We start from the raw sequence: 144,179 nt of genomic DNA, 5'->3' as shown, positions 1-144,179 counted from the left end.
CTCCGACAGGCCTCGGTTATTCCTTTCCAGACGTAACAACAGAGACTATGGACAGAAGAGAAGAAAAAAAATTACAGAAAAACTGAGCTGAGCACACTGCCAGGTAAAGTGCTGACACAGTGTAGAACCCAACACACTGCCACAGGCTGCATATATGGCGCCCAACTCCTATCATTTATACTCAATCAGATATGCTGAAATACAAAATATTGAACTGCAATCCACAAGAGTTATTACCGTGAATATTGGTGGACTTTTCCAAGAGTTTGAAACATGGGCAATAGCTGTGTCTTCATTAGTCTTTATTCTCGCTTATATGGTCAGGAATCTATGGTGATATGAAACCGTGGGATTTCTGGAGACAGCATGAAGAGGCAGGCAGGTATGAGTAGCACATTGATATTAATGATTTACCTAATTTCTTGCACAATGGCTCTTCCTCAGTTAAGTAGAAAGCAGATTAGAAGGTTAGTAGGTAGAAGGAGAATTGAACTGTGCTACAGGAGCAGAAATAAATGGCCTAAGATAGGGAGAGGAAGGAATTCCACAACCTGCCGTTGCTCGCGGAACTGCTGTACTGGGGAAGCACCCTGTGGCTTTCATTTCCCTTACCCTTCAACACCTCCCAAGTGGACTACAACTTACTGAGCTTCTGTGGCTCTGCACACATCCAATTGTTTTCAAATAACGTCTTCATATTTAGCCAAAAGCAGAAATGTTGTTGGATTTATTTATTTCAAAATAATCCATTTTATATATATTTATTTATATATATGTATGTATGCATGTATGTATACATATATATTTATATAGGCAATATACAGTCAATGCATTATGGGCATTGCATATATATTTGTGTGTATGTAGGAATACTATAAATACACACATATACATAATATATACATACATAATTTTTTAATATTTTTTTAGTATATATAGACATGTAAAGTCTATAATGCATCGACTTATCTCTTTTTCACTTTGTCAGAATCTTGCAAATAAAATCATCTACCTTTTCTGCCACGAGGTTCCCTTGATTCATTGAACAGTACCAGAATTTCTAGCTGAAGGACTACCTAGTCTGCAAACTTTCAAGCTAAATAAAAACTAGTAGCACTTATTTAGCACTGAGTTGTTTTCCTGCCAGAGATAAATGGTTATAACTTTCAGATTTATTAGTTTAATCCCAAAACAATTTGGGGCGGTGGGGGGAGCTGTGAACTCCTTTCATGAGCTAGAATTAGTATAGAAAAGCTCATTACTGCTAATGTTTTCTAGATTTTCTAGATTTTCTAGATTTTCTAGATTTTCTTCATACTAGAAAAGTCTTTTGAAACCACTGTTGATGTCAAGCTTGACAAGAGGTTACCTATGTACACCTAGACAATCTAGATTGACTGAAAACTGTGTTGTCAATATAACATTTACACTTACATACCCTGTAAAAAACGTTTATTCAACAAAATTTACAAATATTTCAAAGAAATGCAAACAAATTCAAAGTGAATACCAAGAGTACAAGTTTAAGACAGAAGCAATGAAATAATATTCCACTATCAGAATTAATAGATCCTCTATCTTTGGAATGGTTTTTTCTATTTACTATTTAAAAATGTTTGTCACAAGTTTTACTTATGAAATTTTAGCATCCATTATTTCAAAGTAGCTACTTAGTCATTTTGACATTTCAGGTTCCCAGTCTACAGTTTATCCATATGATCTCTAACACAGCAGGAGAAGAGCTCACGTGGATGGAAATGAAAATAGTTCTGCCTAAAAAGTAAGCCAGAGCGAGTAGTCACTCTGACAGATGATCCCTGAGGGCATACACTGAAAGAAAAATATTATGGAGTTAGAAATGTTTTCTGGAGTGTCAGACACATGCATATCTTACTGTTATGGCTGACTTTTCTGACCTAAAATAAACCTGCTAATGAACACTTCCTTTATCCATTGTTTCCTGATGTGAATGCAGCAGAAGGCTTTTCCTGCTTCTGTGTAAGTGAAGAGATAAGAGAAGCAGCATCATACCAAAACCGGTTTGCAATGAACATTTATAAAAACATTCTTCTTTGCTCTCCTTTGCAAAATTACATTATTACAGTCTTTTCCCTATAATGTTTTTTTCTACAGATTAATGAGAGACATATTCAGGTGACTGTGTAAGCAGTTTTAGGGGGGCAACGTGGTACTTCTAATGTGTAAGCCCTAGTGAAGTGCCCGAGATGTCCAAGGAGTTGAAATGTTTCGCTTTTACGCATGATGTACATACATAATTTAAGCCAAAAGATAAAAGAATATTATATAAAGATCTTACAGTATAAAAGTTGGCCTCTTCCCTCCAAGTAACCATGTAAAATACAGATTATTTGAATTTTGCAAGTACTAGGCAATATACAACCAAAAAGCAGCATATGACCAAGACAGCAAACAATGTATGCTCAGACTGTGCAGTCACCATATCCTTATGACATTTTCATTCCATTATGGATCACCTACTTAAAAAGAAACAATTGTCAGGCAAACCTTTTTCCTAATGAATAATACAACACACCCCATTAATTTTTCATAGCAGGAATTCAATTTTAACACAGACGGTATAGAAGCACATATTTATCCACAAAAACGCATCGCTGAGAAGCTCTCACAGTGCTTGTACCAGTGATTGCTTGAATGGCAGGGCTGGCCCACTGCACAATACCTACAAACCAAGCCCAAAAACCTATATCACATGGGAAGGAGTAGCTGTCTGGCTTAGTTAAATTTGACAAAGTTCTTCTTCATTTGTTCTCTGACAATGGCAACTTTTTAGCAAAACACCAATGTCTGCAACCCCGTCCCAGACATCCTGTCTCCAAAGCTAACCTGCTTTAAAGATAGTCTCTGATAGTACATCTTTGCTTGCCAGGCTGCCACAGCACCCACAACAGCGAGCACTTATGTAATACAGAGCTTTAGATACTTCTAGAATTGTTCAGTTAGCCTCTGAGATAGTTTATTCTGCCCTTCAGACCTGAAAAACTGCTTTGGTTATGAGTATTGCTGAGGGACAGCGAGGTCATTTGTTCCAACAGTACTACATCCCGGGCCTTACATGTCTTAAACTGATATTTCTTCCCAGAAAAAAGTGCAGAATAAATGCTCCTTATCCTCACCAACTGAACATACAAAATGTCAGTGACTCCTTTCCATTATGTGTCCAACTAGGGTGGATGTAAACAACCCCCTTAATGTTCCACAGTGTCGGCAATCATTGACTCCTACCATATGTATCACTTGCATCATTCTTCTGAAATACAATACTTACATAACTTACTTGAAGTTTTATCTGTCTATTTCTATTTTTTTTTTTCATTTCCAGTTCTTGAATAACATGGCACCGGTTGATAGCATGTTAATCTGTGCTATTCCATAGCAACCATGCTAAATATGGATCAGTGTCTGACTGCATTCTTTTTCAGTATCCATTTTATTAGGCTGATTTTTTTTTTTTTCCCACCAGCCTATGTCACTGGGTTATAAGGACTAACAGTTGCATATCCAAACCCATATTTCCCTGTAAACTGCTTAAATCATGCCCACATCTCTCGACAAATAGACCCCTGTGAATATACCGTAGCTGAAAAAAACCCAGAGCTGATACACATTGTCTGCTGTTTACCCAATAGAAGGAAAATAAACTCATGTAAATGAACAATTTTTCTGGTGAATTGCAAACCTGTTTATACATATTTGCTTTATTTACTTACAGTTTGGTGTATATATAAAGCACAGTTTCCTCGACATTGCTGTTTCTAGGGATGAATATAGTACTGGCAGTGTGTGGGGGAGTAGAAATAGGAACATGGCATGCAGAGAGACTATACAAGCTTGCAACCTTCTCTCCACCACCATCAAAGAATGCTTAGTGCTGTATGGTATTAACTGGGACACAGGGGAGGACGGTTTTTCTCAAATAATTTAGGGATTGCTACCTGGACGCTGTCAAGTGAACCACTCCAGAGAACTTGAGAACTTTTGCATTCCTCTGGCCTGCACAAGTATCTGTTTGGAAGACTCCTATGGGATATGGTCTTGCAGAGAAGAGGTTTCCAGAAGAGCTAAGTGACTTTCAAGGATCACTTCCTACAAGTGCAAGAATTGTCCATCCTGATGAGTGAGAAATCAAGCGAGGGTGGCAGGAGGCCTTCATAGATAGGCAAGGAGGTCCTGAAAAAATCCAAACTTGAAAAGGAAACAAGGTCAGATCAGGCAGAAGGAATATATAAACACTGTCTAACAGTGCATGGATGGTGTTAGAAAATGCACACCAGGAGTTGAATCTGACAAGGGACAAGAAAGGCAACATGAAAGGCTTTTACAGATATCTGAGCAGCAAAAGACAAGGGAAAACACAGGCCTACGGCTGAAAGTGGTGGGAAACCCAGTGACAAAGGACATAGCAAAGGCTGAGGTATGGAATATCTTCTTTGGCACAGTCTTTACTGCTTAGACCAGCCTTCAATACTTGCAGCTCCCTGAGACAAGTAGGAAAATTGAGAGCAAAGACGACTTACCCTTGGTGGAAGAACAACGGTTTAGGGACCACTTAAAGAAACTGCACATGCTTAAGTCAATAGGGCCTGATGGGATGCACCCATGAGTCCTATGGGAGCAGGCAGATGTTGCTCTTGATTATCTTTGAAAAGTCATGGCAACTGAGGGAGGTTCCTTAAGACTGGAAGAAAGCAAAAGTTACTTCTGGAAGGGCAAGAAGGTAGACTCAGGGAACTGTAGTCTGGTCAGCCTCACCTCAGTCGCTGCCTAGGAGCATGATGGAGGTTAATCCTCGTGGAAACCATTTCCAGGCACATGAAGGACAAGAAGAAGAAGATGGGGAGTATTCAATACAGTTTGATGATGTGGAAATCATACCTTACCTACCTCGTAGGCTTCTACAATGAGATGGCTGACTTGATACACGTGGAGAGAGCAGTGGATATTTTTTATCATATATATCAGTATCATTAATGATAAACTGATGAAGTATGGGCTAGGCAAATGTACTGAAAACTAGCTGAACTGCTGGGCTCAAAGCTTTGGGATCAGCAGCAGGAAGTACAGTTGGAGGCAAGTCACTACTGGTTCACCCCAGGGGCCAATACTGGGACAAATTCTGTTTAATCTCTTCATTAATGACCTGGACAATGGGCCAGAATGTACCCTCAGCAAGTTTGCTGATGATACAAAACCGGGAGCAGTCACTGATACACCAGGATATTGTGCTGCCGTCCAGAGGGAACTGGATAGGCTGGAGAAATGTGCCAACAGGAACCTCATGAAGTTCAACAAAAGAAAATGCCAAATCCTGCACCTGGGGAGGAATAATCTCAGACAGTAGTACAAGCTGGGGGCCAAATAGCTAGAAAGTAGCTTTGCAGAGAAAGATGAGGGGTCCTGTTGGACAAGAAATTGAACATGACCCAGAAATGCACCCTTGCAGGAAAACATGCCAAAAGCCTCCTGGGCTGCATTAGGCAAAGTATTGCCAGCATTCCCCTCTACTCAGCACAGGTGAGGCCATACCTGGAGTGTTGTGTCCGGTTCTAGGTTCCCCAGTACAAGAGATGTGGACTTGGAGTGAGTTGTGTGCAGGGCCGTGAAGGTAACTAAGTGACTGGAGCATCTGACATACAAAGAGAGAGCTGCGACTGTTCAGCCTGGTGAAGAGAAGGCTCGGGTGGATCTTACCAATGTGTACAAATGTCCGATGATGAGGAAGGGGATGACGAAGTCATACTTTTAGCCGTGGTACTCAGTTAAAGGGCACAAAGTGAGATACCAGAATTTCCACTTCAACAGAAGATATTTTTCCACTGTAAGGATGGTCAAACACTGGACCAGGTTGCCTAGGCAGGTTGTGGAGTCTCCATCCTTGGAGATGTTCAAAACCTAGCTGGACACAGCCCTGAGCAACCTGTTTTAGCTGACCTTTCTTTGAAATACTGTGGGTGTACTAGACGATCTCAAGAGGCCCTTTCCAACCTCAACCATTCTGGTATTCTGTGACTATTTGGTGTTAGGGGCTGGAAGCATGCCATCCTGTTCAACTTGTTCTGGTAGTTTCAGTCATTCTCCAGAGTATCTTAAATTGAGCAGTAGATTGGGCAGTTAATGTCCTATTTCATCTGATACTGGCCATGTTCTTTGATTGTTTTGGGCTAAAACATGGTGCTGCAAAAATTAACTTTGTATTTTGCTTAATAACACTTTTTGTAAATTTTCTAAAGATTGTGTCTGCAACCTACGTTCATAATAGACAAAACCCCCAACTCTCATAAAGTAAATGGAGAGGTTTCTAGGTCATTTTAAATAACAGCAGCAAGTTGTTTATAACCAGTTTCATCCAGTCTTAGGCAAGACATGAAACTTTCTGATATGCCTCAAGTTATCTGTTCAAACTGATTATACACATCTTGATGTATTTGGAGGTACTGAAACAGTATAGGAGTAATATAACTAAATCAAATAGACATATCGTAACAAGCAAAAAGTAAAGCAGATGAATCAGGCCTGTTCTCCATTTTCTCACAGGTCGGGTTGTCCAACATAGATACAGCCATTTTCAGTCCATGTTTCAAAGTACAATAATAAGTATCTTGGGATGAGTTATACTTTCAATTTTCATTAGTGCTCGAAATACCTAAATCTTTAAATTTGATCTTACTTCTTTAGAGTAGAACTGTATCCCGTATGGAACAGGCTACCCAGAGAGGTTGTGGAGTCTCCTTCCCTAGAGATATTCAAAACCCGCCTGGGTGCATTCCTGTCCAACCTGCTGTAGGTGAACCTGCTTTAGCAGGGTGGCTGGACTAGATGATCTCTAGACGTCCCTTCCAAGCCCTACCATTCTGTGATTCTGTGATCCCTCCCAGGAAATACCTGTGGAGAATAAAATTTTGTAGTTTAGTCTGATTGAGAATTTGAACTTTTTTAAGTTTTCATTTTCTCAGAGTCTTTATCTGCATTGCACATCCATAGAGAAACACTGCTCAACAGCATTCACAAAATGCTGGGTTAAGCAACAAAACAATAAAAATTTCCAAGTATAATCCATCATTCCCATTCCTCGCCACTTAGGACAGACATCTTGGTGGTGATCTCAGCTGTGCTGTGATCTACATATACACGTCCTGTGTTAGTTTCTTCTCTTTTGTTCTCTATTAAAGGGTTTCTCTGTTCTCTGGGAGACATTTTTAAACTGCTTAATTGTTCTAGACCTCTGAACCCTCAATGAGGATATCCTCCTGATGATAGCACAAACCTTGGTGCATGGCCAGTCCAGTAAGAGCAGCTCTTTTCCTTTGTATTACAATATATCACTTTAAATTTGTTAGTCACCAATGTACATATCTCACATGCTCCTTTAGGAGGAATGTGCATCCTCCAGCTTCTTTTGTTTTAATTTTTGATCATATCAATAGATCAAGCTGTACTCATTATGCTTTCCATGGTTTGAAAACATCTAATTTTTTTTATTATTTTAGGGATTAATTCTGAATCTTCCAGTAATCCTTCCCTCTCTAAATTTTCTACAGCACCAGGTGTAAAGAATAACAAAACCAGAAGAAAGGAAGCCTCTCTGAGAGAGACTGTATATAAAGACGTGGTGGGTTGATATCTGCTCCACTGTGGACCTCCATGGGCTGCCGGGGGACGGCCTGCCTCACCATGGTCTTCTCCACAGGCTGCAGGGGCATCTCTTCTCCAGTGCCTGGATATCTCCTCACATGTTCTCACTCCTCTCTCCTGGTCACTGTTGTGCAGTGTTTTTTACCCTTTCGTAAATATATTATCACAGAGGCACTATCACCATCACTGATGGGCTCAGCTTTGACCAGCAAAGGTCCATCTTGGAGCCAGCTGGCATTGCTTTATCCAACATGGGGGCAGCTCCTTGCATCTTCTCACAAAAGCCACACGTGCACCCCCCCCAGCTACCAAAACCTTGCCATGTAAACCCAATAGATTTGAGCACAATCCAACACCTACATGTCTTGAGTCACCTCAGACTTCAGCTAGTGTATGCCCTGTTAGTTCACAAATAGAGGGTTGTCCTTTGAAAATGCCTGTACTTGCTCAGATCCAAGTCATAATTTTTTCTTCTGTAAGCCTTGGTCATTACTCTTTGTGTTTGCCAAATTTATCATATTCAAACACATTAGTCTCTTCTGCCTGAGTTAACTGAAACTTTGTGAACTCAGTGTTTCAAAATACATGACAGTCAAAAATAAAGCCATGATCTGTTGGCCGTCTCTTATAACTTTCAATAAAACCAATGCTGATGTTTAATATGTCTTAGTGTGCCATGATTCATATAAACTACTCCCCTCTTTGTTATATAGGTTTTCTTTCTTGAATTAGTCCTTGTTTAGCCTCAAGGTCTTTAGAAAAGGAATAATGTTCTGGAGGAAAAGTTAAGTATATGTTAATGTATGAAATAAGTGTGTGAGTTAACTTGAACATCCCAGACAAATTCTAACTCAGTCAATTACACTTTCTATTACACCTTTTGTTTCAGCTCCATCTTTTTATGACTGAGTGAATGATTATGGGAAGTGTAAAGAAATATTTGGAAAGTTAATTGTAAGCATATCTTTGGATTAAAGGTTAAAAATATAACTAAAAACTGAAAAGTACACAAGGGGGCTGACATAATGTTGCAGAGACAAGTTTATTTCTGATATTTCCTAAATTTTAAGAGCATTCCTTTGCAACCTAATAATGATATGTGAACAGAGGTGCATCTAGGTGGATAAAATATAAGGTAAAGATGATAGCCTTCAATGGAGTCGGACATGAAAATCCTAATTGTCCTAGAATTCAAAATGTTTTAATTCTCAGACCAGCTAAAATTGAAATTGGAAGTGACAATAGGGACATGCTTTGTGTTTAAACAACAAAGGCAATGTTAGCATTTAGAACAGAGAACAAGGTACTGACTAAACTAACTGCGTCTTTAAAGGTGCCAGACACAATTCTAGGAAGTTTATCAAAAGTATCTATTTTTAAAAACAATTACGTATCAAACATCAAAGAAAAAAATCTTGCCAAGATTTTAATTAACTTCTGCAAATAATGAAACCTGTATTTCAATCAGGCATTTTTAGTTTGCTGTTGCCATGCTATTAGACCTAACACCACATATGTTCACATATATGCACTTTCTATGTAACCTGCTTGTGCATAAGCAATACAGCTGTGGCATGTCTCTATGTATTTTCAAAATATAAGTCATACCATCTAAGTGATTTGGATTAATTTCCACATGAAAGCTACACTTTCAGTTGTCCCATATGAAGAAATTTGTTCTTTAAAGGGGAAACCATTAGATATTCTTCAATTTGTGCAATGACTCTATTCTCCATTCTCTGAAAATATCTATCCTTTCACACTGAACGTCATGGCACCGTGCTAACACAGTTTCTACAGAACTTCCTGAAAGAAAGTTACCATTATATTTTAAATAATAGTATTACTACTTACTACTAATATCGTACTAAAATATGGCTTTGCTGTTAAGTTGGTTTTTTTTCTGAGTGAATGAGAGCCTCAGTTTCATTTACAGCCAGACCCAATAACCAAACTATAAACCAGTATAACAACTAACTACAGGTTAATTAAAAAAATTAAAATTTTCAATATTTAATTAAATATTCATTCAATTTAATTAATCTTTCGTAAGAAGAGGCTCAAATTGTAATGCTTAGGTAATGGTCATTAAAAGAAGAAATATTTTTGAAGGCGAAAAGATAAAGCATTAGTTAGCATGGAAACAGGGCTTTGCAATTTGCCTTTCACTCAGCCTTGGCTAGGTCACTTCATCCATCTATTCCTCTGTATAATCTGTCACAGCAACACCTAAATAAAAAAAAAAAAAAACAAAACAAAAACAAAAACAACAAAGAAGAATCTTTAAGCTTACAAGTTCTTCGTTTCCTATAATTATATTGCCTTTGGTCTTCAATAATCCTTAAGTGCTTTTTTAAAAAAATTAAATCTTAATTAAATTTCCTTCTGAAAACCAAACAAAACAACAACAAAAAAAAGAACTGTAATATTTCTTCATTCTGGAACATTTATTATTGTAAAGGAAATCTCATGTTTAGCCAAAAACTTAATAAAGACCAGTGAGTGCAAGAGATAAGAATTTAGCAATGTCAAGAATCATAATTAATGTCCTTCCTAGCAAAATGAACCAATAATAAGTAAAGTGGGTTCAATTTTTTTTTTTAATTCTTTGTAAGTGATTTGTTTTTGGAAATAATTCGTTAGAATCCTGAAAAGAATTTTCCTCATACCTTTTCCTTCATACTTCCATCCCACCTTATTTTATTGTGTTCTCATAACGTTCAGTAAACCAGCATTTGAATGTGAAAAGATGATTTAGAGTCTTTCTCTTCCTCTCATCTGTGCTGGTATCTATGATTCCTTTTGTGTCATTTTGTTAACTACAAAAGATTATGTCGGAGTGTAGCTCTTCTGATCAACATCATATACCTTTTATATGTCCGAGAGAATGGAGTCCATGCAATAAGCAGTTCTAGCATTTTAAATTAGATTAAAATACTGTTCAGAAAAACTTATATTCTCAGCTTTTAAAAAGTATTAATAATTTACAGCATAGGATTTTTTTGAACAAGATCGTCAGATAGAATCCTGATGAAATCCCTCATATTTAATGTGATTACTTTTCCCAACACATTGAGTCATCAACAAGGAGAAAGAGGAGCAGCAGGTAAGAAAGTGGTGAAATATGTAGAAAATAAAAGGAAAAATAAACACCCAGCTCCCCAAAATAATAATTTTTGTAGCTGTATTTAGTAAAGTACAGTTTTTAAGTCCAGAAATTTGAAACTCATTTTTATTTCAAAACTCAGAAAAGCAAAATTTATCGTTCATCTGCTAAAAATAAATAAAAAAAAACCCCAACATCTACTGCATAATTTAAATGCAATGCAAGAAAGTCTCAGCTCTGTTGCCAATCTGCTCATCTCTGGGAGCACATCATTTGCATGCATAATACAGTCTCCTGTAAGAATTTAGAGACTCAACTTACTGGAAGTACTAAAGTCCCCACATATTACGCAGCCACAGTACCAGCCGCTGGCCTAGCTGACTTGTGCTGTAGTTGTGGCTACATCCCCAGAGGAGCTGGGACCCACCTGCATGGACATCACTGGCTGCCATTTCAGACCACGCGGGGCTCAGGGCTCGGCGGTGTGGCGCAGCCAGGGAACCCGGGGCTCAGCTCCTCACCTCCAGCCCCACGTAGCCGTGCCCGTAACAGCCAGCCGCTTCCCACCTGGAGGCACTTTCCTCCTGTCCTTCAGACACCAAGGAAGTGGAGGAGACTCAACCGGTCTCTATGTCCGCTCCAAACGGCTCCGAAGCGGAGCAGTAAGTTGAACTGCTGCAAGAGCGACAGGCAGCTTTCCTTAGGATTGACCTGTCTGCAAAGGCAATGAAGCACCACAATGGATAACCAAGGGAGGCTGTGTAACCCAACTCCTGTGCATTTTTATGCACCGATTGGAAAAACTGATGTCGACTGTTTAGATATCATTGGTTCTGCCTTCGGAAAAAGGACTACACTAGTTACTATCTCAGAAGTCCTGTATTTTCTATAACTCTGTGTAACACACGTATCCTTAATGATTTCAAATATGGCTGTTTAAGTAATCCTGAAAAAACCCTGTTCATTTGAGAAGTCTCACTAAATAGAGTTCCAACAATTTTTATTTACTTTTTTTTTTCTTTCTTTTTCTAATTCAGTACTTACCATAAAATAGATATACCTAAGATATGCAAAAAGACATAATCAAATATATGAAAATATATGTGGACATCTGTTTTTCGGTGATTTTAATCATTAAATTCGTGGACATGATCAACTGTGTTCAGAAAAAATAAAAGGTAGCACTGATGTAGTGATATAATTGGAATTTACATTCTTCTTGTTGGCAATCTGTAGATTATGCTTGCAGAGTACTAGACATTATTTCGAGACAATCAAAAAGCTTTTGAGAAACAAAACAAAATTAATTGAATTCCTATTATTAAACTGAAGTGAACATCATCGGAAACTTCTTTCTACAGCTCCAGTAAATGTTTTGGAATTTCACTTCAAAATGTCAAGAAAAACATAGAAAGCAAATTGGAATCTTAGGAACGAAAACATGAAATTATAATTTTCAGCCTGTTTGCAATTTTGTATTGTATTTCTCGGATGTTCCAAGCTCAGTATGTTCCCTGTACTGAGCATATGTGTAAACTTCCTGAAGTTAATATAACTGTTTACATACTTAGTTAGTGAGGGTTCCTACATACCTTCTTAAATTGTGTCCTACAAGAAGTAGCTCTCATTAGAACTATTTGCAGCCTAGTATTTTTTGTGTTTATTGCAGGTCTAATTCATCACTCACTAAAATACACACTCCCAATGACCACTCTAAGAATCAGATAAATTCTTGAGTCCTTTAGAATGTAAAGTTTAGAGAAATCGAGTAGTATTTGTAATACCGTTTTCCCTTGAAATTTCTTAGAAACTAATTTATCCTAACAGTGTTAACACAATTTGGTATTAATGTGTTGCATTAATGGATTCTTCATTGAGAGGTATGAGTCAACTGTGATTTCTAATCCCCGCACCAATAATTGCTTAATATGAAACACCAAAGCAACCCTTGGAAACAAACATTGGTCTGCTTTGTGGTAAGCGAATGCACTAGCCAACCAAATCACCATGATTCAACTAATACTTTCTTGCAGGACAAATAGAACAATGCTGGCAAGAAAGGTAGACATTTTTTGCCTATCCCTTCTGCTCCCACTGTTTGCGGGTCCTAATGTTTTAAAACTTGCAGGGCTGACATTTAAGTTTGTCGGTGAAAAGGAAAAAGGTCATGATGGGTTAGAGAATAGCTTGAGTGAGGATGTCCAAATGTTTGCCATGGCACTAGAGCAGAGCAAGTCATCGAAAGAGCCTGGCTCTGTACCCGGCAGAGATTGGGGGAAATTAGGGATTTGCTCCTCTTTATGCCTTGTAGACAGACACAGTCCTTGCAACATGACCTCAAAGTTAGTGTCTTAAACTAGAATCTGAACAATATTTAACATCATTTGGTACTTGACTAAGGATTTGTGCTTGCATGCTTCACCCCAGATGAATGTGGAACGCTGAATTCATCAACCCACTTCAACGTTTTTTTGTTTTGAACTTTATCTTTTAATGTCAGAACAATATGCCTGCTGGCCTCTCATCATTAATCATGATTTTACAAAGAATGTATTTTGTTTCCCTAAGAAAAATAATTACCTTGTCTAGAATATCTGTCATTGTTAAAAGAACCATGGAACAATGCCACAAAAAAATCAGGCAAGACTAGGTATACAGTGCATGGCATTGAAAAAGTTACCTAAACTCTGTCTGCACTTTTTAGGTCAGTAAGACAGACTTGACATGTGTACATACCACAAAAACTAAGCAGACGAAATGCATAGTTACTGCTATTGGTATTAATTTCAGGGTTGCTCTTCAGTTTAAACTTCTGATCAATATTTCAGTCAGTGCAGAGATTCTGTGAGCAGAACATTGGGAAATGCTTTATAATAAATGTAAATACTATGTTATGATTCTGTTTAACCTCAATATCAAATACATCATTTGATTTAATGGCCTGCACAGGAAGTTCACCTTATCTCAAAAGTCTACCAAATTCACTGTCTATTTTAAGCGGAAATTATTAGCCTGAGTCAATAATAATCAATAGGCTTTACACCCAATGCAAAAGTTTTAAAGCTGTACAGAATACGGAGAACAAAGTAGAAATCCATCTGGCTGACTTTTGATGTGTGATATACTTAATTTCTTCAGTGTTCAGCGACCAAATACATTATAAAAAAATAAGAGTTCAAAAATTTTGAAAAGTACTTCTGGAAGAAAAATCAGACCAGAACACTTAAGACAGATGCAGAATTAAATAAAGGATACCACGTGCAGAATTTGTAGAAAAAGCAAGATCTGAAAACAAAGTGGTGTATTTGCTCAAGTTAAGACTTGGATCCACTTACAAAAAAGTAATGAAATTACAGTTAGTTATAAGGAAAGGATGATCTATCCAAAAGTTGAAATAGGATGAGAACAGCCAAAGAAATGGGTATTTTTCAAACTCATACAGCAAAACCTTTTGAAGAATGAAGCTAATGTTCTATCATTTCTGAATTTCTACTCAAAGAGGGCAGATATACATGGTCCATAGTGACTCAGAAGATAAATATTTATCAAAAAAGGAAAGAGCTTCATCTGCAAAACTTGGCATTTCACATCTGTTGGGAGCTGAATCAAAACAAATCCTGTCATGCAATGAGCGTTTCCTGTAAAAGTGCAGTATGAGCCAGGTTCTCTCTTACAGATGTCATCTATACGCACTACGTATGGCTATACCCTACTCTCAGTATCTGCTATCAGTTATCAGACGGTGCCATAGAAAGAGCCATTTCGATGCTAAGCACTAGGTAATTTTGTCCTACAAACTAGTACAAATACATAGCCGAAAGAAAAAAAAAGCGAAGGGAAAAAAAAAAAAAGAAAAAAAAAGCCATGCCAAAAAAAGCAGTGCCAGTTCCTCTGCTAAAAATATTTCCTGAAAATAGTTTGGGAGTTGGGACTACTGGGAGCAGGGCGGGGAGTGTTCACTCCTCACCGACACAGCTTTAAGGGATGCAACACAAAGACAAGTACACAACACACATCTCATAAGAACAGCTACTTTACTATTAAAGGAAAAACTCTAAATAAATCCAAATGAATTTGAATACACACACACACACAAATAAACCCAAACAAAACAAAAACCAACCAAACCAACCCACAACCCAAAGTCTTCATTATTATTTCTATGACATTTTATGAATGTCCAATTCACAGAGATCTTCCAACACAGATTACAGTTTCAGGACATCAGAAACAGAATTAATCCAATCTCCTGCAAATAAAGGACGACCAAAGTTAATTTCTCTGTAACCTATAGCAGGTCTTGCCTAAGTTCAGCTTGTAGCATTAAAAGCTAACAGTCTTGTTTAAAAATTACTAATAGAAAAATTAAAGTTATACACCCTTAACAGCACTTAGTTGAATTCTGCATCACTAATAACTAAGACTTAGTAAAGTTAGAATGTTCCAGATGCTCCATTGAACTAAAGGTTGTTTCTTGGTACTGGATCATGGCTTCTTTCTTCCTTTCAGTTGTGCTTATAGCTTGCTAATGAAAACTGATCTCAGTGCTGAAAGTGCATGAGCTAAGATTGTGCAGTACAGTAAATTAGAAATCAGAAAGCAAAACCAAAGATCTGTTATTCTTCTTTTTCTATGGTCTCATCAAAGATGGAAGGTCTTTCTGGGACTTAGTTACACACAGATAATAGCCTCCAATATTTTTCAGTACCCTGTAATAGGAATAAGCTTTACTGTGTTCTTGACTTCATTTTTTTTTAATAGAAAATCCTCGACTGCAGAAAATATTGTTTGTTTTTTGTTTTTTTTTTGTAGTGGGAATTAATAAATCATACTTAATGTTAATATTTTAGATATTTCTTGTTTCATTCAGCAGTTTTTCTGGGGTATTCATTTAATTCTGTCACGATGTATTAGCAATCAAATCCAAATAATAAATATGTTTTTAATGTTAAAAATTGGAATGTCTGAATTTTTTTTTCGTGGTAATTACAGTACCTTAGTACCTTGCTATATCTCACATAAAACACTAATTTTCTCATAAAAGACATATCAGGCTTGTATTACACAACGGCTTACATTTCAATAGTTGTAAATAAACATAATAATAACATTGATTTTCAGAGAATGAAGAAAGGGATAATTAAATACTAGTGAACGCCACTATGTTTCTCTCTGACTCACTAGTTAGAAAGTATTGCAGGATAACATGTGTTTACCTCAGAAGAAACTGAGCCGTGATTTCATGTGAAAACTAAAACCAGAACAGCATATACACAGAACAGAATCAAAAGAGAAGTGATGGACCAGTCTGTTACCCAGTTTCACAGATAAGAACTTGATTATCTGTTTAACCCCAGTTGCTGAAAAGGAATTTTTTTCCAAATATTTCTTACCAGTTACACAATTGACTTTTTTTTTTTTTTCCAGATTTGCATCGTAATGCATCGCTGTATTTTAATGCGTATATTTTTTCATAGCATATTTAAAATTGATTACTGAGTAAATCTTAACCAATGGCCCAAATCATTACAACTTCGAAACTCTGACTTTCTGCTTTTGGGTTTCTTCAGGACTAACAGGCTTTAGAAGAAGTATGTAACCCAAAATGGTGAACCTGTTACAAAGACAACAAGTATTTTCATCTGCAAGCAGAAGACGGGCTTGATAGCACCAAGATATCATATGAAATACTGCAATCATAAGTGTTTTACTGAACAGCACTGAGAAACTAGCATGTGTGCCTTCCAACTATGCTTCAGTTAAAGCACCTTTAGAATTCAGATTTATGAATAAATTCTATCTTTCAGTGAAGGTAATTCACACCTGATATTTCTAATAGAGATATAAACTGCCTGAAAATCAGGATTCTGCTTTGACAGAATTTGTTTACTTTTTGGAAGTACTTTCCAGTAAATTAGAAGATTTTGGCCCTGACTATCCTCATTGTATGTTCTTGGCTTCTTCACTGCTAAGAGAGTTCACAAATCTCCTAAGAAGATCTCATTTACAAGGTTATTCACAAGGTCAATCACTAGGTCATTACAAGATTGGTGGCCACACTGCTTCCAGCAATGCAGCTTTTCTGAACATGCTGTACATCCACCAAAAATCCTGGCACATTGTCCCTATCCCAGTGAGATTCCTGTGTTGACGTCCTCCAAAATTAATTGAACCATAAAAAGTTCATTTGAACAAAACACAACAAAGCTCTATAAATTGGCTTTTTCAACAATGCTTTACTTAAGAAAATTTATTACCCATTCTACTGTCAAATCACTCCGAACATGACTCTTAGGAATATCATAAATAATTTTCCTATGTTCCTTGATATAATTAACTCTCATTTTAAACATACATTTTCTGAAGCATGGGAGTAATTTTTAAGCAATCTACATACAACTGTCTTGTTCAATGGGAATATTTGTTAGAACTGGAATGTACCTTTATTCATTGATTTTCCTAAGTTTACCATCTACCACTTGTTGCATGACAACAGTCGTCCAGTAAGAACGTTGGTGGCTTGGGTTTCAAACAGAATATTTTACAATCTGTCTTTGGAGTATACGCATAGCTCCTGGTCTCTGAGACACATACCTACATCACTACCACCGAGAAAGAAAATGTGCTGACCCGATACGGCCGGTGAAGAAATGAAAAACATTGGTCTAAAACTGAACTCAAGAGTAAAGAAGCAACATAGTTAGCAAAGGAAATAATTTTGAAAGGCTCCCACTGCCATTTTAATATGCTTCTGTTAAAAGTGCAGTCGCATTCTCACAAATCAGACAGGTCCGTAAAGACAGCAAAATGCATATGGAAGCTCAGACTTGAACATGCCCCGAATGCGTGAAGGGACTCGTGTCTGAACATGTCCAACTCTTCAATATCTCACAACATGACTGGACAGGTTACAAGCATGGCAGCTGCGCATGTAGGTGTATGTCCTTTCTTTGTAGAGAAGGCTGAAGAAAAAGACCTTTCTTAAAGAAAAGTTTAGAAAACTCTCGGCACTAAATCTCAGAGTTATGGGCAATAATGTTCAGCCACCAAATTTTGCCTCATTCAGGTGGACTACAGGCTTTGATCGCTTCTCAAATGACACCTGTCTGATACAGTTAGACTAATAAATCCTATTGCCTAGGCACAGCTCACCAGCACATTTCTTCACAGGTTCAACGCAGATCAGATTTACGATCTACCTCCCACACCAGTTTCCCATTAAAAAAAAAACAAACAAACAAACAAAAACCCAAAACAAACAAACAAACAAAAACTAAAACAAACAAACAAACAAAAAATAAAACAAACAAACAAAAAAACATTAGCAACATGCAGGTGTTCCTCATTCTGTTTCTATAGTCTATAGGGGCAGAACACCTAAAACTGCCTATCATCCAGGAGAAGTAACTCTGCTTCTGTGGCTCAAGAGAATTGTCAGAGGGTAAGATAGGCTCTCAGTCTACTCAAATAAGGGAATATACTTCTCAGCTGACCTGAAATCCTGGGGTAAGTTCCTCCAGGAGGTAGGAGCAGTTACGAAGAGAAGACTTACTTGTACAGTCACAGTTCTTTTTCCTTTCTTTTCTTTTTTTTTGTTTTGTTTTTAAATACCATGTTGTTTGACATTAAAAACGAAGAGCAGTACTTCCATAGCAACCTTCTTGATTGCAGTGCTTGTCCTGAAAAGGAAATGACAAATGACATAACTATTGTTTCTCAGATTGTTTAAAGCAATAACAGCAGGCAGTAAGGTGCTATGACTATATCAGAACTCTTGTCTGTAAGTAGACAAGAATACATACCCTTTTCTAAACGTAACATAAAAGAATTATGTAATATGGGGAAATTAAAGAAAAAATAAAACATGGATGTAGCCAAAATACTTGAAGGCTTAGAAGTGTCACAAGCTAACCTTTGACCCGTGGCTACTGACACCAATAGAGAGAAAGGAGAGAATTCTAAGTCCACTGTGAGTAGAAAAATTCTATCTCCTAAAAGTCATTGAAGGCAAAAGTCGTAACAACTTCATTTTTTGTATAAGTATTAAAGTCTTCAATGCAAGTTGCATACACACTATGTAGATGGAATTCAGTTTTGCTCAGCACGAAAGCAGAATTTGAGCTTCGTTTAGTTCACTACCCAGCATATCAAGGATTAGTCTACTGGAAAAGATTCCACCAAAAATTTTCATGGAGTGCAGTATTTCATACTAACTTTTTAAAATAATTGACCTTAAAAGCAAGGAATTTTTATTTTAATCATGTAACAGTGCAATAAGGAAGAAAATCAAAGGTCACATCTTCAATGTTTGCTCTGATCATCCAAAAGAATGTGAGATCTTACAGACCTACTGTAAAAATGGTCTGTTATACAATCAGAAGTGCTGACTTCTACAAACGCAGAATAAAAGTTGAATCTCCAGTAAGGTCAAAAAACCACAGGGATTATAAAGATACTCTGAAGAGTTTAACTTTTGGCATACTGTTCTGAACTATGTAGCATTGCCAGCATTAATTATTAACAGGCTAACTGTAAGAAATTATGTATCAACATATTTTCAGGAGTCATCTTTCAGGTCTCTTTGGAAAATATTTATCAGATCAGTCTATTAGAAGGATTGATTTCTGAGATGTACTTCTACATACACAGAAAACTACGTATAATAGTATTAAAGGTTTTACAAATATTCTCTTTTTTATACGTTGCTGTCATCAAAGATCCCAGCTGCTGAAGCTTAGGTCTATAGAATTTGTGATTAGGCTTGTCAAAATTATATTCCTTCCATCACCTTATCTTCCAAATATATTAAAAATGCAAACATTTGAAAAATCTCATGCCAAATTTAATCTTGAGCAGGATTTGATTTCAAAGTTAAATGAATTCATTGCTGACTAACTTACAAGTTAACAGAGTCAGATTGTTATAAACCCACATGAGCTTCTCTGGGAACAACACCTCTTCATGTGTATAACTCATAAGAGATTAAAAAATCCAAACAAACACTATGACTTAACAGCAGAACAGTTTATATGCATTCGAGAGTTATGAAAGAGGAGATTTAACCCCATGAACTCCTCTCCTTTCAAGTCCTCTTTCTCCAGATCTCACACAGTTTGTTTCCTCATCTGATTTCACTTATCTTTCTGTGTGATATGCTCACACAAGTTACCTGAATACATAGGTGAAAATTCCTATCATAAAGGAGTGTTTCTATTTGGATAGTATTATTTCCAACTTTATTTACTCAACAAGAAGAAAAGAGCAACCAACATGTAAGTAAAAGCATAGTTTCCATTTTGAATGTTTTCAATTTGTTTACCTAGTGAAAAATGAGGTATCTGTGAGAATAGCTGTGATTATCGCTTAAGAATTCTTTGTTGGAAATGATATTTGAATAGGGAATACAGTGAAAAGTCTACATTGGCTGTACAAAAATCCACGTAATCAATGTCTTCTCTTGCACAATACTTACTTTACTTGACTATTATGATGATATTTTTTGTAGTTTATTTTATTACTAATTTGAGTAACATGGCAGGTTGAAAAATACTGTAACAAAACTTAGGATGGGTTACATGGCTCTCGTTCTCTCATTGTGAGAAAAAGGCAGGTTATGAATCTGCCATTTATTATTTGATTGGAAACTGCCACCTTCAGCACAGAGTTAGATTCCTTTCATTTACAGTGGAATGAAAATATGGGCACAAGCAATTATCAGGATGCACCTAGTACATTGCAAAAAAAATCCATAACTTTCCTCGCATTTCATTTCCTACGTTAGTCATACGCCATCTTACCCATGTGGCTACCGGAAAAGTTTCTGAAAATTTCAAAAAACTCCTTGTACAGGGTCTGGTCCAATGTGCTTTTTGCCTTAAAAGAAAAGAATGCAGAAAAGGGAGAAAAAGATAATTTAAGAGTGCTATGAAAAAATAAGGCACAAAGGCACAGAGTCTCCTAAGAAACTCATTAAAAAGTATGAGTAACAATGTGGTAAACCCGTCAAAGAACTTTTACATACATAAACATTATATAACTTATATATTATATCTACTAGACAATATTATATATTAATATATAGTAATATATGTGTGTGCATATAAATATTTCATGTATATATACAATATATATGTATATATATATGTATAATTTCCCCTCCCTCTTATCCCCCCCATGGGTTTTTTCACCATGTTAATTTTTAATATCACTCCAATGATATTTTGGGAGTGAAAATGACTCAACAGATTTATGAGGGTTACTTTTGCCTGTTGCTTATTTGCCCCATCATCTTTGTCATTGTATGTTGTATTACCTGTGAGTTACATTGCTGGAAAGATCTTAATAAGATATTTTCCATGGCTATGGCTGCCCATATCCAATCTATTTCATACTTTTTTTTCTATAATTATAGAAGAATGTAATACCTTTTTCATAAATCTAATAAATCTTTTCCTGGACTAACTCTTTGAGAGTGCCTGTCTTCTACATTAAGAGATAACTTATAAGAGTTTATTTGAACAAACATTTTTGCCTAAAAGCAAATTAAAACAAAACAGCTTGCTTTGCCAGATTCATGTTACACAACAAGAAACAAAAAAACTGCTCTGGAATACTAGTGACAAGAGGAGGAGGAAAGTGTTTTTTCCACATCTAGCCTCATCTATCCCACACTTGGGATAAATCTAATCAAGAGCCTTTCCTTGTATGAGACATATCTGGGCTCTGAGTTCAAAATGGAACAATTAAGCACTTAGCTGTTGTCGGTCAGAACTCTGAGATATTTAAAAAGCAAAACCCTTATAGTCATCTGTTAGATTGTATAAAAATGATTTTTTTCTTTACAAGACAAATTGGTCTTGCCAGAAAAAAAAAAAAAAAAAAAAAAAAACAGAAGGATGTTCCACGCGAACAAGCTCTTGTCTGTGAATACAGGAGAGAAATAAATAAACAAATAACAAATCTGTAGTTTTCAATAAAGATGAGATAAAGCAGTGTGAAAAACGATGCAAGTTCTCAGAGGTAATGTGAATGGGTCCAGTGTCAGGAGATTTCCTCTGACTCCTAACAGCTTGTGTCCTAATGAAGACCTAGACCAAATCACTACTGCTCTCAACAGAATATTCTCAAGAGGAGAGTAAGAGAAGCATGCCTTAAAATGTAGCCCTGGTGCCGTTTGAGGGCAGTCTCAAATCAAGGGGCTAGCTTTGCATCTAAAACTTCTCCGTACAAAGCAAAACTGTAATAACAGATCGTTAGACCCTCAAAAACACACACACACACACACACACAAAAAAGCGCCTTTTTCTCGATTTATGTTTTGTGCAAGGCTGGATCCTACCAATACATTTTAAGAATGGAAAAGGGAGTATGCCTCCATAGGGACACAAGCATGTCCATCTTTTGAAGGCTGAGAACTGAGCACTCCAGTGCCTTAATGACTTGGGACAGGGCGCGCACGTAGTGATATAACTTAAGCCCCGTGAGATCTCGACAAGCAGAAGCTCAGGGTGCTGTGGAAGCGAGTCCTGCGTATGCACGGAAAGTCTCAGCATGAGACGACAGCTGAGCAGGCTTACCGAGGACCTGCATCCTCACATGGCAGCCAGACATTTAAGAACCTCAGAGGTCTAGCACATGCTGTTCAGAAATAGGTGAAACCGTACATCTTCTAGGAAGCAAAAGTTTTGAAGGCAGTCAGGTGTTTCTGGAAAGATTGCAGGCGAGAGAACAAATCGCATGCTCTTTAAGGGGGGAGAAAAAGAAGTGGGAAAAGCTATAATATCATAGAAAATAGAAAAAACTTTTTTTTCTGTTTTGATTTTAAAATTAACTGTCTGGTAAACTGGCTTTGTTTAAGGTAAAAAAAATAGATATAGCTCTATCTCAGATTAACAGTTTGTTGAATAGGAGTGGATGACAAACTGCCTGTATCCTTCCTTTCGAAAACAGCAGCACAAGGGTTGGGCTACCGGCACAGGGGCTCGACCAGGCTGTCATCTAGGACTCCAAGCTAGAGGGCATGGAAACAAGACAAGAAAGGGAGAGATCCGCATATTCTTCTCTAACTTCATATGACCCACAATACTGATTCACTCCAATGTTTTGTAAAGCTTTCCCTGCCATCTCCAATACGTATAAAAAGGCAATATTTGCATCTTCGTAAAAACTGAATTCTACTGCAAACTTTCAGTTACTTCATGTACTCCCTCACAAACTGCGCCAGTAACTCAGCACACGTGACGCTGGTGCTTTGTACGTCAAGGGGTTTGCCTTATCATCGAGTTGGCTCTTTAAAAGGTCCTTCATTTAACCCACCATGGGAGCTTCTTAATTCGAAGGAATAAGATGGCAAAATAATTCAGGAAGAAAATAAACATGCAAGTTTAGACAACTTATTTTCACCGCTGCATTAAGATTTCAGTAACATTATAACCACTGAAAACAGGCAATTTTAATATGATCTAATTTTGCATTGTTCCGTGCAGAAAGATGCACATGAAAAATACATCAGTTTGCAATAGGCATTGTTACTTTCACAAGAGTGCCTCCAATTTAAACATACACTCTAAACCAAACAGAAGATGGGATGGAAATTCCTATCATTTCTTAGCTCTTTGTGCTTTAAGGAAGCACAAAATTAGAATGAACCTCCTGGATCACAAAATTGAATTCTTTATTATTACAGGCAGCATTTAATGCATTCACTTTCAAAACTGTTCATAGCCTTATCTTAAAATAACCTTTCTCCCTCCTCCCCTCCCTCCCCTTCTTCTTTAAAGATAGTCCCAAAATTTATTGTTCCAGTAGACTGGGCCTTTTGCCTCATTTCCAGCCCGAGTTTATTTATAATTGTTTTCTCCCTTTTTGTTCTTGTACAAACATTGGCTTTTAGCCTAAATGGTAATTTTTCTTCCAGTTTTCATCCTCCTACTGAATATCTTGATAACTACATGCCCTTTTGACTTGTTTAGCCTCAGATAACAAGCTCCATCCCCCTCTGCCGTGGCTGCAAAAGATAACCCTCCTGCTTTCCTTATTCACCCAGCACAGATTTTGTGTAATTGTTTTAGTTTGAACCTATTGATCTTGATCATAGACAATCCAAACCAAGAGAGTATTCCAGATGAGCATCACCGGTGTCTTGAAGCAGGAACATCTCTATTTCTACTGGAGTTACCTTTTCAACACAGTCACCTCATTCTCTGCCTAAATGGCTTCAGTAATTTATAATCCTGCTGATATTTAGGACAGCCAACTGCATTTCACCTCAGTTCTTTGCAAACTTCTAGCTTTCAACAGAAGTTTGTTACCAGTTCCGGGGTGCATCGCATTAAATTATCTACTATTGAGTTTCATCCCATTTCTACTAATCCAGTCCTAACAAGTGATTTTTATGCAATACCCTACCCTGTATTGACAATGCTTACAGATTTATACTGTCAACAAATACAATCATAATTTTTACTGTATTGCTACTGCGACCAGTACTGACAATATTAAATATAAATATATAAATATAAAGTGCCAAGTTCTTTTAGGAACATTGCTGGTAACTACTGTGCTACCAGCTATTGCAGGGCTGCCTGTTGCTCTTTCCCTTTTGGATAGCTTTTATCCACCATCCAATAACTCCATTAATTCTTGTAATTTGTAGTTATTTCTTGTCTTTGGAGTTTAACTATTAGTTTCTCCAGAGCCGAATTTCAGAAAGATGGTATCAAGTGTTTTCTTTATCTAATGAATCGACTATAAAAAAGTGTCTCAGTCTACATAGAGAAATTTATGGTATTTTAGTTCCACCTTTCTCTATATTTATTTTATCCGTTTGTCATGGTTTGACCCCAGCCAGCAATTAGGACCACACAGCCACTTGCTCACTCCCTCTCCCCCCCCAGCAGGGTAGGGAGAAGAGGGAGAAAAGGAGGAGGGAAAAAAAAAACCCAAACCTCGTCGGTTGAGATAAGACATTTTAATAGAACAGTAACAGAAGAGGAAAATAATAATAATAATAATGGTAAAAGAATATACACAATAAAGTGATACAAGACAAGTCACTCTCATCACCCGAGGATCTGTTGCCCAGCCCGTCCCGAGCAGCGATCACAGATTCCTGCCCCCTGACCAACCCCCTTCATAGACACTGAGCATAACGTCTTTGGTATGGAATATGCCTTTGGCCGCCTTGTCCTGTCTATGCCCTCTCTCAGCTTTGGGAAGCTGAAAAAGTCCCTGACTAATGTAAACATCACTTAGCAAGAACTAAAGCAATAGGTGTTATCATCATTATTCTCATACTAAATCCAAAACACAGCAGCTACTAGAAAGAAAATTAACTCCATCCCAGCTGAAACCAGGACACCTTTTAATTGTCTTCGTACATCTTTGTATAAAAATCTGCCCTTTGCAAAACCAGACTTGAATAACAGACCACTTGTTTTTTCCACTTAACTTAAAATAAATCAGTTTGCATTTTTTTTTTCCCTGCAAAGCTGTTTTTTTACAGGCATATTATCTCAAATACCCCACTACTTATCAAAACTCATTTTAATTAATGTCACCTTTTGCAGGTTCATAGCCCATCTAATTAATCATTTGCTGGCCAGCATGCAAACAAATATCCATGCCTTACCATATTCTTAGTATTTGTTTTCTACTCTGTATTTACAAAGTTGAAGATCCCATAACATTTTTGTGTCCTAAACCATTACAGACAAGATCTTCATCCATATTTATATATCCAAAACCGGGGTTTACAATAGGTGATTATTCATTCTATGTTATTCCAATCAAAACTTTTCTAATTTTTTTCTAATGATTTTGCAGTTAAGAATAATATTTGTTATGGCATGTGTCAGACCAAAAGTCCATTGAGCTTGCTATGGAGTTTCTGACTCTGTCTACTTCCAAATTCTTAGAAGATGACCTTAGGAACAAGTTTAGGGATTACGCAAGTACACAGCGGGGTTTTTTTCTTGGTATATCCTACCAGGTTTTGGGAGCCTGCACACGAGGATCTTCCTAAACCAGAAGCTGTAGCTATTTCCTTGTGTTTAATGGTATTTCATAAATCTTCACGTTGATCAGTGTAGCTGTTTGGTTCTTGGAGTCTTTTATACCTCAGCAACCACATCATCTCGCAATGAACTATAAAATTTAATTATGTATTCTGTGAAGCCACTCTTTTTACCAATAAAGACTTCATTCATTTAAGTCCCCCAGCCTGCTATTAAGTGAAATAAAGAAAAGCCATTTCCTGTTCACCTTTACTGTAACTTGCACAATTCTTCCCTGGATATCTTCTACCCTGGAAACCCCTTGCATAAGTAATGGCATGACCTTTGCAATGCCTTTGCATCAGTGTAGTTGCTGTTATCATTCTCTGTACCTTTTAGAGTTCTACTGTGTATGCCCGGAGTTAGCCCGAACAATATCTGGCACAGAAAAATTGCTTGCTCCAGCTCTGCTGAAGCGTGTGGCCAGTACAGTCCTGTTCTCACGGGGACGTGACTGCTGAAGAGCCTGAAGCAGCGAATATGCCAAAGGGATGACACGCCTCTGAAAAGGGTGATCATCTGCACATGGGAATGCTGAGAAGAATTATTTTCTTGCGTTTAATTAGAATTTCCCTTGCTGCAACTTGCGTCCATTACCTTTTGCCATGCGTCAGCGAGGAGAATCTGGCTCCAGCTTCTGTGCAAATACCTACAGAGAGTTGAAGGCTGCAGTAAGAAGCCCCCCATGGTCTTGTCACCTTTAGCTTCTTCAGCCTCTCTTCACACATCATATGCCACAGCCCCTGACCACCTTGGGTGCACAGCGGAAGCCCTTTTAAGAGCAGCCACACCAAATTAGGTTGTAGTCTGTGTAAGCCACTTTCACTCTCTGAAAGTGAATGCTTAAAAAGAGAGATGTGAAAAGCAAGTTGGAAGTGGTATTTCTCTGGTGCGTACTCAAGCACCCAGTAAACTGTGGAGTAAACATGTCTTGACACACTGGTGGTATCTTTGTGTTCAAAAACACTGGAATTTATTTTTTTTTCTCTCTTAACCCTTTCCAGTCACATCGTACCTGCAATATTCTAAACATGGCCTTCACGGCACTTTCATTGTTCGGTGCAATCCTACATACAGGCTCTTCAGGATGCATGCATAATCACCCTGAATGAAAATTAAAAATGTGTGAGTATGGGATTTGACAGTAACATTTAAAAGTAAATCACTAGTTTCCCCTCTAATTATGCAGTTGCAGAAAAGCAACAAATTCTTAAGAAGAAAACTACAAGCCTGGAGAGATATTATCATGAAGATAGTCATACTTCAGTAAAACTAAGAAGCTTTGTTAGACTCTAGATGCTTTATTGCTAGTCCCCAATCTATAATGGAAATGCCATTTTTATTTCCCAGTTTAGATCATCGCATACTTCCACGATGATAAGCTTCTCAGGTCAGAGGCCACATCGTCCAGTGGTGTTATTGAGAGCACTGCAATTTATCCTGTCACACGGACGACACGGGTTGGATTGACGCTTAAGATTTATCTTGTCAGTCTAAACTGTACCAAAGTTGCTACCAGGACCACAAGGAAGACATTTGCAAATAGCTACACGCAGGACAGAAATATAGAATAATGCTAGCTGACTTTGTCCTTATCCATAGATCAGCTGGTTTTGATGTAATCATGAAAATCCTGAGCTTGAAATTCTTTTCTAGTTTAACTTGTTGACTCTACCCCTCTGCTCCTTCTTTTAACAAGATACTTGCCAGGAGGTCAAGTTCAAAGATAACAGCCTTCACCTCTGAGGTGATAACAGACAGCAGCTGAACAACTGTCTGAACGATTGCTGCCCCCGGGAGCAGAAACTACCACCTTCTCGAAACCCTGCCAGATCCCGAGCAGTAAATAAACCCAACCACAAGATATAACAGCAAAATTCTGTTACATGGTGCTATGCTCTACGTATTATACAATTCTATAGATTTATTTATGTAAGTCTCTGCACTTAGCTGATTATGTGCGTGATTTATGCAACTGCTCCACAGTAGGTAATAACCTGAAGCAGTAACTCGGTCATCATTGCCTGTAGGTATTTTTCTGCATTGCTGTTCCAAATGCCAATAATAATAGTTTTCAATAATAAAGCGAAATGAGCACTCTTCCTAGCGAATGTTGAAATAATTGCGTTCCAGTTCCTTAGCAAAGACTTACGTACGTGATTTATATACGTGTATACGTTATAAATATATATTTAAATCAGAAGCAAAAAGCAGAACACTGAAGATGCTTATTAGTAATACATAGAGACTTAAAAACCTTCAGTTAACTCCTCTGCTTTTTCTTTTCCCTCTTTACAGCCTTCTGTCCTGGAACACTGGCAGGGTGAGAAAGCACCAGTGCCAGAGAAACAAAAGAACACAAGAGAACAAAGGGAAGAGAACCCTAAAGTATCCCAGAAATACAGAGGTTGCGCTACTGAAATTCAATCTCACCTTCAAACCCTTTATGTTCTTTCACCGGGAGCTGAAGGAGGAACAGTATACTAGTAAAAACCACCATATGAAATGTCTTTTAAAGTCTAAAGTTGAGATGTTGATTGATGAGTTAAAGTTTGCTGTATTTCCTCATCAGCCAGAGGGCTCTTAGGACACCCGGACACCAGACAGCCTAACATAGAAGTGTTTGTTATTTTGTTATTAATTTTTAAAACAAAACCCCCTATATGCCTTCTTGCATTTCAGTGGCTTTTTGGTTTATGTTCTTTTCTTTTTCTACAGTCATAATGTGTTTTGTGTTTATAAGATGAAGGATCATCTGCCAATTTTGTAGTCATAACAAAAAAAAAAAAGCTTTTTTTTTAGGGGAAAAGGTCCTACAGACAGTAAGGTAAGATAACCAAAAGCAAAGTCAATGGAATTGTTATTTTTATCACAAGATAAACCAGTGCAAATAATTGGAAAATCCTTGGAAAATCCTTATGCATCATTATAATTTCTTAATCTTTGTAATTACAGTGTTGCTTTTATCCTTGTGCAATGCATATATTTTTTTAAAATACATACTTTTTCATGTATATTCATCAGAAAGAAATTACTTCCAAAACTTAATTATGCTTCTTATTATTGCTCTTCATGAATATTCTAGCAAATTAGTTCTTTTGCAATATCTGTGAAAACAGCTGAAGGAATATCCCTGGAAATGTAAATTTAAACCTAATATTTGTGCTAAAACCTTGACTACATTCACCCAAGTAAGGGACAGAAATATAGTGCGACTCATCCAAATAATCCTCATCAATACAGCTCATATTTTAACTTCAGGTAAACCCACTCATATAAATACATCTAAAGAAATGGTTCCCATTCGGCTTCTTTTACGTTTCTGTACAGTATTTGAATTTCATGAGTTTTAAGCTTTCACATACCTTTCATTGTCTCTGTTTATTTGTTCGTAGCTATTTATACTGGAAAAGGGATAAATGTTTATGTATAGAGATGAAGAAAACTCAGCATTCCAAACGTGTTTAAAACTTGTTTGAGAGGGTAGAAAAGGTGTTTGGAAGCTCCTTTTAAACTTCTTTTATCAATTGTTGTCTGTTTTTTTTTTTTTTTTTTAACTAAGTAAGACTTAACATATTTTTGCATAACTTCAGAGCACAGCAGTCATTACCTTTTATCTTACTGGATTTCAAAAACACTTAATATTTCTTATAATTTGGCTTCCCTCATTTGCACCCTCTACAGCTTTCAGGTGTGCCCAATATCATCACGCTATCTCTGCCTGCTAATGAGAAGGCACACATTTACAGAGAAATTACTTTATCTTGCACGCTGAGAAAGTCATCTATAATATCTGATGTTCCTGTAGATGAAACGAGCAGTGTGCCCAAACAAACAAGCCAGCAGCAATTATTCAGCTTCAGGCTGCTAATCCCCCCATCCTGTAAGCACCAGTTGTCACCACCTCGTTTGAGCGCTCAGTCCCCGCGGCATGGCGGCTCTAACGACAATCACACACTACAAAAGCGTAGGACTGGGTTAACAATTGCAAACGAAGCAAAGGTGAGTGCATGTTCAAGACGATGTTTTAAAAATTAAGATTTATGACTTCTACTTTTGGTAAGACATCCTGCAATTGTTGTATTTTCCTCCTCCACCTACTCTCATTGTGCGTGGATGAATACACCAATAATTAAAAATACCTTGCTATGTGTATTTAAAAAGACAATGCCCCAATAATTACATGTACAGAACAAATGTATATGCTGAATAGGTGTAGGAAATCTGAACAACGTGCTTTATTTTAATGCTTATTTCTTTTCTACCTGGAATCCTTCAGGTTTCACATTCATAACAGTTGCAGTGTACAAAAGACACAGAGAATTCATAACCTCATATAAAGCTTCTAAGTCATATCATCCCCCCAAAACTATATCAAATACACCAATTTGCCTGCTGCGTTGACCTACCAGTAACTAAAATTCTGGCGAGTATATATATGTTTTTCCACAATGCCAAGGTGTAGCCTGGCATGCAAAGCCCCACAAACCCAGGCGTTTCGTTTCTTTCTCTGTTTCTGTCCACATCTGAAAAAGGCTGAGCTCACCCAAACAAGCACACAGCCTCTAAACTCGCTGTAAAGAATGTTAGTGCCTCTGTATGGACATTTAGCCAAAGAAATTTACAGTTCTGTAAGCAGCAGTGAGGACACCGGCTGAACAGGGGCTTTTTACTCCTTTTTTGATAGCGTATTTCTTATACTGGTAAAGGTGTAGCAACTAACAGTTGTTTGCGTTGTGCTGGAGTCTGTTAGTGTTATATTTTGTTTTAAACAGAATTCCTTAGTTCAGAGGATATAGTACCTATAAAGTCCAGTTCTCTTTCTAGCAATCTTTGAAAGTATGACTGTGTCGGGGAAGGTTAAACATGTTTTTCTGGAACTGTTTCCTAGCCCAAGAAAGTTACACAGCTTATTATGTTATTCCCATCCCAGGGTAATTACGCTGAAGGTTCTGTGGTGGTTTTGTTTTGTTTTGATTTGGGGGTGTTTTGTTTTGGATTTGATTTTTTTTTTTTCTTTCCCATCATTGCTTTTTGTTTGAGTGAGACTGATGTGTATATACAAAATTTCTTCTGTCTGTTTGCAAAACAGACATCTATACCGCATGCAGGACCACTGGTTTGGAGACAGAAATTGAACATTAGACTGCAGAAAGCAGTTTTTAAGTCTTCAAAGACTACTAGCTGCACTACCACTCCCTGAACGCTATAAAAATAACGTGATATCTATCTAGGATTGTTTTGGTTTTGTTTTTTTTTTTTAAAAAAAAAAAAAAATGCAGCATAGCAATGTATGTACCATAGTAAACTGTTACTTTGATCCCAGGCAGGAACGCCTTACCTTTTTGTAAGCTATGTTGGAGGTTTGTGGGACAGATTCTTCTTGATAAGGTGAAGCATTGTACAAAGAGTGTTACAGTTTTGTACGGAGAGAAAGTGAGGTGAAGGACGGGCGGGGGGAGAGGTGCTTTCCAGCCTTTCCATTCTCAAGCTTTCTGTGTAGAGCAAAGCAGGATTCCGAGACCGAAAGTCAGAGCAGCGTGATTCTGGTTACACGGCAGCGGTGGCAGCAGGGCTTTACAGGAGCAGCAGGTCCTGCTGCTCTTCCAGACGTTTTCCCAGGCAGCGGCGGATTATAGAGCCTCTGCAAGGAAAAGCCCAGCCGCATTCACTCACCCAAACTGGGGCTCGTCCTGGTGCTTCTGTGGGATGCAAAGTCTGCAGAAGCCTGGGGCGGGCTGCTCACCTCCCAGAGCTGTTCTGATCTTCATTAAGTCTTTCCAAATGAAACTTCAGGAAGGAAGAAATGCCTGCATGCTCAGCCCAAAGCTCCATACCCTGGGAGCGGGTACGTGAGCAGCTTTGCTGCTACACGGCACAGCCGATACTGCAACAAACTCATCCGACAATGAAGCACCAGGTGGCTGAACTACTGCGCCCAAAGAGCTGCTCTCTGTGCCCTAGTGCTGGAACGCTTGACAGCTGCGAGGAAGGGAAAGCTGCTGAGATGTTGTGCTGGACAACCTACACACACAGTGCCAAAATGTTTTAGTAACTTTTGCTTTGGACAAAAGGAGAGTGCTTACACCGCTAACAGAAAATCCACATTTCGCACAGGTCGGTGCTTTGCTCTGAAGTCACATTAAACATAGAATGGTTTAGGTTGGAAGGGACCTTGAAGATCATCTAGTTCCAATCCCCCTGCCATGGGCAGGGGGACCTTCTACTAGACCAGGTGCCTCAAAGACCCATCCAACCTGGCCTTGAACACCTCCAGGGATGGAGCTTCCACAGCTTCCCTGGATGACCTGTTCCAGTGCCTCACCGCCCTCAGGGTGAAAAATTTCTTCTTAATATTTATTCTAAATCTACCTTCTTCCAGTTTAAAGCCATTCCCCCTTGACCTGTCACTACATGCCCTTGTAAAAAGTACCTCCTCAGCTCTCCTCTAGGCCCCCTTTAGATACCGGAAGGCTGCTATAAGCTCTCCCCAGAGCCTTCTTTTCTCCAGGCTGAACAACCCCAACTCTCTCAGCCTGTCCTCATAGGATAGGTGCTCCACCCCTTTGATAATTTTTGTGGCCCTGCTCTAGACCCACTCCAACAGGTCCATGTCTTTCCTATGTTGGGGGCTCCAGAGCTGGACACACTACTCCAGGTGCGGTCTCACCAGAGCAGAGGGGCAAAATTACCTCCCTCAGCCTGCTGGCCATGCTTCTTTTGATGCAGCTCAGGATACAGTTGTTGCCTTTCTAGGCTGTGAGCTCACATTGCTGGCTCATGTTGAGCTTCTCATCAATCAGCCTCCCCAGGTCCTTCTCCTCAGGGCTGCTCTCAATCCATTCCCTGTCCAGCCTGTATTTGTGCTTGGGGTTGCCCTGGCCTGCATGCAGGACACTGCACTTGGCCTTGTTGAACTTCATGAGGTTGGCATGGGCCCACTTCTCCAGGCCTCTCTGGATGGCATCCCTTCCCTCCAGTGTTTACCTCCCCACACAGCTTGGTATCATCGGCAAACTTGCTGAGGGTGCACTTGATTCCACTTTCCACGTCACCAAAGATATTGAACAGCACCAGTCCCAGTACTGACCCGAGGAACACCACTCGTAACTGCTCACCACTTGAACATTGAGCCATTGACCACAACTCTTTGAGTGCGAGGTGACTCATGTCTTTGAGTGACATGAGGTCGCATATCCCACAGGCCTATGGTGCAGCTCGCTGTGGTGAATGAAGGCTGACTAATAAAACATACTGTCGATGGCAATTTAAATCCATTTAGGAGGAACTCAGTAACCAGGAAAACAAAGAACATGGGCATCTTTTGTATCCCATGCCCACAGAACAAACCCACGTCCCCTTCAGAGCTGGAGGTTCTTCTGAGCCTGTCTGCTTCACACCTGAGAGCTGGATGAGAAGTCCCCATAGGTTTTACAGCTACACAGTCATTATTTCACAGGTTGAAGCCAAGACACACTTACCTGTCAGCATGTAGTTTTCTTTTTAAATATACTAAAATTGCTGTTATGGTACAGTTCAGGAAGTCTCCACAACTGAGCAGAAATCTAAAGCTTCTTATTTCCTTCAGTTGAAGGCTCTGGCAGCACACGGGTTGCATGTTTTCTTGCTTTCCTTTATGAAAGCCTCTACCCACAGCAGTCTTCCTACATTTTTACTCTCAGCTTGACTTTCTCTCTTCCAGTATTGCCTAATCAAGGTGCTAACTGCACTGCACATTGACCAGAATTTGTGTCCCACTGAATCCTTTGTGACTCCAATCTCCAGCACTTTGTACGTGCCTGTTTGTAGGAAAGTGTTTCCTGTTCTTCGCAATACCCAACTATTTCCCTGACAGAACTAATAAAACCCCACAGACTAAAAAAACCCCAAAACCATTAAATAAGAAATCAGATCTGAATGACTGTGTTTTTAACTGGTTGTAAGGCAAAGAATACTACTTAGAAAATAAAGAATACTTGCTGTACTTAGAAAATGAAGCCCTAGGATATTTGATGTGCAAAACAGACAAAAAAAAAAATTCTATACTCAAAGATTAATCTACAATTTCACATTGTCCTTCTGCAACTGCACTATCCATAAGCATCCAGCTGTCCCAACTATATGCATGCATATCCAATCAATCCTTACATTTGCATGTATTTACCTCTAACTCTTCATTCATATACTCACCTGCAAAATATCAAAAAATTGATCTGACAAATGCCTAAGTCTGCACTGAAATTATATGCACAAATGCGTGTTACACTTCAAATACTTATTGCTGCTGAACATTTAAGTTTGAAAAATTTGTGTATGCATGCAAAAATTACACAAGCCATCTCTTCAGGTTTCTTCAGCAACCAGATCAATTGCACTGTATGAGAAGAGGGCTACACATTATCTTAGTATGCCTGTCCCATGCTTGGAGATTCCCAGTTCTTGTGTATTAGTGAAACTGGGAGTTCTGAAAAGAGATGACGTTTATGGTATTCTTGCACATGAGGATGGTGGGGAGAAGAAAAAAAGATAGGTTGAATTGAAAGAGGAAAAATACCTGGTGATTATTCTGTTCTATCCGCAAGCAAAGCCAAAATTATTCTCTTTGATAGTTTTCCAATGAGAAAATGCCATTTTGATTATTTTTCAGAAGTTATGCCACTTCAATTTACTGAATCATTTTTTCTCACAACAGTTTAATTTTAAAATGGCTGACACACCCTAACAGGCTAAATACAACTCAGCACACTGACATTAGTCAAAACCACTTGCTTTTACTAACATTTCTTTTAAAGAGACAAAGAGGGCATAGTACCTGAAAACAGACTGACTTACCTCTAGCACCCTTCAGTTTACATTAGTCTGGTGATTTTAGTTAGTTAAACCTGATGGCACCTCTTTGCATCAATAAATCTAACAATTCTTCCTAGTCTCTAAAGAAGAGCTACTTGGACAAGAATGTGCCTTTCCTCCCCTCTTCAATTTACAGACCGAACAAAAGTGGTGTGGCAATGGGATTCTGGGAGCTCTTGATATAAAAGAGAAGAAGAGAATCTTGGCCTGCTCCATCAGAAAGTTCCTTTTCTTTCTATTCAGTTCCTTCCCTTTTCAAACAAACATTCCTTTGTATCACCCAGAACAATGACTAATTCTTTTGTTTAAAAAAAAAAAAAAAAAAAAAAAGGTTTGCAGGGAAGACTTAATATGCAAGTTCAAGTTTCTATAAAGGTCAACATTCCAGCTATTTTAGCTACAAGTATCCGAGTTATTCACAGACAAGATAAAACACCAATTTTCAAGGTGTGGTCAATAGATACCTGGGAGCACTTCACTACAAGCAGCACTTAAAACTTTTGTATGAAGAACAGCTGCACACCATGTACCTGTTCCTGTCTGCAGCTTTTAAATCATGTTTTCTAAAACCCACTTTCGCCCCCTCCCTCCCGCCCCCCCAAGTTATTACCATGCAAGCAACTGTTGTGGTAACATTACAAATGATACTTAATAAAGAAAAGGTCCATGCAAGGTCTCCAACCATTTAAGATCCCTCCCACAGAGATAAATATTACATCTTACAGCTGGATTAATGCCCGAGGCAGAAAGTTGAGCAGTTACGGAAAGGATTAAGTTTAAACAGTGGAGTTGCTAAGGAATACTTCTACATCATGAAATAAGACAAACCATGAAAAGTAAGAGTTAGATTTAATAATTAAATTATTACTGAATCCAGCTCTTACACTCGTTTTCTTTCTCATAATTAAGGAAAACACAGGGTTTAGGTAATCGGTAGTGTATTTCAACAAAAATATATGCATTGCACAACAATAAAAGCAACAATGAAATTGCAAAGATTTTCATTTCATGTAAGAAATTAAAATTATGCATTAGTGGAAAAGTGTGAATGGGAATATTTTAGTAGTCAAAATAAATATTTAATAAAAACCACACATCGATGACAAAGTATCAAAACAACAGAATTTAGTATTTGGAAGGATACTATCTATATCTCCTTGTGTTAACATTGCTAAATTCAGTGGCTTAATTATTATCACACTGCCTTCAGCAATCATTGCTTGTATTAGTGTTGTAAAAAGTCATGAGAATAAAAATACCATTCCGATGACAGAAATAGTAAAGCCAGTTTGCTATAAACAAGGAAGAATTTACTACACCAAGGAGTCAATCCACAGCCATTGATACAAAGTCAAGAAGGACTACTGCATAGAATAATGGTTACTGTACCAAAGGTGCATTTATCAGCATTCAATGAACTAGGGAAAAAGTGAGAAAACCACCCTTTTTTATATAATTGTTAAAAACAACCAGATGATTGACAGTTGAAAAAAAAAAAAAAACCACACATTTCCTTTAAAAATAATAGCATAGTCTAAAGATCTTAAGAGCACCATAGGATTTCTAACAGGTAAACCAGTACAAACCATTAGCATTGTAAGTAAAGAACAATTAAAATGTTATTTTATCATTCCATATTTAGAACACAACTGAAAATTTTAGTGTGTTGTTGCATCCTCCTATACTACAACAGTGGCATTTTGATGACTTTATGTTAAGTTCTGGAAACAAATAATGCAAAGAAAGACTCTTTTTCATGTATAGCAGAGGTCTAGAAAGATTTAAACTGATTATGTGTAAACTGAAATGTAGATGTTAATACAAACAGATTTATATGGGGGAAGCAGCAGTGTCTTGTATATCCCATTAATTCTCCATTCAGTTCTTTCACTGATTCTTTAAAGTAGTGTTACAGAATATCCCTGAATACCAGTGACTTATGAGTGCTATTTCCTCACTATTAGGATTCTGCATTTACTATTATTCTCAATCCTGTGTCCTTTGCTTCCCACCCGTCCCCCACATCATATTTAAAAGTTGCGGTTTTCTCACATAAGGCATTGTAATGCCTTTTGCTGCTTGCTAAGTGATATGCAGTCAACATTATTTCTATTTTCAAAGCACTGAGGCCACTTTCCAGTTGGATCACATATTAAACTATAATTAAAAATAGTATTCTCCCCTTATTCTATTGTGACACGATAAAAGACTATTCACCATTTAATATACGTTCAATCTCTTCTAGTCTTTTCAAAGCAGCAACTCTCTTTTTCTCAATGTCTTTGATTTCTTTTGCAGATTTTTTGGGAGTCTCTTTGTCCATATTGTTTTTCTCTGTTCGTTTCTTATTTTCCGATTGCCCTTTATTGTTATCAACTGTTTGGGTGGTTTTCTGCTCATTTTTTACTTCTTTCAGATTTTGAAATGATTTTTTTTTTTCTTCTGCAGTTGAAGTCCCATCTGCTGGAAGTGATGACTGCTCCGTAGCACCAAGTGATGCAATTTTACTTCTAACTATGTTTAGATGACGCTGAATATACTCTTCATGAGGTGCCAATGCTAGCGTTTCAACCAAACATTTCTCTGCTTTTATTAAGTCTCGTTCTTCAAAGTAAACCACACAAAGATTATGTTTCCCTTGTACATTGTTGGGATCCAGTTCCAAAATTTTCTCAAAACACATCTTTGCTCCAACAATATCCTTCTTTTGGTTCATAAGGATATCTCCTTTCAAAATCAGACCTTTGGTATGATCAGGGTAGTATCTCAGTAGGTCTTCCAGGACGGGCAAAGCCATCAATTCTTTTCCTGTCTGAGAATAAAGCAGTGCCAAATTGAACAAAGCACTTCGGAAGTTTGGCTGTAACCTTATGGCTTTCTTCATCCATGCCTCTGCTTCCGTATCTTTTTTGTCATCCATCGCCAGCATACCCAAATTGAAGTACCCGTTTGCATCCTGTGGTTCTTCTTTCACGTAATGTAACAGTCTTTGTTTAGCTTCCGGTCTAAGTCGAGCATCACCTAAATGACAGAAAACGCATTTAACTCCAGATTTATTCTGAATGATTTTTTGACCAGGCCTGTAAAATGCTAATTTTTATACGTAATAAAATGTAACATCTTTAACACAACTGTTTAAAGGGAAAGGGTTTAAGATGCTACTTTATATTGTTGCTGTATAACAGCAAAAGTAAATGACATCTACCTTCTTTTTAGAATGAAGCTACTTACAGTTGACTCATAGCCAAAGTCAGCATCATTATTCTATGATCTGTTGAATTATATTTAGGTTTGGTATAACAGATATAAAAGGTGCCTCTACAAGGTTAAGAGAAGTTATTTTCATGTATGGTTGAGCAACCAGAATGCAGTGAAGACACTGGTTCTGACAAACCAGGCTTGGGAAAACTTGGGGTGGAAGATCTTATTTTGTTAAAGATAGATTGAAAGAGTTTAAAGGCAGAGATCACATAAGGTGATTTTAGATGTAGCCAGGCTAAAATACTGTAAGATACACTAAAATAATCTTATCTGACAATACTATGATTAGCTAGACAAGCTTGTAGTCTGTGCTATTTTCCTGAATACTCCAGTGAACTTATTTCAGTAAGCAATTCCAGGCACAGACATACTGAAGGATGGGGGAGCAGGGAGCTGATTTTAACCGCCTTCTTTCACCTCCTGAAACAGTGCTGCACCTTCCAGTATGAAAAATTGAATACTAGATAGCTAATGCTTCTGCTTGTTTGAAGCCCCTTGTATCTCTACAGACAAGAGATAAGGCATTTCTTGTACCACCTAACTTAAAATGTGACAAGAGATGGAGAATAATCCGTTTGCATCAGCTCAAATCAACTCTGTATTACGTCTGTCTTAGGGGTAGTTTACTATCCCAACAAAAGGGAAACAAGCCTTACTAGTCACTTGCCAAATACTCTTTGCAAGCGCCTGAATTCACAAAAGGCTTATGCTTACCCATACAACTAGAAGCTATACACATGAAAAAAAGAAACTCTGTAAATCTGACTTAATTCATACTAATTAGCAGTATTGCAGAGGAACCTATGAAAACATTCAGATTTCCTAGGGCTAGACTTAGAGCTCACAGAAGTCAGATACATTTTTAAGTCAATGGAGAATGAAATAAATCAACATAGATGCAAAACATATATATTATACATATTTTACTAAATATGATATTTTAAAGATTATATAGGCACAATTTCGAAGATGTTTGTGTAACACTTCTTTATATGTATAAGATGTTATACTGGAAAATAGCACTTGTATTAAAGATGCCGATCAGCTAAGGTATATGCACACTTTGCACAAATTCCATATACTATTAATGAATTACAAAGTTGACTATTACAATAGTTTCTTCTTTGATGATGCTATGAAGTTCTGTTTTCCAGAAATTAAACAGTTCATTAAAAAAATTAAGTAGTGTGGAACGTATAAATGCAAATATTTATATAAGGGACAACTAACATACCAGATTCCTGCATTAGCAGCGCTGAGTTGAATAATGCCAGTTTATGTGTTGGGTTGAGTTCTAGCGCTCGGTTGAAATTCTTCAGGGCTTCTGTTGGATCTTTGAGTTCAATGTAAACAATTGCCAAGTTGTACCACAGGTCTGCATTGGTTCTGTCTAGTTCTAGAGCTCTAAGATAAGCTTCCTTAGCTTTCAGAGGTTTGTTCATTTTTAAAAGTAATTCTCCCCTGTTGAAGAATCAGATTTAATCCTCAACTTTTATTCATACTAATATAAAAATAATTGTCAGGTTTTTTAAAAAGTTTGCGTTCCTATAGACAGTAGATGTGAAATAACAGCATTCTTTCTTTGTTGTAAACACAAAACAATACAGGACCTTCTTTACATACAATTCCCAAAGCTTTCAGCTCTCAAAAGTCTATACACAGCAAACACGTATGCAGGACAAAAACCAAAAAAGAAGTGATCAAGGGTTCCCGATATTGGCTCTGTATTTACACTGCAACAGCTATAGTTTACACATTTTTGCGCTTCCCTAAGTCCCAATGGGAATTATAACTAATAAAATAGCAAACAGAAGCCTCAATGTCCACAGCCACATTACTCATCTATTTAGCTGATATTTACATGCTTTTTAGTTAAGTCTTGCATTTTCTGGACCACCTTTAACAAAGGATGATAAAGAAAGCTCAAAAGCTTTTTAGTTCAAAACTAGACTAGGAGATTAGAAATTTCAGTTTGAGATTCATAAAGAAATATAGCATCTTGCTATACAATGTTTGAATACACAGCCTATGTGGAAACACACCATTTGCAGCAGGAATGTAAAAGAACAGGGCTTGTAACGAATAACCGGTTATTGCCCCAAATCTTCATTTTCTCATTTAGAAATTCCAGCAGCTAATTCAACTGTATGAAGTAAATACTGTTCATAGCACTGCAAATACATATTCTTGAATAAACATTTATGAATCTCTAAAATTAGAAAAGATACCTGCTGATATAAGCCTGCTTGAAATCTGGCCTCATACTAATTGCTTGTCGATATAATTGATCCGCTTCTTCAAGGCGAGATTCATTTGCTCGAATTAAGTTTGCAAGATTGATATAGACATTCAAATGGTTAGGAGCAACTCTTGCTGCATACTTTTTACCTGGAATAATCTGTCAAAAAGAATATATGTACCGAGCAGATGAGTAAAAATATGAAAAACAATCAGTATAGGTCTCCTCTTCGTTCTGCCACATTTCTTTTAGGGTATCATTGGACATTAGTGTGAAGGCTCTTAATGATTACTAATAACAACTCTTTTTTCCCAGAAAATCATACCAAAATATAAACAGAATATTTTTTCTGCTTTAATTCTGTGAAGACATAGACGACTTTAGTATCATATTTAAGATATCAGTTAAGTTCTGCTATTACCTAATTGGGCTCATGCAGAACACCATTACAAGCCAACCAGACCTTGCAAAGCTTTCCCCATTCAGACAAAGAATACTTCCTAAAGCCTAAACTGAGATTCTATCAGACATTTTCATTCCCTTTTTTAACACTCCAGCCTAAGATAAGTGTAAATAAGATTTTACCAGCCACTGATATAGCAGATAAAAAGTAGTCATGAAAGATGAGAATGATATGACATTGCAACTGTTGTACTGTTTATACTTCATCTGTCTAGAATCTTCACACTGTTTTACAATACAAACTTTTTAATGCCATACTTCTACTCAAGGGACTACTGATTTTTAAAAGTATGTTCAGGCAAATATTTTTTTTGTTGCTGCTGTGGCTACCTTCTCCCACCTCCAATGCTGCATTTAAGCCTTCTCTTGAGGGCTCAGAAACCCAGTCATCATCAATATACTAGATGTAAGTGAAAATAAAACCACTGTGACTAGAGAATGTACACGTATGTTTTTAACTGCTTGCTGTCTTCTGTATTTTCAATTTCAGCAAAAAAAACAAAAAAGCCCCCAGTAGTATAAAAAGTAACTTAAAATAGTTTTAACAAAGAAGTTCCAAGTTAGCATTTTTTTAACAGCCATAATGGTATACAGCTTACTCTTTTAATAGATAGATTTCAAAAAAACCTAAAAACCTATAAAGTATGCAGCATCACAGAGCTTCAGGAAGAATATGAAAAACGTATCATGAATGTAGGTCTGAAAGAGTTCCCTCCTATGGTGGTAGATAAAAAAAGTTACTAATTACCTGAGGCATCAACGATTTAGCAATCATATATGATTCTTCGGCTTCTTTAGTTTTGTTTAGGTTTTTGTAAGTTCGTCCTACATTCATGTGGGCACCAATATCATCTTGAAAATAAAAAAAAAAACCAAAAAGTGAAGTTTTGAATACTTCCATGCACTGAATATCATGAAAATACTTATGCCTTCAGAGTAGCATGAAGTACAATTAATGCATAAAGACCAGCAACAAAAAGCAAGCATTTCTATATTATTTTTCAACATAATTATGAAGCTAATAATTTGACCATGAACCAAATATGGATTATAAAGTTACTTGAAAAATGTTAAAAAATTTGAGGTAATACTTCCACATATTTATCTTTAATCTCTTGCTATAGTAGGGGCACATAAATTGAAGGTGATTTATTAGGCTTCTAAAAGGAAAAAGGAAAGGCTTTCTGGTACTACCTAGAACTTTTTTTGCAACAATATGTAAAACCGAGTAAATGTGCACTTTGGTACTATCTCATTTTTTAATTTTTGATACACCTCCTTAGTTTTAAATTAGAAAAATAATAATTGTTTCAAAAGAAATTACCATTTAAGTTAATTCAGAAAAAATGACATCCAAATAAGAGTTTTAAATGGAAAGTCTTTGCATCCTTTTATAAATAGATGACTTTGAGTTTATCTCCAAAAACTATGGACTAAGTAACTTAGCGTATGACATTGATTGTTCAGTTGGAGAAAAACAGATCATTGAGAAGATTTTGTTAAGTAAGCTAAGCATACTAAAATACTAGGAGTGCAGAGATACCATTCAATGGCAGCTAGTCAAAGCTTTTACCTGGTTGCACTTGTGTGGCTTGTATGAAGAATTGCAGAGCTCTTTCAAAATTCTTTTCATTTTCTAACGCGTGCCCTACATTGTTCCATAGTTTTGCATTGTTCTTGTTTACCTAAAACCAGAAAAAAAGATACCAATGCATAAGGTATTAAGCTGAAATTACATAAAAACTGGTTTTCTTTTAACTATGTCTTTAAGATGTAAAAATGCACAGCAAATAACAGATTTCATCAAGTTGCTATATGTAAAGAATAAAACAAACACTGCGTACATAATGATTACATTGAACTTGTTGCTCAACATCCATTTATTTTAGTTATTTTCCCCTAGAAATACCAAATGTTTTAAAATTCATTATAATTGTTATGGGATATTGTACAAACTATCCTATCATGCCATCTACACATTGAAAATAATATTCCATGCAACAAACTTTTTGTGCATTTTTGTACCAAAACATATCATGCTTTCATTCAGATAAGAGAATACATTCAACTGCTTTAACACAAGAAAAAATTGGAATTCATTTCTTGCACATGAATTCCCATGTGTGCACCACATTGCTTTTAGAGCATTCCCAAAGGCAAGTAATTAGACACTAATGCTGTCAATGTAGAAATAGAAGTGGTAAAACAAGCATAATTTCTCTCCATTTTTATAATGCTCTACTGCAGCTTTTTGAGAACAGCAACACAAACTTTCCATTATACTTTTCAAATAGAATACCGTACCTTTAAAGCTGACATAAACAATGTGTACTCTGACTCCCAATCCCAGTTTCTGTGCAGTGTTTTTAAGGCATGAGTGAATAGTACCGCAGCCAAACAAACCCAAGAAATTTTTCTTAGCACACTATTAAATAAAACAGAGATTTGTTATAAGCACATAAACAACTCTAATTTATACTAGAATAAGTATCTCATATGCTAGAAGGCAAATAAACTGAGGACCATATTTGTGAATGGCATATTGTAGCAATGTATATTCTAAGTTACACCGCATTCTAAAAACGTTTGGTGCAGTCTGGGGATTTTTAAAATATATATACACAAAAAAAAAAAATGCGAATACGTGTGTGTATGTATGTGCACATATTTTAAATAAACATTATAATATCCTCAGAATAATCCACCGATCTCCTCGGAACTTCCTTGTCATTTGTTCATGACTGCCAAATGGTTTCTTGGTCATTCCTTTGTGTTCATTAAGAACTTGAGACAGAGTAAGAGCTATAATGTAATAAATTCATACTGGTAAAAGCTCTGCTGGCAAAGCTTGCAGTTATAAGTATGGATATTTTAATAAGGTAAAGAGAGATGAGTTAAACCAGTCATAGGTAACAATACCTTACCTTTTATTTGATAATTTCTTCCATCCATGTGCTACTAAAATGCAGAATCCCATGCTAGGAACATACAATACTCGTTCTGCTACTACGAATCCAACAGGAAAAAACAGGTTTGATGCAGGAATGAATGGTAGCACTATTAAGCAGAGTGCCTAGAAAAGAATGAATTAGTAATCAAGAAACAAATTCCGAAGCAATTAAAAAAAAAATCCCAGAAAAAGACATACGTAGTAGATATTTGGGGGCTCTTTTTTTTGTTGTTTTGGATTTTATTTTTTTTTTTTTAATTTAAACATTAAGATCTGTTTTAAACTGAGACCACACTGATCATGGCAAGTTTCAACCTGCAAATGACACTACTCCTTACTTAAGGCACTACAAGTGTATTTGTTTTTCCATACCACAGAAAAGAGTAGCTGTATGACAAAAGACTAGGATCAAAGGATCAAATTCAAAACAATGTTTTAATAAGAGTTCCACATACAAAAATATGACAGTCTGAGAACCTTGGACATTATCTATTATAACAATTACAAATTTGTACCAGCTTACATGATGCACAAAGCAGGTTTTTTTACAACACAAAGTCCATTTTTAGTTTCTGGAAAATATGTGAAGAAATAACATAAAAATCAGAATCAGCCACTGAATAAACATCAGTGTTTAGAGAGTGCACTAAGGGTACCCTGAAATATCTAAAATGACAATGAACTTAAGAACTGCAAAATTGCAGCTCTTAGGTTGGTGACATGCATCTTAACAAAAGGTGTTTCTATTAAGAGACAGAGAAATCCATCTGCTGCAAAGGAAGTGGACATGACCATTTGCTTTAAGTCCTGAGTGATTATTAAATAGCAGCTTTACCATCTCTGGTACCAGAAAAGACTTAATTATTTCAAAATACCTGGCCTCCAAGTTACAAAAAATAGGACCCCTACAGAAATGGAATGTTTCTTGGAAGAAAAAAAGAAAGAGGAATTTTCTAGAAATTTTCAATACAACTGGTTGTCACCTTCTGTCTAGATTTAAGTGTAACTTCAACTGCCTTTTCTATGCTAAAATAGTTAACACATCCAGTTCAAAAGTCAATCTAAAATTTCATTCATAAAAATGCAACACTGATTTAAAATTCCAGGTAAGGTTTAGCTCATATTTCAAGGGGTCAAGAATATGCACATGGATCATTAACATGGTTCAGCTGATCCACAGCAATTCATTAAGCTACACGAAAATACATAATTGCGCCTCGAAGAAATCACAAGCACAACATATAGAATATGTTGATTTACCTGGGGACAAAATTTAATTTAATGCCATTTAGCATTCCTCTCCCTTTCTCCTTTATGTTTTTATAAAACAGACTCCTTATAGAGCACCTACCAATCCGTAAAGGTAAAAAGCCTCAACACAGAACTCTATAATAGATTTTTGTAATCCACTTTGAAATGCAGAATTCATCATGCTATCCCTGATTAAGTCCTCTGTATCAATTTTTAATTTAGTTATAGCAAATGCCTTCACAACTTTTGGGGGTGTATTAAAGGAAGTGAGGGTATCATTCTGTACTGCATTCTGTTTTGAGCAGCCAAATGCATTTGTGAGTACACAAGAAAATGTACAAAAGCACATTCCAAGTGTGCTTTAGTAAACAATGTATTGTTTTGCAAATGATTTTACTGCAAGTGAATAAACTGTATTTAGCTTTATAATACATGTAAGGCTTGTACATAGGCTTAAATGAATTATTTTATGAAATCTTCTGATAAACTGAAGAAGTCACCTACAGATTTTAAAAAATTGGTTCATATTATTGCTCAAAAACATGCAGTTTGTTTTGTTTTGTTTTTAATATAGTAAGGACATCGGTCCCACAGCCCCATGGGGTCAGCTTATGCATAGTGAAAGCCAGTTCTTTCCAATGGGTTTGACTGGAAAGGATTCTGCAGCTGATACAGCAAATGCTTAGTCTCCACTGAGCCCTTAAGATCTACACATCTAATAAAAAGTTTTTTGCGTGTTCTGCTCTGCACAATTCCACTGATGCCAAACATTACACAATGTTTTGTCAAACTGCTCTTTACATCCTTTTGCCTCTCCTTAGCACACTGTCCTTCAAGTACAATTTCTTGGGCAATAGACTCAAAGCCCTACTGCAGATAAAAATGACTTCTCCTCTGTTCATTTATTCTTTCTTTTCATCATTCTGCAGATTCAGAGGCTCCATTCAAAAAATATCCTGGTCAAGGCAACTGAAAAAAAAAAAAAACAAACAAACAAAAAAGAGACAGAAACCATTAAAGTACGTAGGAAGATAAAAGTGTATGACAAAACTCTAAAATATGACCATAAGCTATGAAGAGTATCTGAACTGCTAAGAAACCAGTCCAGTTCACAAGGAAACATTTCAAAGCCCGAGTGAGGTGTAAGCATAGGAAGTAGAGAAATAAATATCATTATATTTAGAAGTACTGATGTCTTGGCACAACACTTAAACATGTTAAAAACTTACTGCCAGAAGCCTAAGGATACCTGTTTTTCCCTGACATATGCACAGTAACAAGCCACGGAAGTTTGTGGCTAAGTAGCGGGGAGAGCTGCCTTATCAGAACAGAGGTAAAGCACCTTTGTTTGGGACACTTAGCAAATATCAAAAGATACTAAAAAGCTTTCGTTAAATTTCGTCAGCCAACAAAGGAATGTCTATACCCAAGAAATTCGATGCACAAAGGCCATGATCACAGCTTGATTCTGAAACCTTCTGAAAAGCCACCAAAGTAATTCTAGATCAGTACAATTCAAAGTACTCAACATTTTCAGTATGTATAGTGTAACCTATTTCCAAAGGTCACTTAGTCTGACAGTCAAGTTATCTGACTTCACAAGGATAAAGTAAGCAGAAAATATAAGAGAATTTAACTGTTCATACAGTGTTTCCAGTGCATGGCCTTTACTAATATAAGAATAATTGATTACTTCATGGAGCATAATGACATCAATCTGCCAAAGCGCATGTTCTAATTTATAATATACAATCCCATTTTTTGTTAGTTTAATATTGTCAATTGATTAAAAAAAGTAATTTATCTGTTTTGTCCTCTCCTAGTTCTATTATTCTGAAAAGACAATTTTAGAACCTATGGCAAAAATTAAAATAAGACAAAATGAAACACAATGTACCTACTTACCAGAGTCATTTTTCCTGGAGACGGCTGGTATCAAACAGATGAAAACTGACTGAAAATGAGTCCTTCAACTTTTGCATTTCCCAGTAATGAGTTCATGCTGTGAGACTGTACTTGGGGAGAACTGAGGTATGTCCACTGGCACTTGAGGGAGTGGGAAAAGGAATCCCTTCTTCTGTCTTGGCCCTCAAGGAGTATAGCACCAAATCCATATCCGCATCAGCAAAGACACATTCAGACATACTTGTGACCTCTCTTCACTTTTGCATTTTGGATCCATCTCTTTTGCCTTTTTTTTTTTTTTTTTTTCTTCAAAATCCAAATAAAAGTCTTCAATTCTGCAGCAGGTCTAAAGTTGTACCTTTTCTGATCTCACAAACAAAAGTAACTTGAGACTTTTCCCTTAGATCAGGCTTCAGCATCACACCTCAGGTCTCACTGAGCTAGTGGAAGAGTCAAAACATGCTAGAGATTTGTAATAGCAGAAGCTCTTTACAAAGCCCTTTATTACTCCTTCAGAGTGACACTCATTAGAGTGCAGTCAATCATGGTACCAACTGTGGTGAAGCCACCATTATACTAATAGCATGTGACATCCATATAGAGAGCACATAGAATTCATACCTGCCAGGGCAGTAGTTTATTTTGACCTGCACAAATTCAGGCCTTTATTGGCAGAACTGAGAACCAAGTGTGGAAACATTTTTTTAAAAACTAGTAATTCAACATAGTTATCTGGAACATTGCTGTAATATGTGTAAATTGTTATCACTAAATAAAGATTCATCTTCTTCACTTTAAAGATGGTAAAATCATAGAATCATAGAATCAGTGAGGTTGGAAGGGACCTTTAAGATCATCAAGTCCAACCATTAACCTACCCTGATAAAAACACCACCACTCCTAAACCATGTCCCTAAGCACCTCATCTACCCTTTTCTTAAACACCTCCAGGGATGGTGAATCCACCACCTCTCTGGGCAGCTTATTCCAATGTTTAATAACCCTTTCAGTGAAAAAATGCTTCCTAATATCCAATCTAAACCTGCCCTGACATAACTTGAACCCGTTTCCTCTCGTCCTATCACTTGTCGCCAGGGAGAAGAGGTCAGCTCCCATCTCTCTAAAACCTCCTTTCAGGTAGTTGTAGAGGGTGATAAGGTCTCCCCTCAGCCTCCTCTTCTCCAGGCTAAACAACCCCAGATCCCTCAGTCGTTCCTCATAAGGTTTGTCCTCCAGACCCTTCACCAGCTTTGTAGCCCTTCTCTGGACACGCTCCAACACCTCAATGTCCTTCTTGTAGTGAGGGGCCCAAAACTGAACACAGTACTCGAGGTGAGGCCTCACCAGTGCCGAGTGCAGGGGGATGATTACTTCCCTAGTCCGGCTCACCACACTATTCCTGATGCAGGCCAGGATGGTGTTGGTCTTCTTGGCTGCCTGGGCACACTGCTGGCTCATGCTCAGCCGGCTGTCCACCAACACCCCCAGGTCCTTTTCTGCCAGGCAGCTTTCGAGCCACTCCGCCCCCAGTCTGTAGCGCTGCATGGGGTTGTTGTGACCCAAGTGCAGGACCCGACACCTGGCCTTGTTGAACCTCATACCATTGGCCTCAGCCCATCTGTCCAGCCTGTCCAGATCCCTCTGCAAGGTACTGTGATTTCTCTAGGAAGTCAGATTAAGAAGCTATCAGAAAGAAATTGTTCTCTCCCCCTCTCTATCTTGGCAGACTATGCAGTCTACATCAGGACATTAATGGCTTACTGGAAGGCAGAAATAGGCTTTGGCCTACAGTGTTGTTGCATGTTATAGTACATAAAAATTAAAATTTAATATAAAATATTACATTCTCATTTCCTAAGAAATTAGCTTCCAGGCACTTAGATATTACGTCTGAAGAAATCAGCATCAGACTGAAGGTTATATACACAACACACATACATATTAAAGGAAAACAACTTTCATTAAACAAGGTTCCTGAGCTTCTGAGCTTTACTGGGTAGGGAGTAAACAGAAATTTAGGAAAATAAAGAGCCTTAAAGTTCAAGAGGCCCATGAAAAAAAGTGAACCGTTTCCCACGCACATTTCTACTGTTATCACTGCACTGGAGAAAAATTGTTCCAGCTCATCTAAGAAGGAAGATTAAACTACTCCTATACATTTTTTAAGTGCTGTAAAGCTATAACATTTTTTTCTGGGTATGCCACCTTGCACATTTATTGTAATAAAAGTTATGTTTCTTTTCTTCATACATAGTTTCCAAATTCAGGCCAAGAGGCTTCATCAGCAATAATAAAGCTAATTTTCACAGATTTTCTAGAGAAACAAACTGCCTCGCTTTAGTGACGTGACAAGAAAAAACATATGAGTCAGAACTATAGTGTTAGGTCTCTGAAGTGCATCAAAGTTTGTCGGCTGATTAGCAAAGAGATCCTTGGTCTTAAGCTGTGCATAAATATTCCCAGCCAACTGAAACTTTTCTTGGCTGAGTTATGTATTAAAAAAATGTATAATATTTCTGAAGCAGACTAAGATCTATGCACGCAGGTCTGCTGTACACATAATTGCATCACTGATTTAATAAAGAACATGGTATCAGGTAATCACTAATCTTGTGAAAATTTGCAATGGAAGCAATCAAAAAGATGATTGGGTTTGGATGAAAAAATACCAGCTCATTTGCTCCTTTCCATTTCCTCTAAAATATTCTTTCCTGTTAATCCATTTCAGTTTTAAGGTCATATGATACTGAAAACCAGGAACTGCTTTTACAGGTTGACAAAATTAGTTTTTCCTTAGAATATGGAAAAGACTACAAAAGAGCGCCTTTGTTAAAAGAACAACAACAAGAGGAAAACTTATATTCCTAAATGCCAAAATATATCCTTTTCTTTTATACCTACAAGAAAGAAAATCAAGTCACTTGCATGCCTACTGGCATTTAAACAAGGTAGAGAGTTTGCAGGATGGAAATCCATTGCGATCCTTAAAACGTATTTAAGTTCTACTGAAACCCCCTATTTGCTAGTTGAGTTCTGAATACCCGAGAAACGCTGCAATACAATTTTGCAAGTACATAACAAGGGGCATATTTATTCTCCTCTCTTGTCTATTCTTCTTCACCTCATCCCTGACCACCACATACTTCATTGCAATTTAACAGTTTTGTGGCTACAACAATTTTCCTCTTTTCTTATGCATTCATTCTAGTCCAAAAGGAGATGCATGTAGTATCTCCAGGTCACAGCAGATTACACGTGACCAAACAACCTGAGCCACTTACACTCTTATAAGGACAAAAACAATGCATCGTTCATACCATCAATACAGTCTTGGAGGAATCCCCAGGATACCGGAGACTGAAGACAATCAAAGATCCCAGAAAGCAAAAGAAGGTAAGGGTGGCAACATTTCTAACATCTAACAAAGACTCCACGAGAGGAATAGTTCCCATTGTCCAGTCACAGCATAATTCTGAGGGGTTGAGAAGAAGCCAAGCATTTACAGGGAGGAGGTAGTTGAAAGTCAGCTGCCTTGCTGGGGACGGACTAACAGCAGCTGGGTTATCAAACCTAAAGCAAAAGAAAGGAAAAAAGAAGCTTTTAATGAAAAAAAGCGGTCTTGACCCACTTTGAACTCAGACACCAGAAAACTTTAGATTCATAGCCAGAACTACCAATTACAAACATGTACAATATCCTAATTTTCCCGCATTTGTCAGGCATGTAACTTGGGAACCATGCATGACGATTCACCTTGGCATGGACCAGAGCCTCCAAATTTAAGAAACTGGTTTGGATACAATCAATGTAAGTTTGAAGAAACAGACTGATTTGCTCCTTAAGTTAGGTTCAGTGGTCCTTGCTCACGTTTTTAATAGTTTGCCACATTTCCCAGGGAAAATATTAGACTCTTGTATTTCTATATTGCTCACACACTTTTAAAATAAATTAGTTTTTCAGTTCTAACATTATTCATATACACTTATCTTTAAGCACTGTATCTGATGTCAACCATGCTTTCTGCATAGTACATTCCTAAAACTAAAAAAAATATTTTGTATGTAGAAGAGGAAAACTTATTAAGAGGTTTGGACTATTCAGCCAAGGTTCAAACACATGGCCAATAAAAAATACTTTAGTAATAAACCATTTAATTTCTGAATTACTAAGATGAAATAACAACCCTAAGTTTTTAAAAATGAATGCCTGCTTAGATAGATACCTCAAAATTTTGTCAACAGATACTGAAATATACTATTTATCAATTCCACAAAATTATATTACATTACATTATATTGTACAGTCATTGCTTATCAATAATAAAATATGTTATCAATAATAAAATATGTTAGTAAACACTTAAGTTGATGTATTTTTGGCCATTTCACTCAGACCTCATTAAGCCACATATTAATCAGTGTCTGTAAATAAGAGACACTTTACTATTACCTTGTAAACACTGGAAGTTGAGACTGGATAACCTGGACTCTGACAACTACAAGCAGCAGTGTACTAAACATTAGGACTATAAGCTTCAACAGTGTTTGGAGCATAGAGAAAGGAATACTGCCCTTCCCTCGAAGAATCTGTACAGCTGTGTCCAACAACACTGGCAAGGTGTACTGCAAAAAGAAAAAAGTGTTTATAATCAGACAGTGTACTCATTAATCCCTTCAATAAGTGAGCTACCTAATCTTTTTTTTTCTCCTTGGTTTTCTCTAAATGCCTGTCCCCAATAGTTATTTAACTCAGCTTCTCTGAGCTTTCGTTACAACACCCAAAAATAAGTCCACCATTCTAATAAAAATAACTATTTGAGTATTCTTGCTAACACTATCATAGTCAAAATCATATGTCTGTAGTTCTATATTTTGCACTATGAAATTAAAAAATTTGTACCATCTTCAGAGACTTCAATAAATCAAGTATGAACATGAAAAATTTTGAAGAAAAGAAATTACTATTTTTAGAATTATCAGCCCCTCTGAAAACTCATCCTATAAACAAAATTCCTTAGGAATGGTAGAAATACTATTCAATTCCTGATTAGACCTGGATTTCTATTTTAACCTGCTACTGCAGTAACCCATCTCTCCCTGCCTCACGAACTTTATGATTTTGCACAGTTCCCCATTAGGTACCCTAATTTCTTCCCTGTGTATCTCTTTCCTTATGTCTTCACGCCTTTTGCTGAGAACGAATTATTACTTCACATATACTGGTTGGCTGAACTACAGCTATTGATGTTTTTGAGAACTGGTCACTCTTCATGCTACACCTGTACCCTCAGAAGCCTCAGTTTGGATTTTATCTTTTCTACTCAGCTGACTTACACAAACTTGTTAAACTTTCATGAAACTGAGGATCAGATCAAAAGTTACTGAAAGAAAGGAAGAGTGGATTGAAGAGCGTGGTCACATACTGGTGATTTCCTTAGAAATCCAGTTTGAAATTTATGTGCTTATTCACAAGACTTTCAAAGGCAATAGTTACACACATGTCTGTAAGCGCAAACCCCCATGATTTTGGTATTTTTGCCTTGAATATGTATCCCCAGGACAGACAAACTTTCAACTTTTACCAGTGCAGTTGTTGCAAAATGTTCCTTCAAGTAATTAAGGAATAGTAAACTACAAAATTTTCTTAGAATATGCAATCATACATTTTTAAATTGTGTATGGTTTGATTATTAAAATACCAAAAATTATTTCACTGCAGGAACATCTTATCACACTAAACAAAAGAAAAATTACTGTTAACTTACCAACGCTTAAGATGAAACCTATCAGATTAGAAATTAAAGGTATTCTTAAAACAACAAATTTCCCAAGAATACTACCGATTCAAGTAAGACTACTCCAAAATATCTGGTTATTCATTAGAATGTGATGAAATGCATTTGTATATAATATGTTTTCTATTTTTATGACAGGAATTAAAAACAAATAATCCTCCATTTTTATGGATCTCAGACATTAATTAAGCCATGTTACATCCTAGTCTTCACAAACCTCAGTCAACTAAAACCTTAGGTTTCCATTAAGACATGCCAATTCTTTACTGAGTATTTTTGGTCACCTCTCTGTATGGCATGTAAAGGACAACTTAGAAGTCATTGAATTCCCTCACCATGAACTACGTATGTTAAACATTATTTGATTAAAAAAAAATAAATCTGAAAAATGTAACGTAAGTATAGAGGTAGCCTGAACTGACAAAAATCAGTAGTGAAATATGACACTTCAAAGTACTTAATGTCTCATTACAGAACTCCTGAGAAGCAATCCAATTTATTTTTCAACAGCTTACCCCTTGAGCAATAAATACTTCATACACACAGCATATCCCCACCACCGTTATTCCTTGTTCTTTACACAGTGTTGCAACAGCTACTAGAAATACAGTCACTGCAATTGGAGTCCAAACTGCAAATAAAGATGACATTATTGAAAATGTTCCATCTTACAACAAAAACAAACATTGAATAAAGTAAATTAACCTAAAAAGTGAAGACTTTGGCTCTTCATGTTTGAACATGCTTTGTTCTATAAACTTATTCAGTATTCCATTTGTTATTAAAGGGAAGATTACCAGTTTCACTCTACAGAAAATAATAAACATGTATCAGTTTTAAAACTGCCTCCCTTAGCTTGAAAGAACTAAATGAAAAGACTAACCTATGATAGGAAAACAAAAAAGCCAATCTTTCCTAATTCACCAGAACACTTTTTCAAATGGAATATTTTTTTAGAGTCACGAACTTTCACAAGGTCAATTTGATTTTGGAAAAGAGGCAAGACTCCCACATTTCCACTCAAACTTTGCAGCTTACTTGTGACCATCTGAGGCATCTCAGCATACTTCCAATTACTTGCATTAATAGAAGTCAGTGCAAGAGTCCCCTACTCTAAGTGTTACAAAACAACTGAAAAAGTGCTTAAGTCTTGCAGGACAATAAAAAAAAAAAAAACCAAACCAAACAAAAAAGGTAATTTATAAATGGAAAGTACTATTACATAGGTATCTTGGGGCTGAAGGGTTTTTTGGACACGCTGAATAACCAACATGCCCATGTCACCATTTTAAGAGCTCTATTATCAGTGATACAGAAATTAAGTTACATATATATTTGTCAATCATTTACCTATGGTATTATCTGGCCCTTTAGATTTTGTATATGACAAAAAAGCAGCTAGAAAAAAGATAGATGATAAAAGCTCTGCTCTGCCCACAACTCCAGTCACCTGAAAAGAAAAAGAAAAACAAAGATTATTCTTCTAGTGGCTATTTTAGTACTAGAGTGCTGCATGACACATACACTATCAGGATACGCATAAACAAGATCCTTAAACCAAGCAAAAAAGGCTAAGAGTAAGGCTGCTTTCAGTTCAATCAGTACTGGATTCAAGAACAGGATGATACAGGTGGATGGTGGCCACCTGTGACTGATGTGCCCCAAACTATCACCATTAACGAGACAACTGAGAAATGCTATACTTGATCTTTAGTAACACCAGCCACAAATAGCATTTGAGGCAGAATTTGGGCACGATAACAACTGCTTTCTTCATAATACTTGGAAGAAACTAGCTTTCATCCATAGGACCTTTAAGTGAAGCCTGACAAGGACTGTTGTACATAAACATTCTGCACACAGTGGCATATAGAAACTATGATTGTTATTTTTGTTAATACCTTTTCTGACTGACTGAACAGACTTGAATCTGGAAGAAGCACTCCCTTGACACGTGCTATGGCAGCGCTTAGGTGAGCGGTCAAAAGCTACAAATAAATTCACGGCATGCTCTGTGCAATGGAGTTAAAGAATGACTCAGGCTTTACTACAGGTCTGGCAATTTTCTGAATGATAATTTGGTTGGCGATATTAAAATTACCCTTTAGTAATGAGACAGAGAAGAATGGATCTAATGAAAAATCCAGGGCAGAAGGTTGTTTCAGAATCCCCAATGAAATACAGATTAATTTCCATTTCAGGAGCTGTTTTCAAAAAAACCTAAGGTGCAACCAACAACCAGAGACAGAAGACAGGTCACTGTGTTCACGGTTACTGCAGTAGCCACTGTGCTGACCACAGTACCATTTAGGATTGCCTTTCTTCCTCATTTGTCCTCTTCTGTAATGCCTCTAATTGCATCCAAATTTTTGCAAGTAAGCCGGCTGAAAAAATGGCATGCTATCGCGAGGTACATGATCATATTTAACTAAAGAAACCTCCTATCTCACCATACAATTATGGTGATGCTGAAAATTGACTTTCAGCCATCCAGACCCAGCTAGAACTTTTTATTGCTAGGTACATTCTTGGTCAAGCATGATTGATCCAGCACAGCATAAAAAGAGAAAGTTACTCAATATCCAAGGTCACGGTGTAAAGAAAAGGATTCAAATCTGAATATGAAATCATGCTCTCGTGCTTCCGTTGGGAGTAGCGTATGTTTACCAAAGGACTCACTGAATCATGCACAAAGCATGTTTCACAACTGATAGGACATCAGAGTTTGTGTTAAGATTTTGGATAGTATACAGGTGTTTGTTTCCAAAATGTCTTAAGGTGTTTCAAGGATTCCTGGTCTGGATCTCAAAATTGTCAAGCATTAAGACAGAAATTAAAGACAACTTTGTCTGTAAATCAGCTGAAAGAGATCATTAGTAAAGCAAGGGTGCTGGTGTACCTCCACAGTCGCCTGCCAACAAAAGAGAGATTCTATTTCTGGATACAAAGGTGACTTATGAGAGGAATTTCAGCATTCACAAGGTTAGCTGACATTCCGTAGCTGTAAAGGTGGGCAACATGCCTCTTGCTAGAGCAGTAGCAAAGTAGCTAGAAATACTGAACTGGAATTCTAAAGACAAGGACAAATGAAAATATGATGCTGCTGTTCAACCCATTTCCTTGAAAAGTCTTCTTTAGAAAGTGATATATTACCACCGCAAGAGCCCGGCTTCTCTGTGAAGTCAAGCAGAAAATTATTTTCTATTTATCCTGCTCTGCTAACTTTTCCAGGAATACTCCATTTATCATAACATAGGTAAAGATTTGAAATGTTTATGTATTGCATCTGCTGTTTCAAACTCTTGTGCAGGGGAGTAACAAGTAGGAGACTAATCTGAAAGACTAAAAACCAGATACATTTCAATTTTAGAAGATACAAAAGGTACCATCAAATGACATAAAATAATGGAATGGGACCTGGTTTTGGAGTTTTCACAAGTCTGAATAAGTTAGTCGGCACCCAAGTTCTAACATACAGCTCATTATTACCTCTTCTTTCCCATGTACAGAAACTTCCAGTTGCTTTGCCTGTTATACACATGTACAAATCTCAAATGCCAACTGTAAGAATTCTTTCTTGGTTACATGTGGAGGCAGAATTCTCAATGCAAACACTTGAAAGGATAAAATACACTATTTCTCAAAAGCAGAAAGATTAAATTGAAAAAGGTAGGGGGAGGAGGAAGAAAACCCTTTAACGGATTCTTCACTGAGTACCCAAGTACAACAGTAGGGGAATTCAATTACAACTGCAATTAAATCTCAGGGTCTTTAAGTGTTTTAAGTACAGCATCAAGCTCTACCAATCACATAGTCTTAAAGTGCCCTCATGTGGCTAATATCAGGGATTACACACTTATTACCAAATGCTTCATAACTGTATCGTTCATAAGTGTGTAATACGTTGCCTTACAAAATAAGCTTTCATTACAAAATGTTTTGTAGGAGTTGGATGACACTTCTTGCTAACTCTGTTGCATAGTACTAAAAGCAACTGTGTTATTGTTATCTCATATGGAATCTGATAGTTCAACATGATAAAGAATCATCGTATTTAGAATAAAAGTGACAAAATTACATAGGATGATCTAAGCCATGAACCACTAATGTAAATCACTAGCAACTTGCTATTAATGGTCCTGCAAAGATACTATCAAATTTATTACAAAGATGCAAAGATAAACTTTGAAAAAAAAAACATGCTTTACATTTCAAAGAAAGAGAAACCCTAATGAAATTAACAAATTATCTTTTTAACCCATCTTTTACCCAAGATTTTATGGGGGTGTGTGCTTTCAAGCACAAAAGCAAGCAAAAATTTTTAGGTGTTTATCTTTTGCAATTTCAAACATGCCTTCTTCTAGCAAGAACAAATTGGTAGTTCAAATAGCAGCCAATTATAAACTCCATTAACTTATTCCCTATAAAGATTTGCTCAAAATACACAGATGCAGGCCACTGAATTGCCACTAACAAGGATTTGTGTCTTTAGAGAACAAGAGAGAGATGCAAATTCTTTACTCAAACAAATCAAGACCAAAAAAATACAACCTAAGAGTAAACCCTTCTCATTTTCTTAATATCAAAAGACATCCCCTCTCCTCCCCAAAAAACATATTAAAATCAAAAAGTAAGAATTGGATAACACCTCTAAAGAAGCAAAAGGTTTAAACCTTTTCAATTTTCTGAAAATCAGCTAATACTGTAAGAAAAAAGAGACTGGGGATGGGCTTTGCAACCCATGTGAATTGAAATCTAGGAAAGCCAATCTAAGTCGTGCAGAAATTAACAGCAGAGAACTCCACAGATCTGCTTTATCAGTGTTTGCGATGGAAACAAATCTAATGAATGGCTATCACAAGATGCCATTTACTCCACAACACTGCAAGCCTGGTTGAGTATTAAAAAGCATATAATTGGACAGCTTGTCTAAATAATGCTTTTCATGGCAGTGAAAAACTCCTTCAGAATCAAAGGAGACATAAATATGAGAGATGAGAAACGTATTTCCTCTTTCTTATATTGGATATGTTCACAAATGGAAGGTTCAAACAGAATTGCCCTAAAATGGATGTAGCTTAGCAACAACAATCCTAGAATAAGCCCTGCTGAGATAGAGGTATTGATATAAAATAAAGTGGACAGAACAGACTTGGTGATTAGCTAGAGGGGAATGCTTAGCGATTCTGGAAATGAATTAAGAGATATTCATAGTATTTGCAAAATATACTGGATGAATCATCACAGAACACAAGTATCAATGTAAGCTGAAGTAGCCATCATCATCATCATCTGCTCATAGCAGAGACTCAAGTTATTAAATAACTAAATTAATGGTTTTGTTTTTTTTTTTTACTTATTTTTCAGTAGCTGCACAGAATACAAAACAACTTCGAGCATTAAAGTTTGTCACCTCCACTACTCATTGCAAAAGGCAGAGTAAGTACAAATAAATCACACACTTTTTGGAGTTACAATATATCAACAGATATAAAATCCATGAAAATTTAGGTTAATTAATACAGCTTGAACAAATTAAGGACATCACAGCTATACCTACCGCTTCAGTATGTATTGGGTGCACTGCAAAGAGCAAGGATGCAACCACGCTGCTCCTGTTGTCCAGAAAAAGCTTACAGACCTTGAGGAAGACTATGCAAACCACTACATGAAATACCAGATTTAGGAAGTGGTAAGAAACTGCATTTAACTCGCTGAACAAGTAGTTTAAGCGAAACGTAAGAACTGTGAGGGGACGATAAGATTTATGACTCCTCTCCTAAAAGTAAAGAAATCAATCAGTCACCATCAACTTATAAAAAGACTTATATTGCAAAGTATCTTTCTAAAAATTTACATGTGCATGATTCCCCCCTCCATTCTCAGGCATTCACCTTCAAAATAAAGACCTAGAAATCAGTAAGATTAAAAAAGAAAATTAAAAATAATTCCAGTGAATTACATGAAAACTCAATTTAGAATTAGAGTTGTTAAACAGAGAAGTTAATTCTGACTGCTTTTCCTACTTCCACGTAGCTTCAATGTATTATTCAAGTATTTCAATTACTCTGCTATTCCATGGTTCAGATCAGTATTTTATAAAATAAAAACCTGGTGCACTTAGCTAAATGCATTATCCACGTATTTTCAATATGTCTAGCAGTCAACATGTCTCTGTTGCCAATTACTCCATCCATAAACCCTTTTAAAAACTATACTTAACACCATCTTCCTGTACCAAAATGCATTTGTCAACCCACAGCCTGTTGGGATACATCCATAAAACAAGTGAAGAAAATTTAAGAAAAAACTGGCAGGGTGGAGAGGGGGCACAGGGAACCAAATTGCACATAACTACAGACAAAAACACGAGATAGGAAAAAGTATTTTAAAAGCAATGAACAATCAAATTAATATGACTTCATTCAGTTAAAATTAACCTAACTTTCAGTTGGTTTTAAGTGCAAAATCAACACTGAATGAGATGGCTTTCTCCCACTCCACATGGTTAGGGTTTTTTTGGAGTAAAAACATGTTGAAAAATACTACTTGAAATTTTACTGGGAGGAGTTTAGGAACCCACTTACTCTCAATGACTACAGAACTAGATGTTATCTGAAAAAGAGCACGGAAGCTTTCATTACAGGGTTATAGGAAATAGGAAAAGAATGTATCAATGTGTACTTGTAGAGCTAGCAATTAGTATCTCACAATGAACTAACCCTTTATGTTATGGACATAAGAAAAGAGAAGACTACAAGGCAGAATCCCTTGACAGGCAAAACACCTATGATTGTCAGAAAATTTGTATTCATTTGCTCAGCAATGGCACCATGTGTAACTTTCTAAACTATATGTAAAAGCCTTATCCACTGCCATTTAATGATGTTTATCAATAACTTTAAGGCCAGTGCAGCTTTTCAGATAAAAACATACCCACTCTACATAGGCTACAAACCAAAACCTCTGAATTCACATAAACATACCTACTCAATTAAACTTAATGTGTTCAATACCCATTCACTAAGTCCTAGCTTTGTTGCTTAAGAGCGTCATCTCTCCTTCCAGATTGCAATTAGAAATAAATGCCCATGTATGTCAATGTCTAGCTTTTGCAGGAGGAGAGAGGAAAATGGTCAGGTTTTCTTCGATGCTGGAAATGGATAACACATCATCTTAAAGCATGATATATGACTTCACTTTCTTACAAGTTCTTCTATTAAGCAAAGAGAAAGAACATAATTGACATCAGTTCCTGATCTTATAGCACAAAACACTAACACCACCAAATTCCATCAGAAAAACTATTCTGTTAAAACCTTATTAGGGGAAAAAAAGTGTAAAAACTCTCTGCAAGGTTTTTTTCCATTTTTTAAATTCCTCAAAGTGTTTCACAAATAGTTTACCTCAGACATTGGAGTGCCCCAGAAATCATTCTGAAACAGATTTTTTAATGGAGTAGAAGGATGCAAATCTTTATTGTCCAAAATTGCTGAAACGTCATCAAAAACAAAGCCACAAAAGAGACTGTTCCAGTAGCAGGCTGCCACCACACCAACTATTAACGCTGCTTCTCTCAGGCTAACATCAGCCATCTTCTCTAAGAGTTTTCATGGACAAAAGCTGAAATATACGGACAGAAACTTGAGCAGTTTTACTGATTAAAAACTAAACTTGATAAATAAAGTCAAATTAAAATATCCAATATTTTAGCAGTTAATGACACTACATATCTAAAAATCAGTAAGATAGAAAGCTTTTCTCAAGTCTCGTCCATCTTACACAATTTTGTGTTTGAAAGAAATACTCTTATTAAAAATTCTCACCCCTAAAGTCCTCACACAAGCTGGATACACTGCCACATTTCATGTTTCACTACAAAAAGAAGATTGATAAGTTGTGATGTAGTTTTTAGCAGACAGCTATGCAGTTCGAGTTATTGCTACAAACTGGAGAATTATGAAAATTAAGTTCTCTAGAATCCTGAGTAAATTAACACACCAGCACAGAATACTAAGTTATCAAAAAGGCAGTGTATTAATTATTCATGTTTTTTAGGTTTAAAGGTGTTTCTCAAAATATTTCAAAAGCAATTAAAAAAATGAATTTCAAACATTCTGAAGAACAAACAGGAAACTTAAAAAACTTCACAAATATTGGTGTTCAAGAACAGGTAAAGAAGGACATTAGTATAATAAAAAGCTAAACTTACCATTGAAGCTCACACTTTGCTCATTTGCATTCTTCATATAAGTTCATGAAAAGGTCATTTTTTTCTCAACTCTGCCAATTGCTGTAATGTCACTGAATGTTCATGAAAGTCCCGTCTAAAGAAAAACAGTATGCAAAAAAGACAACAACTTTATCTTATATTATTTTCTCTCATCTTGCATAAACTTTCTAAGCCCTGGAAATTATTAAACAGCAGTTTTATGATTATTTAAAAAATTCTATATGGGTGACCTCATCAAAAGATTGCAGTGTATTGGGTTGTTTGAAAACACTGTTCTGCCTTGGAAGAATAAGAAGGTAACTACAGGTTCAAAGGCATTCTTTTTGACCACTGGTTGACACAGCATGGATTACTGTCAATTGCTGGGACCAAAGATATTTAAAAGCTACAGGCAGTTGAACACTGACTTAGTTTTGAGAAAAAGAAGAGATGATTGAACAAAAATATATACCCTTTCCCCCAAAACTAGAGGGGGATCACATCTGTAAGGACACAGAACAGCAAATATTAGCTGGATAATGTGGATCCATAAATACATAAAACCACCAGCCTCATGTCTATCAGGGTACACACATTAAAGATGATTAGTTATTTGGAAGCTATAGTCTGTTTTATTATCCTAAGCCCTGAAATGCTCATGAGTTTTTTGTTTGTTTGGGTTTTTTGTTGTTGTTGTTTTTTGTTTAATTGTATTCAGGTTTAAGTATACTATCCTCTAAAAATAGGCTATATTGATATCTCACCTAGATAGGTAATCTCAGTTGTGGCTTGCAGCCTGGCCTAAGAGCATGACAATCACCTATCACAAGTAGTGGTAAAGGAGCAGTGGTACAGGAAGGAATATGTGTGCAACAAGATGCAGGTGCAGTTAAACTAAAAACCAGCGCAAAGATCATTTAAAAGGAAACAAACCAACCCAACTCAATGTTACTCACATAATGGCAGTGAAGGTTGTCTTTTTCTTTTGTAGTACTTGGAGCACTGGCTATTTGTGTTACTTCAACCAAGAAAAAGCCTTTTTTTCAAAGCTGCCACCACCTTTGTAATAAAACAAAACAAAAACAAAAACACCAAAACCCCAATGTTAAACATTAAAGGATGCTGCTACATCTTTTTGCCAGGCTGGATCAGAGTACTTTAAAACACTAATCCAAGACTAAGTCTGAGCATATTTATGGTCTTTTTGACAGCCTGGCAAAACAGAAAACAAAGCATACTGCAGGAATACATGAAAAGACAGCCTGCTTTTAAACTTCAACTCAAAGTTTTTTAGTGTCCCCCTCCCCAAAGAATGCGGAGAAGAAACTGCTGTTTCTCACCCTGCTAGAAAAAGAGTTTGAAATTCCTTGTTTGCAACAGCTTCTGAACAGTGCAATTCCTACTTACTGAGGTTTACTAGTTCTACTGAAAAGCAGTGACATCTGAAAAGGACCTATAACAAATATGTAATGATTTTCCAACATACAAGCCTAAATTTTTTTAAATACTGTGTTCCAAAAATTAATGGCACAAGATAATATCGCCATGTAGAACCAACAGTAAGGTTTATTTAAATTCGCCCTTTAAGAAAAAGCATCACAAGATGAGTAGGTTTTTGGTGACTTGAGACTTGTTTATTAACAATATAGGTTTAACGTATCGGTTGAAGCAGCAAGCCCTTGCAGATACTGCTTTGCATTATCAACGAGTAACTCTGAGGTCGTTCTCTAATAAACGTATTTCAGAAACAGCTACTGCTACCCAACTAGGAAAAAAAGGATAGATTCTTAAGTATAGACTCCTTCCTATTAAAAGGAGAAGCTTAACTAATCTTAATTACTAGATCCTCAACTACTTTTTGTTGCTTTTTACTTTTGTCCTCCACAGAATATATGTCAAGACGGCCTCTTTACTTATCCCTTAATCCTCGGCCATTCTGATGTTTTCACAAGCCTTTCTTTTTGCTCTGAATTTCTAGTATTTCTTCCACCCAGAACTCTAATTTTATACTACTACTGACTATGCTGTTCCCTGACAGAGCTACATTTACCTACATGCCAACTGTAGGAAAAATAGTTTTCATTTGAATGAAATGGAACTCTTAAGCATAAAAAAATTAAGATTTTAGCTACATCCTCAGTCAGGTTTAACTGGCTAGCCCACTATCAGACAAACCTGTTTGAAAACTCCAGAAAAAATTCACCTTTAACATCACGATTTTATAACTTGCAATTCGCCCTCTCCTTTACATGTACATTTCAATCACAAATATGATTGCAAATACATGGCTATAATTTGGTCTTTCAAGATAACTAGTTGAGCCAGACACTCCAGGCAACTCTGAACAGCTTACTAAGTTTACTGTAAGGAATAAAGATATGCAACAAAATGCACTGTTCTGGTTTTAGCAGCAAGTCACACAACATGCTGCTTGAACTCTGCCAAGCTTGGTAACCTCTCTCTTGGTATCCCTCTCAAATTTTTGTTGTGTGCAAAAGCACTAGGAGGTCTTGGCAACAGACACACATAATGGAAATCTGGAAGAGCCCCCATTTTCCAGAAATCTGCTTCCAGGGCAAGCACAATGAAGAAAAAATGGAAATAAAAGGCCACGTACAATCTGTAGATCACACAAAACTGTAGCACAGATACTTTACTACTTCTGACTTGCATTGTGGCATTCTGAAGTCTTATTTTCCTGAAATATACTGTAAAGATACACAAAGTAAGGAAAATTACATTTTCTACCTGGTTGGATTACAAGGTAGTTTAATGTTCTTGCTGAATTAAAGCACAAAGATGGACAAGATGTTTTTTTTCAAGTCCTTTACATTTGCATAACACAGCAGTTTTTGAGGTAGGCTCACCATCAGTACTATTACTTCCTATCTGCTACTACAGCTGGGTCCACCACCAAACTCCAACCTTTAAACCTGGAATGATCATCACCATGTTGAGAATGCAAGACTAAAACAGAGGGAGACTTATAAAAGCTCATCTGTAATTGGTAAGTGAAGCAAAAGTATGTCTCCCATTAATCTCAGTGGAAAACAGTAATTGCTATTGGGCAGGAAACACTCTTTTCACACCAACTAATCTGTTATCAGGTTGATGTTGGAAAGTAAGCAGCCATATATGGCTGCAAGACTGAGAAACTCATAGATCACAGATGTGCAAGAGGCTGCTGAAGCCCTGGTATAACTGGGCTCCCCTTCTTCCCCAATATACATTTTGAAACTTGCTATCAACCCAAGCATGGTCTTGCAAGTGCCAGTACTTTACCACTCCCAGTGATGGATGTATTGATAAATACTTGTAAAACGCCACCCAACAACTTGTTTGTTAACACAGACTTGCTGTGATGGAGAACCACATTGCTGACTGCTCCAACACATGTAAACAAGCTGACTGTCCCTCGTTATTTTTTCATCTCACCTACTTGCTACTTCCACAGCTTGTAAGACAGCCCTATCAGATACCTTAACCAACCTTTGGGCTCCATGACTGTTTGTGGTCTATGGTACAGCCACAGAGCCTCCATTTGACTGGATGAAACTGGGACAGACACATACTTTATTACCAAGATTTCTGTTGGATGTTTTAATTTACAACAATATCTGACCATGTCATGAAGAATATACGGCTGAAAACAATAACCAGCAAGATGAACCTTGTAAGACAGAAAGTGCACAACCATGAGAGACAACTGTGGAAAAACAGAATGCCCAAGCTGTGCAAAACACCTGATTGTAAGCTGAATTTTCTCAAGCTGTTTGGCACAGAAATCTGCATTTTGCACTGTACTGTTCTAATGAGTATCCAGAAACATTAAGTGAAAAGGACAGACAAGAACAAGAGCTCTCAAGCAAGCGTGGCTTGTAAGGCATGATGTTTTCCACTTCCAACTTCTTGACAAGGCTCTACCACTTCATCCAGTTTTCTCCTTCAAGAATTACAGACAAGAGTAAGACATAACAAAAAACAAACAAAACACCATAAAAAAACACCAAAAAACTCTTCTAAAAGTAGGAAAACAAAATATTTCTCTACAATCACTACCAAATCCATAACACTACAGATGGTTTAGCACCACATACTGCAAAATATAGTAGTCTGCACAAAAAATTCAACACAAATAAAAAGTGCACAATAATCACAGAATGGTTTAGATTGGAAAGGACCTTAAAGATCATCTAGTTCAAACCCCCTGCCATAGGCAAGGACACCTCCCACTAGATCAGGCTGCTCAAAGACCCATCCAACAGGGCCTTGAACACTTCCAGGGATGGGTCATCCACAACTTCCCCGGGCAATCTGTTTCAGTGCCTCACCACCCTCAGTGAAAAATTTCTTCATGACATCTACTCTAAATCTACCTTCTTCCAGTTTGAAGACATTAGCCCTATCACTACATGCCTTTGTAAAAAGTCCCTCTCCAGCTTTGTTGTGGGCCCCCTTCAGATACTGGAAAGCTGCTATAAGGTCTCCCCAGAGCCTTCTCTTCTCCAGGCTGAACAACCCCAATTCTCTCAGCCTTTCTTCATAGGAGAGACGCTCCAGCCCTCTGATCATCTTCATGGCGCTCCTCTGGACTCGCTCCAACAGATCCATGTCCTTCTTATACTGGGGACTCCAGAGCTGGATGCAGTACTCCAGGTGGGGTCCCACCAGAGCAGAGTAGAGGGGCAGAATCACCTCCCTCAGCCTGCTCACCATGCTTCTTTTGATGCAGTCCAGGATGCCGTTGGCTTTCTGGGCTGTGAATGCACATTGCCAGGTCACATTGAGCTTCTCATCCACCAACACCCCCTTCTCCTCAGGGCTGCTCTCAATCCGTTCTCTGCCTGTATTTGTGCTTGGGATTGCCCCAACCCACGTGCAGGACCTTGCACTTGGCCTTGTTGAACTTCATGAGGTTTGCACAGGCCCACCTCTCCAGCCTGTCCTGGTCCAACTGGATGGCATCACTTCCCTCCAGTGTGATGAATGCCCCACACAGCTTGGTGTCGTCAGCAAATTCGCTGAGGGTGCACTCCATCCCAACATCCATGTCACCACCAAAGAAGTTAAACAGCACTGGTCTCCATACCACCCTCGAGGAACACCATTTGTCACTGCTTACCACTTGGACATCAAGTCGTTGACTGCAAGTCTTGAGTGTGACGGTCCAGCAAGTTCCTTATCCATCAAGTCATCCATTGGTCAAATTCATGTCTCTCCAATTTAGAAATAATAATGTCACACGGGACAGTGTCAAATGCTTTGCGCAAGTCCAGGTAGATGACATCAGTTGCTCTTCTCTTATTCACCAACTCTGTAATGCCATCGTAGAAGGACATGAAATTTGTTAGGCATGGTTTTCCCTTAATGAAGCCAAGCTAGTTATCACCAATCACCTCCTTATTTTCCATGTGCCTTTGCAAAGTTTCCATGAGGATCTGCTCCATAATCCTGACGGGAGGTGAGACCAACTGGCCCGTAATCCCCCGGGTCTTCTTTTTTACCTTTTTAAAAACGGGCATTATGTTTCCCCTTTTCCCGTCAGTGGGAACTTCACCAGACTGCCATGACTTATCAAATATGATGGAGAGTAGCTTGGCAACTTCATCCGCCAGTTCCCTCAGGACCTGCATTCCAAGAGTATCCTCAATTGGGAGATTTGGGTGTGTAGAAGCCATTTTCTGCCCATATGAATTTACGAAAAATTAGGAAGTATGCATTTAGGCAGGAATACAGCTGCAACCCTAAATATGCAACAGCTATTTAGCACTCCATAATTAGCTATCACCAATAAACAGGCTGACACCTTACGTACAGGTCCTTGTAGGAGCAAATATATTTGCGTTCATTAGACACATTTTACTACCTAACTTTAGAAACTTAATCATACATTTAAAATTTTTCTTCTATTGGGTAACGGCACTTTTACACCCTGAAGGGCAATTAATAATTGATTCTGATCAATCCTACTTTAAAGTTCTATGCCAGTCACTTTTTTCTTCTTTAGGAAAAAAGACATGGGTAATGGCAGTAATAGAGAATTTGAAAACCATGGCACTTCTGTATGGGAAAAAGTTTGTATGATCCTAATCCTGCTCAGAATTTCCACAGAAACTGACAGGAACAAACATGATCATTAAAATTCATCTCAAATAGATGCCAAAGTTTCAACCTGTTCCAGCTTTCGTACGAAAGCTCTTACTACTCCTGAAAATACCCAGCATAATTGACATATTATTGGTATTTGCAGCTTTTGATACAGTATTTTGAAAGTCAGTTCAAGCTGTCAGAAAACTTTTTTTAAAATTTCACCTTATTTGCTGTCTGTAACAGAACATCAGTTACTACAACCTAAAGATTTGGTGGTTTTTTTTTTTTTTTTTTTTTTTAATCTTATATTTGGAGCATGTTAGCATTTTTAACAACAATCAAGCTGCAACTGTTCTCTGGGGATGACGATGTAAGCATCAAAGAGGCAAGTCTTTAACTCAGCAGAGTCACTTTGATAAACAGAGCTTTGTATGTGCAGTGTGAAGCATAAGTATTATGTAAATCTCAAGGAACTTAATTTTGTGTTATATTAATTAGGCTGCTGGAAAGAAAAAACAGGCAATCTGCATACAGATCAGTCAGTTTCCTGAAAAGCTTTGAAAACAAAATAATGAGCATTTATACACATATCATTAAATGTGGGCTTCCTGCTTTCTGTTTGGAGTTCTAAACCCAGCGAAGAGACTGGCATACATAAAGGAGCTGCCAAAAAATAGTCATGCACCTCATTTACTCTAGAAACATGTAATTTGAAAACCATTGAGGTCCTGAACTGTTTAAAACATATTTACAGTTCACACAGAAAACCATCAAATTATCAAAGGTGGAAGAAAACAAACAGTTGTTAAAACCACTCCTAGGTTTATTTTTATTTGTAAACAGGTAAACAACAAATTCATCCAAGAGATGGTGGCTGAACTGATGAATATCAGCAGAAATATATACAATGGGTTACCAAACCCAGTAGTATAGTCACTTAAAAATGGCATTTTAATTTAGCTTCTGAGGCTCTGCTAATGTCCTAATTTATCTTGCCTAATTGCGACTTTCTGTATTTTTGGTTTTGGCTAAATTGAACATTCTTTCTGCTGACTTGATAGAAGTGTCTAACGACAGAAAGAGATCATAATTTTGTTTCTGTTGTCCCTTTCCAACTCAGCCTTTAAATTTATCTTCTCTTAAAAATGTTACTCCAAGGTACAACTTCAGTATGAAACAACTTAGATGTACAGCTGAGATTTAAATGATTTGGCTTGAATCTCATATTGGAGAAAGCAAGCAGTATTTGGGAAGACGGAAGACGAATGCAAAACATGCCTGGATTCCCCTTTCATCCTGCTGAGATCCTATAGCAGAATAAATATAACAAGCAAAGTTTTATTGTGGCAACCTTCCTCCGCAAATACTATAGGATCAAAAAAATGGGACTGATCTGAAGTACTCTTCATTGCCCAGCAAAGCAATAGCCCTCAGCCTTCTCTTCATATGTTTCTGAACTAGATGAGGAATGGCAGCTCTGACATGGAGTCAGAACACGTGTTACAGGCCAGAGGAAAGATTTCCCAGGGGGAAGACTGAAGAGCTTGCTGGCAACCAAGCAGTTGAACTAACACTCAGGAAATTTTAGGGTACTCTGGTACAAACAAGAATCAAAACATAAAACAATTTAAAAATGGGTGAGATGAAGATACTGGTTTAGCTTCCATTTATTCAATGCAACTGGTGCAACAGTCAGTTGAAATACAAAGCACATGTTTTTTGTTTGTATTTTATACTTTATATAAAAATATATATTTTTGTTTGTATTTTATAGCTTAAAATGATTAATGGGATCTCACACTTCAAAGTCAAACCTCTAGGGAAGGGTTTGTTGGGTGGTTGGGGTTTTTTTGCAACATTCAAACAGTAACAAAGTAATACCTTCTATATTTAGAATAACTACATAAAACATGATTTGTTTCCTCATAGGACACCGATGCAAAAAGTGTCTCAAAAATCATATTTAACATTCTTAATGTTCTAGAAACACAACTGCAGAAACTGCATGTTTGTTAACTCCAAAAATAAACAAACAAAAGCTACATGGATGGTATTAGCTAAAAAGACAGCCTTTAGACTCTGCTAGCATGTCCTTATTTAGTATGCTTGGCCTGTATATCCCTTCTCTCGGTATTTTTAATAACATTCCATTAGGTCTTTCATATTGCAGTTTTTGCATTAGGCCTTTGAAATGGCATACCGTTATCAAAACTGTGTTTTAATACAGATGCCTAATTCTTCTGTCAGGGTAGGTCAAGCTGTGTACTATGGAGCTAAAACATTCTTTGGCTCCAGAAGTACAAGCACGTATTCCCACTATAAGAGGATCCACTTACACAAAGTTTGTCGATGTGACAAAGAACAAAAGAAAAACTTAATTCACTTGCTCTAAGCCATTCTGTATTTTAAACTCTTTCTCATTTTGTGGGAGGTTAATACTTCCATTTTTATCACTCTTTTTTCACTTTTGGAAGTTTTCATGCCCACATCAAAATCTTCTTTACTAGCTGCACCACACAATTATAACCTAGATGTGGTTTCACTACCAGTATACGTAATGACATATTTTCTGTTCATTCTGTAAGAGAACAACACTCAGAAAATGCTGAAGCACATTAAATAGCTATACTGGCCTTAAAAGCTTGTTAATCTGAGGAAGAGGATTAATAAAAAAAAAATGTTCCTATTCAGAAGCATCCTAACATCAATGGATTATTCTATTTTCTATATCACAAGGGGATCAATTTCCTGAAAGCTCATCTTGTAGCAAGGCAGCATTATTCTCTGTGGACCACCTGTTCCACCTATAAAAGTCTCTCCTGATAAGAAATCATTGTTTTATACTGAACCATAATGAATTTTACTTTTAATAACATTTCCCATTCATGAAATATAATCTCATCTCTTTCCTTTCCTTAACTACACAGCTTGCTTTTCTTGCCCAATGTAGAGCTGTAATTAACCAATCTCTGGCTGAGGTATAAAAGCCTTTACTTTCAATCAAGAATTAAGAGTTATGCCATGACTGGAACAAATTACATAACTATAAGGAGTGCCAAGCTCTTGCATCTTGTCAGCATTCATTAAATATCAACACTAACCATGAGACAGCAAAGAAAAAGAACACAATGAATAATCCAGAAAAAGACAAAAGTCCAAAGATGACATTATGATCACCTTTCTATTTCCATTAAGAAAAAACAAATCCTCTTCAACTCTCCACAGCTGTTGAGTCAATATAAGGATATACCCACACCTCAAATGGTTGCTGGTTTTTCTTTTTTTTTTTTTTTTTTTTTTTTTTTTTTTTATTTGAGAAGATGTGTTCACACCCATGTAGCTAAAACACAGGATCCCAAACTTTTTGGGCCATCAGACTACCACCAACGCTCAGACTTCCTGGCTGGCCACTACTCAATGGAACCAAGCAGCTTACAGATGTGATCCGTCCCTGTACTGCTCTGCAAGCTATCTTCTGGGCCCCGAATACTTACACATAAAGCACAAGCGTGACCGGGCACTGCTGCAGCCCTCCAGTCGGCCGGTCATACGGGAAAAAGCGACCTGCCCGCAGCCCTGAGGCGAGGCAGGAACGGTAAGGCCCGGGAGGGTGAGGGGGAGCCAGCGACGACATACACACAAATAGGGCCGCCGGGCAAGCGGCCGCCACCAGCAAGCCTGAGTAAGGGAGCGGGCCCATGCCCCGCTCAGGCGGCGCGGAAGCGCGGCCAGGGACCGAGGCCGCCCCGCAGCCCGGCGCTCGGCAGGCGCGGAGAACTCACGGATGAGGCCCGGCCAGGGCAGAGATAGGCCCGCCCGCCGCCGCAGGAAACTACCGCGGGCATGCAACCACACCGCCCCCGAAATCCCCTCTGTGGGGGAACACGCCGCCGCTGCCCACCCTACCTGAGGCAGCGGAGAGAAGCGGCCTCACAGCCACCGGCGCCACCGCCCACAACTCGCTCCGCCGCCGCCGCCGCCGCGCAGGCGCACAGCACACGCCCACCACCCGCCGGACAGCAAAGGCTGTCGGGAAACCGACCACCCCGACGCGCCCCGAGGCATGCCGGGAGCTGTGGTTCCGGGGCAGCCGCGCGGCACGCTGGGGCAGGCAGTGCGTCGCCAGGCCGTTGCCCCAGGAGAACGGTTCGCCCGAGCGGGATCGCGCCCCGCCCCGCCCGTCTCCCTCGCTGTCCTACCCCCGTGTGGCCCTGCTGTACCTCGGGATTGGGAGTGCCCAGCTGGCGCCCTGGGGCGTGTCGTGCTGCGGGAGTCCTGGCTTTCCCCGCGCCTTAAGAGTATCCGGGTCCCCGGGAGCGGAGCCGGCGGGAGAGTTTGATGGCGTCGCCTAGCAGCAGCCTCCGCCGCCGCCGCCGTCCTCGGGGAGCGGTGAGGGCAAGGGGCGGCAGGGGGGTTGCGCTGAGGAAGGAGGCCGAGATCGCTACGTTCTGCGCTGCCGCCGGCCTGGCCGGCCCCCGCTCCCCCGGACAGCGAGCAGCCGGGCCGGGGGCGGCGGCGGCGGCGGTGGCCGTGCGGGGCCGCGGGGCCGGGCGCAGGCATCGACGTGGTGCCGGTACCCGGAGAAGGTTACGGCCCCCTCTGTCTGCTCTGGACTGATGCCTCAGCCGTGCCCCGCGGTGAAGGTGGACCCGAAATAAGGCAGTTTGTTAATTCAGCAGAGTCAGACGAAATGGAGGCAAAATTGTCTCTCAGCAGCATCCTGGACGGATCGCAGTCTGTCACTGTATCATTCCCCCGGGCTGGGATATACGAATTGGAAGACGATAGGAATCCTGCGCAAGATCCCATTTTGGTCGTGGCTTTGTGGTTTAGATCTGGTGCTTTGTAGAGCTCGTAGATGAGAGCTAGTCTGGGTAATGTAATTTGAAAATCAGGAGTAGGTTAAGCTGGCTTAGTCTTGGTAAACTAATATGGAGTTAGCAGAGCACATCTCCCACATGACTATGCTGCTTCTTGGTATTCAGTCTTGCTCAAGTATACATGACTTTGTGCTACACACTGTACACACCTAAGAACTAGTGGTGCTTAATTTCACAATGGTGATGAGGTATCGGCATGGTAGCTTAGCTGCCTCTTTATGTGCTTTTCCTGTAGGCAGCAGAAGACATTATTGTTCTGGTAGTGCTCGAACACACGCACCGGACCTCCTTTTCTATCTGCCCTTGCTGAACTTTGTAACATCTGGCTTTTTAATGTATGTGTCGTGATTTGGGCTGAATTGGCCACGGTGTGGAACAACAGATGCTCTCCCCTACCTGAAAGAGAGGCAGGAGAGAAAGAGACTTCTGAGTTTAGAAGGAACTGAACTACTTTAATGAAATATTAAAATAAAAAGGAAATAATGAAATATATACAAAACAGTATCAAGCTCCTAGGATGACGGTCGTGTCACTGGCTGGCACTGGAAAAGTCCCACACTGGATTCAGTGACAGACGGGAACTGGATTCAGGATCTGGATTCAGGATTGGGATCAAAGGTAGACAAACAGACAGAGTCCACCTCGGATGCCAGCCTTTGAAGAAAGAGGGCTGACCCTTTGCTGCCTCAGCTTTTATACTGAGCATGAGGCAGATGGGATGGAATACCCCCTGTTGGTCAGTTTTGGGTCACCGGTCCTGTCCGCTCCTCCCTGCAGGTGGGACCCCTCTATGCTTTTCCGCTTCCGACCCTCCATGGGGGCAAATAACCAAGTTAGCTGGCCTTAGCAATAAGTATAAGCAAGAGCCTCTCTGCATGCCATGCCTGGGCGTCAACTATAAACATAGGTCCTACCACTCTTGAGAGCGAACAGTTTATGTACAATATGCTGTTAATTTCACTAGTAAGAAGAGGCCCAGTTAAAAAGTAAAGTTACTGAACAAGATTGGTTCTGTTTTACCTCAAACCGGGACAGTATGTTTGATTCCTTTAGTAAATCAAGAAAATCTCTTGATAACTAATGTCAAATGCACATCTATTTCACACTTTATGTAAAGCGATGATCTCGGTGTCTCACCACATCTGTCAACTAAAAGCACAGGTTCTAGTTGAAGGGAAGGGATGAGCTGAATTTTGTAATTAAAAACTCTTCAGTTAAATAAGTTCTGTATTATTGTCCTTAAGTATGTACGTACTGTGGTACATACTGCATGCTTAGGTTTTGCTCCTCACACCTTACTATAGCTGGTTTCTCAACAAGTTGGATTATTTTGTCTATGTACAGATATCTCTCCCTTTGGATAAAATTTTAAGACTGATACTTTCTTTAGACATCATTTTAAAAGTTAAGAGAAAAAGAGATTTGAAAAATAGAAGGTAAGAAAAGATTGACCGTAGTAAGGTTGCGTAGTTGCTTTCAGAATAGTTTTGCGTGTCAGGCCTTTCATACTCGTAATTATTACATCTCATTTTTTAAGAAAAAAAAAATTAAAAAAGCCTTAAACAAGTATGTTAATGAAATCAATTAGTATTCAATTCATTAAAGAAGTAAGAGTGCCAAGACCAGTATGTGCCTACCTGTCATTTTCTCGTATTTTCCTTTGCCGTCTATGACAAAGCAGAAAAGCAAAAATGTATATATGATGTCATCCTTATGAAGTCATGGATTATATGGAATTTATGTTTTTCTAAAACATTTAGCAAACACTGAAGAAATGGTAAATATAGGGGAGCTCTTAAGCAGTTTATGTATTCAAAAAAGATGAAGAAAGGTTTCAAAGTCTTACAGCTCTTCTTTCAGATTGCTTAGGCATATTTTGGGGGAAAGTAGTCTTAGTTCAGCCTTTCATTAAGGAAGGAAGTTTCTGTTGGTGATTCTTTAAACTGCTGAATGATGAACAGGATGTGTGATGGAACAGATCTCAAAATATCATGCTCAACTTAGAGCATTGTTGCAGTTACTGATTGAGCTTCATTATTTTTTTCTATAAAATATATATCCCTGCTGTGTCATTAGTTTTTTGAATAATAATGAATTTAATATTCTAGTTAGTTTTATTTCTTTCTAAATTTTCTTAACCATTTATTCCATATTCATAATTTAAAGCAATAAGTAGATTAAAAACCAGTCTGTTTTAAAGTTGGCAGAATCTAATTTTTTAATTGATAATAAAGGTTAGAGACAGCTCCAGAGAATAGACTAATCCAAGATTTCCAATCTCTTCTGCGTTTTTCAGATACTGCATTGACTTTCAGGTATATGAGAAGTCACTGTGGCCCACAGCAGCGAGTAGGTAAGCAGTAGAACAAAACTTTGGACCACTTTCTGATTAGATTTTTTCAGTTTCCAGGTTGTTTATTGTCCTTTCTCAATGCAAGCATTATAATCAAAAGGACAGGATATTTAATACAAGAGTTTAATATCTTAGAAATTAATGTCAAGAAATAGATTCTCATAGTATCAAACTAGAGCAGGTGTTTGTTGTGTCTTAAATATTAGAAATAATGATTTTTTGACTATAAGGAGATATTTATCCTACAGGGCTGATTCAAGGGGCATCCAGTTGTGTTTGTTCGCTAACTTAAAAATACCACATTGAGAGGTGGAGAGGAAAAGAAGGGTATTAAACAGAGGTTTCACATTTGCCCTAATCTTCACTGTTCGTGTCACAACTTCGTCGAGTATGCATGGTCTGGTTTTGAACTTAAAGAAAAAATGGTTTTTCTATAGCCTCCTTGTTTGCAGTAGACCAAACGAGAACACAATATTAAGTCAGTGTTCCAAAACTGATACAGTTATTAGCATCATCTTGTGTGGTTCAGTGGTCAGCCCTCTTTAAATCATTTGACATAGCATTGATTTGCATTGATAATGTCTGATAATTGTTATTTTAATTTTTGTTCCAGGAAGAATCATAATTTCAATATGGCACCCATTTTAGATTGGAAGAAGCTTATGAAAGTTGATCCAGATGCTCTGCCTCGTCAAGAGGAACTAGCGGATAGATTGCTGGAGACTGTATCCAAGGTACTGAAGGGGAAAACAGAACATGAGGGGTTTGTTGTGCATTCATCTCTGAGCAGTCTCTGGTCCTTCACATAGATAAATGATTTATTTTGTGGATTTAATTGATATTTGTATAAAAATACTGTTGTCTCTTTCCTTAGGTTGATGGGAAAAATTTAAAAACTGAGAGTCCGGAACAACTGATACACCTTTTTAAAATTACTCAGTCACTAATGAAGGTTTGTATTAATCTTCACTTTCTACAGTTCTGCAGGTGCATTTTTTAATTTTTTGTTTAAATTAAAGCATCATTGCTCTCTTTTTTTTTTTTCCCCCTGCATTGAGCACACTGGTTACTCCTAAGAACATTTATATGCATCTGCTTGTAACTGTTGGGATTATGGCATGTAGCAGTGGGAAGTAATGTGAATAGGACTAACATAGTTGTATAGTTAAGGAACTTTAGTTTTAGAGATGGAAAATTCAAACAGTTAACTCAAAAATTGGTTAGATGTTGTAAGTTATTGGTAACGATTTTAACTTTAATAAAAGTTTTTGTGATAGATTGGTGGGTTAGAGTAAATAAAAACATCACCATGAATGAAGAAACACTGCCATCCTAAAACTGATTCTATGAATCTATTGTACTTTCTTGTATTTACTCGTGAATGTACCGAAAGCAAGAAATAACAGCAGCGTAAGTTAGCACATTGGCTTCAGAGAGGCTTTTTCTACTGTTGTTAGTTCTCAGCAGTATGCTTTTGAATGCTTAGATAGACCTGTAGAATAAATTACTAAAGAAGATATTTCAACAGTCTGAACTTCTTCATTTCAGCGTGGGGAAAAATGGGAGTAGTTTCATTTGTTACAGAGAGAAAATCGATGTTCTTTTGCAAATGTTTTTGTGATTTTAAACATGAGGTCTATGGAACAATATTTTAATTTACATTAGTAGTAAAGCATAGTAGTTTACTATGCTTTTTTTCCCAGATGAAAGCTCAAGAGGTGGAGCTGGCACTAGAGGAAGTTGAAAAAGCTGGGGAAGAGCAAGCCAAATGTGGTAAGCAAGCCTTTTTATGCTAGTTTGTTGGTTTTTTTTTTAAGTTTAGGAGTTTGTTGTTTGTTTTTTTTTTTAAGTTTTAAAATACCAACTGATCTGGTGTCAGTTGCTTTAGTGAAGTCAACTACTTAAAGACTGAGATTGTTGTTTTATGTACTTTTTACCTTGTTGTGTAATTCACTGTATCTGGTCTATTTTAACAGAAAATCAATTTAAAACAAAGGTGATGAAACTTCAAAATGAATTAGAGGTATGTTTTAAAAATTTTTTACCGAGTGCTGTTTGGTGTTTGTTTTTTTTTTAAATGAGGTTTTTTAGACTCGTAGTTTACTCTGATGTGAACAGATGTAATAGCCTATTTTAGATAATACTTTTTATCGGCTTTTGATATTCATCAGCCTCAGGTTTGCAAAGAGCTGTATGTACAATGGATTTTTTTATACTTTAATAAATCTTGTTTACTTTTAGAGATTTCTGGATTTTGTTGAAAGAAGCTAGTGAGCCCTTCCCATTGCTTTTCCTGAACATTAGTAACGTTAGTTTTAGCATCTGCTTTTATTTTTTTTTAAGTTCGTTCTATTTTGAAGAACTGTAATATATTTATAATGTTATTTTAATGCTCTTAAGATGGCACAAAGGTCTGCTGGTGGTCGTGATACGCGTTTTTTGCGTGATGAGATCCGCCAACTGGAAAAACAATTAGAACAAAAAGAGAGACAGTTAACAGATATAGAAAAAGAATTGGAAAAAGAGAAGAAAGTGAACGAACAGGTAAGAAGGACTTCATCTTGACATCTGTAAAAGCTGTTCTGGCACAGTTTTTGAAAAGTTGATGTTCTGAAACGATCCTCTGAAATTAAAAAAAGCACTGATGAAATAGGGCCCCCATGCATTCATTTTCTGTTTTGTTTCTGGAGTTCTTTGTTTTCATAGTTTGTGGTGTTAGTGATACATGTAAAGGTTTTCCATCTTGTTCTAGCTTGCTCTTCGAAATGAAGATGCCGAAAATGAAAACATCAGATTAAGGAGAGAGGTTAGTAAAGAAGTACTGCTGATTTCCTGTATTTTTAACTTTATTTATAAATACATTGTTAGCTTTCTATATTTATAATCTTTGGTGTGGCATGATGTTTAATTCTGTTTGTTGTGGTTTAGCCCCAGCTGGCAGCTAGAACCAGCCTTGGAAAAGGCCTTGACTGCTTAGCAACAACTAAAACCATCAGTTTTTTACCAACACTATAGCAGCTACTAGCAAGGAAGTTAACTATATCCCAACTGAAACCATGACATTCTCCACCTCTTATTCCATACCATTTACATTGTGCTCAGGTCCCACACTATCCAATACATCCTCATTAACCACGCCCCACCTTCCCATTGTTTGATATCATACATATATGTCATTCCTTTAGTCAGTTGACCACCCGTGTGCAATGTCTGTAAAATGTCCTAAAATGTCCATAAATGCCCACAAATGTCCATAAAATGTCCATTAAGCTCATCCAGTCCACAACCCTGGGCTCCATCTGCCACGGTGGTTCCTCAGGACAGGAGAGGTGGTGTTTTGTGTGGAGTTACTGGGCACCAAAGACACCTCAGGTTGGGTCACTGCTACACTTGCACTGCTTCTTGTAAGGCTTGTTCTCCATTGGTTCAGGTGGTTCCTGCTATAGCAATTCCTATAACATGCAACTCAAATAATGTGTTACAACAATTTAAAGTTATATCCATTACAATCTCCACCCCTGGTCCCTTTGGGCCAGGTTATTTGGTTTAACATTGCAATGAACTCCTCCCCTTTCTCCTAGCCTAGCTAGCAACAAGGCAAGGGGTTTCCGCTATAGTAGTTCCCATAACATACAACTCAAATCCCGGGTGTAACTTTACTCCTGATTTCTCTATCTCCTCCCCCCAAGCAGTGCAGGGGGACTGGGAATGGGGATTGTAGTCACTTCATCACATGTTGTTTCTGCCGCTCCTTCCTCCTCAGGGGGAGGACTCCTCACACTTTTCCCCTGCTCCAGCATGGGGTCCCACCCACATGAGACAGTTCTGCATGAACTTCTCCAGCGTGAGTCCTTCCCACAGGCTGCAGATATCCACAAACTGTTCCAGCATGAGTCTCTTCCACAGGCTGACATAACACTATACCAACTGCTAGTAAAAAAGTTAACTGTGTTCCAGCTGAAACCATGACACTGTTTTAGAACATTTCTTGGTTACGTGTACAAAGAGAATACGGAATTTTGATCACATTTCACAAATACGTAGTACATCTGCTCCAATGAAACTTAGTTAATTGAGGTCAGGAGGTGTCTACATTTGAATTTACATAATTCTACCATGCATTAATTTTGTCTGGACTTTGTGTTTTGAATTTTTAGTATTTTCCCTAAATACTATTGGCAAATAGATTTGGTTGATGTTAGATAGGATTTGGTTTATACTTGCTGCTTTTGCTAAGATTGTCTCGTTGCTCAAAATAAAGTTATAAAAATCAAAAGTTAATATAACGATATATGCAAAGATAGAGTTAACATTTTTTGTTACTAGAATTTTTTTTAATCATTCTCTTAAAATATTTTTTCTAGCTGTTTTTAGAAAAAAATGCATGTTTTATAGCATTTAATACCTGTAATCTTGGCCTCTAAGATAATAAAATAGGGACGAAACCTCAAGAATCATTCCTCAAAATGCCCTTCTATGTATGCGTGTGTATGTATGTGCATGCATGCACAGGTATAAAGAAAACTATTTTATTTTGTCTTTATGTTGATTCCTATTTAGTCTTCCTAAAGCAAAGATAATTTCTAATATTTTTCATGCTTTGTTCTCTTGGTCTTGTTCTCTCCTTTTTAATCCGAAGAAAAAACGCATAAAGAAAAAGGTGAGGCTTCTAAGTTTTTTAAAAGCAGACTGTAGGAATTTGGATGGGTTTTGACTGTCTTAGCTCTTTGTGCTAGCTTGCTAGAAAAGTTGTCTTCAACTCTTCAAAATAGGCTTATGTTTGGATTGCTTTCTGTGCAGAATGAACAATTGCGTCAGGATGTAGTTGACTATCAGAAGCAAATAGATTCTCAAAAAGAAACAATTTTATTACGAAGAGGAGAAGATTCTGATTACAGATCACAATTGTCCAGAAAGAACTTTGAGCTTGTCCAGTATTTGGATGAAATTCAGGTAAAATCTATGCTATTGAGTCTTTATTAGATACTGCTGCTGACAATAGTGTTTTTCACAAAGCTGTGTCCATTTACAGATCAATTCATGTGGAGTACGGGAATCTGTAACACAGTTGGGTTCTTTGATGCATATAGTCTGCATCTGTGAATCTAGCAGAAATAATGAAATTACTGGCGATGTGAAATGTGTCTTTTATTTGCTGTTAGGGTTTGTTGAAATTTATGATCTAGAGGTGAAATACTTCTGTGCTAATTTATACTTTCAAATCTTACATTTAATGTGGCTATCAATTACTGGTAATTCAGGTATTAAGATGTGCAGTTTTTAAAAGCAGCTTCTTCTTTAATTTTGTAGAATTTGACTGAAACTAATGAGAAGTTAGACATTCAAAACCAAGAAATGAGGAAGAACCTTGAGGAATCAGTGCAAGAAATGGAGAAAATGACTGACGAATATAACAGAATGAAACGAATTGTGCAACAATCTGATATTATTATGGATCAGTTAAGAAAAGAGAAAGAACAGTACAAATTTCAAGTAAGAAATCACTTATTAAATGTATACTTTTTTTAGGTTTATACTGAATTGTCACATTTTAGCTTAAATTAAAAAACATTCAACATATCCAGTTAAAAACCCACATTCTACTGAAATATGTCTCTAAAAGTAGTGTGATCTTTTAATTTTATGCCAATTTTAAAGTTTGATTGCAGATCACAATTTTCTTTTGTACAAAATGTCAGCGATACGCTCTTCTTAATAGTCATCATCTTCCCTTGCTGCTGTAATGCTAATCTGTTCGATTTTATGTGCTTGATGTAGTATACATATACATGTAATATACATTAACATATACATTGGTTAAGCAAAACATTTGTGATACGATGTTCATCCAAATGGCATTTCTAGGTTCAGGAGCTTTCAGACCAGCTGAAAGCAAAGAATGAGGAAGACGATCCACTCATGGCAGCTGTAAATGCAAAAGTAGAAGAATGGAAGGTACTTTTTAATACTTTTAAAATTATTTTTAGGAATTATTTCAAATGTTCTGATGGTGTTTTATCTTCTTTTCAGAAAATCTTAGCTTCGAAAGATGATGAACTCCTAGAGTATCAGCAAATGTTGTTTAACTTGAAAGAGAAATTGAAATTGGCCCAACTTGATGTAGACAGAAGCAGTATGGTGGCCCTTCAGCAGGTACAGTCTATGTGAGAAATTACACACATAGAAATTAACATTCACTAAGTATGCTAGTAACCAAATAATTATTTAGTCTTTCATAGTTTGCAAATACCGAAAAGTGTGTTACTTATGTTTCAGAATTATGAGACAGGTTGATTCTTTCCACTACAAAATTATCTTAATAGACAATGAACAAAACTTCTCTTGCTGTATGTATGAACTGAGCTTTTGGTAGCTGGTTCTGTTACTTTCATATTTCTCTTTTCTAACTATTAGTAGAGTGATTGCTTTAACATTTAAGCATCCATAATTCAATTTTTTAAATTATAGTTTAGTTTCTCTCCTCTAAATTTGTTATACGTGGAAGAGTCTTACCTACTCATCAATTTTCTGTGTTCCTTTGCCTCACTATGAAGTCTGTGATAGAGTTAGCTGAATTTAAGTATATTTTCATATTCATGCAAAATTACATAGTTCTTTATGATTTTGAATTTCCTCACTTTCTTGAAAAACATAAAAAGAATTAATAAATAACACGGTCCATTAGGAATCCTGAAATATACATTATGGAAAGCGTACCAAGGCGATTTCCTGCCTTGCTTCAGGTTTTTTGAATGAATGTGTCATGACATTTGTGTTATATGTTGGGCCCTTGTAGACTGAGTGGTATGGTGAGATATATTTATGCAGTCTTCCAAAACTAGGAACAGATAGCTTCTCAGGAGAAAAAAAAAACCCTAAGTACAAATCAGCCTCTGATGATCAGAAGAGGAAGACAACTGAAAATAAGTTTGATAAGCAGTTGCAGAGTCTGTTTTTAGATGACTAGATGGCTTTAGAGGTTTCTTTTTTGGATGACTGTCATTAGCATGACATTTTGAACAGTTATGTGGAAATAAGCATATTTTTTAAGCAGTCCATTAAATCAAATTACTGTACTGTTTTTTAACTCAAAATGGACTGAACTTGTTATGGTTCAGTGTATATTTACATTCTGAAGGGTTATGTTTAGCTCTCTATAACTTTGCTAAGCTCTTTACCTTTAGATGTGAAATGTGATTAGATTTGTTCTCTAAGAAAACCTGAGCTTTTTTTTTTTTTTTTCATAACATTGGTATACAGTAAGGTTGGCAACTCTTGAGATTTTTACATTATAATTATTTTCTGTAGCTTTTTTCCAGTCTCTTTTTTATCTTTTCCCTCTTTTTCCATCCATCACAGAAAAAATAAAGTGCTCTGTTGTATTTCTGAAGTTTGTACATAAGCACAGAAATAGTATGATATAAGTAGAAGTCGCTTTTACAGTCTGTGTGTACTTATGGATCTATATGAATGCAAAACAAGGTGTGATAAGAATTTTTAAAAGTTGGATGGGTTGCTGAAAGGCAATCTGCAATACAGGTGTCATGTATGATGGATTGTTAGTCCTCCCAATCTTGAACTTGTATCTCTTCGTTTATGAGGAAGCTGTAAGAAACCTGTACCATCTGAAACTTTTTGTCATACGTAGTCTTAACTCTTAGAGAACTGTTCCATCTAAAATTTATATACTAAAATGCTACTTTTAAAAATTTGAATGCTTTATTTTTACTCTTTCTTTTATTTTTCCTGCTTTGCCATTATATACTCAACTTCTAGATAATATCTGAACTCTATGTTGTAAGTACAGTATATTTGCTTGTTCTGTAAATTGTTTTGTATTAGCTACTTTTAATTTCTTCATTTACTGTGTGGTGTTCTGTATTGGTAGTTTGCCTGTCACTAAAGAAGAATTCTTTAATGGAGTTTGTTTTTTTTGGTGTATGTAGGGAGTACAAGAGCGAGATGCTCAGATAAGATTGCTTACTGAGCAAGTTGAGCAGTATACCAAAGAAATGGAACAAAATGCATTTATTATTGAGGAATTAAAATACGATCTCCAAAAAGATAAAGGTAATATGACCATTTTAAAAAATGAAATAAAAAAAAAGATTGAGACAGGAAGAAAAATGCTCTCATATGTAGTCTTTTCTAATTACTTTAAGTAAAAAGAGCAGAAAATTAGGATCTTCTTTATAACATTATCTGGAGTGTTTCTTTATTGCTTAATGGCTGATAGCAAAAATTCCTAGTTGAATTGTAAACAGATCAAGGTTTTTCTTTCCAGGTCACTCATCTCTTGCTCAGCAGAATCGGATTGGGGATATGCAAGAAAAGTTAAAAATTTTAGAAGAGAGAACTAAGGAGGCTGAGAAATCAGCACAATTAGCAGAAGCAGATGCTAGAGAAAAGGACAAAGAGCTTGTTGAGACTCTGAAACGAATGAGAGACTACGAACTGGTAAAAAAAATGCTAGAATGGGTGGTATTTCATCATATTTTTTAGGCAATCATTTTGTCCTTTCATTTTTTATTGACTGTGTTCTAATTAGAAATTAATTGAATGACTTCTGATGCTGTTTGTTTGGGTTTTTTTCCTATTCTTTTCTTTCATAATAACATTTAGTGGTCACTGACTGCATGCAATTTGTTAGCCATACTTAATTACAAGTTGTCAGTTTAACATATTCTTATGGACTTCTGAAGTCCATTGAATGATAATTGAACAGTCAAGATATGAATCTTAGAAGGATCGTGTAGTACTTAATTTTCAAATACTCAAGAGACTCCTCTGTAGTCAAAAGACAGATTTGTAGGATCTGCTTTTTATTCAGTAACTTTTTTCACTAAGCATAGTGCAGAAGAGGTTGAAAAATATTTTTTCTTATCTGTGTAATGATAAAAGATGGATTCATAATTTATTTTCTTACATCTTCTGTTGGTTATTTTGTTTTTGCTTCCCATTTGTTTTTTTATAGGGAATATATGGCTTGGAAGAGGCTGTTGCTGAAATAAAAGATTTAAAAAAGCAAATCAAAATACGCGATCGTGAGATTGAAACATTAATTAAGGAAGTCAATAAACTTCAACTTAAAATAAATGATTTTCTTGATGAAAATGAGGAACTTAGAGAGCGCTTAGGTATGCTATCTATCCATTACGTTTTCAATTATTTGTTGTGTAAGAATTGAAATAACATTGTCATGGAAATCTTTTACTATATCAAATAACTGCGTGGAAATAATTTTGTATATTCTGCTAATATTTGCACATAGTTTCAGTTAGTTAGGACAAACTACATGAATGCTTATGACTAAACTTGAATATACATGACTAAACTTGGCTTACAGGTTTCTTTGAAAGTAGGAGAAGAGGTTTAGTAGTGCTTTTTTGTTTCTCATTCCTCTTTGTACAGTCCTTAATTGATTTTGTAATATCGTGTTTGGAAAACATAACATACTGAAGTTGTAATGCTAGTCTGAAAAACACTGAGAAAACTTTGGACAGGCTTATTTTTACATAGAAGAATCTAAACATATATATAGCTAATTTTAGGTGGCGTTTTATTGCCTTTTGATTTTTGAGTAACTGATGTAAAATTATGCTTCTTCTGGTGTTTACAAGGAGCATAATGTTTGTACATATATAGAAATACTTACAGATATTCTACTATCAACTGTTTTTTTTTTAAATTCTACTTGATTAGTTATATTCTTATTTAAATGAACTGCATTCTAATGATTACTAATGTTAATATTCCTCCTTAATGAATAATTATACAGCATATACTGTATTTTAGGTCTTGAGCCAAAGGCAATGATTGATTTAAATGCATTCAGAAACAGCAAGACACTGAAGCAGCAGCAATATAGAGCTGAAAACCAGATTCTTTTGCAAGAGGCAAGTGATAAATACTATTTTTGCATGACAGTTGCGTAATAAACATGTATTTGAACAAAATGAAATACTGATCTGTGAATGTTAATACGCAGATTGAAAGACTAGAAGAGGAAAGAATTGAACTGAAAAAACAGGTTCGTAAGTTGGCTCAAGAGAAAGGAAGAGTTGCAACAATAGGTAGGATATTTTTTATTATATACTGTCCTTTCAAAAACACGCTGTCTGTACTTATTAATATAGCTTTGTCGTATTTACTCATTTATTTAAATTACAAGGCTAAATACTTCTCATTGAATCTGTAGGAAGAGGTGAGAGGTTGTGTATTTCTGTAGTCTTAGAGACTTGTGATGGCTAGTATTGCATCACTGAGAGTTGTGTCATTGGCTTGCAGTTCTTAGATGCAAGATGATATCGCCATGATTTCCAGTAAATCTATATAATGTATGTGTTTCCAAAATCTTAAAATTTCAGTTCTTTGCCACCCAGGGAAGCATAATGTGTTCAAATGAAAAGGTTTACAGCTCCTTACTTTTCAGGTAGAAAACTAGAACTCAGATATACTAAATGGAATATATTCCCTTGCTTGGAGACCAATTAAAAATTCATGATCATTTACTACTTGTACATTTACTTGGAATTAGGACTGGATGCAGGTGATGTGCAGATAACTGATAGCTTTACTGAAGAGAAGGGAATGAATAAGAGGAAGTTGGATTTCTTGAACAGACATGATATTGCTGACATAAAAGCAAAGGTAGGTTCATAAAACAAGTTCATAAACATTTATCGTATTTCCCTTTCAAAATAAACTAAAGTTATTTTGTAAATATCTGTTCAAATATTTCTGTAGGTGCTCTTATTAACTGCTTTTAAAAATACAGAAAATAATAATTTGTAATTTTTTTAGAAGACTAATGAATATTCTATATTTTTTGTGAATATAGGCTAGCAGCTTGTGTAACATGGAAGGGAGAAACAGACTTGCAGATAGAGAAGCACCGGTTAGACTTTTGAAGTCAGAGAAAGATATAGCTGAAAACAGTAAGGCTGTGGGAAATCGACCTAGAAGAACTCCTGGCATACTTCAGAATTTAGATCACTTGGAAAAAAATAGAAATACTTCTTCAGTTCATTTAGGTTCAAAACATGTGACAGAGTGGCAACTAGTTAACGATAGCTGTAATTCTGAAACTCTTAGTATAAAAGAGCTTTTCGTATCACCAGAGCTACAATTTATACAGACATCAGGGATAACAGGTTATACGGACAGCAGAGACACATCAAAAGACTTAAAATCAGACTGCACAGGTTCATTTTCTGCTTATCAGCAAGTGTGTCAGACCTCAGAGGTAAATAACCAAAATTGTGGAAAGAAACCATCTTTTCAGAATCAAGTCTCCGTAGCTTCCAATTCAGACCAAACAGGTCAGAAAAGTTTTTGCCCAGGACTATCTCTCAGCAAAAACTCTCTTATTTCTTGTGCATCTGCTCTTGGAAAGCCAGTAACACACAAAACACAAATAATGACATTGAAGGATAAGCAAGACTATTCGCAAGCAAAGTTTTCTGATTTATCTGCCTTGCAAGAAGACAGAGAAGGAAAGAAATGCCTAAAAGAATTGTTGCAAGTAAAAACGTCGGAAAGTGGACTTGAAAATGGACAATCAGAACACTCAGGTCAGGTAGATCCTGTTGAAAATCTCATAGAGCAATTGAGGAGAGAATTAGCACTTCTTAGATCTCAGGTGAGACAACTTTATAGTATGTGTATGTTTATATCTATTGCAGTTATTTAGAAGATAAATTGAAACAGTAAAGATGTGTTCATTTACTTTCATCTTTATTGATTAAAGCTATAGGATAGTTCTAATAGAATTGGACATTTTTTCTTCTAATAAAAAGAAGTGCCGAGTCATTAATTTGCAGTTCATTTGTTGACATAGGATTGGAAAATATAGGCATATATTTTCATTCTTCACAACACCTGTGCACACATACATAGATGTCTACAAAGAGAGAACAGTTGTTATTCTAAGACCTCATACACCACTGTAAACAAAGTACTTATCAGTTTTCTTATTGGTGCATACAACCTTGTATCTCATACAAATCAATTCTTGCAACTGTATTTTAAATAAAATAGTTTGAGGATTATTTTTAAAAAGTGTTCTAAATAAATACAGAGAAATACAAATGGTAATTTACAAACATCAGTTGAATGTAGTGGGGACTGATTAAGTCCTTTGGTATGAAAGACAGAAGATGAGATTTCTGTTAAAGGACACAGATGTTATTTGACTAAAGGACGTCTCCTACCTCCCGAGAGAACAGATGGTGTAAAGTTAGACTTCTAGAATGAGAAAGGCCTTTCATTCTAGGAAACGCCTAAGAAGCTCCCGAGTCCATTTCCCTGCCAACTGACAAAGATAATGTATATCTGTTTTCAGAAAAAAACACTTCTGATGAAAAATTCCTATTGTTTATTGAAATGATCTCTAATGATAAAATCTTTTAGATTCCCCAAAGGTTTTTTGAAAACATTTTATAATCAGTGAAAGGATGGGTTGATTTCAGGATGCTTGCTGAGGTTTCTTTTATTCACATGATAAATCATACAAAAAAGTTATTCACTGGTAGCTTCCTAAATTGGTAGCTTGAAATGCTGTGTTAGTTTTCTGTATAGGGGAGGACACTGCTTTGGTTGCTAGAGATACATTTGGGGCATGGATCAAGCCAGTCCCTCAGAGCCTCACAGACTTTTGGTCTGTACTAGACTGTTGTTCCAGCTGCTGCACGGCCCAAGAATGCCTGGTTCTCTAGATGGTGTTATATGGGATACACCTTGTGTAATTCTTCCAGTGAATCTATGTTGCTGTTGCATTTCAAGCAGGACACTGTGGAATTTTCATGAAGGCATACTCCAGATTTGAAAAAAGGCTGGGACTAGAACATTAGATTGCTAAAATTAGAATCTGTGTATTTTTTGTCTGGGAGAAACCGTCTAAGAATGTGATGAGGAAACATCATGGTTAAAAGGTATAAGATAAGCAAATAGGTCTTTCCTATCTTTAACTGAAATGCCGTGGAACTGATGGCATTTCTGTTGAGCCTGTAGAGCTGTGTAATTGATCAGCGGAAAGTATAAGTCTATATACATCAGGCTTTTTTCAGTTATACAACATTTTTCCCGTGCTACAGGAGTGTGCTTTGCTGTTGTGATTTATCTTAAAAATTCAAGCTGTGGGGTGAATAATGCCTCCTAATTAGATTTTCAGTAGAAAAGTAGTGTGTTTTTTTTTATATTTTGAAAGTTAAGTCTTGAAAATATATATCTTTTTTGGTATATAAATGGAGACAGAATCCTATACTAATAACTTACTGCTGGGTTTTTTTTAGAACGAGCAGATATCCAGAGATTTGTTGATCAAGAGTAGGCTAAATAGTTATACAGAATTAAATCTTGAAAGATGCAGAAGCCAGGCAGTGCAGGTAGCACAAGGTTTAAAAAAAAACCCAAACAAATGGGGTAGATATTTATATAAAATTTATTCAAGGTTTAATAATTTTTTCCTGATAATTTTGTTGCTGTGAAGATGAGGCTATTTCTTTGATTGTTGCTTTCTATATGACACCTCATTTTGGTTTATGTACTATGTAATTTCACTGTTGAATATGTATGGATTAGCAATATTTTCAAGTGTTTCTTTTAATTTAACCACAGTGTCTTAATGAAAACTCTAATACTAAAATTCCTAAATTACAGTTTTTGAGTCTTCTTTGTTCTTTTTTTTAGAATGAGTGTCTTGCAAATGAATTAAGTGTGAGAGAGAGAGATTTGGAGAAGAACAGGACTGTAATAGCCAAATTTCAATCTAAATGTAAGTTGCAACCTGTTTTAAAACTAGAGAATATTATCAGGTACCTGCAGATAGTTTGCTTATTTAATTGTTCTGGTTTTGTGATTGTGACCACAAATGCCTGTGTTTACAGTTTTGTTTTAAATGCAGCTTACTGTGATGTCTTTCACAAGGATTGAATTTGCTGTGTACATAGAAGGTTATTATACAATTATCCTGATATACTTCTCAACTGTGGAAACTATGGTTGTGAATTGATCCAGATGTGAACACAATGATTACAAAGCAATGAATGTAAATGGCACTTATCAAATTGGATTTTCTCTGAATACTCATTAATGACTTTTTTTTTATATTAATGTATATCTTTGTGTGCATGTGTATAAATCCATATATTAGCTAGTTTAAAACGTAAATGAGTGATAGTACATGAAACATAGTTTATTCTTACTAAATACATTAAACCAGGATCTTTCATGTTTGTCCTTCCTGAATCAGACCTAATAAGGGCTTTAAGTATGTGAGCAATCCCAATGATAATAATTATACAATTTACTTGTGTAATTGTACTGCTTTCCTGACTTCAAGAAACTGTTGGGGAATTAAACCCACTTGCTGCTTACATATATCTGTATGTTAGCTGAAGTGCACTGCTTGCAAAGTCTGAAATAAAAATAATGCTACATTCTATAGACAATAATCTTTTTTATTTCCCAGAGAATGTGAATTCTAAAAATTCTTTTTGACTTTTCAAAATAACTGCTCCAGATTTTGCAGTTCACTCCTGGGTTTTCAGGACAGTTAGCCATATTGTTAAGATGCCAAGAATGTCGTGACAGATTTGGTTTTTTTTAAAGTTTCCAGACTTCTTGCTCTGTGCTGGCAGCTCTGGAATACCACTGAGAGGTTAATGGTAGCAGAAAAACTGTATGTCTTGAGACTCCTTATTAAAGCCAAATAATTTAAATGTTCTTTTGTCCCGGCCTGCAACAGGAATTCAGGCAATTCCTATATATTTCATTGTTACACCCAAACACTTCCAAGGTAGCCACGTTTCTGGATTTGTGAAAGTCAGTCAGACAGGCTACTAAAGAAGTGAAAAACGTGGCAGGAAACATTGAAGACTGGAAGGTTCAATAAAGTCAAATGTGTTCCTATGAAGCATTTAATTATTGTTTTATTGGTATTTCTTCAGCAAAATACACTCTGTGGATGTTCCTAGCATCTATACTTTTAACTTCCTGATTAGTTATGTCTATATATAATAAGAACATTCTTTTTATATATCAAATTAACAAGTATTATGATGAAATGTCCTAGGAAACCTTAACTCTTTTATTCAGTGCTTTTAGACACATTTACAATTTTTATTACAGTAAAAGAATTATCGGAAGAGAATAAACAACTTGAACAGGGAATGAAAGAAATATTGCAAGCTGTCAAGGAAATGCAGAAGGATCCTAGTGTGAAGGGAGGAGAAACAGCCTTAATAATCCCTAGTCTGGATCGTTTAGTTAATGTAAGCTTGATTTCTAAAGTATTATTTGGCTTTATAGGATTTATAGGGTTCTTTTTTTCCTCCTCAATTATTGTGTGGTTGTATAATTAAATAGTACCTTCCTTATACATATGCTTCCTTAGCTACAAGTAGGAGTAATTAGTGTGATACCTCTTTAAAAGTGCAAATCAGCAATATACAGCAACAAGATATTCCCAATAAAAATTTTAAAAAAATCTTCAGCTGGGTAGTATAAAACTATCTTTGGCAAATTTATTGTCTCAGTCATAAAGCTTAGGTAAAAGTTCATTTACATGTCTTTTATCTCTATGGGACCTGCAGGAAATGTTTAAGAAAAATTCTTTATTCAAACATCTTACAAAAAATATAGTGTTTTTACAGGGAAATTTAACCATTTAAATCACAGGCTATGGCAAATGTACCATCAGGAAACTGAGAAGTAGATTTTAAAATGTTAAAATTTCATGCTTTTTGCTAATTTCTTGTAGTCCAAACTTGAGGGCTTTAGTTTATTATGAAAAAACAAAGCTTTTTTGCACTTCACTCTTTTGTTAATTAAATGTTTACTGCATTAGGCAATGGAGTCAAAGAATTCAGAAGGAATCTTTGATGCTAGTGTGCACTTGAAAGCTCAGGTTGACCAGCTTACAGGACGAAATGAAGAATTAAGACAGGAACTGAAACAGACTCAGAAGGAGGCAACGAATTTCTCTAATCAGCTGGCAAATGCAAATGAAAAGGTATACAATTAATTTAATACAATTTGTTTTGTACTTGAAAAGTGACTCCTCTGATTATTTAGAATAAAGCCACACAATGTATAAGATACTGAATTTAGCTTATGTGAACAGCGTAATTACACAAATCTTAATTAAATTCATGTATTGGATCTACCAATTTGTCCATTTAAAATTCAAATCTTACTCTTCTTTATCTTACTTTACCCTTGGAATATTCTATCATGTTGAGCACCAAGCATGGCTGTCATTTGGAGATAGCTGTACCCAAAAAAGCTCACAGATTTCTTTCTTCAAAAAGCCAGTAGTCTTGCATTTGTTATTTATAAATAAGTAACAGAGATGAAGCGTTCTAAAATGATGAATTGTTCTCTGAAATCCTGTATCTTAAGTTGTTCAATTAATTCTGTGGAACGCTTCTTCCAGGGCAGGAAGGAAGAATGGACTACTATCTTACAAGAAGCCAAATTTGAATTTGCCCTTTAGAACAGCTTTGGTGATGCAAAAAGATTTGCCAGTAGCTAATATTCTAGAATAGTGTTTTATGTACTGTTAGAATAGAGAACCAGAAAGCTTTTGAGAGGTTAAATGAAAGGCAAAGTTTTGTTTAGACTAAACCATCTAATAACTACTTCAATAATTCTATCCAAAACTTTATCTTTTTAAAAGGAATAGAGATGCATTGTGTTTTAAACAATTTAAAATCTGAGGTGAATCCTCAGATATATGAAGCTGCCCTGATTGCTGGAGTAATTTGATAAATTTGGCTATTATGCATTTAATGATTTAGGGAATCACAGCTTTTTTAAAAGGTTACTTTAAAGAGTGTTTGAATGCTTAGAATATAAGTGAAAGTGAATTAGGTTGTTAATAACAACTGATGTAGCACAGGAAAACAATATTTTTTCCATCAGTGATTATTTTTTAACTGAATAGCAAGAGCTACTTTTTATGTTTCTTTTCTTTAGATTGCACAACTGAAAAATGAAATTTGCCTATTACGTCAATCAGAAGGTTCCAATATTGTCTTCCAAACAATGAATCTTCCAGAAGGAATGGTTCCTTCAAGTGTTAATGTGATTAATTCTCTGAATGAATATTTAATACATCTTATACAGGTAACTCATTGACTCCTTGATATCAGGAATATTTGTAACATATGGCTGATTCCTCCAAAATCTGGTACTATGCCATGTATGGACATGGGAGAACTCTCCAAAAAGTTCTGACATCCAGTAAATGCTTTGGGCTATTCTGGTTTTTAAAAGCTGTAAGTATTTTGCTGTGCTATAAACCTGGGACCTAATACTAGTAAATTTTTTTACAGCAATTCAGATTTTTTTTTGGTTTAAATCTGAATTTTCATCTAAATATTCACCCACTCCTCCTACTTCTGCAGTTGCACTCTTTCTATGCAAAATTGTCTCTTACTGGTGTCTGGATTCCACACCTGGGTCTGCATGTGCAAATCCTACTCTAAACAGTTTTTCTCTATACAGCAAAGATCTCTATTTACCATATGAATTTTCATTCCATTATTTGTCAAAAATATGTCAACATTTTTAAAAAGAGGCATAAGTACATTGAAACCAAAGCCACTGATTCTCATGGGAAGCATAGCAGACAAGATTATTGTAAAGAAGAATTGATTATTTAAGAACTGGAGTAAAAAGAAATTACCTTTTTTGTTATTATTAAATTATTCTGTCTTTGTTTTCTTTACTTTTGTTGATTAGAGAATATTTTTCAACTGTATATGGTTATAAATTAGAAGAGTGTTTGGGAACATGAGAAAAGAACATTGCTTTCCAGTTAGACATTCAATTGGTATTCTTTGTGGGCTAGCAACGTGTCATGGTGTTTTGAACTTTGAGGGATGTAATCCACAGTGCAATTTATGCACTATTTCACACCTATTAATATGAATGTCAAAGAGGATTGGACTTTTTTTCATATGTTGCTTCTAAAGAAAGACACACTTCATATCTGCAGTTCACACAGTTCATGACAGAAGCGTCTATCATGAAAAACACAAGGGAGAATAGGCTTTTTGATTAATCCTTTCATGTTTAAAACCTATATTAATCACGTCGATATTTTTATTTGGAAAATAATAATTAGGAACTAGAAAATAAAGAACACTTGCTCAAAAAATTAGAAGATGCAATAGAGGACTACAAGCGGAAATTTGCAGTAATTCGTCATCAACAAGGCTTGCTGTATAAAGAATATCAAAGGTATCACTCTCTTTTCTTTTTTTTATGAATTATGGAAGTCCAACTATCTAAATGTTGAATAATTTAGAATACAAGATTTGCTGCAGTGTTGAAGTAGTTCTTTGGTTAGTGTCATAAATGCTGCTGCTCTTGGATATGGACTGCATATATTTTCTTTAGTCATACAAAGATTCAGAAAACTCTCACAGAAACATTTTCTGCTGGACTCTTTTCATATTACATACTTTATAACAAGGATTGCATTGTGCTTTCTGCATTCGATACCTTGTATTTGATTAGAACCTGCTATTATGGACTCTTCAGTCTCATTTTCTTTTGCTTTCATGTATGGGTCCTAATGTTTTTTCTGAAGGGGAAAAAAAAGAAAACTTTTATCCAAATACAGTCAGAGATCTCTGTTTCAAAATTTTATACCATCAGGACTTCGTAGTTCGTTTTCTTTCAGACTCTTAGTTCCTTTATGTGCTTCATTGAATCTAATTTCTATAAAATTCCTCTTGTGGTCAAAAAAAGGGATCTTAATCTGTTAGGAGCATAGGGGTGAACCTGGTGATTTTGATTCTTCAACTAACAGACTGTTAGCTGTGTTCTCTGTCTGTGGATTGGAATGAACAGTCACTGGATGGCTTTTGGAATAAGGGTCTTTTGTCTTTGAGGACCCTCTATTTATTCTTTGAATCAGTTAAGGCTTGCCAGATAACATCATCTTTGAGGCATAAAAGCTATAACTTTTTGAAAATTTTATAGGCTATGATATATATACTACCTCATTTACTGCTAGATTAGTTATCGCCAATGACAGGGATAAGATGATGGTTCAAGACTCCTTCTCCAAACCTGTTACAGATTGAAATTAAGGGAGGAGATTCTTTGACTTTGCATCCCGTAAAGACTCACTTTCAGAGCCTCTTCTTTCTTTTTCCTCCATTTTCTTCCGTTATGGAAGAAACTAATAAGAGATCTTCTTTAAACAGAAGGTACTGCTTCTGAAATATGCTTGATTATTTGTTTAAACTAGCCTAAACTATCCTATACAGTCTATAGGAACTTCCTTATTAGACATGTATGAACAGTTCATAGAATTTTGTTTCAAAATAAATAACAGAGGAGAGTAGTTTGGGCCAAAGCAAAGCTGACTGTTTTTATGGTTTTGTTTGGTTTTCACTGAAATAGAAAAACTAGGGTCAGAAATTGTGTCCTGTATGCATCTGAAATAAAATGATTGTAATAGAAAGATTTGCAAAACCATTGAAAAAAATTGAGTTAATAGTACAACCATTGCCTGCCCTTTTGTTTAGAAGTCTGATCTCTAATGCAGAATTTGGATATGGGAAGCCTAAGTTTAATTCTGTCCACTTCTTGAGGGAAATTTGAACCGACGTCTGTTAAAGAAAAAGCCAACTGCTATGCTGTGGGGAATTCTTAGACCATGAGCAAGCAATCTTTTCCCTATGATACTGTAGCACTGTGTATGATTAATTAAAAATACTTCAAAATCAACTTAGGAATTCTGTCCCTCAGGAACTGCAGAAGCTTTGTTCCCCTTGCAAGTTGTCCCTTTTAGCTAATCAATGTTCAAGTGCTTCATGCAAAGGAAACCGTTATGGAAAGAGTCATTGATTATTTGCCAAAACATTTTATCTAGCTTTAAATCTCGTCAGCCAAATTCTGATTGTGAATTCGCAATTGTGAATACCTGCTGAAATCTGCTGGGCTTAGTCTATTTCAAAAAGAAAAGGCCCGTTTCCAGGCTTAGAGCATAGAATTGCTGGTAGTATGATTTTTTTCTCCCTTCCTGTTTCCAGAGAGGTGTTTAAAGTGGAAATGTTTTTATTTGCAAAGTTTTAAACTTTGCCTATTTTTACAAAGACATGTGCAAGAAAGTAATTTGAAATACAAGTGTGTAATTTAAAGCAGATTAAATCCCGTGTGTCTATATTTTTGGGGAGTAAGGCATCTCTATCTCTGCACTATAGTACGCATGTGAAGAAGAGAGAAAGTACTTTAAGAATTATTTTCATCATTAAACCAGCTGCAGCCTAAAGAGAGGGGATAGTTTTTTAGTAATACAGATACTTTTTATAATGTCTTTTTCAAATTATGTTACTGCTACAAATAAGTATCTTGGTTTGCAGTATTTCAGGATTGCTGTTTTAGTTACAGTTTTAAAAATCAAGTCTTTCATCATTCTAAATGAAAATATTTAATTACTATTTTAGTCAGAAGGAAAGCTGGCAGAAAGAATCAGAAGATATGAAAGAGGAAAAGAAAAAGCTAGAAGAGCAAAAAGAACAGGATGCTACAAAAATAAAGGCATATTCTGTAAGTAGTTTTGTTGCTTTCATTTTTCAAAAAGGTTTTAATACATAGCACAGAGGTTTTAATACAGTACTGTAATTTGTTAGATGGGGAACATGTTGCATGGAAAAACTGCTCAGTTCAAATCAAATCAGAAGGGAAGTGGTTTTTTGATTTATTAGTGGGATGTAAATAACTGACAATCAGTGAACTATACATTCAGAATCATTATCAACAGTATAAAAGATAGATCCCAATATTAAGACACATACAAAATGTTACTATAGACCTAAAAATCTCTAAGCATCATTCAGGAATTAATCCCAAATATTTCTCATCCCACACATCCACATTCACGCATCCATATTCACTTCCTGGCCCCTTCAGGTTACAGGCGCACACCCCCTCTCCTGAGAGTGCAGGTTCACGGTGTACACATACGTCTTGTGTGTGCTCCGGGGTTCTGTGTACCCGTGGGGTTGCTCTGGTGTTCTGTCTGTCTGTGCACCTCCCTGTACCCTGCTAATCCATGCGCTGGTGAGAAGTTGCCCCAGGAGGTCACATACACACCCCCGGGGTTATGGGTCCTTGCTTGCTGCACTTGGTACCACCAGTCCGTTCACTGGAGTGCCGAGGGTCATGGTGTCCAGCAGGGCGGAAGCGCCCACATCTGCAGAGAGAGTGGGAAAACTAAACTTCTTTTATACTAATTTTCAAGCTGACTACTTCTTTATTTCAAGTCTCTAATTTTATGGTTACTATTCAGTCTAGTTGGTGGTCATCTTCCTCTTTATCAGATTTGAGCAAATGCCCTCACAGACAGCCTCAGGTATTCTGTTCACACACACTATTTACACTCACACTGCTCTCTTAATAGCAGGTGTTAAGAGAGGAGCAGTGCAGGCACCCCCTGGAAAGTTCCATCTTATTTGTATATATTTGTTATTTTGTATGTATCAGTATTTCAAAAACAGGAGATAAAATTAATCTTTCTATTTTGATTTACTTCCACCAAGACTGAATTCAATATCCTATTAAGAAAAGAGAAAAATAACTTTTCAAGAAGAAAGTATTTAAAACTTCCTGGAATTGATGCAGGTTCCTAATCACAGACATAGCACAATGGGTTTCTTTGGGCAGATATCCAAAGCTGCCAAATATGACAGAAGACATATGGGACACACGTGTCCTTTTGGAGAAGCAGGCACAGGGCAAGGATATCACAGGATCTTGAAAATTACTGTGGACGCCTAAGTGCAGGCGGCTGAGTTCTCACCCTTTTCTCCTGCTGAGGGGTAACTGTAGTGTTGTGTGGTCCTACTTATAATCTCGTTTATAACTGTAATTGATTTGCAAAATAATTGTATCCTGAGGCAATTACATCTAAATCTATTACTAGAAAAGTGAAATTGGAATTGTTTTGCAGATGATTATACTGTTTAAAAAAATGAGAGAGAGAGCACACGTGCCATCTTACTTAATTTGTTCAGCATCTTATTCTGCATTTCCAGAGTCACAGGAGTAGATTGTAGCAGGATTAAGCTATTTCTGGGGTTTAAATGTCTTTAAAATATAATTGAGTTTTATGATGTTAGTGGTGCTATCTAAGTATTGCTGAGATCTTTTAAGAAATTACCGTTTCCCAATAGCTTTTGTTTCCAGACACACATATTATGCAAAGATAAGAAATACATACGGTTATTTAGTATGATTTTTTGTTAGTATATAATTTTGGTTAGAATTAGGTGAACATTTTCAGATTAAACATCTCTCTGAAATTAATTCACTGTGAGTGATCAATGAAAATGTGTTACTTGCTCTTAAAATCTTAAGAGAAAGAGTCTTCTTGATCAGAAAAGCCAAATCTTTGCCAGTTGTCACAGAACTAGATTTTTTTCATGGCTTCAGGCTTCCAGGACTCTGGAGTTTTTTTCTAGCTACCTGCTCACTCTACTTCATTAGGCTCCTAGGAATCTTGAATTGTACAGCTCCAATTTCTACTCTCTGTCACCTTAGCATGCTGATATGTGCGACAGCAAAACTAAAGCTCACATGCTTTCTGCAACCTGAGTTGCTATAGTTCCCTCTCCCCTCTGCCCCACCCCTCCTCGGATTTATACAAGCATGCAGACACGTGTGTGTGCGCACATACACACAAACACGTGCATATTTCAATAGGAGGGGTCCTGGTTTGATCCTCAAAATAGGACATCGCTAGTGTTTGTTAGGAACCACAGGAATTCTATTTGGCTTAGAAAATTGTTCCAATACATTTGTTTTGATTCTGGTAGAAGGAAGGAAGACTGATGGCAATGTATGCAGAGAATTATTTTTTGTTCTAAATTTTGAAAATATTAGCATTAACTAAAATTCCTATTTGTCAGTCAGATGTATTTAAGCTTCTGTTCCTGAGAAACTAATGATTTTGAAGATCTAAACTTTTTCTTTTCTTAAGATAGAATATTGTATGCTTATGCATGTGTTGAGTGTATCTATATATTTTATTAGCAAAAAGAAACTATTTCAGACAGATTAACAAGATTTTTACACTAGGTTAAAAAATGTACAAGAAAGCTTGTCTGCATAGTTAAGTTTTACAATATTTCTGTAAAGGGTTCTTGTTGAAAAATTATTTTACAGAATTTACTCAGTGCACTTCAGCTGGATCCTGATGAAACAAAAAAAGTACTTGCAGAAAATAATAGAAAAATAACCGTTTTACGAGTTAATGAAAAGTCACTAACAAGGCAGTGTACCGCTTTACTTGAAACGGAACGACATCTTAGGAAAGAAAATGAGAAACTAAAGGGTGAAATAACACACATGGAGACTGCAGTTCTAGGAAAGATTGGAAACTTGCAACGATTCAAGGTATAGTTTATAGTAGTAATAGTACACATTTTTATTTTTACAATTTGGCAATAAATACACTTTTTTTAAACGGAGGCAGTACTAGTCTCTTGAATGCATTCAACAAGTTTATTGAAAGTGTCATATGAAACCAAATCTTACTTTTTCGCCTTATGGGTTGCTAGGGCCTATGTTACCTCATCTTCATAAAATATGTTTTTGACAGTGCCTTATGATTGAGAGGCAACTATTGATAAAATTACCCAGAGGGTTGGAACACCAGAGAAATTATGTCAATGATTGTCGCAAGCAATTTATAAAGATGGACAGTAATTTAGTAAAATAAACCAGTATCATGTTCTAAAGCATTGTACTAAGTGGTATTCTTTTTCCATGGAGTAATTTCATTTTTTCTGTTTAAAGATCTAGCAGACCTTGTAACTCATTGTGTTGATTATTTTCATAGGAAATGGCTAGCTTTAAGATTGCAGCTCTGCAAAAAGTGTTGGATGGTAGCGTGCCATTGTCTGAGCTAGAACTGGCTAATAAGCAGTATAATGAATTAACTCTTAAATACAGAGATATGTTACAAAAAGATAACTTGCTCGTCCAACGAACAACAAACATGGAACACATGGAGGTAATGTTTGTGTTATGTTTGAACCCTAAGAGAAAAAAAAATCTCATTACATTTTTTTTTTCTGCATTGTTTTTTGTTCTCACTTAATAGAAAGATAGAATGGAACTCCCAACACTAAAACTGCTGGTTATAACAGTTCCATACTGGGCATGAGATGCTGGAGCCAGTCTTACCTATCAAATTTTAATTTGCTTACCTGGTATTTTTCAGTGGATTAAGAAACATACACAAAGTCCCAGATTTTATTTCAATGGGCGTACATAGAAACATTTTGATTAATTGCATTGGTGGATTTGGTTGTTTGCTTTTTAAGTTAAGCTCTGGGTATGTTCCCTCGCAAATTATTTTTAGTTTTTGGTTACCAAAATAAGCCTGGCAGAAGGAATATTTGCTACCATCTTCAGTTTTGGAGGTCATAAGGAAAGTAAAATGAGTGTAAACACTTTCAAAGGTTTCTGCCAAAGTAAGTGCTCCTAGTAATTCTTAACTTACAAGAATGAAATTTTCAGTTCCAAAAGGGCAGTAAACCTTTGCAATTTTACTTTAATAAAAAAAAATAAATAACCAAAGATTGTTCACAATGTGTTTGCAAAATATCATAGGGACTGCAAATGTGTAGCTATTCCTTTGAAGTAGGAGGGGGCTTCCTTTCAAGAACTGTGAAGATGGCTTCAAAGATACATTACTACCTCCCGCTTTTCATTCATGTCAGAAATAATAGTCAAAAAAAGTAGTAGTTTAACTAGTAGTTAAAGCTCATGTCATGTTCTTGTCTGTTGGGTTTCTGTGGTTGATAAGGGTTAAGTACATGTGGTGGGTAGATTTACTGAACTATTAAATTTGCTTGGGAGCAGATAGGTGCATTTGTGTTAGCTACAGAATAAATGATTCTTTCTCTATTTTATGAAATGTTGTGTGTATGAAAGCTTGCATTGCCTATTTCAGCAATTTCACAGAGCTAGAGAATCATTTATCAATAGCAAACTAAAAATGTGTGAAAACTAGAAATTGGAAATTAATATGAAGAATTCAATTTGGTTTAATGTTTAAGGTGGAAATTTTTGTTTCTATTTGGAGGAGTGAAGGAACACTTACAAAACTATGTTTGGCATCATATTAGATGCCTACAAGAGCTAAAAGGAGTATATGGTCTGTCTCAAACATGCATTTATGTGCAGGATGAAATATCCTGTGCGGGATGAAATATCCTCTAGACGTAATTCTTCCTTTCCTATTGTTAATGAGATGTTTAGTATAACAACCATAGATTTCCTCATCTAATTCTAGACACTCTAGCAATCACAGTGACTGATGATAAATATTCATGGTAATAGTAGTTGACAGTAAGATACAACATAGAGAGCAAAGACTGGCATTTTTATAGTTAGGAGGAAACTTACGTTCTTGTGTTGCCATATATATAGGTTATGGGTTGTGCGTAGGCAAAATCTGTTAATTTAAAAGATTTTATAGATACTAGACATCAAATCTGCTACAGTTAAATAGTTTGCTATTATATTGCAACTCTTTGTCATACAGCATGAGAATGAATCCTTGAAAGCACAGATAAATTTATTGAATAAGGAACTGGAGATCACGAAAGAGAAACTTCACACAGTAGAACAGGCGTGGGAACAGATGAGTAAGCTGGGCAAGTATGAATGTTATATTATGACATTAAAAATCAAATGGTACGTCCTGAGTAAAAGTAATATTTTAAAACGTTTTAAAATAGATTTATCTTAAAATTAACCTACCCAAAAAGTCAAAACTATTCATTAATGGTCTTAAATTGTTTTTTGGTGAATTTCCTTTTTTTCGTTTGTTTCATTTTATTTATCTATTTGACCAAAACCAAGTTTGGTATTTTCATCTGGAAACTGTTCTACATTGACTTTTTTTGTGTTACTGGGTCAAGGATTTAAAAGCTGGAATCTGTAAAGAACCATCACCTGTTGTGTTTGTTTTTTTTTTTTTTTTAATTATTTTTTAATAAGGTGCAATAGTTTCTAACTTGATTATCAGTCAAAGTACTTCAAAGGTTGTCAGGAAAATGATTTCTTTTTCCTGGTTCATGTTCTGTAACAGAGTATTTTTTCTTGATAGCTGGGGCTGCTTTGTGTACAGTTTGTTTTCCCATTATTCAAGAACTCATCCACATCTGTTCCTTTTACAGATTTTAAATTAAATTTCCTGAAGATTTACCAGCTGAATTAAGGATAAAGTGAAAGGCTACACTGAAAATAGTTATCAGTCTTAAGAACCATGGTTGCAGATAAACCAATTTATAATTGATAATAGCATTTTATTCAAATTAGATACTTTTCAAACATGTAATAAGGCAAGATAACCATGCCTCCGGTTTAAAACAGGTGTTTTGATAAATTTTATCTGCCAGAGATAAAGCAAAACTCATGTTCTGTTTCATGGTGCAAATAATTTTCGTGGTTGAATCAGCTTGTGTATTTCCTAATTTAAATATTTTTTAATGTAGGGGATGACAATGCCATGGACAAGGCCACAAAAGCAATAACCAACAGTGAGATTTTATCCATTTCTAAGAAAATCACAATGTTGGAAATGAAGGAACTAAATGAAAGACAGAGAGCAGAACATTCACAACGAATGTATGAACATTTAAGGAATACTGTAAAACAAATAGAAGAACGTAATTTTGAATTGGAAACAAAATTTGCTGAGGTAAATCTGTGGGGATGTAACAACATAATTTGACACATCTTAAAAGCATATTTTTGATCTTTTCAAAAAGTATTAATCTATTTTGTATCACAACTGGGAAATAAGTTTATGATGCAAAATATAGCTGCCTTTAAGAGCTGCAATTTTGCATGCACAGGACATTTGTAAAAAATATAACTAATTAATTTGTCAGTAGTTTATTTCAAACATTAGTTAATCTCTGTAAAACACATGATTAGCATCTTGACATTTTGCTAGTTTTTCAGTAGACTGCTAGAAAAAAAGTCTGTTCTTGACCTGTTTTTTCTTGTTTCTAATTCATGTGATCCCTTTTCTGCTAATTTTCCCTTAATTACCAATGATTCAAAAAACGTTAGACCTTTACATCCCTTTTGCAAATGACAGTGTCATGATTCTGTTACAGACTGGCTGTGTCCTCTGTCACGTGCCAAATGTTATCTGTAACACAGGAATAGAAAGGCAGTCATGTGCCATTGAAGCTGACGATCCTTGGTATTCTTCTCATATCAGTCTTCATCTTGGGGACTTTTTTGTCCCCACTATTCATATTTGAAGTTTGTTCCATAAATTCATTATTTAATAGTAGACTTTGTTATAATTTCCAGTCTAAATTTATTTATAGGCAGTTGTAGACACTTGTTCTTGTGCCAGTATTGACAATTTCAACACAAAGGAAGAAAAAGAACAGTTATGTTGACAGGAATATTGATAGATTGTATTCATTCCCCCTCCTTGTGCTTTGCCAGACTTTAGCGTAGCTATTTTAGATTGCTGTTGTCTGGACTCCTCATTTCTCTTTTTAGTAGTGTTTGTTACACTGTTTTGATTTGCATTGATTTGGGACATGGAGTAACTGAAAGCGTATAAACCTTTTCAGCAGCAGGATTGTTAAAGCCTTTTCTGATGGCATGACTTCTTTTATTTCATTAAGAAATACCTCAGGTGATACACCCTAGGATCACATTTCCCTTTTTTGCTTTTGCCTGTATTATTATCTGTCTTGCAATGCATTTAGGTCTGCTAGTCTTCCTTCATTTTGAGTTGATGAACTCCTAATGCCCCGATTTTTTCTTACCAGTTCCTCTGCGCATCCATTTTTTCTCATTCTGCAGCTCCAGGACATACATTATCTGTTTCATATACTCCTGTCGGTGGCTCCTAATCTGGTATTATAGATACCTCAGGAATTAATTCCTGAGGCTTCTCTATGTTGCCTAGTGCTTTTCAAATATCTATCTTTTCTTAATGCTCTTTGGTTTGAATTGAAATATTGGTTACTCAGTATTTAATACTAAATTTGAAAAATGAGTGTGCTTGAAAGAATATCACTTAATTATGAAAGTTCTTTTTAGAAAGAACAAAAGAACTACACTATTGTGAGTCTTGACACTTATTACCTGTATTTGTGTTAGCAATCCTAATATACTAGATAATAGAGAAATGTATAAGTAAGACTGTTCATTTCCTAAAGAGTTTACAGTATTAGTCTTTTTTTTTCTTTTTTTCTTATCTTAGTTTAAGAGCAAGATATTGCAGTAATAGTTTTAAGAAAATTCGTTAAGAAAAATTGTGTTTAATTTAGAATCCTGTTCTGTGCCGGCCTGTGTATCTGTTCCTATGTGTATGCAATGCTGCAAACAAAAAGACGTTTAAGCAGAGAGGCAAGGAAACTGTTTTCTGAACACAGCTGAATACTGTTTTGTAATGACTAAAAAAGAAAAGATAATTTTGGCACTGCTTTTTCTTTGCAGGCTTGGGAGCAGTTGTGTGCTTAGGGTACCATTTTGTTTGTTTCTCATTTTATTTGTTTTTAAGCTCACCAAAATCAACTTTGAGGCACAGAAAGTAGAACAGGAATTAAGAGATGAACTGTCAAAGCGTGTAAGTAAGGCAGTAAGTGATGCAGATAGACGACAAATTGTGGACCTAGAGAAGCGCGAGATGGAGCTCAAGATTGAAGTATCAAAGTAAGTAAAGTAACAAATTTTGAATGCAGTATGTTTAGAAGCATGCAAAAATTTAGGCTGTGTAGGCTTATGTAATACACTACTTATGTATTACTAACAGATAATTTTCAACGCCTAATTCTTTGGCTTTTATATATGCCAAATTTGGAATTGAAAATTAACCATTTAATTCATGACTATAAAGAAAGTAATTAGCTTCATTTTGATTTGAACAAGGAATTAATTGCTGGCCTGGATAGACATGGGTAAGTGTGGACTTGTGTACTTATTACTAGTATTTTTAAACTAATTAATCAAGTTTTATCTTGTTTCTGTGCCACAACCTACCTTAAATGTATGAAAATCTCATAAGAGAAATCGGAAAGCAATTCTTACTTTCAAAGAGTCGGATATCTCAAAGATTCAGCTGCCGTGGGGTGGTTGCCACTTACTTAAAACAGGGTAACTTTGTACGCATAAATTGAAAAACTGACCTTTTTAGCTATGTTAATATGGACATTTGTCTCTGAGTAAATAATGTAACCTTTTATATTCCTAAAAAAGCAAAATTTGTGGGCATATTTGCAGTGATTTTTGACACTGAAAATGTGTGATTAGACTTGGGTAAGCAGAGAATGGAATTGAAAGTGAAACTTTTTGACCATTTATGTCCTGAAGTGGGAGAGAAATAGAGGGCAGAGATGGTTAGTTCAGGTAAAAACTGTGTCATTGTTTTGCCGGTGTAGGTTACTGCTAGCAAACTTCTGTATAACTTCCAGGAAAATGTCCTGTGAAAAAGTTGAGTGACAATACAGAAGAATTTTCATAACAAGGACAGATTAGTAGAGAAGAGTATGCTGAAAAAAACAATGTCTTCAAATGTTTTGATATGAGGAAACATGCTAGACGTCTTTTCTTAGCATCTTCTATGTAGAAAAAATAGGTTATTCAGTGGTATCAAGTGACACAATACTCTTGTTTTCCCTGCAAGGTTAAGAGAACTGTCTGATGTAGCAAAAATGCAGGTTGAAGCTCTGGAGGCACGCCAGCAGTACAGAGATAAAGAAGTGGAATCTCTTAGAATGCAAATTTTAGACTATCAGGTAAAATTCAACCTTTATTTACACTGCAGTTTGGATATTTTCCCCTGGGGCGAGAAGAAATGAAGTAATTTTACAGTGAATTAGGAAACTGCAGAAGTATTTCAGAAGGATCTTAACAAGGTAGTCCTTGTAGTGGCCATACCCTTTCAAGAATTCTTTATTACGTAATTATCCCCTTCGCCGTTGTTTTTCATTTCTAGCTGTACAGCTATTACAGATCCTGAGTTTTTTTCCAAGTTATCTAGGTAATATTTATTCCTCTATGATTTATAGCCCGTGGTCAATATTTAAATATAATATCAGGAGAGTTTGATCGTTTTTTACAAGGCAAGCAATGACTTGCAAAGTTTTGCGATATGCTTACTCTATTGCTTTGTTATTAGCTGAAACAATTTCTTGGGGTTTGTTTTCATGTTCTAGAATGGTTTGAGTCCATAAATACAACACTTTTGTCAGCTTTTACATTACCATATTTTCTAAGTTTAGGCATTTTGGAAAGAGAAAGACACACTTTTTAAGATCAGTATCTGAAGAGGTGTACTTCTAAACTGTGACTAAAGAAACAACAGTGGCAACATAAAAAGCTGTTTTTAGAGGCTAATTCTTGCTCTTACCTATGGACTAAAATGCATGCAATATATAAAATTAAAAAAAAAAACAAACTTGTTTATATTTACATATACACCTCATTAACATTTAAAATGAAAAATAAATTTGTTCTATATATTTTTTTCTTAGGCACAGTCAGATGAAAAAGCTGTTATTGCAAAACTGCATCAACATATCATAGCCCTTCAAGGTAGTGAATCTGTTGCTGTAGGCAAATTGGAGACGCTTAAATTGAAACTACAGAAGATGGAGATCCATAATCTACGTTTAGAGCAGAAGCTTGATGAGAGAGAGCAAGCCTTATATTTTGCCCGACTGGAAGGAAGAAATAGAGTCAAACATCTACAACAGACAGTTCAGTCTTTGCGGCGACAGTTTAGTGGTGCTCTGCCTTTAGCACAGCAAGAAAAATTCTCTAAAACAATGATTCAGCTACAGAATGACAAACTGAAGATTCTGGAAGAAGCTCAGCATGCCCAGCAGGAGCGTCGAAATGCAGAAAACAGAGCATTAGAGATGGAGTTAAAACTGAAAAGTTTAGAGGAATTAGTAAGTGCATTGAAGGATACAAGAGGAGCTCAAAAGGTTTGCTATTTTACAACTTTGAATAGCTTTGTTTATCTGATCTGCATTTAAATTACAGTTCAGTTCAGCTTGTTCCCTAGGCATCTGTTTTAATGTAGAACTTAATGATATCAAAATACACTTTGTTAGAATATGACAGCTGTCTGTCTTTGTTTTCCTGTTTTAAAAAAGTAATACATCATTAGTTATTTGCCCTGTAAAAGTCAGTGCAGTCATATTTACTAATTTTTTTTTGTGTCCAATTAAGTGGCATAGAAGTAGAAGCTAACTATGAATTCAGTTATATTAAGTTGCATTAATTTATGAATTGAAGTAAATTATGAATAAAATTAAATTAAACACAGGGTAGCATTCTGAAGTTCTGTTCCATGAGCTTGTATTGAAATCTTCACTACAAATCCGTGTCTTTTTAAATAAATCCAGGGGCAGTAATTTAGGCAGAATGGTCAGAAATGTTATTATACTCAGTAATTCTACTTAATCATAATTTGCTATTGTAAACAATGTTGCCTTGAAATCTGAATAAGGCTTTCTCATTTCTCGTCCAGATCACTGTGCATTACGTAATATGGTTATATCTGTCATGACTAAAGATGTCTGCATGTAAGCAATGGTTGTAACGCTCTTGGCTTGTTTTAGTTTTAAGGCAGTTTTCAAATATTTTTCTAGACCATTTTGACATAAATATGTCTGTTATTCTTAGTACATTTGCATTTTTGAACACATACAGTTTTAAATGGTGTTTTAAAATCTTTTACTGTTTTGGAAAAGTCAACCAAGCTTCTTGCATGCTTTTTTTCTTCAGTCTGGACAGATGCATAGGGTATAGCTTAGTTAGGTAATTTGAAAATTATTTGCAATGCACTTCCGTCAGCGTAGGGGAAGCCTGTTGCCTCTCTAATTGTCTGCTGCAGTCGTTCCTCTTGCAGTTTCATACTCTTGCCATGCGTTCTCACTCAACAGAAGTGAAGAAGCTTAAAAAGGCAGAACTTCTCTCTTCCTGTTGATTGGATAAGTGCCATAGTGCCTCAAAGTCAAAGGGTGTAGCTGCATCTAGTTGGCCTGTGGGCTTAGTAAATATAATACTGTGTATCATTCATTATTAGGTGATTGAATGGCATATGAAGATGGAGCAACTCCACCTGCAGGAACTTAAACTCAATCGAGAGTTAGTCAAGCAAAAGGAAGAGGTGAAGTATTTGCGTAATATTATTTCTGAATATGAACGTACAATCAATAATCTGGAAGAAGAAATTGTACAGCAGAACAAGGTATGTATTTCTGCATGCTATTAGAAAAACAGCCTATTCCTTATTTCACTAAGTGATTTTTAAAAGGAAGATTCTTCCTAGTAAGTTTTAAACATAGAAGTTTGGAACTTGGTTCCATAATTCTTTTTAATAGCACATTTGAGTATGTTACATTTTGGTACCTCTTTTTTTCTGTTTAAGTTGGATATAAAATTCCCATTGCCTTCCATAAATAAAATACCTTTATCAAACATTTGTTACAGTTTCATGAAGAAAGGCAAATGGCTTGGGACCAGAGGGAAGTAGAACTGCAGCGTCAATTAGACCTGTATGATCATCAACAAAATGAAATACTTAGTACAGCTTTAAAGGTACATGCATTGAATTAACTAAAAATAGACTCGTAAGCATGGGTTTTGGAGTTGTCAGATTACAGAAGTATGAATCTCTCTGTGCAGTTAGAAGAGGCTACAGGATCAGTTCCAGACTCTAGTTTGCCACTGCCACAACAACTTGAATTGGCTTTGAGAAAGAATCAGGAGCATATTCGAACAATCCTGGAAACTAAGGCAACCTGCAAATCACTGGAGGAGGTAATTAAATGCATAAATTATCATATAAAGGGACAAAGTTTGTATTTCTATGCCCTTAATATTTTTTTAATATAACAGATGTTTTTTTATAAATGTCACTCAAATGTGCCTATCCCTTACAAGTATTTAACAAAGAGAAAATTTAAATAATATAATCACACCATGACAAAAATGAAATATTTTTTCCATTAGAACAAATTATTGGGATTTTTTTTTTAATATTTTAGAATGTTCATTCAGTAGGGTAAGATGCTTTTGCTGTAAAAAATTCAGTTGACTATAGCTAGTTAAATTTGGTAAGTGGTACATCAAATTTAATAAGCAGCATAGCAAAATCCTTTTATCTTGGGTTGCTATATTGAAATTCTTTTACAGAAGATACTTTGTGGTTCGTAAGAAAATTGAAAACCACCACCTTCTTAATTTGGTAGCACAAAATGAGTTCCATAAGTGTCTTGTGTCAAGCAAATAATACATAAAGACATGGTAATGATATTCTGGAACTTTTTTCATCTAATAGTAAACCCATACAGTCAGAACTGCGTGCAAAATGTTTTGTGTTTATAAGTTCATTTAGACAAATCTTTTTGGTACATTTTTTAAAAAGTAAGATCTTTTTGCAGTGTTTGAATTCTGGAAATGCAACAATTGTGTTTCATTGTAGAAATTAAAAGAAAAGGAAACTGCTGTGTGGAATGCTGAACAAAATGTTTTATCAAGAGATAAAGTTATAAATGAACTAAGACTTCAATTACCTGCAACATCGGAAAGAGAGAAAATAATGACTGAATTAGGCAAACAAGAAGATGATCCAAAGTACCATCATGCCATAAAAGTTGCTCGTCAAACCATTGCAAATATGCAAGCAAGATTAAATCAAAAGGAGGAGGTGTTAAAAAGATACCAACATTTGCTTGCTAAAGCAAGAGAGGTAGTTAAACTTTTTGCATAAAATTTCTTCCATTTTTAAGTTGTTTTAGTTGATTCTTTGTTTTTCTCACTGCTAGTGAAATCTTAAAAAGTTTCTGACCTCAGAGATAACAGAGCGGAGACAATTAGTAATTTTTCATGTAGAAAGTTCATGTAGAAGTTTCTAACTTCTCAAAATAGGAGGCTTGCTCAGTCAAGAGGTTATGCATATGATGTCTGTCTAGGAATTAAATTAGCGTGACAGGAAAAAAATTAAAATTTTGCTGTGAGAAGTTGTCTCGGTATATTTAAAATTTATATGGGATTCTCCAGTACTTGCAGCAATGATCTCTGGCCTGCATCATGTAGTGTAGATGCTGTACCTGTAGAGGTACAGGAAGGACATACGTTTATGGAAAATGTGCTTCTTAAAGCACATGCTTTGTAAAGCATATTTTAAATTAAAGCATATTTTAAAGCATAAACATGGTATGTAAGCATACTTTATATTATTTAAGCATACTTTATGTTCTTTATTCTTTATACCCTTAAAGCATAATTTAACGCATAAACCTTGTGTCTAAGAGCTACTTCAAGACTGGACATGTGTCAGTTTTAGTGTGTTTGGATCAGGAACACATTTCCAAAACACATTTCCTGTCATCTTCACTTAATGTGCTTTGGTTAATGTGTGTAGCTATTTCTTCTGGGAGAAATCAAGTTTTTTGGTTTGGAACTAAACCAGAAGATGCAGTCTAAAAATGAGCCTACTGTATTCTGTCTGCTAGCAGACATTCAATCCACAGAATCACATTATATTCCAAAGTAAATAGACCTGAAAAGTATATAGTATGGATATCACTATCCATATTGGTAGTAATAGCTGGTAAAGATCTACACCAGCTGTTTTGCTCTCCAGCTCCTGTCCTGTTGCACCATACTACTTGCTACAAAGCTTAAAATAGCAATAGTGGATTTTTTCCAATAGTTTTAAAAAGGAAAAAAAAAATCATTGATTATAGCAAGAAGAAAAGAATTTTAAAAATGGCTAGAATTAGAGGAAAATTTGGGGAGCCATACTGAGCAATGAGCGAGCAATCAACATGAAGGTACTGTAGTTTCATGACTTTCTGGAATACTGTGCATCAGTAGAGTGATATTTTTATTTTGAACTAACAGGAACAAGAGGAAATAGCAAAGAAGCATGAGGAAGACCTTAGAGTTCTACACCAGAAGTTAAATTTGCTTACTGACAATTCCCTTAATAAATTCAAACAGACTGCTTTGGTAAGTTATGTGTATTTGTGGGATTAGTGAATTTGTTCCCAAATTTTTAAAATTGTTGCTCAAAAGAACAGCTTTGCAGTCAAAAGTAAATAATAAACAATGACAGCAAAAATAAACGGATGGTTGGTACAGAATTATTGTATTATTCTTGAGAGAATTCACAAGAGATGGATTAGAATTCAAGCGTAAAAAAACAAAGTTACCACCTCAGTATATATGAGCATTTTTCATATCATCCTAATTTAAGGAGGCTTCTAGGAAAGAGAGTTTATATTGTGTTTTCTGTTCTTTTCATTCAGTCTGCGGTTATGTTAAACTAACCCATTTCAATACAAATTTTCTCTTGAAACATTATGATAAGGTGAAACTTGTATTTAACTGGTTATTCTGTGGATCATTAGATGCACACAGCTCTTTCAAACCCATGTGACTGCTTTCTTGGTGGACTAAGATTTACATCTCAGTAAATAAACTTGTTAGATATTAATGCTTGGTTATATTAAGAATTGAGTTTAAAATGCATAACTAATGTTTACCTTTGATTTACAGCTTAAAATGTTTGTCACATGCATTTGCTCTGTTTTACAGGAGTTAATGAGAAAGTCTTCTTTATCACATTCCAACAATAAACATTTCCTCCGCTTAGCTGAAATGGAACAAACTGTAGCAGAACAGGATAATTCTCTTGCTTCCCTTGTTGGAAAATTAAAGAAAACATCCTCTGATTTGGAGAAACAAAAACAAATTACTTCAATGAAAATCAAAGAGTTTGAGACTATGAGAGCCCAGTAAGTTTTTAGACTATTAACGTTAGTCACAACTGGATTAGATCAAGTCAGTTATGTATTGCTGCTACAGGACTGGTCTATCAAATTGAACATGTTTTTGCTGAATTTATATTTGGCTGAAAAAGCTAACTCAAAAGTGTTACTATGGTTGGTAATTGTATATTATTTTTAATCTGTAGCCCTTCACTGAGGCTAATATTGAAAAACTGTGGCTTGGAAAAATGCCTTTCAGTTGTTGGCTTTGTGCCATTCAGTGAAAAAGAAAGTATTCAAGGAGTCTTTGTATGAGAGTTGTCTTTAAGCTACTGTGATATTTACTGTTTTGTGGTGTTTTTTTGTTTGTTGGTTTGTTTTTTTTTCCTCATGATACATTCATTTGGGCTTCCTGTGTAAGGAGTTTAAACTCATGAAAATTTAACCCCTGTTTAAAAGGAGAAAAGTATGGTGCTTTCTTTACCTGTTAAGGTCAGGGATTAGAATGAGCAATGCTCTAATCTCATTTTGCTGATCTTCTTGAGTAATTTTCTTACTAAATGGAGGACTTCTTTGTTGAGTCAGTCTTTTTTGCTGTTTCCAAATCTGTGTGTCATTTGCTTTAACAATAATAAAATATATAACATCATATGTATTTGGAGTTTGCTGACTTAATTATTGCAATATACCCTATTAATGCTTATTTTTTATTAGGCTTCAGGAAAAGCACACAGTTGATGTGGAAAAACTAAAAGATGAATCAAATGAATTGAGGAACGTGTTATCCCAGATGGAGAAGGAACTAGCAAATGTAAAAACTGAACTAGAGATCCAAAAAGAAAAGAACAATAGAGCACCCACAGCAACGCTGAAAAACCTGGTGGAACAGCTGAAGAGCCAGTTAGCTATAAAAGAGAAGCAGCAGAAAGTTAGTCAAAAAAATTAATCCCTATGTCACATAAATGTTTAATGTTGCTTAATGCTTAAGAATTCTGTGTATTCTACAGCAGGAATTAGAATACAATTGCATAATATAACATAGTAAAATATAATTGCCTTTTCTTGTTTTGTAATGTTCATATTAGCAGCTTCTTCGCTTAAAAGAACTTCAATTTATTATTTTCAGGCTTTGAGTAAAGCACTTCTGGAACTCCGAGCAGAAATGACTGCTAACGCTGAACAGCAGATTATTTCTGCTGCGTCACAAAAAGAGGCATATATGAATGTCCAGGAGATTGTTGACAGACAAACAAAGGGACTTATGGTGAGTACTAGGTAATATCATTGTATTGCATTGTTGTTTTGTTGATAATCCTGATTTTGGGCTTTGCTGTTTTGTTTGTTGTTTGTATTTTTCTTCTAGACACAGATAGGGGAATTAAATAATCAGATAACAAAACTTACAGATAACCTTAAAATAAGTAAAACCAGGGAAAGTTCTTTGTCTGATGAAAGGGATGAGCTGAACCAAGAACTCCAGAGGAAACAAAAAGCATTTTCTAAAATGCTGAGAGAAAAAAATGAAATGGAAAAAGAAAATGAAGAACTGAAGAAACGGATTAAGAGGCTCAACAATAGCATTCAGGTAGAAGTGATTTTTAAAAATATGTTCTATCTTGGTCAAGTTTCTGCATAGATGTGCTGGGTATGAGGGGAAAGATTAAATACTTTTGGCAGCAATTGAGACTTGATTTAAAAATGTATGTTTGCTCATCAGCTGGGTTACATGTGAGCTGTTAGCTTTTGCTGTTGGAAGCATGCCTCAAATAAAGAGAAGAGACTGAAAAATAATTGCTGCTTGAAATAATTTTGAAAGAGTCTGAGGAGTCAAATCACCACTTTTAAAGCTTCTTTGAAAAGTAGAATTTTGTGATCTTCCTGGCTGTCCTTATTTCTCCTTTCAGAAAAAAAAAGTAAAGGATTTACTGTAGAATTATCTGTTTTTTTTTTAATTCAGCTACTTGCTGATTATTCAGTTTATTCAGTTTAGAATGCAAAGTTACATTCCAATACTTCAATTATTTAAAGATAATTTTTAAAAGGTCATTTAGGTTGTAAACTAATTCTACCAATTTGAATTAAAGTCCTTATTTTTTGAGTGGAGAAAAATACTTAGGTAGTGGTCATTAAACTTTAAGCTTGTGAAAGTTTGTAATTTTTCAGAGCAAAGCTGATGAACAAAATCTGATAGATGCACTTCAGAAAAAAATTAAAAGGTTGGAAAGTGAACTTGAGAAGAAGTGTGAAGAAACAGAACAGAAAGGTGTAAGAGAAGACAAGGTATGTGATATTTAGAATGTGGCTTTGAAAGGCATCATCAGCCTAGGTGTTGGCAGCTCAACTCTCCCTATTGCCTCTAAAAAAACCCAACCAACCAGCCAACCTTGATAAGAAGAAAAGCAGTTTCATAACTATAACTTCTTCAAGTTCCCCCTGCTCTTTTTTACTGCTCTTGTTGCTTAATACCGATATATTAATGTTTCCTGCCCTTATTATAGAATCATAGAATTGCTGAGGTTGGAAGGGACCTTTAAGATCATCAAGTCCAACCATTAACCTACCCTGACAAAACCACTTCTAAACCACATCCCCAAGTACCACATCTACCCTTTTTTTAAACACCTCCAGTGATGGCGAATCCACCACCTCCCTGGGCAGCCTGTTCCAATGTTTAATAACCCTTTCAGTGAAAAAATCTTTCCTAATATCCAATCTAAACCTCCCCTGACATAACTTGAACCCATTTCCTCTTGTCCTATCACTTGTCGCCAGGGAGAAGAGGTCAGCCCCCACCTCTCTACAACCTCCTTTCAGGTAGTTGTAGAGAGTGATAAGGTCTCCTCTCAGCCTTCTCTTCTCCAGGCTAAACAACCCCAGTTCCCTCAGTTGTTCCTCATAAGACTTGTCCTCCGGACCCCTCACCAGCTTTTTAGCCCCTCTCTGGACACGCTTCAACACCTCAATGTCCTTCTTGTAGTGAGGGGCCCAAAACTGAATGCAGTACTCAAGGTGGGGCCTCACCAGTGCTGAGTACAGGGGGATGATCACTTCCCTAGTCCTGCTCACCACACTATTCCTGATACAGGCCATGATGCTGTTGGCCTTCTTGGCCATCTGGGCACACTGCTGGCTCATATTCAGCCGGCCGTCCACCAACACCCCCAGGTCCTTTTCTGCCGGGCAGCTTTCGAGCCACTCCCCCCCAAGCCTGTAGCGCTGCATGGGGTTGTTGTGACCTATGTGCAGAACCCGGCACTTGGCCTTGTTGAACCAGATTAACTATCGAAGAATTAAAGTTCCAATACACATCTGTGAAAACTAAAATTTTATAGGTAGCTGTGAAATTGATTACCTAAGTGCTGTCAAATGTGCATTTACGAAATCAACACAATAGTAAAAGCATGAAGTATTTCGGAGCACAAGCATGAATTGTAAAAGGGGTGATGTCTGTCTAAGTGATTATTCTTCACAGTAGTGCTCTCAACATACAAGACATTCTGAACAATTGGAGATGTGTTCATTTCACCAGTTTTTTGTTTGTTTTTTTTCTTGTCGTTTTACTACTTCAGTAACTACTTACTGGTTTGTCACAGTAATCATAAAATATACTAGAATATTGTAGCATGCTTATATAATGACATTCAGACTATTTATTATATTAAATATTATTCTAGGATTGCACTTATGCTTCCAATTAATTTGAGACTTTTAAAATACCTGTTGCTTAAAGTCTAGAGAGATTTTTCTCAAACTTGGCATGTGTTTTCCTTTTTCCAAGACTTTGCTTTCTGTTTGTCCCTTAGTAGCAGTAACTGTTTAGAATGAAGACAGAAAAGAGAGTACAGAGGCTAACTGGAGAAGGGAAGAGTCCAGTTAAAAAAAAAACCAAACAAACAAAAACTGCTTATAGGAATATTGGCTGTGATTTTTCAGTAGCCTTTTGTGATCACATAGTTACAGGGTTTAACTGATGTATAAAGCCACTGAATTGTAACTTTAAGCAGAGATGCCATTTGTCATAGGGAGAAATAAACTAAAATGACCAATTGTACCGCTGTGCAGCAGGAGCACATAAACTCCTGGTGAGCTGCAGAAGACGGATCTGCTGTAAATTGGCATAGAAAAACACTTCTTTTTCTTTGATCTGTCTACTAACATGTAATTCAAAGTAAAAGGATATATTGCACTAACCCAATTTCATTAAATTTGTCACTCCTTTTTTGTAAAATGAATATTGAAATCTAAGGACGAATTTGGTAATAGCATTAAACTGCATCAGCTTTATACAGCAGTCACTGCAGCATACTTAAGGTATCCAGCTGGGCCTGCTATTTACCTTATAGTAAATAAGGTAAATAATAGATGCCTGCTGTGGCTTCGTGTTTTAAACTGATAAATGAAGAATATATCATTCTTCATTTTCTAACCTGTGTGTTTATTTTGCTTTAAGAAAAAAATTCAAAAAGAAAGACCTCATTTGTTTATGTGCTTCACAGACTTCCAAAGAGGAAATAATTAAATGGGAAGAAGGTAAAAAATGGCAAATCAGAATGGAAGGATTGCGGAACAAACTAAGAGAGAAGGAAAAAGAAGCAGATGCTGTAGCCAAACAGTTGAATACATTGAAGGAAATTTACAGCAAGTGAGTTGGTTTTAATAGATTCTGCTACAAAATGAGGACATAAGGGAAATACAAATATGTTTGCCATGTAATAATTATAACAGTTTTTTATGTTTATAAGACTGGTGTCTAGAATTTGACATTGCTATTGAGATTAAAAGGATTAGTTAATTTTCAAGCAGCAGGCTACTCCCATAGTATCCTTTGCCTTGAAGAAGTCAACCACCTTTATTAGAGGAAACTGAATACAACTGAAGAGTCCTTTATTGTGCTTCTTGTATATATCACTCTGTTATTCCCATGAAACAAATAACAGCTTTATGAAGACAGGCAGTTTCTCAACGCTGTGTTATTTAATCAGATTGCTAGGACTGGGTAGTGTGCTACTGATATATCTAGTGCTGCTGCAATACTGACGGTTCTGGGATTATGAGATGGAATCCTTTTAAAAAAAACACATGCACAAACCCTCTGCAAATTTTATGTTTACTTCAGTACAGTAATGGCAGGGTTTTACTGATAAAAGATGAAGAAGAGAAAGGAAACTGTGACGGTGATTGTAGCTGTTGTCAGATTGCTGTTTGAAGCTGTTTCAAAATGACATTTATTCTTATCAAGTCTTGCATGAATTTCACCTAAAACATGGGCAAGACTAGCAAGTGGTTTATGACATGCATGATACTGACTTAATGTTCATTGTATTTTCCAGGTTTGTTTTTTTGGGGAGGTTTTTTTTTTTTTTGGTAAAGCTGTACTGTCTATAAGGTGACCTTATTAAACAGAAAAGGGGGGGGTGGTTCAGTGAGTAAATAAATTCCAAATGTGTATTCTCTAAGACAGAAAATATTTCTAGAGAAAGCAAGGTAGCAAATAAAGTTTTAAATGTAAATTTACTGGATGCTGCAGGACTGAAAAAGAGAAAATTGCTCTACAGAAGAAACTGAAAACTACTGGTGTCACTGTTGACCGTGTTTTTGGAGTAAGAGCCTCAGAGACTGAAAAAGAACTGGAAGAACTAAGAAAACGGAATATAGATTTAGAAAATGAAGTTGCTCACATGAGGTGAGAGGCATTTCAAAAGAACCTGTAAAAAATAAAAAATCTAAATGAGAAAAAAATCTGTGGAAAGATATAGATAGTCTCTATAGACCACCTGATTCAATAAGGGAAAAAACAGACGGGAATTTCAAAAATTCTTTTTTGAGTCTGTGACAAGCAAACTTAAAGCTGCCTTGGAGCAATTGTGCATGTTCAGAGAATATGCAGGTTCATTTTTCTAAAAAGCTAAATAATATGAAAAACACTGGCTCCTATTCTGTAAAATTATAATTACGAGTTGGTGATAGTTACTGGAACTGCTAAGTTGCAGTGAGGGAGTGTATTCTTAATCAGTGTATCCACTATCACGGTGGATAGTGTACCTAAGTAATAGAAGCTGTACACATCTCAAAAGAGCAGATTCCTTTTACCAAAGTAAGTAGTTTTGATTCATAGGGATCAGTAGAAACAGCATATATGGCTGGCATAGATTTAGAGTAACTATCCCAGTAATATTAGAAAATCCAGTCTAATAATCCGGAAGTTCATGTTTGTTTTACATTAAGGGATGTTTTTTCTGCATTAATAGCCATTTGTTTGTTTTGCCTTGATTCATTTTTTGATGTAGAACACAGCAAGCAATCCCACGAGATTCTGTTGTAGAAGAATTGTATTTCAAAAACCGATACCTCCAGGAAAAGCTTCATGCATTGCAGAGACAATGTTCGAGAGAGACATATTCTAGACCCTCGGTAAGTTGATAATGTGACCATATTACCTAGAGGAATTGCAGCTACGTAACAAAACTCTTTGTTGTCCATTTGGTATTCTGTGTCATTTAGCTGACTTTATTTCAAATAATAGTATTCTAGAAGAGGATATGAAATACTCAGCCTTTAGTGTTTAAAAAAAAACCAAAACCAACAACAAAACAAACCCAAAAAACCCTCAAAACCCAAAATTTATAGTTTCTGTGTTCTACAGGTAGAAGCTGAAATATTCAACATCCTAGCATATATGGAGAAATAAGGAATATGTATTTTTAAATATGTGAGTCTGCAACTGAGAGACTTATTTGACATTTCATATTGATTGAAAAGTTGGGATACACAGAGTTTGGGGAATTACTGAGCTGCATTTCAGTTACATTAGGTGTTGTGGTTTGTTTTTTACAAGGTTCATTATATTGCAAATATTGCATTATTAGGTTAGCTTAATCTTTTAAGAAATAGATTTAACAGTACATTCTAGGTTTCTCTACGTCCTGTTCTGTTTTACTGTCTTCTGCTTTTCTTTCATGCTTCATTCTATCTTCAACTTGAATCAGAGTACATGTTACCAAACTGAACTGACCAAGCCTGTTCCTATCAGTATCAGTAAACAAAAATATTTGAATTCCCTTCAAAAGAAATCTATCTCAAATAGGGATGAAATCAAACATCAGACTAACTGTAGCATTACTGATGGCAATGAAATAGCTGAGGAAGCAGACGTGCAAACAAGCATCATGCATAATGAAGACCATGAGGCTACTGCAGATGCAAGCACAGAAGTGTCTCCTGAACAGCATCCTGAAGATAGTGAGAAGTGCAAGGACACAAATATTTCTAGGGAAGGATTGAAAAACGAAAATATAGCTGAAGTTGAAGAAGAGAACTGCAGTGAAAAAGAAGAGAATACACCCCAACCTGAAAATGGAAAATTTAATGAGGAATTTGAAGAAGAGGAGAGGAAGCAAGAAATACTCAAGCAATCAAACGTTGATGAAGAAGAAAGTATAGAAGAGCCTTTTACTGATAAAATGAGCTGTAATCAGTCTGATTCAGGGGAACTTTCTAATCAAGCTAATGACCACGAAGCAGAAAAAATAAACGTGAATAATGAAATGAATCAACACACTGCAGAGGATAAACATGAAACTTACCGAAGTGGTACAGAGGGGGTTGAAACAACCCCGGAGTTTTGTGAAATGCCCGAGGTTTGATACTGTAGCAGTCCTTTAGCATTTCTTTTGTGTAAATGGTGTAGAAATAGAATAGTTGTGATTTTGATAATGCAGTGGTTTCCTACGCATGGTCTACAGGAATATTGAAGTAGTCACCAAGTAGTCCATAAAGCAAACTTTATACTTTCATGATAGGCATGCATGTCAGCTCACAAGTAAGCTACTGTCAATTCTAAAATTTTGATGTGTAAAGTTTATAAATAATCACAATGATACAGGCAGATAATTGATGACCTTCATTCTTTAAGAGACTTAAGATGTGTTATTACTTACACTTAGAAAAAATATGCTTTATTGAAGGAAATACTTTATTCCTGTCGTTATTAGTGATGAATTAATGGATCGTATGGTTAATTCCATAATTACATAAGTAAAAATTGCTGATTATTACATCATCAAAAGGTTTTACTCTGCTAGTCAGGCATAATAATTTACCATATACTTATGATTGAAATTGGCAATATAAGGTATGCAAAACACTCTTTATGTAACAGAATTACTAGCCTCTATGGATAAAGACTTAAGATTGTAGGAACTAGCAGACTAAGAACTAGAGTTATATATTACTCTTTCTGACTTGCTCTGTAGTCTGTTTGACTTCAGTGATATTCCTTGTCATATGTAGTATTTAATAAACATATCAGAATATATCCTTAAAATTAGATGCTGTCCCCACTTACAGTGTCACAGCTTACTACACTTAGTAGCTTTTTCGTCTTTTAGTCGTTGATACTTATTTCTGCCCAATAGTTGGAGAGTTAATTTTGGTTTGACAAAAATTTTACTGGTTTATGCTGGTTTGTAAACTTCCCTTAAAGGTTAAGCAAGTTTAGAAAATGTAAGAGAAGGAGTTAAAAGTCAGAACAGATTAGATCAAAACTGGTGATACAACTGTTATACATTCTGTTTCTGGAAAAATACTAATTTTCTATTTTTCTTTATCAGCTGCATTACCACTTAATAATAATTTTTTTTCCCTCCGTTATGTCAAGACATCAGGAATAGGATCAGATGATCAATATCGAAGAGAACAAGAGGTTTTAAAGGAAAATTTAAGATTGTCATCTGAAAACATTGAGCTGAGATTCCAGCTAGAGCAGGCCAATAGAGATTTGCCACGACTAAAGGTAACATCTTTTTACCTTTAGTCCCCTTTACCCTGACACAGGTTAGGAGATTGCTTAAAAAGAAATGGATACCTTTTCTGTATATACCATAATTTTTTATTGTTTTTATGGAAGATGAGAAGGTTGAATGGCAGATAAAAATGCTGAGAAATGTCATTGCAATAAGAAATTGCTTTCTGTTTACGTTTTACAAAGTAAACCAACAGTAATTTTGTTACTGTTCACCTCAATTTGAAATCTAAATAAGTTGCTTTGGTTTTTTAGGACCAAGTAGGTGACTTAAAAGAAATGTGTGAGCTTCTCAAAAAAGAGAAAGCAGATGTTGAACGGAAGCTGGGCAGCATTAGAGGGGTGAGTATTAGAACAACATTTTTCATCATAATTAAATAAAACCAAAATACAGTATTTTCTTAAAGCTAAATTATTTGGAAACACCCAAAAGCAAACAGGAACTGTTCTTACTTGTTTATTTTATTGCCAAAGGGTTATAATAAGTTAATAAAATTCAGTTAATGGGACCATTAGATGAACTAGAGCTACAGTATTAAATATTTGCACTATATCGTGGCCTGATTTTGTCATTTGGATGTTATCTTCAGAAACGTAGTTTTTAAAAAAATAGGAGTTACAGCCCTAATAATGAAAATTATATTCATGTAGTTATGTAAATTCATAGTAGTTACAGTTTTATGATTTCAAAGGTGGGATTTTGATTTCATGAAGATGTTAGAAAGTTATTGTTAGGGAAGTTTTTTGTTTGTTGTACTATGCAAGATGACACAGTTAAATTTTACCCTAGCTACTGTCAGCTACTTTAATAGAGCAATATTTCAGAAGTTGCAGGGGAAAAAAGGCTTCAGCAGTGCTCAGTATCTCTCTTGCCACTAACTTGTCAAACTATTTGTGTGACCTTTTAAAGGAAGCTGATTTTCTAAAAGCCCTTAAGTGCATTTGTAGCTCTTTCAGTATACAAGGAGAATGAGTTCTACTTCTGCATACCTGGCAAAGATTGTATATTTCCCATTCTTTTGCTTGAACCTTGCACGGACTGCTTGTGTATCTGCCTATCATCTCTTATACAGAGGTAGTTTTTGGATAAGGAAATTCAGTTCATAAAACTGTTTCATGCAAAGGTTCTGAGGTGGCAGCAAATTCTGACTCTTCCTCCTTTTTCAGGCACCAAGATGTGACAGGTTTTTCTTGAACTTTGCTGTGTACCAACACAAACCTCCTAATCCCTCCAGTTCTTTTAGAGAAGCAAGAATAAGTCATTTTTACTTCCAAAACTTGGTTTATGTAGGGGTCCAGGGAGTAAAATCTTCCCCATTTTCTACCGTACTGTGCTCCTTACCTATGTAGAAAGAAATGCAGGTACTTAATGGCCCCAGCACTAGAAACAGTAGGATCTTTAAATTATTATTGCTGGGGAAGACGGTTGCTACAAAGATGATGAGAACATAAATGCATTTGAACAGCCTTTTACAGCTTTTCTACCTCATAAGTGAACATGGTGAAAGAAGAAAAATGGAGAAATTAAAAGCTTTTTCCCTCCATATTTATTTATCACTCTGCAAGGAAAATAATGCCTCGGGAAAGGGAGAAGATTTACTCATGCTTTAAGATGTAGTTCTTCTGTCACTTTAATCTAGCAGAAGTATGGTTGCTAAAAAAGAGGCCTCTTTTCTTCCCTCAAGCTCCCAGCCATTCTTTTTTTTTTTTTCCCCTCAGACTGTATTAGCATTCAAGCAATTGCATGGTCTGTTGGATCAGGAATTGCTCTAGAAGAAAAGCTAAAAAAAATATGTAGTACTTTGATTGATTTTCCTAGTGTTTCAGTCTAGTTGATAAAGTACAGCTCATTTTGAGACTAACTGCAGCTTCCTTGGGTAACACAGAAAATGAAGGAGCTGATATGTTGACTTTGGGGTGCTTGTATCACTAGACATTTTGGGGAGCTAAGTACGCAAGAAACTTTAGGGTTCAAGTCACACCAAAATATAACCTCTTTTTCATAAATATAAATTGCAGTGGGAAAATAAGCGATAAAGATTTGGAGTATCTCAGAATGCTAAGATGAACTGTTTATTTCCTTTCACTTTTTTTCTTCTTTCTCTGTAGGCTGGTAGAAGTGGAAAGACAGTCCCAGAACTGGAAAAAACAATTGGTTTGATGAAAAAGGTTGTAGAGAGAGTCCAAAGAGAAAACGAAGATCTGAAAAAAGCTCCAGCTGTGGTTTCTAATGAGAAATTACTTAGTCTTGAACAGGAAAATAAGAGGCTAAAGGTACTAATTTATTTCCACTAACTATATTTAGATAGCAGTTTATATGCAAATTAGTAGGAAAATGGAGCAGCAAACCTGTTGTTGACATTGATTGGCAGAAGTGTTTTGAACATAGAAAATATGAAACATGTAGCAAAACTTCATTTTAGCATAACATACTGCATGATTTATGTAAAGGTACTCTGTACCTTAAGGATATATTTAAATATCTGATGCAATGTAATGTTCACTGTGCTGAGTAGCTGTATGCTGTGCTTTAAAAATGGAAATCTGCAATTTTCTACTAAGCAATCTATATGTGTTTTAACAACCTGTTTGATATTTAGTCTGAAATGGAGAAAATGAAACTTCATTTGGGGGGCCAGCTGAGTATGCGTAACGAATCTAAAACCAAAGGAATGGACAAAGTCATTAATGAAAACGAGAGGCTGCGTAAAGAACTGAAAAAGGTATGATCATTGTAATGCACCCCTTTATTTCCATTAGTTACTGGTTGTGGCAAGTTATCTTGTTTTGTTTTGTTTTGTTTTAAATGATTGATATGGAATGGACACTTTCCTAAACACTCATATTGCTATGACAGAATTTTTAATTATATGTGGAAAGGAGACATCCAAGGAGCAGCCCAAGACAGAATTTGGAAGTTGTAGTGCTAGTGATCCTGGATGCATTCTTGTCATCTAATTCAGCACTGACTGACCCTATCTCACAATCATTTTAGACAACCCTGTGCTTCACATGAGGTTAAGTATTCCATAAACCTTTGTTTTTATTGAACAATAGGAAGCTGACAATGGAGAGAAGCTACGAATAGCGAAGAATAACTTGGAGATATTAAATGAGAAGTTAACTGTACAGCTGGAGGAAACCATTAAAAGGCTAAATTTGGCTGAGAGCCAATTTGAGGGTGCTGACAGCAAAAGCTGGAAGTCTGTTGTAACAAGGTAGGAATTTAGAATGAAGTGAGGAAGATAAGCACAAGTGTTAATTTCTCTTTAAATATTAGCAAACAAATTAGACTTTCATTTTCATAATTTTTCTTTCCTCTTTTGAAGACCAGTGTTTTATTTTCTGATTCTATACTAGTACATAGAATCAGTATACAGGTCTCTAATATGAATCCAGGAGAGATCTAGTGGCCTTAAGTACTGACCTTGTTAGCTGCTTCTATACAGTAGTCAGTTACTTACTCCCTTCTTTGTATCAGCTGGACACTTCTGCATAGTTCTGGTAAGGGGAGTATTTTGTGTTCCTTGCTGCTTAAATGTATTGTATTTGTGCTTTGTGGAACAATGCCAGCATTTTTGCTGAACAAAGAAAGTATTTCAATACCTTACCACATGGATAACTATCTGAACTGGAAGCCAGAAACCTGCATTTTCCACCTTGGCTGCATTTGAATCTACATTTAGCCATGTGAATGTGCAGAGGTTGTGTTGGATTTCTGTGCTACTTGGGACGTGTAGACGTAGCTAAAGATACTTCGTGTGTGTTCTGAAGGCCCTGAAAGCTAATTACAGTCAGCCAGTTTATAATGTTATCTATAGAAGGGAAAAAAATGTGGAGACTAGCACTAGATTATCTTTTCCAATATATAAAATCAAATGTGGGAATTGCCATTTCCTAGATTTTTAGATAAAACTCAGACTTTGAAATCAGCATCAAAAGTCATTTTTGGTTTGGTAATAATAGCAAATGTCTACAACTCTTTACCAATAAGTTATCTGAAAGTTACCTATCAGTTGTTTTAAAATTCAGGTATTGCTTGCATCGCTCAACATGGAACAAACTAAAGAAAACAGTTTTATGACACTGATTTCTGCTTTGCAACACAGACATACATTTTTAATTTATCTGTACTGCCACAATTAGTTCAGATGTTTTTTCTATGACAACCTACTTATACAGGCTGGAGATCTTCACTCTACAGCCTGAACAACTTTAATTGCATTCATTTATTTGCTAGAAGGCAGCTGTTTAGTTCTATGATTTGTGGTTTGCTTACAGAAATGATTTTGGCAAACAATCACCCCAAAAGCATTGCCAGTCCCATTTTCAATAATGAGCTCCACACAAAGATGCTAGTTATATGTCATATTAAAATGTTTAATAATGAATGGATTGATACAGAATATGAAGTTTTAAATAAGACACATTCACATGAAACATGCCTGTGAGTCATCAAAGGAAGGAGAATCTTACCCCTCTTACGGCAAGAGTTTTTAATTGGTTATCATCTCTTGTACTGCCCTATCTCAGAAAAGGACAAGAAAATGAAACATTGCTTATGCTATTAAGAGAAATAAACAGACTGTGTCCTGCATAAGGATATAAGAAAGCAAATACTGGGGAAGAAATATTTAGTCCTGGACTCCTGGATGTCCTAGGAGGACATATTTTGGGATATAATATTTAATTCTGGGCATCCTCAGGATGAAATAAGATGACGTGTTGCAAAAGTAATAGTTGTAAACAGATGTGAAGGGTATCTACAAAAAACAGAACCTCTGGCAGCAACCTTATTAGGGGAGAAAATCAGCTGGACAAGAGAGAGACTTATGTGATTTCATCTTAGGTCAAATGACTGTTGAACGGTCTATCTGTTGGTGTCCAAGATGCTACCCATTTGCCAGCCTTGCACTCCCACAGGATCCCTTGGGGGAGTTCTAGTGCTTCTCTGACATATTGCTGAGCCATTTCATTTCACTGAGACTTCAGAAAGCTGTTGCTTTTTTTTTTCTTAACCTTCCCTTTTAACTATGTAGTGAGGTGAAATGTCTCTAAGCAAGCTCAGATGACAGCGATATTTACCATAAGGAAGGAGGGCAAAACTGGCTGCCAGCCACAGGAGGAGGAGGACAGGAATGTGCAGTGAAGATAGTAAGCACTTAACAGCTATCATATCGGCTCAGTAGTTTGAATACAGTTTTTCTTTTAGTCCTTCACCTCTTTGAAAAACATTTCTACTTAGTTCTATTTAGTTGATGTAGATAGGTAGTTGTATATAGATAGAATCATAGAATGTTTTAGGTTGGAAGGGACCTTGAAGATCATCTAGTTCCAACCCCCCTGCCATGGGCAGGGACACCTCCCACTACACCAGGTTGCTCAAAGCCCCATCCAACCTGGCCTTGGGCACCCCCAGGGATGGGGCCTCCACAACTTCCCTGGGCAACCTGTTCCAGTGCCTCACCACCCTCAGAGTGAAAAATTTCTTCCTGATATCTATTCTAAATCTACCCTCTTCCAGTTTGAAGCCATTACCTCTCGTCCTATTACTACATGCCCTTGTAAAAATTCCCCCTCCAGCTTTCTTGTAGGTGCCCTTCAGATACTGTCTCTCAGATGCTGTCTCTCCCCAGAGCCTTCTCGTTTTCAGACTGAACAACCCCAACTCTCTCAGCCTGTCCTTTTAGGAGAGGTGCTCCAGCCCTCTGATCATCTTCGTGGCCCTCCTCTGGACCCACTCCAACAGGTCCATGTCCTTCTTATGTTGGGGGCTCCAGAGCTGGACACAGTACTCCAGGTGGGGTCTCACGAGAGCGGAGTAGAGGGGCAGAATCACCTCGCTCGACCTGCTGGCCACGCAATAATATGTATGGTTGTACTTAATTGTACTTGCTTATTTAAACAGGCGTGAATAAAAACTTTTATTTGCATTTACTTTAATGTGATTTTAAAGTAAGTCAATAAGATTAAGATGTTACTAACATAGAGGAGCTCATTGGGGCACACAATCCACCTCATCAGCACATCTTCCAAAGCACGGACATGGTAATAGAAAGTATTTGATAGGTCAGACAAAGGTGTCGTCCAAGTGATCCTTCAGAAGGCTCTTGGGCAGGTAGCAAGGTGTTGGAGATTGTATTGCTATCTGAAAACCCACTTCAGATGAGAGACTGGACTACATGATCTCCAGAGGCACCTTCCAATCAACATTTCAATGCCTCTACAAAAACCTGTTTGTAGCCTTGTATGGCTCAAAGCAAAATGGAATCCTCCTCAGACTGCTGTTACTCCAAGGTTAAACATAATTTCTTGTAGAATATTTTTGCCCTTGGACTCTTCATCTTCTGTATCTGTACTCACCCTTTTCTCAGTACATTAATTTATTTTCCATAAATTATTAAATCATGCAAAAAATACTGTCAAAAGTATGACATTGAAGTAAGACCTGACCAATGTGGACACTGCACCAATAAAAGATGTGCCTGTTTTTAGCAGGAGATAATTTGGGGTTTATGTGCAATACCATAAAAACATTCCAGTCCCACTTTAATGAAGTACAGACACGAAGTGAGATCCACAAAGGATCACATTTGGAAAAGCCTTTATTAGATTAAAAATGTATTTTTCATTATGCTTCTTTCAGCTCACTTAAGACCAGTGATTATTTCAAGGCCAATGCCCCAAAAATATTTCAGGGTGTATTTTATGTCCTAAAGATATTTTAATCTTGATTTCTGCAAAAGTATTAGCTTTTACTCTTATCTTTTTCTAAATAAAAATACTACCAGGATGCACGAAACTAAGATGAAGGAAATGGAAATGGATATTGCTAAAAAAACTCAAAGCATTACTGACCTTAAACGGCTGCTTCAGGAAGCAACGGAACGTGAACACAATGCTGATAAAAACTTACAAGATCTCAAAGAACAAGTGAGTAAAATTCAGCCAGATGACTCTGAGAATAGATTGCTTAACATTAACTGATTTCTTTCTAATGTCCATACTGGCAGAGTACACCTTTTTTTTGTCTAATCCATGCTTTTATAGGGTTTTTTTCAGTGCTAGTTGCCATAATTGTACATTTACATATTTTAGCCAATGAGGTTTACCACATATTATCAATATATACTCTCCACTTGCAGTCTTAGGGGAAAATTAGTTTTTTCCTACTGTATTCTTCTGCAGGGTTTTTTAGTTATAATGTCATTGATCACACGCAAACCTGTAGATAAGGATGCTTCAGATGGTCTTAAAATCTTGTTCTGCAAAGTGAGTTTGCTACAGGGACTTCCCTCTTCCTCCCAGTTCTTTTTTAGGGGATTGACTTTGCCACCCTGAAGGAGGTCTTCATGCCTATTTCCAATGTGGCCTCTTACATGCAGTCCCTAGTAAGTCTTACAAATATTATCTGACACATGGAAGAGTTAATGAATTATAAACTCTGGTACCTTTGAGAAGATGTATCAAATTTCAGTCTTTTGGTACTCCAGAGATGTAGCGCTGGGACAATCCACCTAGATTAGCTTCCATCTTCTCATTTATTAGTATGGGCATGGTTTTCTTCCCCAAACATCGTGTATTGGCCATTCTCAGTGTAAGGTACCAAATACACCACTTTCAGTCTAGGAAGTCATGTAGATAACGTAAGCAAGTAAATGTGTTCAATAAATAGAACTTGGAATTGAGTCCTATAAAACAATTATTATGTTAATTTTTGCTTGTTTTCCTTTTTCTAAGGTCAGAATTATTAATATGAAGTGTACACAAGCAGCAAAATTTAATACAGAGATAAAACTCTTTCATTATGTGATATTACTCTGGAGCAACATCCCAGTTTCTTTCATGTCTGAGATACTGAAGAAGTGACGTAGTCATGGTTAATTACATTTCAAAGAAACAGAGACTGGTTGTGAAAGAAAACAAATCCTTACCATTTTAGGTAGTAATAGAACAAAAGCCTACTGTTAGTGATAGCCTTATGAGAGTTCATAAATTGTCACTGCATTCAAAAACTATATAGTCTCACATTTAAAATACTAATTTTTTGCTCCTGCATCTTCTACTGCAAGGCACTTCTAGAGGCTAACTCCCTCTCTCTGGTGAGGGACCTATTCTAACTTACAACTGCAGGTCATTTCTAGTCAACATACGCTCATTTGGGTTTTCATTGCAAAATCACAGGCTTTTCATATTATGTTTAATAAGGAACCTGGACACCTAGGTTTGCAAATAAGCAAGTCAGTAGTATTTTTAAAGCACTTAAATATCACTTCCTTAAGCATACGTATAAAATATGCTAATATAGCTACTTATCTAACTTCATTGTAAATCTAACTTTTGGATACTTTTTTCTTCACCCTTCATGAAATATGTAGCAATGATTTATACTAACTTTAAAAAGGCTGTAGATAATTAGCTTTGTGGAAACTGTCAGAAGATGAACACTTGGGGTTTTTCTTCTCTGTGATAGCCTAATACTTGGTGACATCCTTAGTTTACTTTCATTCATTTTTTAATCCTGTATCAATGAGAACTAATGCATCTGACCTGCATTATCCATGGATACTGTTTTCAAGAGTAAAACTTTCTTAATTTTTCTTTTAAGCTTGAGCTTCTCAAACACCTTCCTGAAGGTGCAAGGACAGAGCAAAGTCTCATCAGGGAGCTTCAGCTTTTAAGGTAATGTACTTATAAATAAATAAATAAATACCTCAGCCAATATACATGAATAAGAATGATCAGGAAATGGGCATTGTGATTTTTAGTTACATATTCTATATTCTGAAATATTTTAATATTTTTTTAATTATTCTAAAATTGTTTTATATTCCAGATTAACTAATAATCGATTAGAGAAAGAAAAAGCAGAACTAGCTCAGCAGGTGGAGGATTATAAGGACCCCATACACACATATACAAGTGAAGGTCCTGCAGCTGGTAATCATTTTCAATACCTAAAATAAAGATCTTCCTGTATTTTGGGTCTAAAATTATTCTTATTTAATATGTGTGTGCAAAATGGTAATAAATCTACAGAATTATTTGAAGTATATTAATGCTACAGTAGTGCAAACTGGAGCAGATGAAGGTCTTGGATTTTTGAGTAGCATTTTTCAAGAGAAGTGTTAGTAAAAATCTCCGTAATACAGTACCATGAACAAGAAACTGTAATCTTTGTAGGATTTGCATTTCCAAGATGTGTAGCTCATGCTACCGTTTGTTTTATAAACCTCAAAAGACGGCTTGTAAGATGTCAGTCATTCACTGAAAGCCTCACGCCTACCCCTTTTGCCTTGGGTTCCAAGCTGCCAGAAAAATGAGTGTCTATTTCCAGATACCAGCTCTGTGAATGATTTAAGACTTAGCGGGCATCAGTCCCACGGGACAAGCAGAGCACTATGGAGCAGTGGACTGCCATATGACTGGGGAAAAAAAAAAAAAAAATAAAAAATTAACCCTCTTGGAATTATGAATATAATTAACAAGATCCTTATACTATGTTATTTCCAAGTTTCCTGCTTTTAATTCAGAGAAATGGTACATGTCATATTACTCAAAACTATGCTAACAGACTGGCCATTGGAGTATTGCGTTCAATCACAGGAACTAACCCACCGCCTGATTTGTACAAGAACTAAAGAAAAGGCCAAATGACTTGAATTTTTGGTGGTTGTTGATCCCGATTGGGTTTGCACACTTTAACTGTTTCAGCTTTCAGGAGATGAAGAATTACTCTAACTTTAAAGATTATTCATGCCACTGATTTTCATTACCTTAAATTTTTTAACAAATTATCATTATTTTTGCAGGACATAAAGAAACTGTAGAGAAGGATAAAAATGACAAATTAATGACAGAAGTAGCTGATCTCCGGACACAGCTGAAAGCCTCAGAGTTGGAAAAACAGCAATTATTGGTGAGTTGCAAGAACCATCCTAGGCAAGATAATGAGAAAAATTACAGTTAGCTAGAAAGAGCTGTTTAATATCTAAACTAATATTTTATGACAAAGTCAATTTCCAAACATTATGAAGCCTATTCTGTTGTTAGTGAATGTGCTGTTCATGGGTAGACTTCTGTGTCTCTAGAGAACGTGCTTATTCTCTCATCATTTAGCCTCTTAAGAAAAAGGCAAAAAAAGCTGGTTTTGACATGTATTTCCTAAGTTCTGGATAAAGGTGGTGGTACTCCTTCATTCTTTTTAATAGGAAGAAACAAATAAGCTGAGAAGAGAACTAGAAAACTTTGACACTTCCTTTTTTGAAGAAATTGAGGATCTGAAATATAACTACAATGAAGAAGTAAAAAAAAATATTATCTTAGAAGAGAAATTAAAGCAGCTTTCGGAAGAGTTTGGCCTTCAAGTGGATAGTCCAGGCAATGTTTCTGTCACTTAGGCTAGTGTTTGGTGTCCTCAGTATTGATACAAAAAATAAATTCCAGGGTAGTTACATAATACTGATTTATTTGTCTGTTTTTATCTTGGAATGATACAAGTCTATTAAAGTTACAATAGTTTGGCACATACCTAAAAGTGCAGAATTGGATTTGTTGACAGATTATGGTCAGTATTTATATACAACAGTCAAAATAAAAGTGATTTTTACCTCTCCCAACTCCTTTGCAATATTATTTTTTAATTCAGAACAGTGATTTGGGTTATACACGGGTGTCAGGTGAAGTTGAAACCTGGGACTTATCCTAAAAGTTGAGAAGCTCTTAAAATGTGCTAAGTATGCTAAGTACCAGATCGATAAGAATATGTCATTTGTTCTTGCTGTCACATGCTATCATACTTCTTAACTATGGACTCAGGGTCAGTGCTGGATGTCTGTTCTTACATCCTTGTTTTTTTTACCTCAATTTTAGAAAATCCAAGAAGAATTGAAAATAAAGTTATAGTATTTCAGCCAAACTAATAGTATTTGTATAGATAAATTATTTTTCATTTTGTATATTTTATATAGCTGGATGTATACTTTTATAGCACAGATAAAATAAAGCCAAGTCAAATGATCACGCATTCTCACCTTTATTATTTATATGCCATCTTACTTAATATGCGCTTGATGAAGTTTCCTAATTGACAGGCAGTCTGAAAATGGGTATTAATAAGCCAAGTAATGTCTCTCTCATTACTAAGAATGTCCAAAATAGAACTAGTATACTTTCTATTATTTACTCTTTTTGTCCCAAAACAGTGGAAGTACCTGTAGGATGTAGCTTAATTAAGTTTTCAAGTAATAGGATAATGCTGCAGCTTACCAGTTAAACGATACAGTAAAAAGTTTTCCACCCAGAAAAAAGGTGTTACAACTTAAAATAAAAATTATCGAATTTCCGAACTAATTCTGGTCCCACCTGAAATATATCCCTTACTGTTAAAAAGCAACTAGATCCTAGATCTGAATCCTACATGTAACAGTGTTGTAATGATTATATTTACAGGAGTGCAACCTATGGAACTTGATTGCATTCATTAGCTAAGCTATTAGTACCAGCCAGTGTTAGACAACAATTATAACAGTTTCCAGAAATGGGTCGAAAAGTTAGGGATTTTTCAGAACTGAAAATAAACATGCTGAAAGCTAGATCTCTTCTCTGGATGTCAGATCTCTCATTATATGAAATTAATCATTTAGGAAAAACTTAAAATCATACAATACGTAGGCTGCTGCCTAAGATAGAAGATTATTTGTAAAGAGTTCTGTAGTAGACACAAGTAAGAGGAATACAGCACATACAACAATTAACTTCAGAGAAAAATCTCAAGCATCAAACTTGATATCTTTGAGTCTGTCAAATCTTTGACCATCCAAGTTGGAAAAGTGGTGAAACAAACTCTTTGGTTCAAAGTCATAGTCATATTTAGTTCTATTAAAAGAAATTACAACAGGCTGAGAATTCAGGTATGTCTCTGCAAGTGGCCAGCGTAAACCAAGATGATGGCGATGGAGCTAAAATAAAAGGAAATAAGATCAGTTTAGAGATTTTTGATCTAGTAGCCCAACAGTTGCCAACATAGGGTGTGTGATCTTTAATTCTAGGATCCTCTGCATTAGGGCATTTATAACCAGTCATCAGTTATCTGAGTAACGAGTAACAACTAAGCACAAAAGGCAAACCAGAACTAAGATGTGCTTCACAGCTTGCTAATTAATCAAAAATCACATTCTTATTAACGATATTTGTTCTATAAGTCAACATTACAAGAAATTAATTTTCTAAATAAAAGAATTAAGCTTTAAAATGTTGAGTGATTCCTATAAAGACAGGCAAAAAAGCGTTATTTTGTATTCTCAATTATTTTAAGTTATTAGCATAACGTAGATAAAGAAGTTTAAAATATTGACATTGTAGTGGTTCACTGGCTTGACTAATTCTTCTGTCACCTGATTTGCTAGAACATTTACTACTAAAGAATTTGGAAAACAAGATGAAAAGTGAGTCCCTCACAATACTTTACATACTATGAATTATTATAGTGCTTTACACATGTCCATCTATATATTTATAAATCTATATATTTATACAGATAATCGATATGTATCTATATATTTATATATCTATATTAGGAAGAAGTTTTTCACTTTACGGGTGGTAAGGCACTGGAACGGGTTGCCCAGAGAGTTGTTGAGACCCCATCCCTGGAGGTGTTCAAGGCCAGGCTGGACGTGGCCTTGGGCAACCTGGTCTAGTGGGAGGTGTACCTGCCTATGGCAGGGGGGTTGTAACTCGATGATCATCAAGGTCCTTTCCAACTTAAACCATTCTATGATTCTATGATATTTACCTTGATTAAACACCCATCATGGCAGTGCCACACAATTCCTTCAACTTTACCCTCACTGCAGCCTTCAAACCAAGACAGTATGTCATTATGTTTCAAAGCAGGTGGCTTCTTTATTTCAAATGCTCCATGTGGTACAAGAAGATGTACAGGCTGCTTCTTGCTTCCTAGTCCTGTGTGAACAGAAACAAAAAACTTCTTGCTAGTTACGTGTGATAACTTAAGGTTTTCCTCATTTTTGTTATTATGGCTACCTTAAAAGCACTATAAAGGTAGACTTCTATTTGATACTACAACATTGTCCTGCCTTTAAGACAACAGTTAAATATATTTTTAAGTATCAAATGCAGCTGTCTCCTCCTCTTGTAACTTTTTATTTATATAAAATAAACCTGACAAAGATTTAGACAGTTGTCTGCTTTGTCCTTGTGGTCACCTCCTCAGTAACCATAAAGCTACTAGTTAAATTCTTCATGCTTCAGATCACAAACCATAGCACAAACATCTTAGTTCCTGAAAATGTGGCATATTTTCTTATGGATACAATTGACACTTAAACCAGGCTGTTAACAAACACGCTGCCTCTTCACTGACTGTTCAACATAAATCTTCATCTAAGAATACAACTATTAGAATTTTTTGTTGCAGTTCCTTTATGTTCTGAGAAATGCTTAGACCATGTGCTATTTTTCCTATCCATCTTGCAAGTTATTCCAGCAAAACTCAGAAGTTAGAACTCCCTTGTGTTCATACCCAATTGTTTTTGTTATAAGGCTTTTAAAGGGAGAAGCAACAACCAAAATTTAGCTTAAATTATATTTCCTTAAAAAAAATGCATAATATTTCATAATATTAAAATTGCAACTTTTGACTAACTCTAGGGACTCAAAAAACATGGCTGAATAAAATTTTCTACTTTAATGGACTTAACAGCATCAGAGGAGCAAGTAAAAAAAAAAAAAAGAGTCAAGAAAAGGCACCAACAAACAATCTTAAAAAATATTTAAATATTAATATTTAAAACAATTTTTCCAGTCATAATATTTTTTGAAATGCTGAAGCAAAGCATTTTTATAGTAACACCTAAAGAACATGCAGGTGGAAGGAGGTTTAATAGTCTCGTGACAACTCAGTTTTCCGAGGTGAGTATTTTTGGGTGTTCTTTGAGCTAGCCCTTTCTCTCTTTTCTAAAAATGTTACATTGCTACCTCAGAACTTTTATTTAAAGCTTATACAAAGAAAATACATAGTTTTCACTCAAAAATAGCACTAAATAAAAAAAAATATTTAAGAACAGACCGTAAAAACTTACCATATGGATTTGCATTAATATTAGTCCCAATAAGCTCCAACGTTTGTTCTAAAATTTCTGATAATGGCACCGGACTGATTTCCAGAAGCCCTGGGTCAGCATGGTGTTTCAACACCAGCGCTATTTCAGCCTCATAATTTACAACAGATGAGTGCCAGCAATACTGCTTACTATTTTTCTCCACAGGCACCCAACCTATGAGAAAACATTGCATTTTACCAAAGGAAATACCTTGAGTTATCAAATGATTATTAGAACTTCACGTGCATTAAAAAAAACCCCACAGTTAACTACAAAAAGAAAAAGTAACAAGAAAACCTACGTTGTATCTGAGAGAAATGTCAGAGGAACACAACTATGCCTTCAGCTGAAGCCCTCTTAGTCTGTACAGCAAACTGCAATTATTCTCAACATATCAGAAGAATAAAGCCTTTCTGGATAGTGAATAAATGACATTCCAATTGTTTTCTGAGTATTTTAACTACTACTTTTAACTCTGGAACAAATTCTAATTCACTTTAAAAATTAATTCCCCCCCCTCATTTTACCTGTGCTGCGTCATAGGTACCTGGCATATGTCCGTTTTCATCGGGCAAAGGATTGCCATTAGAGAAGTCTATGTCCTTTGCTGGAATCCAGGTATCGGGAACAGGCTTGAAATCCTCTTCAACATTCCAAACAAATTCTAGACATACAAATTTGACATTTAGTTTTTGGCAAACTGCTATCCAATTTTACATTTTGATTGTCTTTCAACGCAAGTATTAAAATGCCATTGATCTAAACCTTCTTTTACAGACAGTCCCACTTACTTTGTACAAGCACCAACATCTGGCACACTCAAGCAGTCTACAATTAAGAAGCATTTAAAGAAGCACAGTAGCCTTTAAGTAGTAGTAGCCTTTAAGTTCAAAGCCAACAGATTAAAAAATAGCTACCTAAATAGCCAGCATTATATTTAAACTAGAACGAATAAAGTAAAATAGCATAGAAGAGAGATTTCAGTTGGAAGGGATCTACAACGATCATCGAGTCCAACTGCCTGACCACTTCAGGGCTGACCAAATTAAAGCATGTTGTTAAGGGCATCGTCCAAATGCTTCTTAAACACTGACAGGCTTGGGGCATCAACTACCTTCTAGGAAGCCTGTTCCAGTGTCTGACCACTCTCTCAGTAAAGAAATGCTTCCTAATGTCCAGTCTAAACCTCCTCTGGTGCAGATTTGATCCATTCCCACATGTCCTATCACTGCATACCAGGGAGAAGGGATCAGCATCTCCCTCTCCACTTCCCCTCCTCAGGAAGTTGTAGAGAGCAATGAGGTCACCCCTCAGCCTCCTTTTCTGCAAACTAGACAAGCCCAAAGTCCTTAGCCACTCCTCATAGGACATTCCTTCATGCCCTTTCACCAGCTTTGTTGTCCTCCTCTGGACGCATTCAAGGATCTTCACATCCTTCTTAAATTGTGGGGCCCAGAACTGCACACAATACTCACAGTGAGGTCACACCAATGCTGAATACAATGGGCTAATCACCTCTTTTGACTGGTTATACTGGGTTTGACGTACCCTGGGATGCGGTTTGCCCTCTGGGCTGCCATGGCACGCTGCTGGCTCATAGTGAGCCCATTGTCGACCAGCACCCACAGGTCCCTTTCTGCAGGGCTGCTCTCCAGCCACTCCTCTCCCGATTTATACTTGTGTCTGGCATTAGTCTGTCCTAGGTGCAGAATCCTGCATTACAACTTGTTGAATTTCATCCCATTAATCATAGCCCAATTCTCCAATCTATTTAGATCCCTCTGCAAGGCCTTTTGTCCCTCTAGCAAGTGCCAGGCACCTCCCAGTTTGGTCTTGCTAATGGACCATTCAACTCCTGCATCCAGATCGTTTCTAAATATATTGAACAGAACTGGCCCTAGAATTGAACCATGAGGAACAACGCTGGTGACCAGTCACAGGCCAGATGTAGTCACATTCACCACAAACCTTTGAGCTCTGCCCTTCAGCCAGTTCTTCACCCAGCACACCATGAACCCACTCATCCCACAGCTGGACAACTTGTCGAGAAGGATGCTGTGAGGAACAGTATCAAAAGCCTTACTAAAATCCAGAAATACTACATCCACCGCCTTCCCTTCATCTACTATGTGGATAACCTTATCATAGAAGCATACCAAATTAGTTAATTAGTTCCCTTTGTGAACCCATGTTGACTGTGCTTGATGATTGCATTATTCTTTAAATGCCTTTCAATAGTACCCAGTATAGTCTCCATAATTTTTCCAGGAACTGAGGTCTGTAGTTCCCTGGGTCTTCCCTCACACCCTTGTTGTAGATTGGAATAACACTGGCTAGCTTCCAGTCAGCAGGGACCTCCCCAGGCTTCCTAGATGATCGAGAAGGGTCCTCCATAACATCTGCCAGCTCCTTCAGTAATTCTGGGATGAATCCCATCAGGCCCCATGGACTTGTGAATATTCTCTTGATACAGCTGGTCCCTTATAATTTCAGCGTCCACAAATGCAAATTCACTGTTCCCACACTCATGGTCGTCTGAATTAGAGGACTGGGCAGCCCGAGGTCTATCAGTCTTATTACAGACTGAGGCAAAAAATCCATTGAATGCCTCCACTTTTTTATTCGTTCCTATTAGGTAGATGACCATCTTCAACAAGTATCATTCCAATGTTTTCTAGACCTCCTCTTGCTATTAACATATTCAAAAAAGGCCTTCTTGTTATCTGAAACAACTTTGGTCAGTTTCAACTCTAATTGAGCTTTGGCCTTTCATGTCTTCTCCCTGCATATAGGAAACATGGCTCTGTAATCTTCTTGCAAAGCCTGACCTTGTTTCCAGAGATGATACAATTTCTTTTTCCTCTTGAGCTCCACGAGGAGTTCCCTGTTCAGCCAAGCTGGTCTTCTGCCCTGCTTGCTTGACAGGACACAGCGGAATTGCCTGCTCCTGTGCTTCTAAGAGGTGGTTCTTAAACACTGCCCAGCAGTCATGGACTCCTAAACCCTCAAAAGTAGATTCCCAGGGTAGTCTGCTAAATAGCTCCCAGCATAGCTTAAAGTTTGCTCTCCTGAAGTTCAGGGTAGCAACTCTGGTGTCCTTTTTTCTTATTACACTAAAAATTTTAAACTCAAACATTTCATGATCACTGTGGCCAAGGCAACCACCTACCATCACATCCCCCAGGAGTCCTTCTTTATTCACAAACAGCAAGTCTAGGAGGGCATCTTTCCTAGTTGGCTCACTGAGTACCTGTGACAAGAAGTTATCTCCTACAAACTTCAAGAATTACCAAGACCTGCTCATCGCAGCAATATGATATTCCCAGTTATGTCTGGGAATTTGAGGTCATAAGGTCAAGGGCTACTGATCCAGAAATTTCTCCTAATTGCCTATGGAATAATTCATCAGTACTTACATCCTGGCTGAGCAATCAGTAGCAGACAGCCACTGCAACATCTCCTTTGTTTTCCATTTGCCGATTCCTCAACCACATCATCACTACCTGTAAGAGCTGTGCAGCCAAACCTCTTCCTTACGTATAGTGTGACACCTCCACCTCAGCTGCTGTGCCTATCCCTCCTGAACAGCCTGCAGATCTCCATCCCAACATTCCAATCATGGGACTCATTCCACAAAGTCTCACTAATACCAATTATGTCTTAGCTCTGGGAGCTGACCAACACTTCCAGTTCATCCCGTTTATTTCTCATACTGCATGTGTTGGTGTACAAGCATTTCAGATATGGTCCCAAGCCTTCTGTGCTCCCAGGAACAGTGTAAACGTTCCGACTAGCATTGCCACCGTTCGTCGACGCCATGCCAACCCTTAGCTTACCTCCTGCAACCCTGTTGGTATCCCTCTCCCCCATCGATTCTAATTTAAAGCTCTCTCAAAGTAAAGTTAAGAGTGACATGAAAAAAACTGAAGCAGAATCACTGACATTTCCTGTGTTAGACTAGAAGTGTTTTTCCAACTGGATAACTTAACATCACTAAAAAAAGGAGAGAAATCTTCACTAACCTTTGCAATCTTCCAGTGAATATAAGAATCGTTTAAACCTTTTTTCAGCTTGTTTGTTGGGTTTTCGATCCAGCCTTGCCCATAGATACGGTTGACCTAGAGTTTCCAGAAGGATAAACCCAGCAGTTTACTGAGGCAACCATACCCTGCAGAGTACTGAAATCAACTCTATAAAAAGCAAGATATGACTTCTCATTTGCCACTCGAGAAATTTTCTAGCCAAAGACACTATTCAAATTCATAAATTAATTACTGTATATGAATCTAAAAATCTATTTGTAGAATCTTGCCTAGTTTAATACAAAGTTTACTCAAAATTTCAGGTAAAGCCAAGAACCCCAGTGATGCAATGAACCACAGTCTTCTCATTTCCTCCCAACCTCCACACTTTTTTTAATACTTCTCAAGGAAATTAGAGATCCTTTATGATAAAAATTCAACTTTGCAAGGATGATTTACTAATAAGAATTATTAAAACGGGAATACTTCCTTGATTGGCATGTTCACTTAATCCATACTTCATGTATGTCAGAGAGTAAAATCTAACAACTTAATAAACACTTCCTATGTTTACAGTAACTATTACTTTCAGGTCTGGAAGTTTAATGACAGTTGAATTTCACAACAGCTGTAATCCAATCAATATACAATGAAACTGAGAACTACGTAAAACATGAGTTCTAGTCAGCATGAGAAATCGGCATATGGATCTTCCTTATTACCTTTATAGGTAGTTACGTAACAGCAGGTTCCATCCACCTTTTCAGTAGGAATTGCATTGTATATGTCTGCCTCTAACGCCTTTCCACTTACAGTTTCAGTGGCCAAAACGTTAAATGGCTGAAAAGAAGACAGGCATTTTAAAACCTCATCATGTTGATGTTACTGCCTTGTTCTCATGTGCATTCTTACTCCTCACAGATGGACTCTCTAACTCCAGTATTACACATTATATTACTGATTTCTAAAACTATCTAAACACACCAATGTTTCTTCAAGACATGACAGTTTGGAAAATGCTCTGAGAAAGAAAAACAAAGGCAATCAATTTGAAAACTCTCTCCCTCTTTTCCAGTCTCAATTAGGGTTTAGAGACAACTTTGCCTTCCACTTTACATACTACATATCAACTAGAAGGGTTCCAGTCCAACGCTGCGCAATTTTGAGATGTGCCTTCCTCTATTACGATGACAATAGAAACTCATCATGACTAGCTGCTCCAAACTTGCAGTTTGGAGCTGAAAGTCAATAGCACCATGCTACTGCAATACACAGACCAGTGGAACGCAAGGCAGCAAAAGCATCCTGCTGTTACATACTTAGTATGAGTGCTGTCAACTAAACCCTCTTCCACCTAAAAAGCACAAAGAAATAAGTGATCTGAGGGTCTGAAACAAATATCCAGTCACAACTAGTCCAGATTTCTAGGAGGACTTCTGTAACAGTTTCACTGCAAACATGCAATCAGTTATGTTTGGAATCAAATATTTTCCTGCATCATCACCACCCTCCCTCCTCTCTCCCCAGTCAACTTTGACTTGTGAGCTGATCACTGTCTCCTTCTGCTAGCAAACCACAAAGTCAGTCACTGCCTTGCAAGAGTCTCAAAATGGAATTGGGAATTCATAAAATGAGAACCTTCTACATGCTTTTGTTACATTATATGGCTCTTTTACATTTCGGTAATCAGATCTGTAATCATATCATATAGCATATATTAAGATTTTATGAAGATTACATGAAAAAGAAAATTTTCAGGGTAGTGAGAAAACATACTTGTTGGTTTTCCCACCACCACCCCTCTTCTTCCCTAGCAGTCATAAGCCCCTGAATTATCCTTGCCTGCACTCTGAACAAACAAAAAAAATAAATAGCATATATATTGGTTCCAGATCTAGTCCTTGATGGCTTTTTGTACACAAAGGCACAATAATTTAGGGAGTGTCGCTGTTTAATCCCAGACAGCAACTAAGCAGCACACCACCAAAACATCCTTGTATTATCAACACTGCTTTCAGCACAAAGCCAAAACACAGCGACTGGGCAGAAAATTAACTTTATCCAGGCCAGAACCAGCACCGGGAGGTACCCTCACATTACTTGGTACCAACTCAAGTTGGTACTGAGAGCTGAACAATTATGCTACTGACATTTTGGCAATCATTTCAGCTCTTCCATGCAGAAGACTTTTTCACCCATGGGAGAAAGTCACCCAGGTGGATTCAAGTTCACTACGCAGCCGACAGACAGCAGGAGGTGCTGCTACTGAAATCCAGGGACACAAGTTGGAGGTCTCCAGCTGGACAGCGGACTGCCACCCCAACCTGGCCCGACACTGCCTTTTTCATCTAAGGAAGAAATAACTTGCATTGGGGTCCATTACTTTCATCTTGGTAAGCATTCCACGTCGTACAGCCTCAAATGTATTCTTCTCTCATAAGCCTGATATTCCTTTCATCACAAAAAAAAAGAGAAAAAAAAAATAAAAAAGGAACAAAGAAGAGGCAAGCTTATTTTTCCCCCGCAAGGCTCACAGGCCAGGACGGCAGGGTGGTTTTACAGGAGCCCCCAGTCCGGTCACGTTGGAGTGACCTCATTCCCTGCCCGGACTGTTCCTGACACTTAGAAAAATCAAACACAACATCAGGGTGAACACCTGGTCGCACGTGCCAGGAAACGAGCGGGACAGAGCTGACACGGCACCCAAACGACCTCTCTTTCCCACAATGAAGGGGGGAGCCCCATGCGAACCCCTACCGTGCATTTCTGCTCAAGGTCTGCAGCGAAACCTCTCGACACTCGGGTCTCCCCCTACCCGCAGCGGGTCTCACACGGTCCCTCCTGCTGCTGCTGCTGCTGCTGCTGCCGGCTCTCCCCCCCCGCACCGCACCGCTCCGCTCCGCTCTGCTCCGCCACCCGCGGCCCAGAGACCCCCTGCGCCCGGCCCCGGCCCCACCGCAGGGACTGCGGCCCCGCCTGCCTCCCGCCCGGCCCCGGCGCGCCCCGGACACCTGGCGCTCCCGCTTGGCCGACGCCTCCTCCTTCACCTCGGTCACGAACAGACACGGCACCTTCCGCTGCACCGCGCACCGCCGCCTCATGGCCCCGACCGTCCGCACCCGTCGCCGGCCCAGCGCCGAGCCCGAGCTGCGCCTGCGCCGCCCGCGGTGCCCCACGGGAAATGGAGTCCGAGGCTTCCCGCCCGCCGGGAGCCCCTGTGAGGGCAGAGCGTGGTCGGGCCGCGGCCGTCTCTCTCCAGCATGCCGCAGCGAGACGGTGGCTCCACCACCCAGCCCGGCCGCGGGCCTGTGGCAGCTCCGCTTTCCGCAGTGGCGGTTCCCGCCGTGACAGGGCCGCCCGCCCCAGATGTGCGCCCCCTCCCGCGGGAGACAGACCTCCACGAACTTCTCCCGCAGGAGTCCTTCCACAGGGTGCAGTCTTTCAGGAACAGGCTGCTCCACCCTGGGTCCTTTCCACGGGGTCACACATCCTGACAGCAAACCTGCTCCAGTGCGAGCTCCTCTCTCCACGGGTCCACAGACCCTGACAGGAGCCTGCTCCAGCACGGGCTGCCCACGGGGTCACAGCCTCCTTCAGGTACGTCCACCCGATCCATCACAGGGTCATCCATGGGTGCTAGTAGATACCGGCTCCATTGTGGACCTCTATGGCATACAGACAGGTGTGCTCTGGTGATTAGTCCACCCAGTCCAGCGGTGGTGTTTTTTGCTTGTTTATTTTTTTCCCTAAAGAACCACCAGTCACATGCACTTCTGGAGATCCTGTGAACCACTGGCACCTCCTTTTCATATATACATCTGTCACCCTTCCTACATTTCCCCCCCCCCCCAGGTATTTTCGTTCAGAGGCAGCCTAGGACCTGAATGAGAAAAGAGAGGTGTTAATTAGGGACACAAGAGTACGCTCTTCTTTCTGCTTTAGCTGTGGCAGGGACATCACGGAAGCAAGAATCACAGAATCTTTTCAGAGTTGGAAGGGACCTCTAGAGATCATCTAGTCCAACTCCCCTGCTAAAGCAGGATTGCCCACAGCACATTACTCAGGACTGCATCCAGGCGGGTCTTGAAAATCTCCAGAGAAGGGGACTCCACAACCTCCCTGGGCAGCCTGTGCCAGTGCTCTGTCACCCTCACCGTAAAGAAGTTTTTCCGTGTATTTGAACGGAACTTCCTGTGTACTAAGTTGTGCCCGTTACCCCTCGTCCTGTTACTTGGAACCATTGAAAAGAGCCTGGCTCCATCCTCCTTCAACCCACCCTTTAGATACTTGTACGCCATAATAAGGTCTCCCCTCAGCCTTCTCTTCTCCAGGCTAAAGAGTCCCAGCTCTCTCAGCCTTTCCTCATAAGGGAGATGCTCCAAGCCCTTAATCATCTTAGTTGCCCTGAAAAAGCAACGAACCCCCACAGTGGGAGCAGTTACAGCAACCTGGCATTTACAGCTCTCAGCTGGGATGTAGTTCACATCCAGGATATAAACCCGAGTTGGTATTTGTTGCCGTAATACCTTTATACATGAACTACTCTATCATCTCACCCATTAATTAAAACCAAAAAGTTTTAAAGAGTAGATTCACATTTAAGGCAATCACTGGGGTATGGGAATTTCATGTGACTTAGCCACAAGGTCATTTTCCTCATGAGGGTTCTGGGTGCAGACTCTGTTACTGTGAAAAACCTCTTGGCTGTGACACTGCGTGCTCATTATGGAGGTGGGAGAGATGTTCATATCGGTTTTGAAGATTGAGAGATATGGAAATAAATGTAGAAAAGAGGAAGTCCCTTCAAACACATTTTTATAGTCTGAAAACAAAAGTGACTTTCTTGTGCCAAGTTGATGTTTCCAATGGGAACGGGAGCAAAAGATTTTTTTCCTCATTCTGAAATCTGTATCTGACAAGTCTGTACAAGGATTACAAGATGCCAAATTTTTAGCTTTTCAGTTTTTGTTGGGAATCTGTCTGGGTTTTATTTCTTACTCCTTGTTTGCCCATAGACACATGTCCCTTATTAGTAAGAGAGTACTAGCGTAAGATTTACACTCCTACAGCAGACTTTATTTGAGATTGACCTGATTATCCCATTGTGCAGGAAAGGAAACTCAGCCACAGGTCAATTAAGTGACTCACAAATTGGTTTTCTTCCCAGCACCTCACGAAAAGTCTGCAGTGCAGTAAGTAGACTGCTTTACTCCTGTTCTTATCTGGGAACCATGTTACGTCATGAAAGCTTCCTTGACCTACCTCAAGATGGCGTTAGAGGTATCTGGAGCTTAAGAGAACTTTGAAGATCACTTTAAATGTTCTAAAATATCAGAAGGAGGTCCCACAAAATCACAGTCATATGTTCACAGCAGTACACCATGTACTAATCCATTTAATCCATTTTTATTGTTCTATTTACAAGATCTGAAAATATCTGTTTTCTCCTGCAGCAAAAATACAGCAACATCTCCTGTTTCTGGGAAACACAACCCTCAGGCTGTGTGAGGATCAGTTGTGCGTTCCATCATAGCAAACCTCGTATTATAAATGGACTTTTTTTGCCACCCAGTAACAGTGAGTACAAAATATATTCTAAACAATTTGTTCATGACAGTAAGTGAATACACAAAAATGACCTTCCATTGCTTACTTCTGAGGAGCCAAGAAAATCACCTAATATAGTAACAGGCAAATGCGCTTTGAGAAAACAGTCGGCTTATTCATTTTTATTTACTAAACTGTTAGATGATTTAGCACTACCTAGTTAATTTCGGCTCTTAGTGTCAAAGATGGACAATCCATATTTGGATTGGACTATCCACACAGCACGTTTTTTAAATCTTGTCTTCCAGCATCCCATCTCCTGCAATATGTCAAGTTTTGAGGAACAGCACAACATCTTTGTTTAAGTTTGGTTTATGCACTTTTAGGAATTCACACTTCAGACCCCAAAGTAAAACTGAGGTACCAACAAAGGGGTCAAAGCAAGAATGAAGAAACTGCTTCTTCGTCTCCTTATGTGAGAGAAACTGGAAAAAAGACTTATTTAAATTCAACAGAACCTCGAAGATCAGCATATGTAGTCTACCGTACTGCCACTGTCAGCCAAGAACCAAAGTTCAAGGGATCAACAGGTGGGTTTCTGCTTACAAAAAATTCTTGAAATGCCCAAAATATGCCTGTCTGTCCCATGCTGCTTTCAGTTTTGTCCCTGCAGGTGCATATCAAGTTATTTATGCCTAAACATGGGCAAGAGTGCATTTGATCCAGCATAATTTTCGGAAGGAGATTGCAGCAGTATCCACTGACAGAAATGTCAAACCTTATAAAGCTTTACAACTAGTCAGACAGAATATTCATGAACAGTAATTTAGCCACCTTCGTAGCAGACATTCATTTCTCTGCCCAACAAAGAGGGATAAAGACAATGACGTGCTGATGTGCACTAACATGCTGATCCCCACTATTTACAGCATCTTTTATGTGATTTATTCTTTGGCAATATTTAATAAACCTTAGAATAGTCCACCTCTAACTTCTCCATTTACTCTAAATATTGATAGCAATAGCAGCAGCAGTAGTAGTTTTGCAGTAGGATTTCCGTTTCCTCTCAAGAAACATTTCTTCTTCACCTTTTTTCCTCCCAGCAGCGGACAAAGGAATGACCTCGCTTTGCGCAGTATTTTTCCACAACTAGGATTTCACTGGAGTTTTGATTGTGATGGATTTCTGCTTATTTTCATTATTTAGGATTATTTTTCATCTTGAATAAACAAGGGCATGCATCTTATTCAAACTTATGCCCTCAATTTAAATAGACTGTAAATTTTTATGATGTATATTATTACATTTTCCACACGATTCATATTTGACTGAAGACTGAAGTCACTCCTCCTGCCATTCGTGCAGGATGATATTTTCAGTCATCCTTTTTCCATCTTTGAAAGGCTCTGCTGTCCTCTTGATAGCACGTAGTATGTCTTAATTCTGACAAGAAGCCTACAGGTGGGATTCTGAGTCTTGCATCTTTCTTTCTAGCAATCTGTTTCAGATTTCCTTTGCTTATTAACTTGCTATTGTAGCTTCACACAATCTAGTACGTCATTTGGGGTTTATTCACCTTTCTACTTTCCATTTCCACGGCTTCTCTGGATCATTGTGTTTTTTCATCTCTCACATCATTAAGACATTTAGTGGTAACTAATTTAAATAATCATAAGTTAAGGAAGTGATTTCATCTTGCCAGTTTCAGTGATCTCTCTTTAGCTGGGCTGAAACTCCATCTTCAGGTGCCTTCCTGTATTAATTTCCAATAAAAGGAACCTCCTTTAGAGAGAGTAACCTCTGCTTTCA

At 36.8% G+C, this 144,179-nt stretch overlaps 3 protein-coding genes across 3 annotated transcripts; 1 reads left to right on the top strand and 2 right to left on the bottom strand.

Moving 5' to 3' along the window:
• Positions 1-35,558: 35,558 nt before the first annotated feature.
• TMTC3 (transmembrane O-mannosyltransferase targeting cadherins 3) lies at positions 35,559-60,773 on the bottom strand. Its single transcript, XM_082498193.1, has 14 exons — positions 60,755-60,773; positions 59,949-60,165; positions 58,103-58,321; positions 53,893-53,992; positions 53,058-53,173; positions 51,198-51,370; positions 50,066-50,318; positions 43,567-43,715; positions 42,947-43,067; positions 42,216-42,327; positions 41,391-41,494; positions 40,170-40,339; positions 39,176-39,402; positions 35,559-37,701 (listed from the first exon to the last, which is right to left on the bottom strand). Exons 2-14 carry the CDS (start codon positions 60,135-60,137, stop codon positions 36,890-36,892), a joined length of 2,745 nt encoding a protein of 914 aa, XP_082354319.1. The 5' UTR covers positions 60,138-60,165; positions 60,755-60,773; the 3' UTR covers positions 35,559-36,889.
• Positions 60,774-71,225: 10,452 nt separating this feature from the next.
• LOC309684010 (centrosomal protein of 290 kDa-like) lies at positions 71,226-129,077 on the top strand. Its single transcript, XM_082498157.1, has 55 exons — positions 71,226-71,233; positions 74,021-74,077; positions 74,691-74,811; positions 74,952-75,029; positions 75,781-75,850; positions 76,054-76,100; positions 76,478-76,621; positions 76,830-76,883; positions 78,878-79,030; positions 79,388-79,570; positions 79,943-80,032; positions 80,108-80,230; positions 82,024-82,147; positions 82,362-82,534; positions 83,052-83,214; positions 83,873-83,973; positions 84,066-84,150; positions 84,615-84,727; positions 87,767-87,851; positions 89,207-89,349; positions 89,925-90,089; positions 91,055-91,204; positions 92,208-92,323; positions 94,543-94,645; positions 97,262-97,492; positions 97,938-98,111; positions 99,651-99,762; positions 100,606-100,811; positions 102,648-102,799; positions 103,770-103,881; positions 104,620-105,075; positions 106,182-106,346; positions 106,589-106,696; positions 106,784-106,918; positions 107,583-107,849; positions 109,007-109,114; positions 109,703-109,902; positions 110,590-110,803; positions 111,002-111,139; positions 111,239-111,460; positions 112,039-112,155; positions 114,372-114,517; positions 115,403-115,558; positions 116,163-116,286; positions 116,862-117,512; positions 118,532-118,666; positions 118,931-119,017; positions 120,785-120,949; positions 121,276-121,398; positions 121,733-121,893; positions 125,467-125,608; positions 127,284-127,357; positions 127,512-127,615; positions 128,488-128,594; positions 128,887-129,077. The coding sequence occupies exons 3-55, from the start codon at positions 74,710-74,712 to the stop codon at positions 129,073-129,075; spliced, it is 8,046 nt and encodes a 2,681-aa protein (XP_082354283.1). The 5' UTR covers positions 71,226-71,233; positions 74,021-74,077; positions 74,691-74,709; the 3' UTR covers positions 129,076-129,077.
• Positions 129,078-130,359: 1,282 nt separating this feature from the next.
• Positions 130,360-140,117, bottom strand: LOC309684020 (RNA ligase 1-like). Its single transcript, XM_082498158.1, has 7 exons — positions 139,835-140,117; positions 137,546-137,663; positions 136,824-136,919; positions 133,349-133,465; positions 132,781-132,975; positions 131,472-131,641; positions 130,360-130,635 (listed from the first exon to the last, which is right to left on the bottom strand). Exons 1-7 carry the CDS (start codon positions 139,922-139,924, stop codon positions 130,447-130,449), a joined length of 975 nt encoding a protein of 324 aa, XP_082354284.1. The 5' UTR covers positions 139,925-140,117; the 3' UTR covers positions 130,360-130,446.
• Positions 140,118-144,179: the final 4,062 nt, after the last annotated feature.

Source organism: Vanellus vanellus (assembly GCF_965231255.1).
Source record: "Vanellus vanellus genome assembly, chromosome: 1".
Lineage (NCBI taxonomy): Eukaryota > Metazoa > Chordata > Aves > Charadriiformes > Charadriidae > Vanellus > Vanellus vanellus.
Note: the sequence above shows the minus strand (reverse complement) of the source record. Positions and strands in the feature narration are given on the sequence as shown.

Excerpts from the sequence above, each read along its gene's own strand:
- TMTC3 (XM_082498193.1), bottom strand. The coding sequence starts at position 60,137 with ATGGCTGATGTTAGCCTGAGAGAAGCAGCGTTAATAGTTGGTGTGGTG. Across the intron at positions 58,322-59,948 it reads GGGGCACTCCAATGTCTGAG|GAGAGGAGTCATAAATCTTA; the intron begins GTAAACTATTTG and ends CTTTACTTTTAG. Across the intron at positions 37,702-39,175 it reads GCTGCTAATGCAGGAATCTG|GTGATGCTCGACTTAGACCG; the intron begins GTATGTTAGTTG and ends TCTGTCATTTAG.
- LOC309684010 (XM_082498157.1), top strand. The coding sequence starts at position 74,710 with ATGGCACCCATTTTAGATTGGAAGAAGCTTATGAAAGTTGATCCAGAT. Across the intron at positions 82,535-83,051 it reads GAATGAGAGACTACGAACTG|GGAATATATGGCTTGGAAGA; the intron begins GTAAAAAAAATG and ends GTTTTTTTATAG. Across the intron at positions 117,513-118,531 it reads AGTTTTGTGAAATGCCCGAG|ACATCAGGAATAGGATCAGA; the intron begins GTTTGATACTGT and ends CGTTATGTCAAG.
- LOC309684020 (XM_082498158.1), bottom strand. The coding sequence starts at position 139,924 with ATGAGGCGGCGGTGCGCGGTGCAGCGGAAGGTGCCGTGTCTGTTCGTG. Across the intron at positions 137,664-139,834 it reads CGGCCAAGCGGGAGCGCCAG|CCATTTAACGTTTTGGCCAC; the intron begins GTGTCCGGGGCG and ends TCTTCTTTTCAG. Across the intron at positions 130,636-131,471 it reads ATGATGGGTGTTTAATCAAG|CTCCATCGCCATCATCTTGG; the intron begins GTAAATATCATA and ends CTTTTATTTTAG.